The 144,179-nt window shown below is 42.2% G+C and overlaps 1 protein-coding gene and 1 long non-coding RNA gene across 4 annotated transcripts; both read right to left on the bottom strand.

Annotated features, from left to right (window-relative positions):
* Positions 1-61,157: 61,157 nt before the first annotated feature.
* On the bottom strand, positions 61,158-67,189 carry LOC138853982 (uncharacterized). Its single transcript, XR_011393163.1, has 2 exons — positions 65,353-67,189; positions 61,158-65,315 (listed from the first exon to the last, which is right to left on the bottom strand). It is a non-coding gene; the product is annotated as an uncharacterized lncRNA (long non-coding RNA).
* Positions 67,190-68,076: 887 nt separating this feature from the next.
* On the bottom strand, positions 68,077-123,340 carry LOC128702079 (uncharacterized). Of its 3 annotated transcripts, XM_070094226.1 has the most exons (4): positions 123,118-123,317; positions 101,536-101,708; positions 73,466-73,597; positions 68,077-69,925 (listed from the first exon to the last, which is right to left on the bottom strand). In XM_070094226.1, the coding sequence occupies exons 2-4, from the start codon at positions 101,540-101,542 to the stop codon at positions 69,819-69,821; spliced, it is 246 nt and encodes an 81-aa protein (XP_069950327.1). In that variant the 5' UTR covers positions 101,543-101,708; positions 123,118-123,317; the 3' UTR covers positions 68,077-69,818. The 3 variants fall into 3 exon arrangements, 1 of the variants encoding a protein (XP_069950327.1); XR_011393161.1 differs by lacking the exon at positions 73,466-73,597 and having other exon boundaries at positions 123,118-123,275; XR_011393162.1 differs by lacking the exons at positions 73,466-73,597; positions 101,536-101,708 and having other exon boundaries at positions 123,118-123,340.
* Positions 123,341-144,179: the final 20,839 nt, after the last annotated feature.

Genomic DNA, 144,179 nt, shown 5'->3' with positions numbered 1-144,179 from the left:
TAAACTAAGTCTGCTCATCAATTTTGTGTCACTTAGGATATATGAGGCTATTTCTGAGTGTAATACCTACGAAGATGCTATCAAAACCCTCAAGTCTCAGTATATTAAACCTACAAATGAAATCTTTGCACGCTATCGCCTTGCAACTCGCCGCCAGCAGATTGATGAATCCTTAGAGGAATACTTTCAAGCACTGAAAATTTTAGGTAAGGACTGTCACTTCCAAGCAGTGACAGCTGCTCAGTATTGTGAAGAGTCCATCAGGGATGCTTTTATCAGTGGCCTGCAATCACCAATAATAAGGCAGCGTTTATTGGAGAATAAAACTCTCGACTTAGCCGCTGCCTTTGACCAGGCAAGAGCTCTAGATTCAGCCCAGAAGAATTCTGAAGTATACAGTACCACTCAGCCTTCTCGAGTGGTAAGTGCTGCAATTCCTGACCAAGACTCTTGCAATGAAGTTACTGGGGAACCTGCCTCAGTGACAGCAGCAGCAGGTACGGTGTGTTTCTTTTGTGGTTTTTCAAGACATCCACGTCCAAAGTGTCCTGCTCATGAAGCAATGTGCCATAAATGCCACAAGAAAGGTCACTTTGCTAAAGTATGTCGTGCTAATGCATCAACAAGAGCTAGTGCCTCCACACATTCCAGTGATCATGCGACTCTAGCAACAGTGACTTCTGCGGCTACTCCAAATTCACTGTCAAAGGCAGTTGTGAAAGTATTCATCAAAGGAACAGAAGTAGATGGTCTTATTGATAGTGGCAGCTCAGAGAGTTTCATCAACCTTGACTTAGTTAAACGCCACTCCTTGACTGTACATCACTCATCAGGTACCGTTTCCATGGCATCAACATCTCTCTCTATTCAGACCTTAGGGTTTTGTAAGGTAAATCTCAGAGTTAATGGAAAGGATTATCAAGATGTACATTTAGCTATTCTGCCACAACTGTGCTCTGATGTTATCCTTGGTCAGGACTTTCAGAAGCTGCATGGTAGTGTCACCTTAACATATGGAGGTGAACTGCCTCCTCTTGTTGTCTGTGGACTTAGCACTTTAAGGGTAGACCCACCAAAGCTGTTTGCAAATCTTACCGCGGATTGCCATCCTATATCAGCTAAGTCACGCGCTACTCTTATGAGGATCGGATGTTCATTGAGAAAGAAACTCAGAGGCTGCTGAAGGAGGGTATTATAGAACCGAGTGATTCCCCTTGGCGTGCACAGGTTGTTGTTGTTAAAGATGGTTATAGGAAACGGAGACTGGCTATCGATTACTCTGAGACAATCAACAAATTTACACTTCTTGATGGGTACCCTCTACCTCGAATTGATGATACAGTGAACAAAATTGCTCAGTACTATGTGTTTAGCACAATTGATCTACAGAGTGCCTATCATCAAGTCCCTATAAGGAATGAAGATAAACCATACACAGCGTTTCAGGCTAGTGATGGCCTGTATCAGTTTACCAGAGTCCCTTTTGGAGTCACCAATGGGGTAGCCTGCTTCCAACGAATTATGGATTCACTCATTCAGGAAGAGCAACTCATGGGAACTTACGCGTATTTAGATAATGTTACCATTTGTGGCAAGACCCAGGAGGAACATGATCCAAACCTTGATAAGTTTTTGGAAGCCGCCAAGAAGAAAAATATCAGTTACAATGAGGAAAAGTGCACTTTTTCAACTAAAAGGCTTAGCATCCTTGGTTATGTAGTGGAAGGAGGTTCAATATTCCCAGACCCTGAACGACTACGACCTCTACGGGAACTTCCAATGCCTCAAGACAAAAAGTCACTCCGAAGAACTCTTGGTCTCTTTGCTTATTACTCACAATGGATCTACAACTATTTATTTATTTTATTTATTTATTTATTATAAATTTGAGCACACATACAGAGGTACAAAAAAATACAGATAAGAGCAGCATGCCAAAGCCACTTATACTATGCATAGCATTACGGGCTGGCTTAAAATTAACTTAAGATTAACTAAGCAATGATGAAGTCAGTGATAAAACATTAATGTAAACAGATTACTATAAAGCACAAGTGAGTATTACAAAGACAGGTCATATGGTTGCATTCAGTCATATGAAGGATTCTGTTAGGTAGTGTATTTAAAAAATAATAAAGTTAGATTCGGTTTTAGGTTTAACATTTATGTAATATAATTGTGAGAAACATTTAAGATATACAATTTATAAGGTTCAGTTATTCAGTATTTATTTGGTTTTGGGTGAGTAAGTGATCTTTGAGTAGAGACTTGAATTTATAAACAGGTAGTGTTTCTTTTATATTTACAGGTAATGAATTCCAGATTTTAGGGCCTTTTATGTGCATTGAGTTTTTGCATAGTGTGAGATGAACACGAGGAACATCAAAGAGTGATCTGTGCCTTGTGTTATGGTCATGTGTTCTGTTGAGGTTCAAGTAAAGTCCGCCCATTGAGTGCTACCACATTTCCTGTGACAAAGGAAGCAGAAGCCGCTTTCCATACTCTCAAACAAGACATTGAAAACTCAGTAGTTCAAGCCATTGATGAGTCCCTACCATTCGAAGTGGAAACGGATGCATCTGACATTGCAATTGCTGCAGTCTTATCTCAGGCAGGACGACCAGTAGCCTTCTTTTCGAGAACTTTTCAAGGATCAGAGAAATATTACGCTGCTGTAGAAAAGGAAGCCCAGGCCATCATAGAAGCAGTTCGCCACTGGAGGCATTATTTAACTGGTAGACATTTCACCATAAGGACTGACCAACGGTCCGTGATGTATATGTTCGACAAGAAGCACAAAAGTAGGATGAAGAATGACAAGATATTACGCTGGAGGATGGAACTATCGTGTTATGACTTTGATATTCTGTACCGACCGGGTCAAGAGAACATCTCACCTGATGCATTCTCTAGGTCCCACTGTGGAGCAGCATGTCATGATTTGCAATCACTCTCAGCGCTCCACAAGGCTTTGTGTCACCCAGGAGTTACACGCCTGTACCATTTTGTCAAATCAAAGAACATGCCCTACTCAGTGGAAGATGTGCGACAAGTGATCAGAGCATGCAGAGTATGTGCAGAGTGCAAGCCAAACTTTCATCAGTCAGAGAAGACTCATCTCATAAAATCCACCCAGCCTTTCGAAAGATTGAATATAGATTTCAAAGGACCTCTACCAAGCACAAATCAGAATAGGTATTTCCTTAACATAGTAGATGAATATTCAAGGTTTCCATTTGTATTCCCTGTGCAAATATGGCTGCTTCAACTGTTATTAGTTGTCTTTCACAGTTGTTCTCTATTTTTGGTATGCCAGCTTATATCCATTCAGACAGGGGATCCTCGTTCATGAGTAACGAACTTCAGGAGTTTTTGGCTAGCAAAGGTATTGCCTGCAGCAGAACAACAAGCTACAACCCTCAAGGCAATGGTCAAGTGGAGCGGTTCAATGGTACTATATGGAAGGCAGTTACAATGACATTGAAGTCGCGCAATCTACCTTTCAACACTGGCAAACTGTCCTACCTGATGCTCTTCACTCTATTAGATCATTGCTGTGCACAGCTACTAATGCAACCCCTCATGAAAGACTCCTTAACTATTCACGTCGTTCCTCTACGGGAGCCTCCGTGCCCACTTGGTTATGTCATCCTGGACCCGTTCTCCTGGAGAGTCACCGTAGGATGAACAAGACGGATCCTTTAGTGGAAGATGTAGAGCTCCTGCAAGCTAATCCACATTACGCCCACATTCGCTACCAAAATGGTGAAGAGACTACAGTATCTACAAGACATTTAGCCCCAGTTGAAATCCCCATTAGTGTGGAATCTCAAGATACACCAATAGATGTGAAAGATGCTTCGTTTTCTCCTGGAAAGCCCCTTGAGACTACCCCTATGGAAATAGAGGATTCTGCTCCAGCAGTTAATCAAACCCCACTGGAAAATATCGAACCTGGTGAAGAGGCTCAAGGGCTACGAAGGTCGGGACGTGTACGTCGCCCACCTAACAGTTTGGGAGATTACTGTCTCTGATATTTTAGAAGGGGGAGATTGTAGTGATACTGGTCCTGTGGGGAGCAGCAGCAGGATAATACTGCACCACCTCTTGGGGCCCTTAACAACAACAACAGTTTGGTGTGTGTCATGGGCGCCATCACATGGTGTGTGATTCTCTCCTCCTCTATCTATATATATATTAGTGATGCAGATTACATGGTGAGTTTAAATATGTGGCCTGTAGTTATAACTTTTCTCTTGACTTATGCAAGACATCACCATCCCTGTAGAAGCCATTATTAGATGTACTAGTCATTATATTTTGTTGTTGCAGAAGTACTATGAAGATTCTATGTTCAATAAAGCCTAGAGATAAGGCCTGTGTTTCTATCGCAACATGAAGTTGAATAATTGGTGACCAAGTTGGTTGTTACTGGTGTGATGAAAGGCGGTGTGTTTGGCATTCATGTCAGCTAATAGGTATGTTGGTGTAGTTGAAGACTAAGGAAAGATCGTGTATGTTGAGAATAGTGTTTGGGCGAGCACAGGTGGTGAAAAAGATAAAGGGGCCAAGGTGGGTGTGTATTCTGAGTGCAAGACAGTTGTTGTGATAGAAACACAGGACTTATCTCTAGGCTTTATTGAACATAGAATCTTCATAGTACTTCTGCAACAACAAAATATAATGACTAGTACATCTAATAATGGCTTCTACAGGGATGGTGATGTCTTGCATATGTCAAGAGAAAAGTTATAACTACAGGCCACATATTTAAACTCACCATGTAATCTGCATCACTAATATGTATATAGATAGAGGAGGAGAGAATCACACACCTTGTGTTGGCGCCCATGACACACACCAAACTGTTGTTGTTGTTAAGGGTCCCAAGAGGTGGTGCAGTATTATCCTGCTGCTGCTCCCCACAGGACCAGTATCACTACAATCTTCCCCTTCTAAAATATCAGAGACAGTAATCTCCCAAACTGTTAGGTGGGCGACGTACACGTCCCGACCTTCGTAGCCCTTGAGCCTCTTCACCAGGTTTGATATTTTCCAGCGGGGTTTGATTAACTGCTGGAGCAGAATCCTCTATTTCCATAGGGGTAGTCTCAAGGGGCTTTCCAGGAGAAAACGAAGCATCTTTCACATCTATTGGTGTATCTTGAGATTCCACACTAATGGGGATTTCAACTGGGGCTAAATGTCTTGTAAATACTGTAGTCTCTTCACCATTTTGGTAGCGAATGTGGGCATAATGTGGATTAGCTTGCAGGAGCTCTACCTCTTCCACTAAAGGATCCGTCTTGTTCATCCTACGGTGACTCTTTAGGAGAACGGGTCCAGGATGACATAACCAAGTGGGCACGGAGGCTCCCGTAGAGGAACGACGTGAATAGTTGAGGAGTCTTTCATGAGGGGTTGCATTAGTAGCTGTGCACAGCAATGATCTAATAGAGTGAAGAGCATCAGGTAGGACAGTTTGCCAGTGTTGAACAGGTAGATTGCGCGACTTCAATGTCATTGTAACTGCCTTCCATATAGTACCATTGAACCGCTCCACTTGACCATTGCCTTGAGGGTTGTAGCTTGTTGTTCTGCTGCAGGCAATACCTTTGCTAGCCAAAAATTCCTGAAGTTCGTTACTCATGAATGAGGATCCCCTGTCTGAATGGATATAAGCTGGCATACCAAAAATAGAGAACAACTGTGAAAGACAACTAATAACAGTTGAAGCAGTCATATTTGCACAGGGGAATACAAAGGGAAACCTTGAATATTCATCTACTATGTTAAGGAAATACCTATTCTGATTTGTGCTTGGTAGAGGTCACTTGAAATCTATATTCAATCTTTCGAAAGGCTGGGTGGATTTTATGAGATGAGTTTTCTCTGGCTGATGAAAGTTTGGCTTGCACTCTGCACATACTCTGCATGCTCTGATCACTTGTCGCACATTTTCCACTGAGTAGGGCATGTTCTTTGATTTGACAAAATGGTACAGGCGTGTAACTCCTGGGTGACACAAAGCCTTGTGGAGCGCTGAGATTAGATTTAGATTTTGCCACCGAAGTGGCTAGTTTATTGTGCACCCCATATCCATCCTGTGGACGGTAGCGCGAGAGCATATGGATACACAAAAGGCCTAGGAACTAGGCCCCAAAGGGTTAACAGGAATACATATGGATTTATATCTACATATCTATAATTCACTTATCTGTTACAAGCAAATTTAGGAAATTTGCTTAGTATATCTGGTATCTTATTTTCATTAATAAGATATCTTGACATGTCACATAGGTTTATATACTGTCTGTCTCTGTATTCCTCAATAAGTGGACAATTAAGCACATAGTGTTCAAGAGAGTGACCATATGCCTGATCACATAATTTACATTTAGTTTGATCATCATCTGTGTGTCTCCCAAACTGCCAGAAGTACTTGTAACCAAGCCTAAGCCTGGCCACTACAACATCAGTCAGTCTGTTCACATTGCAAGTTGCTCCATAAATATACTTATCTACGTTCATGTTATCATAGTGGGTTATAGAAAAAATTACTAGCCAGCCCGTAATGCTATGCATAGTATAAGTGGCTTTGGCATGCTGCTCTTATCTGTATTTTTTTGTACCTCTGTATGTGTGATCAAATTGGAAATAAATAAATAAAAATAAATAAATAAATAAATAGATCTACTCAGGCTTCTAACTGCATTCCTATAACAATCATTTTCATTATTTACTTCTCTCCTAATATTATTCCTAATGCTAGACACAGTTATACCAAAGTTATATTCTACGTTCTCCTTCTGGATACTCTTCTTGGCTAACATATCAACTTTATCATGAAGGAGTAATCCAATGTGTGATGGGATCCATAGCAATTGTACATTAATTCCTTTGTCCCTAATTTTTTGAGTATCTATACCTGGCTTCCCCAATGAGCATGTTGTTGGAGTCATTATATGAGCCAAGAGCCTTCAATGATGACATAGAATCAGTAATGATGATAGAGTCAAGCTCAGTGTCATAGGTTAGCTTTAGCGCCATTAGGATTGCAAACAATTCAGTTTGCAGTGTAGACGCCCAGTTGTTAATTCTTATACCTAACTCAACAAATTTATTATCGTTCTTAACTAGGGAGGTGGCAACAAGAGCAGATGCAGCCCTGCCAGAAGACTCCTGTTTAGATCCATCAGTGTATATAACTTGTGATAACTTATTACTACCAGCTAGGCGAAAAATTTCTTCTTGAGCAGTTGCTCTAACAAGAGATTTAAGGAAGGGATTACTAGCAATGAGCTTCTTGGGAGGGACTTGTAGGTATGTGATATTAAATGAACACATCTTCCATGGAGGGGTGAAATGCTCTTGTTGCCTACAGTGATACAGTTCATGCAGGTTATAAAACTTAATGCAATTGCACGTTTTCACAATCCATTTAGATCTGTGTGTATTTACCTCTAGACACTTGGTAAGATTCACTGTGACAGTGTCTGGTTCGTTTCTCAACATTCTAATACCGAGTACAGTGTTAATTTCAACAATCCTATCACTGATACTAGAAATACCAAGCTCCATCCTCATGTTAAGAACTTTTGTAGATCTGGGACAGCCAAGAATAATCCTGAGAGCTTCATTTTGCATTAACTCCAAGGGTCGGAGGGAACTTTCTCTAGCTAAGATATTATGAGGCCTAGTCGATTACAAATTGCTTGAACTTCATTAAGAATGGTATTCATCTTCTTATGCCCTGTTGTATAGATCATGATATCATCAGCATAGCTTATAGCTATATGTTTAGGTGAGGCAGGTAGAGCATTTAGGAGAGCATTAATCAGAATATTAAATAGCATGGGACTAAGAACTCCTCCCTGTGGTGTACCTAAAGACATTTCTTTAGAATCACTTCTGAAGCCTTGGTAAAGGACAGAGGATACTCTATTTGACAGGTATCCTATTATCCAGCAGAGTAAGCTACCACCAATATTCATTTTGGCTAGTTCATGTAGTATAACGGTTCTGTTTGCAATATCAAATGCAGATTTTAGATCAAGAAAAGTGGTAAAACTAGTAGAGGTGTGTGCAGTGAGAAAGGTGGAAATACAGTTCTGCACACTTTTACCTTTCATGAACCCATAGAGGTAGGGGGAAAGTTGATCTCTGATTCTGTAGTACAGTCTGTTAAGCATCATTCTTTCAAAAGTTTTACAAAGACAACTAGTTAAGGAGATCGGCCTAAATGTATCAGGCTGTTGGGACTTAGGGATAGGCACAATGAGACTATTGGTCCAGGAAGTAGGAAGAACGCCCTCAATGTAACTGAGATTATACAGTGCCAACAAAGGGTTATCAGGCACGTGCCTTAGAGTTCTGAGAATATCATAGGTTATACCATCCTCTCCAGGAGCAGTTGATCGACCTTTGGTTAATGCATTATCTAATTCATACTCGGTAAAGAGGCAATCACTCTCATCAATATTTTGGCTCATAAAATTAATCAGTTTCAACATTTCTTCAGAAGTACTCAATAAATTTTTTCTAATATGAGATGGAAGGCTTTCATGCCTGGATGTTTTGGACCAGTCATTTATGAGGTCATTTGCTTTTTCAAGAGGAAAGGGATGAGCAACATTGCCAGTCTTTTCCCTGGTTATTTTATTTATACCTTTCCAAGCCAAACTCAAAGGGGTGGACCTATTTAATCCACTAACAATCTGTTCCCATTCCTGTTGCCTAAGTTCTTCCTTTCTATTCCTTGCATTTGTTAGTGCAGCTTGGAACGTTCTGAGCAGGTCTGGGGTTCTACATTCACGGTATGCTTTACCAATCCTCCTAGCTGCATGTGTTAGATTGCGCAGCTGTGGATCATTATAGTATTTACATTGGTTTTTATTGTTATTTATAGTGGAGGGTCTTTGTTTCCTATTCCTGCCCACTTGATCTGTGAGAACACTCTCAATAGTGGTAATTAAATCATTAAATTTTTGTGTGCCAATGGGCTCGTAATTCTTATACCATTGATCCAAGTGGTTAATAAAGTTGTCTCTGTGTTCTGGTTTGAGAATAAGTTTCCTCCTTCTGTATTTAGCTCCTTGATTGCTGGAGATGTGATCAAGATTGACAGTTGTTAGTCTTGGGAAGTGATCAGATAGAAGATCATCAACTATGACAGAGTCATGCATCGTATATGATGTATTAAATCCAAGACATAGATCTAGTATGCCACCATATATGTGAGTAGGCTCAGTAGTGCCCACAATTCGAACATTATCATGCTCATTTAGCAATCTCACTAGTTTAGTTCCATTGGTGTTTGTAATAGACCCACCAATATTCTTATGTCTGGCATTAAAATCTCCAAGAATGATGGTAGGTTCACTATTGATGCGATCTGGTAAAGCATCAGGTCGAAGCTGGTTCGCTGGGGCATAGAGATTAAAAATGTTTATGGAAAAATCGCCTGCATATACTTTGACACCATGATACTGCATGTTAACTCGACTCTGCAAGGAAAGGAGTGAATGTGGCAAGTTCTTTCTGACATACATCACACAACAGTTGGTTGACCTTAGGTTATAAGCTGCATATCCAGGCAAGTTTGGTGGAGGTGCTCCATCTTTCAATCTACATTCCTGCAAACAGATGACATCAATATTCTTGGTTGCACTAATATGATGTAAGTCAGGCAACCGCTTCCTGATGGAAGCAATGTTCCATGAAAAGATTTGTAATGTATCCATTGTAGTGAGTTATTACAATCTCTTGCTCATAAGATGGTAAAACTATTATGCTTTGACTGCAGTGTGCAGACACTTAAGAGCAAATAGCATAGTTTGTACGTCTTTATCTTCAGAACCTTTATTTTTAAGCATTTTTCGGCATTTTGGCAGCCAGTTATAAGGCAAGTCTTGAAGGCAAGAGTTATGGGCTTCTTTCTCACAAATTGCTGGAAGCTGAACGAGGATTGCTGCACTTTTGACATCATCACCATGCTCAAGAGCATCATCCTGATTACATATATTTATTAAACTTGTCAGGATCTGTTCAAGATGCTCAATTTTTTTCTGGAAATTTGTTATAATATGAGGAAGGTCAGGCGAATCCAATGCCTCTCCGGAGGATGGCACTTCTGGGTTAGTGCTTTCTTTAACACCTATCACCTTAACAGGTACCATGGTTACATTAGTGTTCTCTGTTTCATCATTCATTGCAGGTAGGTCCTGTGCATCTGACTCATCTCCAATTTCCAGGGAGGTTACCTGTGTGGTGTCCGTCTGACTGTTGTAGTTGTGTGTATTGGGAGAAATGACAAACTCATCCCCATATTCAGGTGTAGCCATAGGTATCTGTAGTGGCAGACCAGTAGTTCCATATGTGCTAGCAGGGATGGCTAGCTCCTCCACAGCTGGTGTGTGTGATGGCATTCTGGTATCACCAGAATTGTTTTCAGTGAGGTGGGGTTCTTGCACACTTTGCAGAGGTTCAGTCTCAGATCTGGCTGTGGTAGACTGGATAGCCCTATCCTCAGTTACCATTAAAGGACTGTTATCAGGTTTACCTCGAAGGTTGTATGGGTTCTGACTGCAGTCCTTGTGGGAAACTGTAACCCCAACTTCTTTACAGTTAATACACTTAAATTTTTGTCTGTCAGGGCCTACTGTGCATTCTCTAGTGGAATGTTTCCCAGCACACTTACCACACCAAGAATGTAGTATTCCACAGTCTACTGCAACATGGCCATAGTGCTGGCATTTGTAACGCCTACGTTTAGGGGGTAGGTACACTTCGATGTTTAGGAAATGTAAACCATGCACCCAGATATTCCGGGGGAGGGGCACAGGACCCACCCAACTGGCAATAATTTGGGATTTTCCTTTAAGTCTTTTAGGCTTGATGATATGCTCACTGAGAGTCAGATGGGATGGGTCCATGCAGTGAGGGTATCCAAAGATTATGATACTGACCCATTTTTTAAAGTGGTGAGTGTCTGATGGAGGTCGGAGCAGCTTAATACCCCCATAAGGTGTACTAAGTAGATCATTGATCAGTTCTTTATTCTGTTCCACAAACACAAAGTTGTGTGTGTTTTCCCTAAATTGGATCCTTGAGTTAGGATGCTTGTTTACAGCTGCCATTAGCCATGCACACTTAGCAGGCAGCGGGGTGTTGTCAGGGAAGTTCAGCTTAACACATTCTTCCTTTGAAGAAAGACTTCTTGCAGCCTCTGTGCACCAAGGACGTTTAGTATCACATTGTGTACGAGTCAAGTGAGTCTGACTACGTCGACGCTCTAGCCCTTTCTCACTTTTTCTCTTTTGTTTACTTTTAAAGTTCTGGAAGCTATCATCATTTCCATCACCTGCAGAAATAGGTTCCTCTGTGACAGTTGCCATGTTTACCAGTGATGATATCTGGTGTAAGACTCACAACACAAGAATTCCTCGCTTATCTTTCCCTTATAAATTATGCAAGAGCAAATATTCACTACAAAGTCAGAAGTCCAAAATAGATCACAAGACACAAGTTTACCTGGAGTTTACCTGGAGAGAGTTCCGGGGGTCAACGCCCCCGCGGCCCGGTCTGAGACCAGGCCTCCTGGTGGATCAGAGCCTGATCAACCAGGCTGTTGCTGCTGGCTGCACGCAAACCAACATACGAGCCACAGCCCGGCTGATCCGGAACTGACTTTAGGTGCTTGTCCAGTGCCAGCTTGAAGACTGCCAGGGGTCTGTTGGTAATCCCCCTTATGTGTGCTGGGAGGCAGTTGAACAGTCTCGGGCCCCTGACACTTATTGTATGGTCTCTTAACGTGCTAGTGACACCCCTGCTTTTCATTGGGGGGATGGTGCATCGTCTGCCAAGTCTTTTGCTTTCGTAATGAGTGATTTTCGTGTGCAAGTTCGGTACTAGTCCCTCTAGGATTTTCCAGGTGTATATAATCATGTATCTCTCCCTCCTGCGTTCCAGGGAATACAGGTTTAGGAACCTCAAGCGCTCCCAGTAATTGAGGTGTTTTATCTCCGTTATGCACGCCGTGAAAGTTCTCTGTACATTTTCTAGGTCGGCAATTTCACCTGCCTTGAAAGGTGCTGTTAGTGTGCAGCAATATTCCAGCCTCGATAGAACAAGTGACCTGAAGAGTGTCATCATGGGCTTGGCCTCCCTAGTTTTGAAGGTTCTCATTATCCATCCTGTCATTTTTCTAGCAGATGCGATTGATACAATGTTATGGTCCTTGAAGGTGAGATCCTCCGACATGATCACTCCCAGGTCTTTGACGTTGGTGTTTCGCTCTATTTTGTGGCCAGAATTTGTTTTGTACTCTGATGAAGATTTAATTTCCTCATGTTTACCATATCTGAGTAATTGAAATTTCTCATCGTTGAACTTCATATTGTTTTCTGCAGCCCACTGAAAGATTTGGTTGATGTCTGCCTGGAGCTTTGCAGTGTCTGCAATGGAAGACACTGTCATGCAGATTCGGGTGTCATCTGCAAAGGAAGACACGGTGCTGTGGCTGACATCCTTGTCTATGTCGGATATAAGGATGAGGAACAAGATGGGAGCGAGTACTGTGCCTTGTGGAACAGAGCTTTTCACCGTAGCTGCCTCGGACTTTACTCTGTTGACGACTACTCTCTGTGTTCTGTTAGTGAGGAAATTATAGATCCATCGACCGACTTTTCCTGTTATTCCTTTAGCACGCATTTTGTGCGCTATTACGCCATGGTCACACTTGTCGAAGGCTTTTGCAAAGTCTGTATATATTACATCTGCATTCTTTTTGTCTTCTAGTGCATTTAGGACCTTGTCGTAGTGGTCCAATAGTTGAGACAGACAGGAGCGACCTGTTCTAAACCCATGTTGCAATGGGTTGTGTAACTGATGGGTTTCTAGATGCGTGGTGATCTTGCTTCTTAGGACCCTTTCAAAGATTTTTATGATATGGGATGTTAGTGCTATTGGTCTGTAGTTCTTTGCTGTTGCTTTACTGCCCCCTTTGTGGAGTGGGGCTATGTCTGTTGTTTTTAGTAACTGAGGGACGACCCCCGTGTCCATGCTCCCTCTCCATAGGATGGAAAGGGCTCGTGATAGGGGCTTCTTGCAGTTCTTGATGAACACAGAGTTCCATGAGTCTGGCCCTGGGGCAGAGTGCATGGGCATGTCATTTATCGCCTGTTCGAAGTCATTTGGCGTCAGGATAACATCGGATAGGCTTGTGTTAATCAAATTTTGTGGCTCTCTCATAAAAAATTCATTTTGATCTTCGACTCTCAGTCTGGTTAGCGGCTTGCTAAAAACTGAGTCATATTGGGACTTGAGTAGCTCACTCATTTTCTTGCTGTCATCTGTGTAGGACCCATCTTGTTTAAGTAGGGGCCCAATACTGGACGTTGTTCTCGATTTTGATTTGGCATAGGAGAAGAAATACTTTGGGTTTCTTTCGATTTCATTTATGGCTTTTAGTTCTTCCCGTGATTCCTGACTCCTAAAGGATTCTTTTAGCTTAAGTTCGATGCTTGCTATTTCTCTGACCAGTGTCTCCCTGCGCATTTCAGATATATTGATCTCTTTTAGCCGCTCTGTTATTCTTTTCCGTCGCCTGTAAAGGGAGCGCCTGTCTCTTTCTATTTTACATCTACTCCTCCTTTTTCTTAGAGGAATAAGCCTTGTGCATACATCGAGTGCCACCGAGTTAATCTGTTCTAGGCATAAGTTGGGGTCTGTGTTACTTAGTATATCTTCCCAGCTTATATCGGTTAGGACTTGGTTTACTTGGTCCCACTTTATGTTTTTGTTATTGAAGTTGAATTTGGTGAATGCTCCCTCGTGACTAGTCTCATTTTGTCGGTCTGGGGCTCCACGCATACATGTCTGAACCTCAATTATGTTGTGATCTGAGTATATTGTTTTTGATATGGTGACATTTCTTATCAGATCATCATTGTTAGTGAAGATGAGGTCTAGTGTATTCTCCAGTCTAGTAGGCTCTATTATTTGCTGGTTTAAATTGAATTTTGTGCAGAGATTTAAAAGCTCGTGTGAGTGTGAGTTTTCATCAGAGCTGCCTCCTGGTGTTATTACTGCAACAATATTATTTGCTATATTCCTCCATTTTAGGTGCCTTAAGTTGAAGTCCCCAAGGAGCAAGATGTTGGGTGCAGGATCTGGAAGATTTTCCAGACAGTGGTCAATTTTTAACAGCTGTTCCTGGAATTGCTGGGATGTTGCATCCGGAGGCTTGTAGACTACCACAATGACTAGGTTTTGGTTCTCGACCTTTACTGCTAAAACTTCCACTACATCATTTGAGGCATTAAGCAGTTCTGTGCAAACAAGTGACTCTGCAATGTACAGGCCAACCTTCCCCTTTTGCCTGTTCACTCTGTCACATCTGTATAGGTTGTAACCTGGGATCCATATTTCGTTGTCCAAGTGATCCTTTATGTGGGTCTCAGTGAAAGCCGCGAACATTGCCTTTGCCTCTGCAAGCAGTCCACGGATGAAAGGTATTTTGTTGTTTGTTGCTGGCTTTAGACCCTGTATATTTGCAAAGAAGAATGTTATCGGACTGGTGGTATTGTTGGTACTGGGGGGGGATTTTTTTTCCGGCATTAGTATCTGTATCTGTTGGTTTGGAGTGGAGGCCATCGACTGTGGTTCCACTCCAGGAATGACTGGATTTGGTGTACGATTTCTGCCATTTCCTGCCAGTTTTTTTTCCTTCCTGGCACTAAAAAACCTCTCCCTCTTGAGTGGCTGTGGCTACCCAGGTTTTCCCATGGCCTGGATGTTTTGTATCTTTTTGTCCCCTTTAGATGGTATGCCTGGCAATTTAAGTTATAGCACAGTCTTTCCTGTACTGAAGAGGTACACATTTCAGGGTGAAAAAGCTTACAGGAAGGGAGTTTGCATTTTCCTGTTGTCTACACAGGGTGACTACGGTAAACAATATGATTGTCTCCCAATGAGATTACTTGTATGTATATAATGTTGAGGTACATACAGATAAGCACCCTATAAAATTTTCCACAATATTATTATTATTATTATTATTATTATTATTATTATTATTATTATTATTAAATTTGTTGATTGTCTCAGAGTAATCGACAACCAGTCTCCGTTTCCTATAACCATCTTTAACAACAACAACCTTTGCACGCCAAGGGGAATCACTCGGTTCTATAATACCCTCCTTCAGCAGCCTCTGAGTTTCTTTCTCAATGAACATCCGATCCTCATAAGAGTAGCGGCGTGACTTAGCTGATATAGGATGGCAATCCGCGGTAAGATTTGCAAACAGCTTTGGTGGGTCTACCCTTAAAGTGCTAAGTCCACAGACAACAAGAGGAGGCAGTTCACCTCCATATGTTAAGGTGACACTACCATGCAGCTTCTGAAAGTCCTGACCAAGAATAACATCAGAGCACAGTTGTGGCAGAATAGCTAAATGTACATCTTGATAATCCTTTCCATTAACTCTAAGGTCTGAATAGAGAGAGATGTTGATGCCATGGAAACGGTACCTGATGAGTGATGTACAGTCAAGGAGTGGCGTTTAACTAAGTTAAGGTTGAAGATTGAGACACTTATGCAGCATATGCGAATCTTTATTCAGGAAACGTTTCGCCACACAGTGGCTTTATCAGTCCAATACAAAGAGGAAGGCGTAAGGAGAGGAGGAGAATGAGGTAATCAGTCCCTCAACCTGGGGTCGATGTGTTCAGTCCATCAATCTTGTAGAATTGTAGATTGATGGACTGAACACATCGACCCCAGGTTGAGGGACTGATTACCTCATTCTCCTCCTCTCCTTACGCCTTCCTCTTTGTATTGGACTGATGAAGCCACTGTGTGGCGAAACGTTTCCTGAATAAAGATTCCCATATGCTGCATAAGTGTCTCAATCTTCAACTTGTCGGTTTTTCAAACCATTCATCACATAAGTTAAGGTTGATGAAACTCTCTGAGCTGCCACTATCAATAAGACCATCTACTTCTGTTCCTTTGATGAATACTTTCACAACTGCCTTTGACAGTGAATTTGGAGTAGCCGCAGAAGTCACTGTTGCTAGAGTCGCATGATCACTGGAATGTGTGGAGGCACTAGCTCTTGTTGATGCATTAGCACGACATACTTTAGCAAAGTGACCTTTCTTGTGGCATTTATGGCACATTGCTTCACGAGCAGGACACTTTGGACGTGGATGTCTTGAAAAACCACAAAAGAAACACACCGTACCTGCTGCTGCTGTCACTGAGGCAGGTTCCCCAGTAACTTCATTGCAAGAGTCTTGGTCAGGAATTGCAGCACTTACCACTCGAGAAGGCTGAGTGGTACTGTATACTTCAGAATTCTTCTGAGCTGAATCTAGAGCTCTTGCCTGGTCAAAGGCAGCGGCTAAGTCGAGAGTTTTATTCTCCAATAAACGCTGCCTTATTATTGGTGATTGCAGGCCACTGATAAAAGCATCCCTGATGGACTCTTCACAATACTGAGCAGCTGTCACTGCTTGGAGGTGACAGTTATTACTTAAAATTTTCAGTGCTTGAAGGTATTCCTCTAAGGATTCATCAATCTGCTGGCGGCGAGTTGCAAGGCGATAGCGTGCAAAGATTTCATTTGTAGGTTTAATATACTGAGACTTGAGGGTTTTGATAGCATCTTCGTAGGTATTACACTCAGAAATAGCCTCATATATCTTAAGTGACACAAAATTGATGAGTAGACTTAGTTTATCTAGATCTTTTTTAGGAAGGGCTCCCAAGAAGTTTTCGAAAGTCTTAAACCAGTGCTTCCATTCCTGAGCAGCCGTTGATAAGCTGGGGTCACAGTCTGGCCTCTCAGGTTTCAGTAAACGCTCCATGTTGTGATGTAGTCTAGCGCAGGATCACCACCAGGTAGCCCAGGATTCTATGTTCAATAAATTGTGATAGAAACACAGGCCTTATCTCTAGGCTTTATTGAACATAGAATCTTCATAGTACTTCTGCAACAACAAAATATAATGACTAGTACATCTAATAACGGCTTCTACAGGGATGGTGATGTCTTGGATATTTTATTTTTTTTTTTTATTATCACACTGGCCGATTCCCACCAAGGCAGGGTGGCCCGAAAAAGAAAAACTTTCACCATCATTCACTCCATCACTGTCTTGCCAGAAGGGTGCTTTACACTACAGTTTTTAAACTGCAACATGAACACCCCTCCTTCAGAGTGCAGGCACTGTACTTCCCATCTCCAGGACTCAAGTCCGGCCTGCCGGTTTCCCTGAATCCCTTCATAAATGTTACTTTGCTCACACTCCAACAGCACGTCAAGTATTAAAAACCATTTGTCTCCATTCACTCCTATCAAACACGCTCACGCATGCCTGCTGGAAGTCCAAGCCCCTCGCACACAAAACCTCCTTTACCCCCTCCCTCCAACCCTTCCTAGGCCGACCCCTACCCCGCCTTCCTTCCACTACAGACTGATACACTCTTGAAGTTATTCTGTTTCGCTCCATTCTCTCTACATGTCCGAACCACCTCAACAACCCTTCCTCAGCCCTCTGGACAACAGTTTTGGTAATCCCGCACCTCCTCCTAACTTCCAAACTACGAATTCTCTGCATTATATTCACACCACACATTGCCCTCAGACATGACATCTCCACTGCCTCCAGCCTTCTCCTCGCTGCAACATTCATCACCCATGCTTCACACCCATATAAGAGCGTTGGTAAAACTATACTCTCATACATTCCCCTCTTTGCCTCCAAGGACAAAGTTCTCTGTCTCCACAGACTCCTAAGTGCACCACTCACTCTTTTTCCCTCATCAATTCTATGATTCACCTCATCTTTCATAGACCCATCCGCTGACACGTCCACTCCCAAATATCTGAATACGTTCACCTCCTCCATACTCTCTCCCTCCAATCTGATATTCAATCTTTCATCACCTAATCTTTTTGTTATCCTCATAACCTTACTCTTTCCTGTATTCACCTTTAATTTTCTTCTTTTGCACACCCTACCAAATTCATCCACCAATCTCTGCAGCTTCTCTTCAGAATCTCCCAAGAGCACAGTGTCATCAGCAAAGAGCAGCTGTGACAACTCCCACCCTGTGTGTGATTCTTTATCTTTTAACTCCACGCCTCTTGCCAAGACCCTCGCATTTACTTCTCTTACAACCCCATCTATAAATATATTAAACAACCACGGTGACATCACACATCCTTGTCTAAGGCCTACTTTTACTGGGAAAAAATTTCCCTCTTTTCTACATACTCTAACTTGAGCCTCACTATCCTCGTAAAAACTCTTCACTGCTTTCAGTAACCTACCTCCTACACCATACACTTGCAACATCTGCCACATTGCCCCCCTATCCACCCTGTCATACGCCTTTTCCAAATCCATAAATGCCACAAAGACCTCTTTAGCCTTATCTAAATACTGTTCACTTATATGTTTCACTGTAAACACCTGGTCCACACACCCCCTACCTTTCCTAAAGCCTCCTTGTTCATCTGCTATCCTATTCTCCGTCTTACTCTTAATTCTTTCAATTATAACTCTACCATACACTTTACCAGGTACACTCAACAGACTTATCCCCCTATAATTTTTGCACTCTCTTTTATCCCCTTTGCCTTTATACAAAGGAACTATGCATGCTCTCTGCCAATCCCTAGGTACCTTACCCTCTTCCATACATTTATTAAATAATTGCACCAACCACTCCAAAACTATATCCCCACCTGCTTTTAACATTTCTATCTTTATCCCATCAATCCCGGCTGCCTTACCCCCTTTCATTTTACCTACTGCCTCACGAACTTCCCCCACACTCACAACTGGCTCTTCCTCACTCCTACAAGATGTTATTCCTCCTTGCCCTATACACGAAATCACAGCTTCCCTATCTTCATCAACATTTAACAATTCCTCAAAATATTCCCTCCATCTTCCCAATACCTCTAACTCTCCATTTAATAACTCTCCTCTCCTATTTTTAACTGACAAATCCATTTGTTCTCTAGGCTTCCTTAACTTGTTAATCTCACTCCAAAACTTTTTCTTATTTTCAACAAAATTTGTTGATAACAGCTCACCCACTCTCTCATTTGCTCTCTTTTTACATTGCTTCACCACTCTCTTAACCTCTCTCTTTTTCTCCATATACTCTTCCCTCCTTGCATCACTTCTACTTTGTAAAAACTTCTCATATGCTAACTTTTTCTCCCTTACTACTCTCTTTACATCATCATTCCACCAATCGCTCCTCTTCCCTCCTGCACCCACTTTCCTGTAACCACAAACTTCTGCTGAACACTCTAACACTACATTTTTAAACCTACCCCACTCCTCTTCGACCCCACTGCCTATGCTCTCATTAGCCCATCTATCCTCCAATAGCTGTTTATATCTTACCCTAACTGCCTCCTCTTTTAGTTTATAAACCTTCACCTCTCTCTTCCCTCATGCTTCTATTCTCCTTGTATCCCATCTACCTTTTACTCTCAGTGTAGCTACAACTAGAAAGTGATCTGATATATCTGTGGCCCCTCGATAAACATGTACATCCTGAAGTCTACTCAACAGTCTTTTATCTACTAATACATAATCCAACAAACTACTGTCATTTCGCCCTACATCATATCGTGTATACTTATTTATCCTCTTTTTCTTAAAATATGTATTACCTATAACTAAACCCCTTTCTATACAAAGTTCAATCAAAGGGCTCCCATTATCATTTACACCTGGCACCCCAAACTTACCTACCACACCCTCTCTAAAAGTTTCTCCTACTTTAGCATTCAGGTCCCCTACCACAATTACTCTCTCACTTGGTTCAAAGGCTCCTATACATTCACTTAACATCTCCCAAAATCTCTCTCTCTCCTCTGCATTCCTCTCTTCTCCAGGTGCATACACGCTTATTATGACCCACTTCTCGCATCCAACCTTTACTTTAATCCACATAATTCTCGAATTTACACATTCATATTCTCTTTTCTCCTTCCATAACTGATCATTTAACATTACTGCTACCCCTTCCTTTGCTCTAACTCTCTCAGATACTCCAGATTTAATCCCATTTATTTCCCCCCACCGAAACTCTCCTACCCCCTTCAGCTTTGTTTCGCTTAGAGCCAGGACATCCAACTTCTTTTCATTCATAACATCAGCAATCATCTGTTTCTTGTCATCCGCACTACATCCACGCACATTTAAACAACCCAGTTTTATAAAGTTTTTCTTCTTCTCTTTTTTAGTAAATGTATACAGGAGAAGGGGTTACTAGCCCATTGCTCCCGGCATTTTAGTCGCCTCATACGACACGCATGGCTTACGGAGGAAAGATTCTTTTCCACTTCCCCATGGACAATAGAAGAAATAAAAAAGAACAAGAGCTATTTAGAATAAGGAGAAAAACCTAGATGTATGTATATATATATATGCATGTGCATGTCTGTGAAGTGTGACCAAAGTGTAAGTAGGAGTAGCAAGATATCCCTGTTATCTAGCGTGTTTATGAGACAGAAAAAGAAAACCAGCAATCCTACCATCATGCAAAACAGTTACAGGTTTTTGTTTCACAGTCATCTGGCAGGACGGTAGTACTTCCCTGGGTGGTTGCTGTCTACCAACCTACTACCTACAGTTATAACTACAGGCCACATATTTAAACTCACCTTGTAATCTGCATCACTAATATATAGATAGAAGAGAAGAGAATCACACACCTTGTGTTGGCGCCCATGACACACACCAAACTGTTGTTGTTGTTAAGGGCCCCGAGACGTGGTGCAGTATTATTCTGCTGCTATTCCCCACAGGAGCAGTATCACTACACTGAACATCTGGAGCAGGTTTGTGTGGAAGTGCATGAGATTTTGTCGTGGCCAAATTTGTAGCATTTCAGACATTGTGTGATGGGGTAAAAGTTTGGAGTGAAGAGGGTGTTTGGAGGAATGCGGATGGTCTTGGCAAGGATTCCTTGAATGAAGAGTGTAGAGGCGTCAGGAGTTGAACAGCGTATTTTGAGGATGGTAGAGTTTTTAGGTCTGTAAATATCGTCAACAGTGACTTTGTTCTTAGTACTAATGTCTTTGATTAAGTCTTCTTTGTCTGTGTCACAGGCAGTGAGGAGAGAATAGTCTATGTGTTTTGCGATCACTGTGCATTTGGCGCGGTGCTCAGGAGTCCAAGTAATAGTGAAGCCTGCATTGAGAAGTTTTTGTCTGGTCTCGGTTGAGGTGTACGTTTCGTAACAATGTCTGTCAATAAGTAGTTTGAAGCCTGAGTTGGTTTTAAAGACTTTATGCTGAGGAGCGCCAGTGATCTGGTACAATAAATTTCCAGGACAGATAGTAGCATGATCAGATTTAGAGTATTTGAGGTTAAGCGAAAAAGAATTGGGTTTGGAAGAGGTAGAGGCAGGGTAGGCCTTAGAGGTATGAGTAGACAGAGTAGAGACAGGTGTTGGCAGTAGAGGAGGAGTGGTAAGGGGGAAGGAAGTGGAAGGCATTGAAGGCATCGTAAATTAGATGTGGCGGCCAAATGTGAGAATAATTGGCTAGGCAAGTACGTGTGAAGTAGACACACGTACTTGCCTGGCTATAACTTTAAAGTTTCTTGTGGAGTCCGTCTCTGGAGGCACAGGACACTTAGGAGGTGAGCTGAAGCTTGATGGAGCACTGTATGCCCTGAACGGTGAGGAGAGGCAACACTGGCTGCATGGCATGCAGACCACATGTACAGGCTGAGGCGTGGAGACTTCAGACAGCAACAGGAGTGCAGAGGGAGGCTTCCTGCCCTTGGGTAGGCAGCCACCGACGCACCAATCCTGATGGTGAAGACGAAGGTCCAGTAACCACCACTCGGTGAAGAGAGCAACTCTGGCTGTGAGCGATGAGGAGCGCAGACTTTACACACAGGCCGAGGCGTGGAGACTTCAAACAACGGTGAGGAGAGGCAACACTGGCTGTATAGCGTGTGTGAACCATAAGTAACGAACGAACGAAAGTTCAGGTAAGATCCCAAATGGGATGAGCGGGGAAGACGGGACAGACGAAGAGCAGTGCTGGAGAGGAGTGTTCTTAGTCGTAGAAATAGAGCCAGGGCTTAACCCAGCAGCGAGGCGATCGTGGGACAGATATTGAGAAGAGAAATTCAGGCTCTTCTGTTGGGACTCCGGTGGGGCGAGGGGGAAGGAAGGGACATGCGACGTTTAGCGCTAGAGAGGAGTGTAGAACTGAGCCATGTCTTAACCCAAAGGGTAAGGCGAACGTGGATCAGAGAATGGTACCTGTCATAGAAGGTACCTCTCGGAGAATCCAAGGTTATTTGTAAATAGGGTTAGGAGCAGGATCATGCAAGGAGTAGAAAAGGTTGTGTTGGTTTGTGGGTCTGCGAATGTCTTCGTCAAGGAGAGAGGTCCAGTAGTCATGTCGTGTCACAAGTTTGTCAATCTGTCTGTCACTGAGCGTCTTCCAGTACAGATTCAGAGCAGGGATGGCTAACTGGGCATGTAGAGACTCGCATGTGGCGAAGTCCTCCCATCTGACATCAAGCACCCAGCGCAGCGCCTTGTTCTGGACACGCTGCAGTTTAAGTAAGTTTGTTTTTGCTGCAAGAGAGAGGGCTAGAGGAGAGTAAGTTATCAGAGGACGTATAAGGGATTTGTTGAGGTGTAGTTTGGTGCATTGAGAGACATGTTTCAGCTTGTAGAGGCCCGCAAGGGCCTTACTAGCTATTGCATGCCTTGAGTGAATGTGTCCGTGTAAGCGTAGAAGGTAGTCAAGATTAACGCCAAGGACAGTGACAGATTGTGTCATGGGGATGTAAGTGCGGGTGTCAGCTGTTCTGAGCTCGACAGGTAATGGAGGATCACGTTTTCTGTAGTTAAAATATGTAATGCTGGATTTAGCTGCATTGGTTTTAATCCTCCATTTTTGTTCCCAGATGGCTATCCTGTCGACCTCATTTTGTGTTTTGTGTGTGAGTGTATCTATATTGGCATGAGTGATAAGTTGTGTAATGTCGTCTGCATAGGCTAGTGTGATGGAGTTTTGGTATACAGGTGTTGGAATGTCGTTAGTGTATAAAATGTAGAGGGTAGGGGAGAGGACAGATCCCTGGGGTACTTCAGCATTTAGTGTGAAGTAGTCAGAGTAACAGCCTTGGAATTTGATTCTCATGGTACGGCCGTCTAGGAAGTTGCAGAGGAGTTTACGAGTAGTGAGAGGCAGGTTAAAGTTAGTGCAGAGTTTGTACTTGAGCCCTTGGTGCCAGACAGTGTCAAAAGCTTTTTCAACGTCTTTTGCAACCAGGGCTGTCCTGTTTCTTTGTCCTGTGTTTATGTGGATGTAGTTGAGAATGATGTTAATGGCATCTTGTGTGGATCTGTGTGTTCTGAAGCCAAACTGACCATCAGAAAGTAGAGAGTTGTGTTCCAGGTATCTGCGAAGGCGATGGTTGATGAGTTTTTCAAAGAGTTTACCTAAAGTTTCGAGGAGGCTGATAGGGCGATAGTTTCTAGGATCAGAGTGGTCTTTTTTGGGTTTAGGAAGGAGGATAGCAGTAGCAGCTTTGAAGAGGGAAGGGAAGTATCCAGAGGCAAGGGGGGCATTGAGGAGGTTTGTGTAGGCAGTAATGATAGAGTCAGGAAGGTGTTTTAGGATAATATGGTTTAGGCCAGAGGCGCCAGGAGCCTTGGGAGGAAGGTGTCTGAGGAGAGTTTTAATGTCTGTGTTGGTGAAAGGAGTGTCGAGTTCTTGGGAGGAGGTAAGAGAGTCTAGATGAATGTGGCTATCTGGTGTTGTATCTTGTGTGTGTGCAGTGTTCCAATGTTCTATGTTCTGAATGTGTTGAATAACGTTAGGGTGAGGTCGGTGAGGGTGGAAGATGTTCTCCCAGATATCTTTGAAGATGTTGGTAGCAGCCTGCGGGTCTGAGATGTGTGTGTTGTTGTGGGTGATGTTTGAATTTGTTGGTGGGAGTAGTGCCTCTTATTTTTTTGATAAAGTTCCAGAAGGCTTTGTGTTTTTAATACGCTGTTTGTCAGCTTGTTGTACGAGTTGTGACCAGTGATTGTTGTGGTCTTGGTCTAGACTGTGTAGAATGTTGTTTTTAAGGTAAGTGAGATCTAATCGAACTTGATTAAATCTGTGTGTGTTGTAGAGGAAGCGGTTGTGGTAGCAGATAATTAGTCTTCTTGTTCTGAGTGACGGTTTGAAGGAATAACGAGTGGTGTGAGTTTTCTTTGGTATTGCGTTGTTGGCTGCTTGTGTAATGGTGTCCTGGATGAGATCAAGTTGAGTATCGATGTCAGAGATAGGTTTGTTGTTATAGTCATAGGTGAGGTTAATATTGTCTATGTGTTGTTTGAGAGCATCCCAGTCAGTGTTCTTGTAGGAGAAGGAAGGTGTGGTTGGAATGAGGATAGGGTTGGAGATGTTCAAGATGACTGGGATGTGATCAGAGCCTGTAATAGGGCCAGGTGAGATGTAGTGTTGAAATAGAGAACTGGCTCGGTTTGCCAGAATGATGTCTGGTTTGCCTTGGCCCGTGTGATTGAAGAAGGTATTGAAGTCTGGGCCGAGATAAATTAGGTGTTTATGGTTAGTGAAGTTGAGTAATTGGTGACCAAGTTGGTTGTTACTGGTGTGATGAAAGGCGGTGTGTTTGGCATTCATGTCAGCTGGTAGGTATGTTGGTGTGTTGGTGTAGTTGAAGACTAAGGAGAGGTCGTGAATGTTGAGAATAGTGTTTGGGCGAGCATAGGTGGTGAAAAAGATAAAGGGGCCAAGGTGGGTGTGTATTCTGACTGCAAGACAGTGTTGGTGAATAAAAGGGATTGGGAGAGATTCGTGTTTTATGTTGGATTTGACAAGGATGGCAACCCCATCGTGGGGATCATAGGGGGACTGTAGTGCAGTATAACCATAATGGCGGATACGTTGAGGGGCTTTGAGGCAGGTACTGTTTAGCAAAACAATATCTGGTCTCTCTGCTTCAAGGAGCTCGGCCAGTAGGTGTCTAATTGTGAAGTAAGAACGTACGTTGAACTGAATCACTTTAAACATGATTTAATGGTTTTGTCATAGCAAAGTTAATGTCGGAGGAGTTTGGATTAAAACCCGTGATAGTGGTGCCATCAGTGGATGCGAGTTTGTAGGTGTTACGGACCCGTTTCCTGGAGGGGGAGGAAGAGATGGATCTGTTTTTATGTTCTTTTGTATGTCTGTCAGAAGTTGGGGCAGGTTTGGGTTTGAGTGGATTTTGTCTGGAGGTGGAGTTGGACCTGGATGAAGTTTTGGTTGTGGTGGAGGAGTGGGCGAAGGTAGATGCAGAGGAAGTGGAAGCTTTGGTAGGGGATGAGGAAGTGGAAGCTGTGGTACTGGGTAAGGAAGCAGAAGCTTTGGTTGAGGATGAGGAAGTGGGTAAGGAGGTCGGGGGAGGGGTGGTCGTAGCAGCAGCAGTAGGGGTGTTGGTGGGAGGGTGGAAGTAGTGAAGAGGGGTAGGGGGGGAGGAGAGCTGGTGGGTGTAGGAAGTGGGGGGGTGGGAGAGAGGGAGGAGGTAGAGGTTGTAGGGGGCTTAGAAGAGAAGCAGGAAGGAGGGATAATTAAAGAAGGAAGATTGTTAGCGGACAAGATTAGGTTAAGGACATGTGAGTAGTCTGATTGGTAGGCTTGAGAGATTACCATCACAGAGTGGGCAGCAGTGGCGAGTTGGCAGTTAGTTTTGTAGTCTAGTGTGGGTGTAGGTGTAGAAGGAGAGGTGATTGTAGTCTGTGTGTTGGTGTTTGAAGTGTGTAGAGTAGGAGGGGTAGACCAAGTGCGTGGGGTAACCCAGGCATTGGGGGTAGGGGTGGAAGGTATTGTAGGAGGGGGAGGTGCAGGGAAGGGGTTGGGGAGGGAGGGAGGTTGGCTTTCTCTGAGGGTGGAGAGAATGTCTTTTCTAGTAGGGCAGGAATTTGCAACTGCAGTGTGTGACCCACCGCAGTTAGAACATTTAAGGGGGAGGTTGCAAGTGTTCCAGAAGTGGCCAGTTGCTGAACATCTGGAGCAGGTTTGTGTGGAAGTGCATGAGATTTTGTCGTGGCCGAATTTGTAGCATTTCAGACATTGTGTGATGGGGTGAAAGTTTGGAGTGAAGACTGTGTTTGGAGGAATGCGGATGGTCTTGGCAAGGATTCCTTGATTGAAGAGTGTAGAGGCGTCAGAAGGAGTTGAACAGCGTATTTTGAGGATGGTAGAGTTTTCAGGTCTATAAATATCGTCAACGGAGACTTTGTTCTTAGTACTAATGTCTTTGATTAAGTCTTCTTTGTCTGTGTCATAGGCAGTCAGGAGAGAATAGTCTACGTGTTTTGCGATCACTGTGCATTTGGTGCGGTGCTCAGGAGTCCAAATAATAGTGAAGCCTGCATTGAGAAGTTTTTGTCTGGTCTCGGTTGAGGTGTACGTTTCATAAGAATGTCTGTCAAGAAGTAGTTTGAATCCAGAGTTGGTTTTAAAGACGTTATGCTGAGGAGCGCCAGTGATCTGGTACAGTAAATTTCCAGGACAGATAGTGGCATGATCAGATTTAGAGTATTAGAGGTTAAGTGAGAAAGAGTTGGGCTTGGAAGAGGTGGGGGCAGGGTAGGCCTTAGAAGCAGGAGTAGACAGAGTAGAGGCAGGTGTTGGCAGTAGAGGAGTGGTAAGGGGAAAGGAGGTGGAAGGCATTGCAGGCATCGTAAATTAGATGTGGGGGCCAATCCTGTGAGAAAAATTGGCTAGGCAAGTACGTGTGAAGTAGACATACGTACTTGCCTGGTTATAACTTTTAAGTTTCTTGTGGAGTCCGTCTCTGGAGGCACAGGACACTGAAGAGGTGAGCTGTAGCTTGGAGCACTGTATGCCCTGAACTGGCTGTAAGGCGTGCAGACCACACGTACAGGCTGAGGCGTGGAGACTTCAGACAGCAACAGGAGTGCAGAGGGAAGCTTCCTGCCCTTGGGTAGGCAGCCACCGACGCACCAATCCTGATGGTGAAGACGAAGGTCTAGTAACCACCACTCGGTGAAGAGAGCAACTCTGGCTGTGAGCGATGAGGAGAGCCAACACTAGCTGAATAGCGAGCAGACTTCACATACAGGCTGAGGTGTGGAGACTTCAGACAGCAACAGGAGTGCAGAGGGAGGCTTCCTGCCCTTGGGTAGGCAGCCAACGACGCACCAATCTTGATGGTGAAGACGAAGGTCCAGTAACCACCACTTGGTGAAGAGAACAACTCTGGCTGTGAGCGATGAGGAGAGCCAACACTAGCTGAATGGCGAGCAGACTTCACATACAGGCTGTGGCGTGGAGACTTCAGACAACGGCGAGGAGAGGCAACACTGGCTGTATAGCGTGTAGACTACACGTACAGTCTGGAGCGTGGAGGCTACAGATAGCAACAGGAGTGCAGAGGGAGGCTTCCTGCCCTTGGGTAGGCAACCACTGACGCACCAATCCTGAAGGTGAAGACGAAGGTTTAGTAACCACCACTCTGAGGATAGTCACACTCAACACGGGGTAATTAGAGAGGCGAGATCGTTCGTCGATGGAGCTGTGTGTCCAATGAATGTGGGACCATAAGTGGAGCAGGACAGTTATATATAGGCAGGAAGAGGTGGTGGTAGTAGTAGTAGTAGTAGTAGTAGTACAAGAATGGTATATAATACCGACAAGATGAAATTAAGACACATGCGCAACACCTGGGCATCCCTATCATAGACGTTTCGCCATCCAGCCAGCCACTGGATGGCGAAACATCCACAACAAAGACAACCAGACGCCGCACATGTGTCTCAATTTCATCAGTAGTAGTAGTAGTAGTAGAAGAGGTAGTAGTAGAAGTGGGAAAAAAGGAGGACGAGCCAGTCAAATACAAAGGAAGGGGAGCACTGCAAGAGAGCTAGGTGCCCACAGAGGGAGAGCAAGCACACAGAGGTGCGTGAAAGGGGATTATTATTATTATAATCAAGGGGGAAGCGCTAAACCTGGAGGATTATACAGCACCTGGGGGGGGGGATGTGGAAGGCATTCAGGCTTAATTCGGGGAACTGGAGCACAGATCCAATTCCCTAAATCAAGAGCCCCTCACCAACATCAAGGAACCTTCCTTGAGGAGCGTGAAAGGGGAAGTGGTGAAATAAATGAAGAAGGAACAGAAACACGAGACAGAAGAGAGAAAGACAACCCAGAGGAGAAAAAGAAAAGAGGAAAGGGGAAGAGGGAGAAGAAGAAAAAGAAAAAGAAAAAATGAGGAGTCAGGTTAAGTCACGGGTGTTCTGAAGTTTGGAGCATTTTACAATGTAGTGGGAGAGGAAGGCATCTACAGAGACGAAGCCAGGGCTAAGATTCATACAAGTAAAGTTGTGTATTAGAGAGGATTCAACTAGAGGGCGACTGTTCGAGTTGGAAGTAGGGAAGACAGTTTTAGCAGAAGACCAGTCAATAGGATGGCTATGATCTCTGACGTGACAGAAAAGAGCATTGTTAGTGTCGGCAAGCCTAACACTATTTTTGTACTCCCTAAGTCTGTCAGAAAGAGATCGACCAGTTTCTCCGAAGTATTTAAGAAGACAGGAGGAGCAAGAAATAGAGTAGACACCAGGAACATCTGTAGAGGGAGGAGAGGTATGAACGAGATTAGTGCGAAGAGTGTTAGTCTGGCGAAAGGTAAGCTTGATGTCTAAGGGACGGAGAGAATTGTTGAGATTAGAAAGACCGGAAATGTAGTGAAGGCAGAGGATAGAAGAGTTCCCGGGAGTAGAGAGTTTGGGAGAGAAGAAATTGCGTTTAGCACGTGAGAGGGCAGAGTCTATGAAATGGGAAGGGTAGCCAAGATGGGAAAACGAATTATGAAGAGTGGAAATTTCTGCTGGAAGGAACTGAGGATCACAGATGCGGAGGGCACGGAGAAAGAGGGAGATAAAAACACTTTTCTTGAACCCCACCATAGTGGCTACTGAAACCCACAGTTAATGAGCCCCACCATAGTGGCTACTGAAACCCACAGTTAATGAACCCCACGATACTGGCTACTGAAACCCACAGTTAATGAACCCCACGACAGTGGCTACTGAAACCCACAGTTAATGAACCCCACCATAGTGGCTAATGAAACCCACAATTAATGAACCCCACCATAGTGGCTACTGAAAACCACAGTTAATGAACCCCACCATAGAGGCTACTGAAACCCACAGTTAATGAACCCTGCCATAGTGGCTACTGAAACCCACAGTTAATGAACCCCACCATAGTGGCTACTGAAACCCACAGTTAATGAACCCCACCATAGTTTCTACTGAAACCCACAGTTAATGAACCCCACCATAGTGGCTACTGAAACCCACAGTTAATGAACCCCACCATAGTGGCTACTGAAACCCACAGTTAATGAACCCCACCATAGTGGCTACTGAAACCCACAGTTAATGAACCCCACCATAGTGGCTACTGAAACCCAATTAATGAACCCCACCTAGAAAATGTAGAGAACCTTCATGGCGCGCATAACGGAGATAAAACACCTCAATTACTGGGAGCGCTTGAGGTTCCTAAACATGTATTTGCTGGAATGCAGGCGGGAGAGATACATGATTATATACACCGGGAAAATCCTAGAGGGACTAGTACCGAACTTGCACACGAAAATCACTCACCAGCATGTCAGTTTGCCTCGTTCTGCTCCGGGTTTTCTCGTGTTTACACAGTCGCTCTTACGTGCTAGAACTTTAATTTGTGCCATCAATCCTATACGATACATCCCTCTAGCGCCTAGAACCAATCTTGGGCGGAAAACATTATATACTGAGTCAAAAAAGGAGAATTAGTGTGCACTACCTAGCAGAGTTTACTGCTGGAGGGGAATCATAGGCCTGTGTTCCGTGTGCAAAATAATAATAATAGAACTTTTCTTTGTCAGAGGAAAGAAAGTGTCCCTGATAACATTGTGTATACATAGTGTATAGTGTATACTACAGTGGCTCCCTACTATATAGATGATAAAGGCTAAAGTGTCATTTGAAAACAGGTGAATTTGTAAATGAAGTGATAAGCCTATAGAGGCAGGTGCCAGAAGTCGCCAGAATCTTACCACAGTGGTCAGCTGTTTTAATAATCTTCCTGGCCTGCTAGTGTACTCGCATATAATCTAGTGATACCAGTGAATAGCAGAATACAGAGTTGTAGTAGCAACTAACCAGTATTATAATGGTACTTAGTGGAGTGGAGTGACTTTCATTAGTTTCTTTTTTCTTGAAATACCAGACGTATACTGTGAATTTCATAAAACCTGTAGTTACCAGTGGTTGCAATATACACAACGAGAAGCAATTATTACTACAAAAAAAGCGTCCTTCCTCCAAAATTTCCACCTGTCAACTATAGTGATAATATAGCATTTATTTTGGTGGAGACGAAAAAAAACTAGAAAAAGCTAGATACAGCGATTGATAAACAAGGGTTGAGGCTCGACCGTTCGTCATTGTAGGAGCTGCCAGAAATCACCGGTTCTTCAACATGCAAGTTATACTTTTGTATCAATCAAATCACATATTACTCGGGTAGATAATTTCAAGTAGATCCTTCATGTGTTAGCCCAAATCACCGACCAGTATGTTTTAAATAAGTGACCCACTGATCAGATCAGATTGACTGGTCCGAACCCTTGACTGGTTACAAACGGTTTCGTTGGACAATAAAGCAGACTGTAAACGGATGGGGTTGTAGGCGCCCTTATCAAATATAAATCAGGAACGTACACGGTAAGCTGTCCAATATACAAGTACAGTTAGAAATAGAAATACAAATAGCTAGAGCTTCATTTAACCCTTTCAGGGTCCAAGGCCCAAATCTGGAGTCACGCACCAGTGTCCAAGAATTTTCAAAAAAAAAATTTGTTATTTTTTCTTATGAAATCGTAGAGAATCTTTTTGTGAAGGTAATAAAACAAAAAGTACGAAATTTGGTGGAAAATTGACAAAATTATGCTCTCGCGAATTTTGATGTGTCAGCGATATTTACGAATCGGCGATTTTGCCGACTTTGACTCCCATTTTAGGCCAATTACATTATTCCAATCAACCAAATTCTTAGCTATTTCACTAGTATTACTTCTATTCTATCGATTGAGCACAAGAAATCGCCAAGTCAACTTGTTTCAACTACAAAATAAAGTGATCGAAAATTGTTAATTTGGCCAATTTAACACAAAGTTCAAAATATTCCAATTTCAAAATAGGGTCCAGAATGAACAATGTAGGCATTCCTGGCACTAAACTAACATATCCTCTGTTCATTAGTTATGTTTTGAGGCTTTACAAATAAATTCCATTTTGATTTTTTATTCACATAATGAATTTTTATTCACACCAAAAAATAGAAGATTTACTGTTATGCAATACTGTAATAATTGTATAAATATCATCACCATATTTGTGAATGTATATTAGACCCACCAGCTGACGTGTATTAGACGTGTGAGGTCGTTTGTTTACTCTTGAATATCGGCAAATATTTAACATTTCCGCTACTTTGAGCTCAGTTTCAAGCCATTTCCAATGCTAAAACCAATCAAAATCATCTCTATTTCTGTAATATGTCTTCCATTCTATCAAATGAGACCAAGAAATCGCAAATACAACTATAAAAAACATACGAAAAAACACTGCAAAGTTGCTGTTTTAATCGAAAAATCATGATTTCATTTTTTTTCTCTCATTATACACAGTGTGCTGCAGGATCTGTTTTATGTGGTGCACACATACCACATAGATGTATTCTCTCATATCTAGGCCCAAATGTACCACTCACAGTTTATCAGAGTGAGCTGAGCTCATGGCGTAGATCTACGGTTTGGACCCTGAACGTAAAGCCGTAGATCTACGGGACGGACCCTGAAAGGGTTAAGGAGGTTATTAATAGAGTATTCAAGAGGTTGCTAGTAGAATTACAGTAAATCAACCATTCAAATCATTATGAAGCTCTGTGTAGTCTGCAGTCAATCAAACAAACAGGCTTCCACATGGATAAATTGTCATTTTTGTGGAAATTGGTGTCACACCCCTTGTGCAGATATCCAAGAACTAGCTACAAGCAGTATTAAAACAGGGAAGTGTTTTTGGGTATGCCCAAATAAGATAAATCTGTGGACTAAAATCACAAGGGTATTAAAGGAGGATAACATCAAAGCTGCTTTCATAGACAACCTGGAAGCTTTCTACAACAGATGGGAACATAAAAAGTCTGGGCTGAATGGTACTGCCCTTGATACTGGCCATGTAGTCAGAAACTGTAAGGCTGGAGGTGATGTCCTGGTAGTCAGTAAATGTGGGGTGATAGTGCTGTCCTGGGAGACAGTAATGGTGAAGCTGGAGGTGCTGTCCTGGGAGACAGTAATGGTGAAGCTGGAGGTACTGTCCTGGGAGACAGTAATGGTGAAGCTGGAGGTGCTGTCCTGGGAGACAGTAATGGTGAAGCTGGAGATGCTGTCCTGGGAGACAGTAATGGTGAAGCTGGAGATTTTGTCCAGGTAGTCGGGAATTTTACGCAGGAAGGAATACATATAAATGACCTCATAGGGGACAGGAGCCGTAGTGGGGAAACAAGTGTAGTCAAAGATAAGATAAAACCAATATTGCAAACTAGAAATACCACAGGAAATAGCAAACAAGAGGACTCCACTAGCAATAGTGAGGATATATTACCAAAAACAACTGGTGGGAGCTCCATTGTTGGTGCTAGGGAGGATAGGAATAAGACAGGGAAACATGCACCAACAGAGAATACAGTCACAGAAACCCAAGGCAAACAGAAACCAAGCCTGTGCACATACTATGCACTTGGTATCTGCAGACATGGGAAATCTGGAAAAACAGACGGGACATGCAACTATGACCACCCTAGAAAATGCCATGCCCATATGACAACAGGAAAATGCAAACTCCCTTCCTGTAAGCTTTTTCACCCTGAAATGTGTACCTCTTCAGTACAGGAAAGACTGTGCTATAACTTAAATTGCCAGGCACACCATCTAAAGGGGACAAAAAGATACAAAACATCCAGGCCATGGGAAAACCTGGGTAGCCACAGCCACTCAAGAGGGAGAGGTTTTTTAGTGCCAGGAAGGAAAAAAAAACTCTCAGGAAATGGCAGAAATTGTACACCAAATCCAGTCATTCCTGGAGTGGAACCACAGTCGATGGCCTCCACTCCAAACCAAGAGATACTAATGCCGGAAAAAAAATCCCCCCCCAGTACCAACAATACCACCAGTCCGATGATATTCTTCTTTGCAAATATACAGGATCTAAAGCCAACAACAAACAACAAAATACCTTTCATCCGTGGACTGCTTGCAGAGGCAAAGGCAATGTTCGCGGCTTTCACTGAGACCCCACATAAAGGATCACTTGGACAACGAAATACGGATCCCAGGTTACAACCTATACAGATGTGACAGAGTGAACAGGCAAAAGGGGGGGGGCTTGGCCTGTACATTGCAGAGTCACTTGTTTGCACAGAACTGCTTAATGCCTCAAATGATGTAGTGGAAGTTTTAGCAGTAAAGGTCGAGAACCAAAACCTAGTCATTGTGGTAGTCTACAAGCCTCCGGATGCAACATCCCAGAAATTCCAGGAACAGCTGTTAAAAATTTACCACTGTCTGGAAAATCTTCCAGCTCCTGCACCCAACATCTTGCTCCTGGGGGATTTCAACTTAAGGCACCTAAAATGGAGGAATATAGCAAATAATATTGTTGCAGTAATAACACCAGGAGGCAGCTCTGATGAAAACTCACACTCACACGAGCTTTTAAATCTCTGCACAAAATTCAATTTAAACCAGCAAATAATAGAGCCTACTATACTGGAGAATACACTAGACCTCATCTTCACTAACAATGATGATCTGATAAGAAATGTCACCATATCAAAAACAATACATTCAGATCACAACATAATTGAGGTTCAGACATGTATGCGTGGAGCCCCAGACCGACATAATGAGACTAGCCACGAGGGAGCATTCACCAAATTTAACTTCAATAACAAAAACATAAAGTGGGACCAAGTAAACCAAGTCCTAACCGATATAAGCTGGGAAGATATACTAAGCAACACAGACCCCAACTTATGCCTAGAACAGATTAACTTGGTGGCACTCGATGTATGCACAAGGCTTATTCCTCTAAGAAAAAGGAGGAGTAGATGTAAAATAGAAAGAGACAGGCGCTCCCTTTACAGGCGACGGAAAAGAATAACAGAGTGGCTAAAAGAGGTCAATATATCTGAAATGCGTAGGGAGACACTGGTCAGAGAAATAGCAAGCATCGAACTTAAGCTAAAGGAATCTTATAGGAGTCAGGAATCGCGGGAAGAACTAAAAGCCATAAATGAAATCGAAAGAAACCCAAAGTATTTCTTCTATGCCAAATCAAAGTCGAGAACAACATCCAGTATTGGGCCCCTACTTAAACAAGATGGGTCCTACACAGATGACAGCAAGGAAATGAGTGAGCTACTCAACTCCCAATATGACTCAGTTTTTAGCAAGCTGCTAACCAGACTGAGAGTCGAAGATCAAAATGAATTTTTTAAGAGAGCCACAGAATTTGGTTAACACAAGCCTATCCGATGTTATCCTGATGCCAAATGACTTCGAACAGGCGATAAATGACATGCCCATGCACTCTGCCCCAGGGCCAGACTCATGGAACTCCGTGTTCATCAAGAACTGCAAGAAGCCCCTATCACGAGCCTTTTCCATTCTATGGAGAGGGAGCATGGACACGGGGGTCGTCCCACAGTTACTAAAAACAACAGACATAGCCCCACTCCACAAAGGGGGCCAGTAAAGCAACAGCAAAGAACTACAGACCGATAGCACTAACATCCCATATCATAAAAATCTTTGAAAGGGTCCTAAGAAGCAACATCACCACCCATCTAGAAACCCATCAGTTACACAACCCAGGGCAACATGGGTTTAGAACAGGTCGCTCCTGTCTGTCTCAACTATTGGATCGCTATGACAAGGTCCTAAATGCACTAGAAGACAAAAAGAATGCAGATGTAATATATACAGACTTTGCAAAAGCCTTCGACAATTGTGACCATGGCGTTATAGCGCACAAAATGCGTGCTAAAGGAATAACAGGAAAAGTCGGTCGATGGATCTATAATTTCCTCACTAACAGAACACAGAGAGTAGTCGTCAACAGAGTAAAGTCCGAGGCAGCTACGGTGAAAAGCTCTGTTCCACAAGGCACAGTACTCGCTCCCATCTTGTTCCTCATCCTCATATCCGACATAGACAAGGATGTCAGCCACAGCACCGTGTCTTCCTTTGCAGATGACACCCGAATCTGCATGACAGTGTCTTCCATTGCAGACACTGCAAGGCTCCAGGCGGACATCAACCAAATCTTTCAGTGGGCTGCAGAAAACAATATGAAGTTCAATGATGAGAAATTTCAATTACTCAGATATGGTAAACACGAGGAAATTAAATCTTCATCAGAGTACAAAACAAATTCTGGCCACAAAACAGAGCGAAACACCAACGTCAAAGACCTGTGAGTGATCATGACGGAGGATCTCACCTTCAAAGACCATAACATTGTATCAATCGCATCTGCTAGAAAAATGACAGGATGGATAATGAGAACCTTCAAAACTAGGGAAGCCAAGCCCATGATGACACTCTTCAGGTCACTTGTTCTATCTAGGCTGGAATATTGCTGCACACTAACAGCACCTTTCAAGGCAGGCGAAATTGCTGACCTAGAAAATGTACAGAGAACCTTCACGGCTCGCATAACGGAGATAAAACACCTCAATTACTGGGTGCGCTTGAGGTTCCTAAAACTGTATTCCCTGGAATGCAGGCGGGAGAGATACATGATTATATACACCTGGAAAATCCTAGAGGGACTAGTACCGAACTTGCACACGAAAATCTCTCACTACGAATGCGAAAGACTTGGCAGATGATGCAACATCCCCCCAATGAAAAGCAGGGGTGTCACTAGCACGTTAAGAGACCATACAATAAGTGTCAGGGGCCCGAGACTGTTCAACTTCCTCCCAGCATACATAAGGGGGATTACCAACAGACCCCTGGCAGTCTTCAAGCTGGCATTGGACAAGCACCTAAAGTCGGTTCCTGACCAGCCGGGCAGTGGCTCGTACGTTGGTTTGCGTGCAGCCAGCAGCAACAGCCTGGTTGATCAGGCTCTGATCCACCAGGAGGACTGGTCACAGACCAGGCCGCGGGGGCGTTGACCCCCGGAGCTCTCTCCAGGTAAACTACGAAAGCAAAAGCCTTGGCAGACGATGCAACATCCCCCCAATGAAAAGCAGGGGTGTCACTAGCACGTTAAGAGACCATACAATAAGTGTCAGGGGCCCAAGACTGTTCAACTGCCTCCCAGCATACATAAGGGGGATTACCAACAGACCTCTGGCAGTCTTCAAGCTGGCACTGGACAAGCATCTAAAGTCAGTTCCTGACCAGCCGGGCTGTGGCTCGTACATTGGTTTGTGTGCAGCCAGCAGTAACAGCCTGGTTGATCAGGCTCTGATCCACCAGGAGGCCTGGTCACAGACCGGGCCGCGGGGGCGTTGACCCCCGGAACTCTCTCCAGGTAAACTCCAGGTAATGAACCCCACCGTAGTGGCTATTGAAACCCACAGTTAATGAACCCCACCATAGTGGCTACTGAAACCCAGTTAATGACCCCCACCACAGTGGCTTTGAAACCCAGTTAATGAACCCCACAATAGTGGCTACTGAAACCCAATTAATGAACCCCACCATAGTGGCTACTGAAACCAACAGTTAATGAACCCCATCATAGTGGCTACTGAAATGCACAGTTAATGAACCCCACCATAGTGGCTACTGAAACCCACAGTTAATGTACCCCACCATAGTGGCTACTGAAACCCACAGTTAATGAACCTCACAATAGTGGCTACTGTAATGGGGAACCCATCACTTCAGTAAAATATCTGGGATCCCCTTTGACCCATGCATGTCACGAGAATTGATAGTGAATAGTGTAGTAAAGAAAGCAAATACCAGACTGAAGTTGCTCTACAGATCAGCACAGTGTCTGAAGATTGAAACACTTATGCAACATATGGGAAACTTTATTCTGGAAACGTTTTGCCACACAGTGGCTTCATCAGTCCAATACAAAGCAGAAGGTGTAAGGAGAGGAGGAGTTTGAGGTAATCAGTTCCTCAGCCTGGAGTCGATGTGTTCAGTCCATCAATCTCGTAGAATGTACAGCATAGGGCCGAACAGACACTGCAGCATCATGGGATCTTGTTACAAAGTATTCTTCAACACTTGTCCAGCCTTTGGACGAAGACCTACTTCGACTAGTGGATGGTACCACTACGATCCCACCACCTCCTGCTTCGCCTCACCTGACTACAGTATATAAGCCATGTCTACGGCCCTATGCTGTACATTCTACAAGATTGATGGACTGAACACATCGACTCCAGGCTGAGGGACTGATTACCTCAAACTCCTCCTCTCCTTACCCCTTCTGCTTTGTATTGGACTGATGAAGCCACTGTGTTGCAAAATGTTTCCAGAATAAAGATTCCCATATGTTGCATAAGTGTCTCAATCTTCAACTTGTCGGTTTTTCAAGCCATTTATCACAGCACAGTGTGTACCTACTGAGGCTTGCAGGACTATACGTCTAGCCCTTATACCTGGAGAGGGTTTCGGAGGTCAATGCCCCTGTGGCCCGGTCTGTGACCAGGCCTCATGGTGGATCAGGGACTGATCAACCAGGCTGTTACTCTTGGCCGCATGCAACCCGACGTACAAACCACAGCCTGGCTGCTCAGGTACTGACTTTAGGTGCCTTCTTGAAGACAATGTTGTATGGACTACTTTTGCTCTTCATGGTACTCTGCCTTGGAGAGAGAGAGAGAGAGAAAAAAAACAGACTACAAATCACCCAGAAAATGGTGAGATTCATCCTGGACCTGGGTCCAAGAGAACTTGTAGGCCAGAATGAATTATAACAACTGGATATGCTGAATGTTGAAGACAGTGAAACAACTTATGTTAAATCACATTTATAAAATTTCTCACAAGCAGTGTCCAGAATACCTTGCTGCCAAGTTTGTCAAGGTTGGGAACCAAAACAAGTAAAGTACTAGGGGAAGGGAACATAACTTTGTAGTACCCACAGTAGATGGTAAGGCTTCAAACACCCTTTTTTGCACAGCAATAAAGGAGTGGAATAGACTGCCTGCACAAGTCAAAGCCTGTCATAGCATGAGCCAGTTCAGGAAGAGTCAAAAGGTTCCTATAGAATGAAGCTGCAGAAAGGGAGGAGAGAGATTTCTTGTATAGCTAACATACATGTACCTTTTACTGTGATCTGATCCTCTTTTTAATGTTAATATAAATAACTCAGTTTATCTTATTCCTAGTATATACAGTGGACCCCCGGTTAACGATTTTAATCCGTGCAAGAGGGCTCATCGTTATGCGAAATAATCGTTATGCGAATTAATTTTCCCCATAAGAAATAATGGAAATAAAATTAATCCGTGCAAGACGCCCAAAAGTATGAAAAAAAATTTTTTTTACCACATGAAATGTTAATTTTAATACACACAAACTGAAAAAGGCATGCACAATTACATGACACTTACTTTTATTGAAGATCTGGTGATGATTGATGGGATGGGAGGAGGGGAGAGCATTATCTTCTTACTGTTTAGAAGGGGAATCCCCTTCCATTAGGACTTGAGGTAGCAAGTCCTTTTCTGGGGTTACTTCCCTTCTTCTTTTAATGCCACTAGGACCAGCTTCAGAGTCACTGGACCTCTGTCGCACAACAAATCTGTCCATAGAGCTCTGTACCTCCCGTTTCTTCAAGACTTTCCTAAAATGGGCCATAACATTGTCATTGAAATAGTCACAAGCACGGCTTGCAACAGCTGTGTCAGGGTGATTTTCATCTATAAAGGTTTGCAGTTCAAACCACTCTGCACACATTTCCTTAATCTTTGAAGTAGGCACAATGGATTCCACAACTGGCATAGGCTTCTCAGGGTTAGCCCCAAACCCTTCAAAATCTTTCTTAATTTCCATACTAATTCTCACCCTTTTTACCACAGGGTTAGCACTAGAAGCTTTCTTGGGGCCCATGGTCACTTATTTTCCAGAAACACCACCGAAAACACTGTAATAATACGAAATATTCCGAGTGTATGCTTGGATGTTACCGCGGAGGCTGGCTGGTAAACAATGGGACGGCCGGCACATGTGAGGGCACATTGGACGCGTCTCGGACGAAAATTGGTATGCGGGTTTTTAATCGGTATGCGGGGCAAAAATTTTGCGATAAAAGTAATCGTTATGCGGAAAAATCGCTATGCGATGCCATCGTTATGCGGGGGTCCACTGTATCTCCTTTTATTGTAACTGCAAATAGTGGAGTCAACAAGCCCGGAAAATATACTTGACCTTATCTTTACTAATAATGATCTGGTACTAAATATAACAGTACCAAAGAAAATATACTCAGACCAAAACAAAACTGAAGTACATACAGACACGAATGTGAAGGCCTCCTGACCAGCAAAGTGAGATCAATTATGGGGCACATTCATCAAATTCAATTTCAATAACAAACATCCAGTGGTATCAAATTAACTATTACAAAAAAGTAATTTTTAAAAGACGATGGTATTAAGATTTACTCCTTTTGTAATAAAGAGTTCGGGATACATAAATACACACATTAATATAAATTAATCTTTAATATATAAAAATCAACTATCTTTGGTCTAGAGGTATTTGAACTATGATATAATAATAATATGTACATGTTACTATAATAAATTATAATCAGCATTTTACTAAAATATAATTAATAACCCTACACAGGGTACAACTCTTGACACTACTGTCACTATATATATATATCTCTATGCTAAAACAATAAATTATAAATAACATTTTTATAATAATAAATTACAATCAACTGCCTCTCACGACACGAAGTCAGTCACACGACACTGTTCAGTGTACACTACAACCAGGCCATCTTCAGTGTCCCACGACACCCTTTTCATCTCAGTGTTCCACTACGGTCCTATGCATATCTCAGTGTTCCACTCCATCGTACGTCCCTCAGTGTCACACTACGGTCCTGGCCCAGTTCAGTGTAACACTCCAACCTTTTCTTCATGTAATGTCCCACTAAACAGCATCTGACGACTCCGGCCCACAGTTGATCAACGTAGACGGTGAGTCCACAGACATCACCGGTAGTCCAGTGAATCCTCTCCAAAGGCGGTTGACACACCGCTAGCCGAACACCATGCTGCAAGCTCACTGAATGCGGCCGTCAAGTAACTGAGGCCAACAGACTCAGTGAGCTGCGGTGAGCGGTTCTTCTAACGCCAGTAGATAGGTACGATTCGGTGGTCAGGTACCTACTGCATAGACGTGTACCCTGAGGAGTTCAGGTACTTAATGTTGAAGCCAGTAGACGTGTACCCTTCGGTGGTCAGGTACCTACTGCTTAGGTGTGTACAGCGAGGCGCTCAGGTACATAATATTTCTAAAGCCAGTAGACGTGTACCCTTCGGTGGTCAGGTACCTACTGCTTAGGTGTGTACAGCGAGGCGCTCTGGTACATACTGTTACTAAAGCCAGTAGACGTGTACCCTTCGGTGGTCAGGTACCTACTGCTTAGGTGTGTACAGCGAGGCGCTCTGGTACATACTGTTACTAAAGCCAGTAGACGTGTACCCTTCGGTGGTCAGGTACCTACTGCTTAGGTGTGTACCGTGAGGCACTCAGGCTCTTACTGCTCTAAGGCCGGCTCAGCAGCCCCCACATTGGGTTTGATGACGCACCCAGTGGTACTGCCGGCCGGCAGGTTAACTATTTAACCGCTAGTTTGGCAGGGGCCGCAACACCCCCACCACAAAAGGACCGACACACAAAGATCAATGTAATATGTATCCCGAACCGTCATCCCGGATATGATCGTCCAGAAATCATTCTAGATAATCATTATCCTCCCGGACAGGCCCCCATATATTACAAAAAAGTAATTTTTAAAAGACGATGGTATTAAGATTTACTCCTTTTGTAATAAAGAGTTCGGGATACATAAATACACACATTAATATAAATTAATCTTTAATATATAAAAATCAACTATCTTTGGTCTAGAGGTATTTGAACTATGATATAATAATAATATGTACATGTTACTATAATAAATTATAATCAGCATTTTACTAAAATATAATTAATAACCCTACACAGGGTACAACTCTTGACACTACTGTCACTATATATATATATCTCTATGCTAAAACAATAAATTATAAATAACATTTTTATAATAATAAATTACAATCAACTGCCTCTCACGACACGAAGTCAGTCACACGACACTGTTCAGTGTACACTACAACCAGGCCATCTTCAGTGTCCCACGACACCCTTTTCATCTCAGTGTTCCACTACGGTCCTATGCATATCTCAGTGTTCCACTCCATCGTACGTCCCTCAGTGTCACACTACGGTCCTGGCCCAGTTCAGTGTAACACTCCAACCTTTTCTTCATGTAATGTCCCACTAAACAGCATCTGACGACTCCGGCCCACAGTTGATCAACGTAGACGGTGAGTCCACAGACATCACCGGTAGTCCAGTGAATCCTCTCCAAAGGCGGTTGACACACCGCTAGCCGAACACCATGCTGCAAGCTCACTGAATGCGGCCGTCAAGTAACTGAGGCCAACAGACTCAGTGAGCTGCGGTGAGCGGTTCTTCTAACGCCAGTAGATAGGTACGATTCGGTGGTCAGGTACCTACTGCATAGACGTGTACCCTGAGGAGTTCAGGTACTTAATGTTGAAGCCAGTAGACGTGTACCCTTCGGTGGTCAGGTACCTACTGCTTAGGTGTGTACAGCGAGGCGCTCAGGTACATAATATTTCTAAAGCCAGTAGACGTGTACCCTTCGGTGGTCAGGTACCTACTGCTTAGGTGTGTACAGCGAGGCGCTCTGGTACATACTGTTACTAAAGCCAGTAGACGTGTACCCTTCGGTGGTCAGGTACCTACTGCTTAGGTGTGTACAGCGAGGCGCTCTGGTACATACTGTTACTAAAGCCAGTAGACGTGTACCCTTCGGTGGTCAGGTACCTACTGCTTAGGTGTGTACCGTGAGGCACTCAGGCTCTTACTGCTCTAAGGCCGGCTCAGCAGCCCCCACATTGGGTTTGATGACGCACCCAGTGGTACTGCCGGCCGGCAGGTTAACTATTTAACCGCTAGTTTGGCAGGGGCCGCAACATTAACCATGACCAAAATGAAACAAGCTGGGAATATATCTCAGAGAGCACTGATCCGAGCCCTTGCCTAGAAAGAATTAACTGTGGCACTTGAGGTATGCTCAAGGCACATTTCTTTAAGAATTTTTTTAAAAATAGCAAAAGCATTGAAAAAATCGAAAAATATGGTAAAATGATGTTTTACTGCAGTGAAAATGTAAACTAGAGATAAAAGGCAAAGAATCACAGAGCTGCACAAAGGGGCCAGTCTACCTGAAATACAGAAGGAGACACTGGCCAGAGAAATAGAAAATATTGAACTTAAGTTTAAGGAATCATACAGGAGCCAGGAAACACAGGAAGAACTTAGAGCACAGGACGCTAAAACAGCAATAAATAACGTGCCCAAGCACTCTGTCCCAGGCCCAGACTCTTGGAACTCCGTATTCATTGCAAGGAAAACCCAACAACATCCAATCACCTAAAACCCCTAATAACCCAGCAAAAGGCAGCAGTAAGAATGATAACAAATTCCCACTCCCGCCAGCATACTCCACCAATTTTCAAAAGTCTGAATCTGCTTACCATTAAGAACATCCATACTTATTCATGTGCCTACTACATACACAGAACAATACACGCAAATATAAACCCTCCACTCAAACTTCTCCTTACCAACCTAAACAGGACACATGACCACAACACAAGACACAGATCTCTTTTTGATATACCTTGTGTCCATATCACACTGTGTAAAAACTGTGCACATAAAGGGCCCCAAAATATGGAATTCATTACCAGAATATATTAAAGTAACCCAGTCTGAAAATCAATTTAAGACTCTTCTCAAAAGCCACTTAATCACCCTAGACTAAATGCTAAATACTCAGTACACATTTACTCACCTATGTAACTCCCACATCATAACTGAAACAATCACATTGAACCTTTTATCCATTGTTGACAGGAATATAATTGAATCATTGTTTTTCACAAAAGCATTTTAGAATATATCTTTGTATTATACAAATTTTGATTCATTTATAATTAATATTCTACTGTACAACTATGAAATAATTACTTTCCTACTGTACAACTATGATATACTACTCCTTAGTATTAAGTAGAATGTAAGCCAATAATGTTAAGTTGGCCCATAATGCCTAGGCATAATAGAGGCTCTCTTTGCATTGCAACCCACTATTGTATATACACAATCTCAATGTACTGTTTGCAAATACATTAAATAAATAAATAAATAAACGTGCCTTAAATATTCTACGGAGAGGGAGCATTGACATGGGTCATCCAATAATCACTAAAAACAATGGATACAGCCCCACTGTACCAATGTGGCAGTAAAGCAATTGCAAAGAATTACAGCCCAATAGTACTAACGTCCCAAATCATAAAAATCTTTGAAAGTGTTCTAAGAAGAAAGATCGCCAACCACCTGGACACCCAACAATTGCACAATCCAAGACAGCATGGGTTTAAAGCAGGTCACTCCTGCTTCTCGCAACTACTGGATCACTATGTATGACATGGTCTTGGATGCACTGGAGGACAAAAAAAATACAAATGTAGCATACACAGACTTTACAAGAGCCTTCGACAAGTGCGATCATGGTGTAATAGCATACAAAATGTGCGATAAGGAATAACAGAAAAAGTGGGTAGATGGATCTGTAGCTTTCGAACAAATAGGACACAAATAGTATTAGTAAACAGTGAAAAGCTCTTCCACAAGGTACAGTACTCACTCACATCCTTTTCCTCATCCTCATAACTGACCGTGTCCTCCTCTGTTGAAGATACCACAATTTGCATGGCAGTCATTTATTGAGGGCACAGGAAATCTTTAAATGGACATTAACCAAGTCTTTAAATGGGCCTCAGAAAAAAAAAAAAAGGTTTTGCACTCTCCCATGATTATAATAATTTTATTTATTTTTTTTATTATCACACCGGCCGATTCCCACCAAGGCAGGGTGGCCTGAAAAAGAAAAACTTTCACCATCATTCACTCCATCACTGTCTTGCCAGAAGGGTGCTTTACACTACAGTTTTTAAACTGCAACATTAACACCCCTCCTTCAGAGTGCAGGCACTGTACTTCCCATCTCCAGGACTCAAGTCCGGCCTGCCGGTTTCCCTGAATCCCTTCATAAATGTTACTTTGCTCACACTCCAACAGCACGTCAAGTATTAAAAACCATTTGTCTCCATTCACTCCTATCAACACGCTCACGCATGCCTGCTGGAAGTCCAAGCCCCTCGCACACAAAACCTCCTTTACCCCCTCCCTCCAACCCTTCCTAGGCCGACCCCTACCCCGTCTTCCTTCCACTACAGACTGATACACTCTTGAAGTCATTCTGTTTCGCTCCATTCTCTCTACATGTCCGAACCACCTCAACAACCCTTCCTCAGCCCTCTGGACAACAGTTTTGGTAATCCCGCACCTCCTCCTAACTTCCAAACTACGAATTCTCTGCATTATATTCACACCACACATTGCCCTCAGACATGACATCTCCACTGCCTCCAGCCTTCTCCTCGCTGCAACATTCATCACCCACGCTTCACACCCATATAAGAGCGTTGGTAAAACTATACTCTCATACATTCCCCTCTTTGCCTCCAAGGACAAAGTTCTTTGTCTCCACAGACTCCTAAGTGCACCACTCACTCTTTTTCCCTCATCAATTCTATGATTCACCTCATCTTTCATAGACCCATCCGCTGACACGTCCACTCCCAAATATCTGAATACGTTCACCTCCTCCATACTCTCTCCCTCCAATCTGATATTCAATCTTTCATCACCTAATCTTTTTGTTATCCTCATAACCTTACTCTTTCCTGTATTCACCTTTAATTTTCTTCTTTTGCACACCCTACCAAATTCATCCACCAATCTCTGCAACTTCTCTTCAGAATCTCCCAAGAGCACAGTGTCATCAGCAAAGAGCAGCTGTGACAACTCCCACTTTGTGTGTGATTCTTTATCTTTTAACTCCACGCCTCTTGCCAAGACCCTCGCATTTACTTCTCTTACAACCCCATCTATAAATATATTAAACAACCACGGTGACATCACACATCCTTGTCTAAGGCCTACTTTTACTGGGAAAAAATTCCCCTCTTTCCTACATACTCTAACTTGAGCCTCACTATCCTCGTAAAAACTCTTCACTGCTTTCAGTAACCTACCTCCTACACCATACACTTGCAACATCTGCCACATTGCCCCCCTATCCACCCTGTCATACGCCTTTTCCAAATCCATAAATGCCACAAAGACCTCTTTAGCCTTATCTAAATACTGTTCACTTATATGTTTCACTGTAAACACCTGGTCCACACACCCCCTACCTTTCCTAAAGCCTCCTTGTTCATCTGCTATCCTATTCTCCGTCTTACTCTTAATTCTTTCAATTATAACTCTACCATACACTTTACCAGGTACACTCAACAGACTTATCCCCCTATAATTTTTGCACTCTCTTTTATCCCCTTTGCCTTTATACAAAGGAACTATGCATGCTCTCTGCCAATCCCTAGGTACCTTACCCTCTTCCATACATTTATTAAATAATTGCACCAACCACTCCAAAACTATATCCCCACCTGCTTTTAACATTTCTATCTTTATCCCATCAATCCCGGCTGCCTTACCCCCTTTCATTTTACCTACTGCCTCACGAACTTCCCCCACACTCACAACTGACTCTTCCTCACTCCTACAAGATGTTATTCCTCCTTGCCCTATACACGAAATCACAGCTTCCCTATCTTCATCAACATTTAACAATTCCTCAAAATATTCCTTCCATCTTCCCAATACCTCTAACTCTCCATTTAATAACTCTCCTCTCCTATTTTTAACTGACAAATCCATTTGTTCTCTAGGCTTTCTTAACTTGTTAATCTCACTCACACTTAATGTGTATAGAAATATAATAATATTATTATAACAATGGGGAGTGCTAAATCCATAGGGATTATACAGCACCTGTGGGGGGATGGGACTGAAAGTATTCAGGCTCAATTCAGAGAACTGGAGCACAGATCTAATTCCCTAGATCAAGAGTCATTCACTAGCATCAAAGAACCTTGCTTGAGGAGTAATGTTCCCTGAGCCATAGGTCGCCTGTTATGTTGATATCAGCAGTTTTGGCTCATGTGCATGGAATCGTATTTTAATGCATGAAGTGTCTTTTTGCTTTGTAACACTTCTATCAAGGTATGCTTAGCTTGTATTTTCATGGAACTCAATCACTCTCATATTAAGGAGCTCTGAGCTCCCATATACACAGTCCACAATAAAAATGATGCTTAGGTTTCTCATAAATAATTTAGAATAATACATTCTATTGTACATACAGTGGACCCTCGGTTATCGGCTGTAATCCGCTCCAGAAGCTCAGCCTAAAATCGAAATGGCCTAAAACTGAAATAATATTTCTCATAAGAATTAATGTAAATACAATTAATCTGTTCATAAGAATTAATGTAAATACAATTTAATCTGAAGACTCTCCAGACACTGATTATTGTTTGGAAGGGGAATCCAAAAAATATTAACAAAAAATACATTTTTTAAAGATTAATTATAGTTTTACACACAAAACAATAAGAACTAAATAAAATAAATAAATGCATATTTAAATCACTATTTCATACCTTTATTGAAGACTCTTGTTGGCTTATGGAAGACAGAGGAGGAGGAGAGAGGGAGGACTGATTATTGTTTGGAAGGGGAATCCCCCTCCATAAAGACTTCAGGTATCAAGGCCCTCTCTGGGGTTACTTCCCTCCCTGCCTGCTACACTGCCTCCATGCTACACTCCCTGCCTCCTTGCTACACTCCCTGCCTCCTTGCTACACTCCCTGCCTCCTTGCTACACTCCATGCTACACTCCCTCCCTCCATGCTACACTCACTCCCTCCATGCTACACTCACTCCCTCCATGCTACACTCACTCCCTCCATGCTACACTCCCTCCCTCCATGCTACACTCACTCCCTCCATGCTACACTCACTCCCTCCATGCTACACTCACTCCCTCCATGCTACACTCACTCCCTCCATGCTACACTCACTCCCTCCATGCTACACTCACTCCCTCCATGCTACACTCACTCCCTCCATGCTACACTCACTCCCTCCATGCTACACTCACTCCCTCCATGCTACACTCACTCCCTCCATACTACACTCCCTGCCTCCATACTACACTCCCTGCCTCCTTGCTACACTCCCTGCCTCCCTTCCACAGCATATGTGTAAAGAACTTAGGATAACCCAAAAAAGTGAGAGTGACTTATTTCCATTGGGGTCCTGCCTCCCTGCTACACACCCTGTCTGCCTGCTACACTCCCTGCTACACCCTGCCTCCCTACTACACTAGGGGCCTGCCTGCTACACTCTCTGCCTGCCTGCCTGCTACACTCCCTGCCTGCCTGCTACCCTCCCTGCCTGCCTGCTGCTCTCCCTGCCTGCCTGCTACACTCCCTGCTACACACCCTGCCTCCCTGCTACACTCCCTGTCTGCCTGCTACACCCTGCCTCCCTACTACACTCCCTGCCTGCCTGCTACACTCCCTGCCTGCCTGCTACACTCCCTGCCTGCCTGCTACATTCCCTGCCTGCCTGTACCCTCCCTGCCTGCCTGCTACTCTCCCTGCCTGCCTGCTACTCTCCCTGCCTGCCTGCCTGCTACTCTCCCTGCCTGCCTGCTATGCTCCCTGCCTGCCTGCTATGCTCCCTTTTGCAACATTAGCTTTCTTGATTTCTACTTACTTTGTCAGGGTGGAAGTGATTGTTGATTTGGATTTCCCACACATCCTGGCAAGTTCTAGCACTCAAACACCTCTCTCATACTTTTCAACAACTCCTTTCTTAAATTCCATAGTGTTTCTCACTTTCTTTACCAAAGAAACTTTACTAGCAACTTTCTTTGGGCCCATGGTTGCTTATTTTGCAGTTGCACTCAATCAATAACCACAAAAAACATTGGAATATAGTAAAATGTTTGGATGAATGAGAAGAAGTTTCCTCACTTGCCCAGAGAGATAGCCAGACTCACGAATGCACAAGCGGCTGGGGGGCAGGCGGGTGGACACGTCCAATACAGCCGATAAGCGAAATAATGGCCTATAACCGGAATAAAATTTTGGCCAAAAAACTGGGCGATAACCGAGTTGACTGATATCCAGAATGGCCGGTTACTTGAGGGTCCACTGTATAAATTATGCAATATAAATATCATTTAAGAGAGAAAAGTAATAATAAATTAATTTATTTTAACCCGTAAATGGTCCAAACGTATATATACGTTCTTACCGCTAGTGCCCCAAACGTATATATACGTTTTATGTATCCTACATTTAACATTGCCACGATAAGCCTGAGTCACCTAGACATGTGAGAATGAGTGTGAGCACTCACTGTGCACCATATTAAAATAATTGGGGATGCCTGGGTACCATATGCTCTTTTTTCCTATTAAAAAACAACAATGTTTTTTTTTCTCAAAAAAGTTGGGGAAGTACAGTAGTGAATGTATACATACGTTTGGACCGTTTACGGGTTAACAATGTCATGTTCTTTTGTTTCCCGACTTAAGGAGAGTGGGTTTCACAACCTCTATATCCATCCCTTTGATCAACATGGCTGGAAGCACATAGTTACATTTTGTTGGCCAAGTTTTGTGATGTCTTGATGGTTAGAGGCATTACAGGCAACAGTTATCGTATTCTGGGGGTTGCTCCCAGAGGTGCGCCAGTGAATGAAAATAATGGGAATGCATCTAAGAGAGCTTGCATATATTATTATTATTATAATCAAAAAGAAGCGCTAAGACACAAGGGCTATACAGCGCTGCAGGGTAGGGAAGGAAGCGAGGGTATTGGATGGCAGAAGGGAGGAGAGATGATCAGTAGGTTACAGAAAACAGCGGGGCAGGGGATAGTACAGGGGTAGAGGGTAGCAAGAGATTGAAGTAGAAAGGGCTGAAGGTATCACAATTTGTGAAGTAAGTCAGTTGTTGTCAAAAAGTCAATGAGAGAGTCTGGATGAAAGGTGGGTCCATCAGCGAGAAGGGAAGGTAAAGAGAGAGCAGCAGAGCGAAGACGACAACGGAGGTAAATTCTGCGTGCTCGTTGATAAAGTGGGCAGTCCAACAGAATGTGGCTGACTGATAATGGAACTTGGCAATTCTCACAGAGAGGAGCAGGGCGCCTCTCCATGAGATATCCATGAGTAAGACGAGTATGGCCAATGCAAAGACGGGAGAGAGTAGTCTCCCAACCTCGACACTGGTGATAAGAAGACGGCCAGTAACCTATACTCGGTTTAATAGATTGAAGTTTGTTGCCGAGCATAGTAGACCAACGTTGTTGCCAACGGGTGTGAAGTTGGGAAGATATTGCAGCAAAATAGTCCGAAAATGGAATACCTCTACATGAAACTGGTAGGTCATGTACTGCTGACCGCGCAGCAGTGTCTGCCTGTTCATTGCCCTGTACGTCAACATGACCAGGGACCCAACAAAAAACAATATCTTTATGCTTGGTAAAGATGCGGCGTAGCCAAAGTTGGATACGGAGGACTAAGGGGTGAGGTGTATCAAATTTCTGTATAGCCTGTAAAGCACTAAGGGAGTCTGAGACAACCACAAATGATGACACAGGCATAAATGCAATACGGATAAGTGCTGTAAGGATGGCATACAATTCAGCAGTAAAAATACTAGCCAAAGATAGTAAATGCCCTTGTACGACGCTGTCCGGAAACACTGCTGCGAATCCTACGCCATCAGAAGACTTAGAGCCATCTGTGTACACAGCAATGGCATGAGAGTGAGAGTGAAAGTGGTCAAGAAAAAGACAGCGGGAAGTGACCGTAGACAGTTGGGCTTTCGAGCAAGGGAGAGAGAAAGAACAGACTCGAACAGCTGGAACTTCCCAGGGGGGTAGGGAAAAGTGAGATGCTACATGTACATAGAAAGGTGGTAATTGAAAAGAAGACAAGAGCGAATGAAGGCGAAGAGAGAAGGGATGGAGTAAACAGGGGAGGCGAACAAATAAAGAATGTCTACTAATATCAGTGACCATTCTATAAATGGAAGGATTGCGGAGATCATGAGAGCGTACATAGTAGCGAAGGCAATGGGCATCACGGCGATCGGATGAGGATGGAACGTTCGCTTCTGCATAGAGGCTCTCGACAGGGGAAGAGTGAAAAGCACCAAGGCATAAACGTAATCCTTGGTGATGAATGGGGTTAAGGCTAGAGAGAGTAGCAGGAGATGCCGCTGAATAGATCTGGTCACCATAATCAAGCTTCGATAAAATAAGGGTGGAATGTAGGCGAAGGAGGGTTCGACGATCAGCTCCCCATGAAAGATGAGCAAGGGTTTTAAGAAGGTTCAGCCAGCTGTGACAAGTTGCCTTTAGAGAGGTAATGTGAGGTTTCCAGGATAACCTATGATCAAAGAGGAGGCCCAGAAACTTGACTGTATCACGTTCAGGGATACGGGAGCCATAGAGGTACAAAGGATGATCGGAGATGACAGAGCGTCTAGTGAAAGTAATTTGGTGGGTTTTAGTGCTGGAAAATTTAAACCCACGTGTGGTGGCCCAATTGGAAACATGGTCGACTGTATGCTGGAGAGAAACTGTAATAAGGTGACAGTCAGCGCCTGCACAGGCAATAGCAAAGTCATCAACATAGAGTGATGACCAAATATTTGATGGAAGACTAGAGGCCAAATCATTAATAGCAAGGAGAAAGTGTTGTGCTCAGAACACATCCCTGGGGGACACCTTCAGCTTGGATAAAGTCCGGGGAGAGCACATTATTAACCCGAACACGGAAATGCCTGTCAGTTAAAAAGTTCTTAAGGAAGGATGGTAGATTGCCTCGAAGGCCTAAGGAGTAGGCTTGGGCTAAAATATTATACCTCCAAGTTGTGTCATATGCCTTCTCAAGGTCAAAAAATATGGCAATAACTGAGTGGTTATTCGCAAAGGCATTACGAACATACGTATCCAAGCGTAGTAAGGGGTCTATGGTAGAACGTCCCTTACGAAAGCCATATTGATGAGTGGAGAGACTGTTGTGTCTCTCTAAATACCACACTAAACGTCTATTTACTAGGCGTTCCATCACTTTGCAAACTGCACTGGTAAGAGCAATGGGACGATAGTGGGAGGTTTTATGTCCCGTAGTGCCTGGTTTGCGGAAAGGGAGAACAATGGCGGATTTCCACAGCTGTGGAAGAACTCCTTGTGACCAAATAAGATTGTAAAGGCGTAATAGGACTGCAAGGGCTGACTGATGTAAATGTTGTAGCATACGAATATGAATGTCGTCGGGCCCAGCTGCCAATGATCGGCAAGCTGAGAGTGTTGCCTCCAGTTCTTGAAGTGTAAAAGGCACATCATACTGTTCTTCTCTGAGAGAAGAAAAGTCCAAGGGTGCTAACTCTCTGGCAGACTTTGAGGAAAGAAATGAGGGGCATAGATGGAGTCCCTGAGAAATACGGACCAGATGATTGCCAATTTCATTGGCAACATCTAGTGGGTTTGCTATATCAACACCGGCAACCCGCAGAACAGGAGCCGGGTCAGGAGAATATTTACCACTCAGTTTTCGTACTTTTTTCCAGACTGCACTCATAGAGGAAGCAGAGGTGATGGTGGAGACATAATCTCGCCAGCAAGTGCGTTTAGCGTCACGGATGACACTGCGAGCGATCGCACGCTTCTGCTTAAAATCAAGAAGTCTCTCTGTGGTCCTATTGTACTGGTACCTGCCCCATGCAGTGCGTTTCAAATGTACCGCACGAGCACAAGCAGGAGACCACCAAGGCATGCATTTCTGAGAATGCCTGCCCGAAGTTTGGGGTATAGAATGAAAAGCTGCAGTTAAAACAGAGGACGAGAAGAGGTGTAAAAGCTCATCGATGGAGGACGAAGAAGGAACCTCTCTAAAAACAGTTAGGTGTGAGTAAAGGTTCCAATCTGCCTGATCAAATTGCAAGCGTGGGATGCGAAGAGGTGGTGAATATGAAGGGGAAGTAAGAATGATTGGGAAATGATCGCTGTCATGTAAGTCCGGAAGAACAGACCAAGTGAAGTCTAATGCGGCGGAGGAAGAGCAGACTGAGAGATCGATGCAAAAGAGAGTGTGAGTCCGAGGATCAAAATGGATGTGAGTACCTGTATTTAAAACATGGAGGGGGTGGGTGGCAAGAAAAGCCTCTAACTGAATGCCACGGGAATCACAGCGAGACCCCCCCCCCCCCAGAGGAAATGGTGGGCATTAAAATCAACAAGTAACAGAATCGGTGGTGGTAATGACGAAACAAGAAAGGCAATATCCGGAATAGATAATGCCCGAGAAGGAGAGAGATATAAAGAACAGAACGTATACCACCTATGCAAGTGGATACGGGCTGCTGTGTAATGCAGCAAAGTACGAACAAATAGCTGATGGTACGGAATATCAGTGCGTAGACGAAGGGCACTTTCATTAAAGGTCCCATCAGGAAAAGGATCTGAAGAATACAATAAATTATAGCCTGAGATGGGAGAGATAACAGCAGAGTGTAATTTTGGTTCCTGTAAGCAAACACCAACAGGGAAAAACTGGGAGAGTAACATCTGAAGCTCACCCCGATTACCCCCCTGAGGCCGTGTATATTCCACTGTAAATAGGCCATGATTGGCAATGATAAAGATACCTGAAATCCGCAGGTAAGGGTTCCTACGGACTAGAGGGGTTAGAAAAGTCCACATGCGGAGGCAGTGGAAAACGTTCAAGCAGCGAAGGAACGGTGTGCTGTGAAGAAAGGAGTTACGCAGATGGAGTAGAGGAGAGAGAAGGAGCGGAGGGTGGATCAGTGTCCATTGATGGTTTGGTCTCTGCAATATATTCAGAGATTGCTTCAAGTGTTTCAGAATTCAGAGACGTCGTATGGGAGACAATATTGGCAATGGTAGGGGGAGGATGAGTAAAGATTGGAACTGTAATGGACTGTACCAAGGTAGGGGGGGGGGCAAAAGGGTGGAGGGAACTGGAGAAGCGTGGAAGGGGACAGAAGAGGCAGAAACCTGGGAGGTGGCAGAAGAGGAAGAAACTTGGGAGGGAACAGGGAAGGAAGGTACAGTACGAGGAGGAGGGTGAACCTCTACACTTGTAACAGAGCCAGTGAGAGGGGAAGAACCAGGTACAGAGACAGGGAAGGGAAAATGAGGAGGTGGAAGGTGGGTAGGAGGTGTTAACGGACCTTTTTTTGACTTTTGAGAAGTAGAGCGATGATTGGGAGGAGGTGTCAAACGAGATCTCGTCGCTACTGAGGCTTGTGAGAGAGAACACGAAGAAGCAAGATCAGACTGAGACGTTGAAGTAGGGACGTCTGAGCCAAGGACAGCAAAAGAATTAGCTACAGGAGTGATTATGGGAGAGGTAACCACAGAGGTGGGTGCAGAAGATGGGATACCAGAAGTGGGGGGACGTTTTGAAACACGGGAATAAGAAACACGAGGTAGTCTCCCTTGGAGGTGGAGATGAGAAACTGCCATGGCATAAGGGAGACCTTCTGCCTCTTTGAGGTAACGGATTTCCCGCTCGTTTAAGTAGACTTGACAATGGCGAGAGTACGAAGGGCGAGCCTCATGACAATTAAGGCAAGAGGGAGGTCGATTGCAAGACGTATTAGAATGGTCATCAGCACCACAGACTGGGCATTCGGCGATAGATCTGCAATATTTCGCTGGATGGCCAAATCGCCAGCAATTTCTACACTGTTGCGGTGTAGGGATCACCTTTCGAACTTGTACCGATGTCTTGTTACATAAACTGAGGATGGGAGTTCACGGCTGTCAAAAGTTAAACGAGGCACATTGCTAGGGTATTGTCTCCACCCGCGGGCAGGAAGAACGTAAGTGTCTACCTTGAGGATTGGGAGATCTTGGAGTTCCAGCTGTTCAAGAATGTCAGTGCCACATGTCTGGAAATTTTGTTGAACTATGGTATGGGGCAGAATGATGGTACCACTACAAGAATTGAGGGAATGATGCTTTTCAATAGTTACAGGAACAGTATCGATATGGGAAAGACGAGAAAGCTCATGAGCCTGGGTAGCATTCTGTACGGTGACGATGCGCGTACCGCTCTTAAGAGCATGAAAAGCAATATCTTTACCAACATGGCATAGGAGTGCCTTGCCAATACTGTGGTCAGAAAGATAGGCAGTAGAGGAAGTTGGTTGTAAAGTGAAGAATTTAGTCCATTGTGCAGTCTGAAACTGAGCGTGGAAAGGTAGTGAAGGACGTGTCGATCTTTTCTGAGAAGAACGAGAAGGTGGAGAAGTATCATCAGCAGGTAATTGTCGTTGTCGTCTAGGCATGGGACCAGAGTTGGTCCGATGTGGAATGGGCCGGCGATTCGAAAATTGCCGCACCCTAGAGGGAGAGGCCGGAAGCATAGTCAGAGGAGAGCGAAGGTCAGATAAATCGAAGGAGTCAGTCGAGGCCTCAGTACCTGAAGCGGGTGAGGAAACAGCACCGGCAAGAGGTACAGAGGCATGAGGAGTGTCCGAAGAGTGGTCCAAAGACGAGGCGGGGTCAGAACGGGGTGCGGTATCAAGAAGGGGCCCGGGGGTAGCAGGTTCATGGACTAGGGCTGCCATGGTTAGGTTACTTCTTTCTTTTTGTTTTTAAGAAAAAAAAAAAAGAAAGAAGAAAATAAAAATAAAAAAAAGAATAAAAAAAGGGGGGATAGGGGAGGGATAGTTCCTAGGAGGAATGAAAGGGCCAGAAATCTCCCTCCGCGCCCAAGAGGACCTCAGCACCACAAGTAGCGCAGATGCAGCATGGAACCCGTGCCATACCCTACCCATCATGCCAGTAAACCGGCAATCCGGGATAGCAACCTCACATCTGCCGAGCTACCTCGGTGGACAAAAGAGAGGGCGGCCGGAAATCTGCCACAAAGCATACTTCCTTCAGCCACCACCCCCGGAATCCGAAAGGCGGCTTCCAGAGATACACCCGTCGCCCGAGAGACACCCAAAGCCACCCTCCGGGATACCGGAGAGGGATCAGGACATCCCCAGGCAATCCAGATTCCACGGCAAACTACGCCACCGCCAAGAACCTCAACGGAATGGGATGGACCCCGGTACCCTTTCCCCTACCTAGGAACTAGCGTGCCTGTGGAAAAAAAAAAAAAAAAAAAAACAAAGGCCAAAAAGGAAGGGCAAAAGGGAGGGGTGGGGAGGAGGAGGAGGAAAGGAAAAAGGGGAGGATGGGATAGGGAACGGGGGATTGGGGGGTAATTAGGTTCGGTCTGAGGAAGTAGACCGACAGGTCTAATTCCTCAGACCAAGAGCCTCTTCACCACGCCAAGGAGCCCCCCTTGAAGAGGAGCTTGCATATAAATGTACTAGAAACCATGTGGTACAATGCAAGTAACCACAGGCTGCCATTTTATTGGGATTCCAAGGCAAGACCTAGAGATTTTGTCAACATCAGTCTGTACTGTAATCAATACCATTTATGCCTTTAGAAGTAACATGATTTACCCATTTTTGTGTTTGAATGTACATGTATAATGTAGGTAGGTAAGACACATTGGCAACAGTTACGCAACTTTATTCCAAAATATTTCGCCTACACAGTAGGCTTCTTCAGTCAAATACAGAAAGTAGGCAGGAACAGTAGAGATGTGAAGACGATGTAATCAGTCCATCACCCTTGAAGTTGTAGATTTGAGGTTGTCAGTCCCTCAGCCTGGAGAAGTTCAGTTCCATAGTCACGAACTATCTGATGATCAAGCGACAGTGCGTTTCGCCTACTGTGTAGGCGAAACATTTCAGAATAAAGTTGCCTAACTGTTGCCGATGTGTCTTACCTACCAACCTGTCAGTATTGTATACCATTTTGATATTCACCATGTATAATGTAATCAATATTAATATTAAAACCCATATTTTTCTAAGCAGTTGTTTCTCTGAGACCCTTGTTAAGAGTGCTGTGTTGTTATTTGCCATGATACCTTTACAGATGTTATCCTGGGTGTTATTTCATACAATAGACTAGCAGTTGTGTTAGGTCACAGGAGATGAGTTATCCACTTATATATAACAACCCTACACATAATACAACAGTAAATAAAAAAATACCAGTAATGTACAGTTGGTGAACCTGAGTTTAGAAGTGGTTACAGCCCCTCACATTTTAACAGAGCTAGAGCTAGAGCTAGAGCTTCGTATGGCAGCCTGTGAGTATGTAATCAACTGAGAATATAAAACCACCCATATCAGGTGACTGTCTGCTCTTGTTCATACATACACTCATATTCAGTCTCTGATCAACCCTTTACAATGCCATGTGTGACTTCATTAAGTAGAGTGCAATTAACAGTGGTTTCTAAAGCAAGTAGCTGTGGCAAGAGATAAAATGTGAACCAGAGTGTTAAGCAGAAACTTGAAGAAATGTTGAGTGTGGTGTCTCAGTGAGTCGATTATGTTTGGAATATGCTGTTAAGAAATGCTGAGTGTGATGTCTCAGTGGGTCGAGTATGTGGAATATGCTGTTAAGAAATGCTGAGTGTGGTGTCTCAGTGGGTCGAGTATGTTTGGAATATGCTGTTAAGAAATGCTGAGTGTGATGTCTCAGTGGGTCGAGTATGTGGAGTATGCTGTTAAGAAATGCTGAGTGTGGTGTCTCAGTGGGTTGAGTATGTTTGGAATATGCTGTTAAGAAATGCTGAGTATGGTGTCTCAGTGGGTCGAGTATGTGGAATATGCTGTTAAGAAACACTGATATCAATCTTCTTAATCATTTACAACTTCACTAGTACCACCTTACATCTCCTCTGACTCAAAATAAAAATTATTCTGAGCCACACTATCTGTCATGGCACTTTACACCTCATTTTTCACCACAAAAGGAAAGTAAAATGACTGTAAAATAATTCTACTGTCCTCTACTGTACATGTATAGTACTATTGTACAGTATTTTCAACATTTTTTACTTACAATATCTGTATAGTGCTGGACAGGTTACAATATGTTTAGTATCATTTAGTCTTTTGAATCAAAAGACCATGTCCACTCATTCCAAATTTTGTCCATTAGTTTCTATCATGAAAATTTCACAATGCAAAATCTATAACTGCGAATAATGTAAAAAGACATCTGTCCTACGTCATCCCTCGTGGACTAAAAACATATAATTTTAAAATGATACAGTTGAATCAACAATGAGGAAAGAAAACAGCTAAATCAAACTTAATAATTTGCTTTAATTGAATTATGTTTATCAAAGTATCAGAGAAATGAAGTGTAATGTATATATGGACAAAGTATTACAGACACAATAGTCTATTATAACACAGTTGGGTATTATAGAGATCTATGATCATATTATGGACCTACAAAAACTGTAATGCAGCACTGATAGAACTACTTATTGTACATACCTGATATACACACGAGAGTTATGCACTGCTGAAATCCTTGAAATATCCTTTGGAAAAAATAAAATATCCCTGGCCTTTAAAAAAAATATTTCATTGAAGTTTAATTCATTTTTCATAACTCTTAATGAATATACATTATATACAGATTGCATTACCAAAATGTTTGCCTAAAGAGATATCGTGCAGCCAACAGAATACTAGAGTGCAAATATTGCTCTTCTTCCAGATAAAAATTGTTGAAATGATTAACAAGATCAAGAAATTTAATCCTCCTCCTCAAATACTTATTTCAAAGTCAACTGGCTAAAAAATTAAGAAATATAACAGCTGGTTCACTAAATATGAGAAATTTAATGTTTATGCTTATTGTGAACTGTCATTTGAACATTTACTTGAGTAGCATAAGGGTAGGTGCTGTTGAGTAGACTTCAGGATGTACATGTTTATAGAGGGGCCACAGATATATCAGATCACTTTCTAGTTGTAGCTACACTGAGAGTAAAAGGTAGATGGGATACAAGGAGAATAGAAGCATCAGGGAAGAGAGAGGTGAAGGTTTATAAACTAAAAGAGGAGGCAGTTAGGGTAAGATATAAACAGCTATTGGAGGATAGATGGGCTAATGAGAGCATAGGCAATGGGGTCGAAGAGGTATGGGGTAGGTTTAAAAATGTAGTGTTAGAGTGTTCAGCAGAAGTTTGTGGTTACAGGAAAGTGGGTGCAGGAGGGAAGAGGAGCGATTGGTGGAATGATGATGTAAAGAGAGTAGTAAGGGAGAAAAAGTTAGCATATGAGAAGTTTTTACAAAGTAGAAGTGATGCAAGGAGGGAAGAGTATATGGAGAAAAAGAGAGAAGTTAAGAGAGTGGTGAAGCAATGTAAAAAGAGAGCAAATGAGAGAGTGGGTGAGATGTTATCAACAAATTTTGTTGAAAATAAGAAAAAGTTTTGGAGTGAGATTAACAAGTTAAGAAAGCCTAGAGAACAAATGGATTTGTCAGTTAAAAATAGGAGAGGAGAGTTATTAAATGGAGAGGTAGAGGTATTGGGAAGATGGAAGGAATATTTTGAGGAATTGTTAAATGTTGATGAAGATAGGGAAGCTGTGATTTCGTGTATAGGGCAAGGAGGAATAACATCTTGTAGGAGTGAGGAAGAGCCAGTTGTGAGTGTGGGGGAAGTTCGTGAGGCAGTAGGTAAAATGAAAGGGGGTAAGGCAGCCGGGATTGATGGGATAAAGATAGAAATGTTAAAAGCAGGTGGGGATATAGTTTTGGAGTGGTTGGTGCAATTATTTAATAAATGTATGGAAGAGGGTAAGGTACCTAGGGATTGGCAGAGAGCATGCATAGTTCCTTTGTATAAAGGCAAAGGGGATAAAAGAGAGTGCAAAAATTATAGGGGGATAAGTCTGTTGAGTGTACCTGGTAAAGTGTATGGTAGAGTTATAATTGAAAGAATTAAGAGTAAGACGGAGAATAGGATAGCAGATGAACAAGGAGGCTTTAGGAAAGGTAGGGGGTGTGTGGACCAGGTGTTTACAGTGAAACATATAAGTGAACAGTATTTAGATAAGGCTAAAGAGGTCTTTGTGGCATTTATGGATTTGGAAAAGGCGTATGACAGGGTGGATAGGGGGGCAATGTGGCAGATGTTGCAAGTGTATGGTGTAGGAGGTAGGTTACTGAAAGCAGTGAAGAGTTTTTACGAGGATAGTGAGGCTCAAGTTAGAGTATGTAGGAAAGAGGGAAATTTTTTCCCAGTAAAAGTAGGCCTTAGACAAGGATGTGTGATGTCACCGTGGTTGTTTAATATATTTATAGATGGGGTTGTAAGAGAAGTAAATGCGAGGGTCTTGGCAAGAGGCGTGGAGTTAAAAGATAAAGAATCACACACAAAGTGGGAGTTGTCACAGCTGCTCTTTGCTGATGACACTGTGCTCTTGGGAGATTCTGAAGAGAAGTTGCAGAGATTGGTGGATGAATTTGGTAGGGTGTGCAAAAGAAGAAAATTAAAGGTGAATACAGGAAAGAGTAAGGTTATGAGGATAACAAAAAGATTAGGTGATGAAAGATTGAATATCAGATTGGAGGGAGAGAGTATGGAGGAGGTGAACGTATTCAGATATTTGGGAGTGGACGTGTCAGCGGATGGGTCTATGAAAGATGAGGTGAATCATAGAATTGATGAGGGAAAAAGAGTGAGTGGTGCACTTAGGAGTCTGTGGAGACAAAGAACTTTGTCCTTGGAGGCAAAGAGGGGAATGTATGAGAGTATAGTTTTACCAACGCTCTTATATGGGTGTGAAGCGTGGGTGATGAATGTTGCAGCGAGGAGAAGGCTGGAGGCAGTGGAGATGTCATGTCTGAGGGCAATGTGTGGTGTGAATATAATGCAGAGAATTCGTAGTTTGGAAGTTAGGAGGAGGTGCGGGATTACCAAAACTGTTGTCCAGAGGGCTGAGGAAGGGTTGTTGAGGTGGTTCGGACATGTAGAGAGAATGGAGCGAAACAGAATGACTTCAAGAGTGTATCAGTCTGTAGTGGAAGGAAGGCGGGGTAGGGGTCGGCCTAGGAAGGGTTGGAGGGAGGGGGTAAAGGAGGTTTTGTGTGCGAGGGGCTTGGACTTCCAGCAGGCATGCGTGAGCGTGTTTGATAGGAGTGAATGGAGACAAATGGTTTTTAATACTTGACGTGCTGTTGGAGTGTGAGCAAAGTAACATTTATGAAGGGATTCAGGGAAACCGGCAGGCCGGACTTGAGTCCTGGAGATGGGAAGTACAGTGCCTGCACTCTGAAGGAGGGGTGTTAATGTTGCAGTTTAAAAACTGTAGTGTAAAGCACCCTTCTGGCAAGACAGTGATGGAGTGAATGATGGTGAAAGTTTTTCTTTTTCGGGCCACCCTGCCTTGGTGGGAATCGGCCGGTGTGATAATAAAAAAATAATAAATAAAACAATACAATACTCAAGAACTTCTTGGACTGGCACATTAAAGACTAATTGAAGGTGTCAACTTGTGCAGCAACTGAACACACATCTGAGGATTGTCACTCAACAACCACTGAAACAGCAACCACTCCATCCTTAAGAATATAACTTGTACAACATTTGGGAACCTTTATTTTGGAATCATTTCGCCAGCCAGTAACTTCTTCAGTCTAATACAGAGAAATATGGTGAAAGATGAGGACAAATTTGAGGTAATCAAACCGTGGGAGATGGCCGGTGTGTTGATTATTTTATATTTCCATTTTTAGCCTCAACAGCCATTTCCCACCAAGGAAAAGTGACCTAAAGGAAGAAGCACATTAATTATTCACTCAATCACTGTCTTGCCAGATGTGAGCTCACATCAAAATTCGCATTACCCTCTAACAGCAACATCCCTCTTACTCCTCCCTCAGAGAGCAGGCACTGTCCTTCCCACCTCCTGGACTCAAGTTCTACTAACTAGTTCCCCAGAATACCTTCAATAGTGTTACCTGGTCCATCATCATTTTCAGGAAGGTGCTAAACCCATGGCAGTAATACACATATGGAAATGGGAGACAATCAGGTTTGATCCCCCCCAAAAAATTAGGGACTTCATTGAAACATAAACCTTCACTAGCACTGTGGTATAGTGCTTGAAGGAACATGAACCTTCACTAGCACTGTGGTATAGTGCTTGAAGGAACATGAACCTTCACTAGCACTGTGGTATAGTGCTTGAAGGAACATGAACATTCACTAGCACTGTAGTACAGTACTTGAAGGTACATGAACCTTCACTAGCACTGTGGTACAGTGCATGAAGGAACATAAACCTTCACTAGCACTGTAGTACAGTGCTTGAAGGAACATAAGAACATAAGAATGGAGGAACACTGCAAAATGCCTACTGGCCCATACAAGGCAGGTCCTTATCAAAATGACCTTTACCCAAAGATACCCAAGAATTAACTCCCGTACCCAATGACACTAATTAAACCCAGCCCCTCCCACTCATGAAGGAACATGAACCTTCACTAGCACTGTAGTACAGTGCCTGAAGGAACATGAACCTTCACTAGCACTGTAGTACAGTGGAACCTCTACTTGCGAGCATGTCCACGTGCGAGTTTTTCCAAATACGAGCAGTCGATGGGTCGATTTTTTGCTTCCATACGCGAGCAAAATTTCCACAAGCGAGCAGACCTCAAGGCAGGTTCCTTGACACTGATGAGGGGCTCTTGCTCTTGATCTTGGGAATTGTATCTCATTTGTTTGTTGGACTATCTTATTGAAACTTGGGCAATGTATGATGGAAAGATGCTTCTTAATGTACACCAAAAATGAAAGAAATCTAAGCATAAATAATGGAGTTCACTTCTCAGCAATTAGCCACCCCTTAGTGGTAATTTCGAATGTTTTTTATAGTTGTATTCTCGTTTTTTTGGTCTCATTGATAGAATGGAAGATATATTACAGAAATAGATATGATTTTGATTGCTTTCATGACGAAAAGTGCCTTGAAATTGAGCTCAACCTTGGAGAAATGGTCCATTGCTTGGCTGTTTCAGAGTAAACAAATGATGTCACTGTCCATTCCAATATGCAGTCGTGAATGGGTTGACATATTTATACAATTACAGTGGACCCCCGGTTAACGATATTTTTTCACTCCAGAAGTATCTTCAGGTGCCAGTACTGACCGAATTTGTTCCCATAAGGAATATTGTGAAATAGATTAGTCCATTTCAGACCCCCAAACATACACGTACAAACGCACTTACATAAAGACACTTACATAATTGGTCGCATTCGGAGGTGATCGTTATGCGGGGGTCCACTGTATTGCAATAAGGAATAACAGTAAATCTTATATTTTTTGTGTGAATAAAAATTACAAATAATTTATATAATAATAATAATAATGTAGGTAGTAGGTTGGTAGACAGCAACCGCCCAGGGAGGTACTACCGTCCTGCCAAGTGAGTGTAAAACGAAAGCCTGTAATTGTTTTACATGATGGTAGGATTGCTGGTGTCTTTTGTCTGTCTCATAAATATGCAAGATTACAGGTAAGTCTTGCTACTTCTACTTACACTTAGGTCACACTACACATACATGTACAAGCATATATATACACACCCCTCTGGGTTTTCTTCTATTTTCTTTCTAATTCTTGTTCTTGTTTATTTCCTCTTATCTCCATGGGGAAGTGGAACAGAATTCTTCCTCTGTAAGCCATGCGTGTCGTAAGAGGCGACTAAAATGCCGGGAGCAAGGGGCTAGTAACCCCTTCTCCTGTATATATTACTAAATTTAAAAGGAGAAACTTCAGTTTTTTGTTTTGGGCCACCCCACCTCAGTGGGATACGGCTGGTACGTTGAAAGAATAATAATAATAATAATAATAATAATAATAATAATAATAATAATAATAATATGTATAATAATAATATGAATAATAACAATACGTATAATAATAATAATACAGTGGACCCCCGACATTCGATAAATCTGACATTCGTTGCATTGTAACGCAAAATTTTTGCCTCGGCATTCGATGAAAAACCCGACATTTGATACGATTCGTACGAGACGTGTCCACGTGTGGCCTGAACTGCCCCGTGTGTGCCAGTGTTTACAAGCCAGCCAGTGTGCGTGCATCTAAGGATACATTCGGTACATTCCATATTATCACTCTTTTTGGTGCTTGTTTCTACAAAATAAGTAACCATGGGCCCCCAAGAAAGCTTCTAGTGCCAACTCTTCGAGAAAAAAGGTGCTAATGACTATTGAAATGACGAAAGAGATAATTGCAAAGTACGAAAGTGGAGTGCATGTGTCGGAGTGCATAATGATTTGGTAAAGAAATTGCCTGCAACTAGTGGTGATGTGAGTGAATTTAAGGACAGCAAAGGTTGGTTTGAAAGATTTAAGAATCGTAGTGGCATACACAGTGTGGTAAGGCATGGTGAGGCTCCCAGTTCAAGTCCTAATGGAAGGGGATTTCCCTTCTAAACACTTAACACCATCCACACTCTCCCCTCCTCCCATCCCATCAATCATCACCAGATCTTCATTAAAGGTAAGTGTCAATTATTCTATTGTTATTAATCTATTGTTATTGTTGTTATTGTAATTATTCTATTGCATTAAACTTAATATTTCATGTGGTAAATTTTTTTTTCCATACTTTTGAGTGTCTTGCACGGATTAATTTGATTTCCATTATTTCTTATGGGGAAAATTAATTCGACTTTCGATATTTTCGACATTCGATAGCTCTCAGGAACGGATTAGTATCGAATGTCGAGGATCCACTGTAATAGTATAATACAATAATAATAATATATGTATAATAATAATACATAATAATAATGTACTACATATAATAATTATAATAACAGACAGCTTCAAAAGGCTGTCAATAGATGGCAGTGTTTACCACAACAAAGAGGGAGCGGTTGTGACTGCCTCCACCTGTTACAAAATGACATATTTTATTCATTTTAGAGTATATATCGTGTTTCTATGTTATTTATATTGTCTGTTGTGTCATATTAGATGAACTGTGATATATAAATAAGCCAAATAGATGATATTAGCGAAATTATTCATGAAGTATTTTGCCTGGTGTCCAGACAAACTCTCCTCCACCGCCGTCACCGCCCATACCACTACATGAATGACATATTTTATTCATTTTAGAGTATATATCAGGTTTCTATGTTATTTATATTGTTTATTATGTCATATTAGATGAAGTTAGATAGATAAATAAGCCGTAGAGTTGATATTAGGGAAATTATTGAAGTACAGAATTCCACTGGAATGGATTAATTGCATTTCAATTAATTTAAATGAGGAAAATTGACTCTGCAAACGAGCAAATCTAGTTGCGAGAAAAGTCATGGAACGGATTAAACTCGCAAGTAGAGGTTCCACTGTACTGTGCTTGAAGGAACATGAACCTTCACTAGAACTGCAGTACAGTACTTGAAGGAACATGAACCTTCACTAGCACTGTAGTACAGTACTGTAGTACAGTACTTGAAGGAACATGAACCTTCACCAGCACTGTAGTACAGTGCCTGAAGGAACATGAACCTTCACCAGCACTGTAGTACAGTGCTTGAAGGAACATGAACTTCCACCAGCACTGTAGTACAGTGCTTGAAGGAACATGAACTTCTACCAGCACTGTAGTACAGTGCTTGAAGGAACATGAACTTCCACCAGCACTGGGGTACAGTGCTTGAAGGAACATGTTACTGAAACTCACAATGTTGGGGTCACTGCACAACAAAAGAAAAATATAAACAAGCAATGAAAAATCTTGATGCTTCAAAAATCGTACACGTTAATAAACAGGACATAACTTATTCCAAGACTAACATTATCATGATAAGTGGTACCTCATTCCAAGACTAACACTACCATGATCAGTGGTACCTCATTCCAAGACTAACACTACCATGATCAGTGGTACCTCATTCCAAGACTAACACTATCATGACAGGACATACTTATTTCAAGACTATCATCTTGATAGGCCATACCTCATTCCAAGACTATTGCTATCTTGAAAGACCATATCTCAGTCCATGACTAACACTATCTCAATAATAGTCTTGGAATGAGGCATGGCTTATCACTATCTTGATAGTGATAGGCCATACCTCATGACAGACCATACCTTATGACAGGCCATAACTTAAGACTATCATCATTTTGATATGTCGTAACTCGTTCAAAGATTAACACTTTCTTGATAAATTTTTATTTTGTTATAATTCACATCACTTGCAATAATGCAATATCTGCACCAGTCCAATAAAAAATAATTTAACAATTATCATCGAAATGAATTATTGTTTTTTATATTAACACATTGGCTGTTTCCCACCAAGGCAGAGCGGCCTGAAAAATGAATTAAATTTGCTAATTTAGTAGCTTATATAGTGTGTTTGTTCAATTTAGTAGCCTATATAGTGTGTTTGTTCAATTTAGTAGCCTATGTAGTGTTCATTCAATTTAGTAGCCTATATAGTGTGTTTGTTCAATTTAGTAGCCCATAAAGTGTGTTTGTTCAATTTAGTAGCCCATAAAGTGTGTTTGTTCAATTTAGTAGCCCATAAAGTGCGTTTGTTCAATTTAGTAGCACATATAGTGTGTTTGTTCAATTTAGTAGCTTATATAGTGTGTTTGTTCAGTTTAGTAGCCCATATAGTGTGTTTGTTCAATTTAGTAGCCTATATAGTGTGTTTGTTCAATTTAGTAGCCCATAAAGTGTGTTTGTTCAATTTAGTAGCCCATATAGTGTGTTTGTTCAATTTAGTAGCCTATATAGCGTGTTTGTTCAATTTAGTAGCCCATAAAGTGTGTTTGTTCAATTTAGTAGCCCATATAGTGTGTTTGTTCAATTTAGTAGCCCATAAAGTGTGTTTGTTCAATTTAGTAGCTTATACAGTGTTTGTTCAATTTAGTAGCCTATATAGTGTTTGTACAGTCGGCTCTTGGTTGGGGAAAATATAATGTCACCAGTTGAGAACATTTTGCCAACAAGTTTTCTTAATATGTCATTTTACCAAAGTCCCAAAATTTTGCATCATTTGGTTTAATATTCAAGTTCAGTTTTTCATTAGTTTTATCGCTAAGCATAACGATACGAATACCTGTTGGTTAACACAGGCCTCTGATATGACTGGTGAAGTATACTTTCTATGTCCTAAGATTTATTCACATCCTTGATTTATCTTTTTTATTTGGGGAGGAAGGGAGGGGGCACTGGCATAGCTGCCCTGATTACATTAATGAGCCCCATGGCACAGTTTGCCCAAGATAGTGTACAGATCCTTTAACCCAACACATTTCTAAGTGGACACCAAACACTGGGTGACTCCAAGAGGCACCCCATTGGTGGGTGAAATTGGCAGCCCATTCGGAAGCACTATATTAGTGGGAACAGTTAGCCTGGCTCTCACTAGTGACTGAAGCAGAAGGGACACACCCATTGACAATGCCTGCTGGGTCACAAAAGCAACACAAGCTTCCTCCCCAAGGACAGGCAAGGAAGACTCGCCTCAAGTGATTACTCTTTTCAAGTGCCAAAAATAGGGTTACCTATATTATTATCCACAATCAAAACAATGCTAAACCCCGAGTGCTGAAGGGTTACCTATAAATGCAATGAAGGTACCTGCCCTGAGAACTTTTAACTTGTTGTTGTTGGGTCCATAAAATAATCACTTGGTTTAAATTATAAATGAACTCTAGCTTAATGTACTATCATATATGTTTACTATATCACATGAAAACTCAAAGATTTTACTACAAGTGGTTAAATCTAAAGTCTTTTAAGCACTGATGTGGTTCCTCTTTTAAATGAACGTCCATATGTTTAACCAGATATGATTTATGTGAAAATCCTGCTGAACACACTGAACATTGATATGGTTTCTCTTTTGCATGAACTCTGATATGTTTGTTTAAACCTGACTTCCTTGAAAAATCTTTACAACACTCAGAACACTGATAAGGTTTTTCTCCTGTATGAACTCTAATATGCTCTTTTAGAACTGATTTATCTGAAAAGTCTTTGGGACACACTGAACATTTATATGGTTTTTCTCCTGTATGAATCCTCTTGTGTAGTACTAGAATGGAATGTTGTGAAAAAGCTTTTAAACACACTGGACATTGATAAGGCTTCTCTCCAGTATGAATTCTAATGTGTCTTTTTAGATCAGATATATTTGCAAAATCTTTAAAACACACCGAACACTGATGTGGTTTCTCTCCTGTATGAATTCTCATGTGCTGCAACAGGTTTGAGTGCTGAGCAAATTCTTTGAGACACTCTGAACAATGATATGGTTTCACACCTGTGTGAACTCTCATGTGCTGATCTAGATGTGATTTACGTGAAAATTCTTTTGAACACACTAAACACCGATGAGGTTTCTCTCCCCTGTGTACTTTAATGTGTTTTTCCAGATACAATTTCCTTTTAAAGTCTTTTAGACACTCCACACAACGATATGGTCTCTCTTCTGTATGGGTTTTCAAGTGCCGTACGAGATTTGATTTACGTGAAAACTCTTTAGAACACAGAGAACACTGATGTTTCTCTTCTGCAGGATAATTTGCTTTCTCTTGTGAATCTGTTTTTAAGCAAGTTGTCTCCGAGTCTGTCCGAGGAAGGTCTTGTAGAGACATTGATATGGTTGCACCCACTAGTGAACTCTCACCTGGTGTAGAAACACTGATATGGTTGCACCCACTAGTGAACTCACCTGGTGTAGAAACATTGATATGGTTGCACCCACTAGTGAACTCTCACCTGGTGTAGAAACACTGATATGGTTGCACCCACTAGTGAACTCACCTGGTGTAGAAACATTGATATGGTTGCACCCACTAATGAACTCGCCTGGTGTAGAAACATTGATATGGTTGCACCCACTAGTGAACTCTCACCTGGTGTAGAAACATTGATGTGGTTGCACCCACTAATGAACTCTCACCTGGTGTATTAAACAGGAATTTTCAGAAAAGACTTAATACACAAATAACACATGTGACTTCTCTAGAGAAAAGTATCGCTAATGAAAATGAAATTAAGTTTTTACACTGTGTTTACACTAACATTATTGCTTTAATAAACTTCACTATACTGTATCAATATACAAGTTACACGAATGTATCAGTTGCATGAATATATTAGTTACTGGAAAAAATAATTTTTATGAATATATCAGTATACTGTGATATGAACATTAATAAAGGAAATAAAAGTTTACACTATATTTCACAAAAACTGAAATGGTACTCCTCTATACATTTTGTGTTAATATATAACTCACAGGTACCAACGTCCTGAGTGTCTGAAAATATGCTTGGTAATTAATCACTGTCATCAACAAACTTTATCTTTCTAAATGCTGACTCTATGATGATGATGATGAATAAGAAATGTGAACAATAAAGCTATTTAACTGCTACTACCAATTTAAAATGTAACAAACTTGTTATAGATTAAATATAATTTATAAACAACTTAAATTCAGAAAATTAATGCTAGAATCCATTTAAACAACATGATGCAAAAAGATCCTGCTTATAGTTAATAAGTAATCTCCTCTACAAGCCTATAAAATATATGTATTTAATTCTGGTGTACCATAATGGAACCGTAAAATAGTTTTTATTCACTTACATTTTCTTCTGAGCTCTCTCTTTAACAGAGCGTTTTTGCCCAGAGATCTGCTGCTCGCTGGATGTTTCTTGTTTTTCACACCATTCTCTGTAAACTCTAGAGACTGTTGAGCATGAAAATCCCAGGAGATCAGCAGTTTCTGTGACACTCAAACCACTCTGTCTGGCACCAACAATCATTCCACGGTCAAAGTTACTTAGATCACACCGCTCCTCCATGCTGCTGTCTGCTCTGAACAACAAGTGAACCTGTTTACCATGTCTGCATCCTACTAGGAAATGAGGTGATGCCCTGTGATTAGATATTTTCACTGACAAGCAGACACACAGGTATACCTAATAAAGTTGCCACTGAGTATACATAATCTTATGTATAGAATTTAAAAAATTGCTCTCCAAAAGTGTCTTGTTGGAATTACCAGCATAAATATATGTAACACCAACAAAACACAACACTATAATCTTGTATATTATTTTTTATTACATAACAATTCTTTTTGCAGAGTGAGCTTCAATGCACTAAATACTGATAATACATGTGAAGTTCTTCAGATGAATAACTTCTTATTTCAGTGGGCAATAATGGTGCATGGCAATATTTCAATAATGGTGCATGGCAATATTTCAATAAAGTGAAGTTATATCTTCGAGAGTTGTGAGAGTGCAGGTAGTAGCCAGGATGAAGTGTGAAACACTACTATCACCTTTCACACACACTGTCTTCATACTGTGATTAAGTTAACTAGTGTCTTCACTGACACTTATCTGCAGAACATCTATCACTTGGTAAGCTTCATGGCACTGGATGTCAGCACTTAGTGGAGAGCTTCTGGTGAAATGAAGAGCTGGAAAAGAAAGAATAAAAATTAATACTGATTAAATGCAAGAAATTTCCCATTCAATTATCACAACTCCATCATAAACACATTCAGTAGCTGGTAATCTGGCCAGTTTTACACAAATTCAACAAATTCCAATGTAAAAACAGAGTCCAAAATAAACAAAGTAGGCATTCCAGCCACTACAGTAACCTTTCCTCTGTTCATTCATCACGTCCCAAGGCCTCTCCATTTCGAATCCATCATTAAAGTTTGATTCAATTATTGGGACACTGTAAACCACGAACAATTTTTCCTGGTCATACATTATCTGAGAAAGAGTAAATCGTATATTGTTTGTGTGAATAAGGGTTTAAAATGTAGAGTAAGTGTAATATAGGAGAGGCCTGAGGACATGATCATGAACAGAAGAAATTTTGCCTTAGAGCAGAAAACTATTGTGAAGGACCTGGGAATGATATCAGAGGATCTCACTTTCAAATATCACAACAATGTATCTACCACATCTGCTAGAAAAATGATAGGATGGATAATGAGAACCATCAAAGCTAGGAATGCCAAGCCCATGACGATTCTTTTCAGATCTCTAGTTCTCTCCAGGCAGGAATATAGCTGTACACTAGCAGTGCCTTTCAAGGCAGGTAAAATTGCTGACCTGGAGAATGTACAGAGAACCTTCATGGCACACATAAGTATGATAAAACCTAAATTATTGGGAAAGGTTGAAGCTTCTTGACTTGTATTCACTGGACTGCAGGAGAGAAAGATACATGATAATATACACTTGGAAAATCCTAGAGGGATTACTACCAAATTTACACACGAAAATCACTCCCTATGAAAGCAAAAAAAAAAAATCGACAGGAGATGAAACATCCTCCCAATGAAAAGCAGGGATGCTACGAGTATACACTAAAGAGACAACACAATAAGTGTTAAGGGCCCATGATTGTTCAACTGCCTCCCAGCATACATAAGGGGGATTACCAATAGACCCCTGGCTGTCTTCAAGGAGGAGCTGGACAGAGACCCAAAGTCAGTACCTGACTAGCCGGGCTGTGGTTTCTATGTCGGTTTGTGTGCGTCCAGCAGTAGCAACCTGATCAAGCACTGATCCACCACGAGGCCTGGTCACATAATGGGCCGTGGGGGTGTTGACCCCTGAAACCCCCTCCAGGTATACTCCGGGTAATGTCTATACTGTTTATGGACTCCATTTTTAAAGTAACATTTTTTAATTTTGTGTGAAATTAGTCAAATTACCGAGTTTTGATCACTTAATCAGGCAGTTGAACAAGCAGTTTTTTGTGCTCAATCTACAGAACTAGTGAAATAGCTAAGAATTTGGTTGACTGGAACAATGGAATTGGCCTAAAATAGAACTCAAAGTGGGTGAAATCACTGGCGCATAAACTGCACTGAGACTGCTTCGTGCCAGTAAAATTCTTTAAGTTTTCCATCAAGTTTCATACTTTTGGTGACATTACCTTCAGAAAAAGATTATCATTTCATTAAATTTGGGCAGGGGGGGGGGGATGAAGAAGGAGATTTCTGGGCACTAAGAACTAGTTTCAGATCGAAGGTCTAGACCCAGATAGGATTTATACTTTTTGGCAGACCTTGGGTATTAAATGCTGGGTAGCTGACAGCTTACAAAATACACAACCTTTGTACACCACAGAATAAGCATTTCTATGCAAATTGTTACTTTGGAAGATATAAGCAAAAAAACTACATTAACCCTTTGACTGTTTCAGGCCCCTCTCTGAAACTGTCATTCTATGTCGCTCAATTTTTGAAAAAAAAAAAATTATTTTTTCTTATGAAATGATAGAGAATCTTTTCCCGATGGTAATGACACCAAAAGTTCGAAATTTGGTCGAAAACTCGTGGAATTATGCTCCCGCGAAGTTAGCGGTCTCGGCGACATATGCGTATCAGCGATTTCGCCGACTTTGAGCCCTATTTTCAGCCAATTCCATTGTTCCAGTTGACCAAACTCATAGCTATTTCTTTAGAACTCCATTTTATCTATCAGCTGAGTACAAGAAACCTCCCATTTACTAATTTGGACTACCCAATATGGTGGTCAGAAATTGGCAATTTGGCCAATTTCACGCAAAATAAAAAAGATGCCAATTTCAAAATAGGGTCCAGAATAAACAAGGTAGACATTCGTGGCACTAAAATAACATATGCTCTGTTCATTAGTCACATCTCTAGGCCCCTCTTATATTATTATTGCTTTCTATTTTGATTTTTTATTCATACAAAAAAATACAAAATTTACTGTTATGCAGACGACTGCATTATTGTAAAAATGGTATAAATAATATCAGTGCACTAGTGAAAGAATATTAGACTCCCCAGTTGACGTGTATTGGACGTGTGGTGTGATTTATTTACTCTTGAACATTGGTAAAAATCGAACATTTCCGCTACTTTGAGCTCAGTTTCAAGGTCGTTTTCATCGTAAAAGTAATGAAAATCATCTCTATTTCTGTAATATGTTTTCCATTTTATCACCTAAGACCATGAAAACGCGAATACAACGATAAATACTATACGAAAATACACCTCAAAGTCGGCGTTTTATTCCAAAAAAACTATCAGAGTTTTTTTTTTCTCATTATGCAATGTGTGCTGCAGGATTTTTTTTTATGTGGTGCACACTGACCACACAGACCCATTCTCTCACATGTGGGCCTACCAGCTTTCTCCCATTTGATTTGAAGCCGCTAGAATTATTGAGTATATATACGTCAGAAACATTGGCTCCTAAGACGTATTTATACGTCGAAAACAGTCAAAGGGTTAATTATGGTTGCACATGTCAGAGCCAACCAACCAATGCTTTGTGTTACATTTTTGTCACGTGCCAGTCTAATGTAAACAAAGAAATGTAATGACAATAAAGGCAAGTTAAGCTACCTTAGGTTATACAGGAGGACCCCGATTATATGACAGGTTAGGTTCCAGGCTACTGCCGTAAAGCAAAAATTGCCATAAACTGAATCACCCTTTTTTTCACTTCTAAATGCATATAAATGCCTGATAAAATGTTAATACTATCATATATTAAATGAGCAATAGAATCAGGCCTAAAAAATAGTAAAGTAAAATGCATATACAGCACACTCCTTACTTAAAATATTTTAATTTTTAGTTTATAACAGTGAGTGATGAGTAGTGTTTGCCCCTAGCAAGAGCGTTAGCCTGTCTTCTGCAGCTCTGACACCAGATGATAACTTCTTTTCTTTAGCAATAAGTCCTAGAGAATATCTTCCAAAATAATGAAGTTTCATCCACATTAAAAACCTGTTGCTTGGTATATCTACCCCAATCAATTATCCCAGCTAGTTCATGAGGATAATTTTCTGCAGCTAGTGTTGGCACTGCTGTTGTTGTGAAATTGGCTTCTTTCCCTATAGTACCTTTGAAACCATCCTCTTCTAGCTTAGAACTTATCTGCAGCACATGAATGTAAAAAACTGCCAGAATACAGAGCACAAATTCTGTTAACAGACTGAATCACTGACAACATACCCTGGCTCATGGCAGCTGTTATGAAGGCTACTGCATTAACCCTTTGACTGTTTCGGTCGTATATATACGTCTTACGAGCCACCATGTTTGACATATACAGGTCCTCCATCACAAATACGGCATCATTGGGACCTGTAGTGTGCCGGATTACTGAGTTTGCCGAATTACAGAGTGGTTAGGTTAGAATACACTTAATAAAATTAACCAACTTGACTTACACAGTTCATTGAACATCGGCAAAAATCGAACATTTCCGCTACTTTGAGCTCAATTTCAAGGTACTTTTTGTCATGAAAGCAATCAAAATCATGTCTATTTCTGTAATATATCTTCCATTCTATCAAATGAGTCCAAAAAAATGAGAATACAACCATAAAAAAACCATACGAAAATATACTGCAAAGAGGCGGCTAATGGCTGAGAAGTTAACTCCCTTATTTATCGTCCGTCTTTTTTATTTTTGTTGTACATTAAGAAGCATCTTTCCATCATACATTGCCCAAGTTTCAATGAGATAGCCCAACAAACAACCGAGAAAAAAAATATTTACCAAAAATCATATATGGCAAGCCCAAGCCAGGTACTGGAAATAAGTCACTTTGTCTGACTTTTCTGGGTTATCCTAGGTTCTCTATACATACACTGCTATGTATGATAATCTATGTAACTGTATTTGTGTATACCTCAATAAACTTATTTACTTCTAGTCTGTCAACTGAGTACAAGAAACCGCCCATTCACTTATTTCAACTACCCAATTAAGTGGTCAGAAATTGGCAATTTGGCCGATTTCACACAAATTTCAACAGATGCCAATTTCAAAATAGAATCCAGAATAAGCAATGTAGACATTCCTGGCACTAAAATAACATTTTCTCTGTTCATCAGTCACAGCTACAAGCCCCTCTTATATTACTCTTGCTTTTCATTTGGAATTTTTATTCACAAAAAAATAGAAGATTTACTGTTATGCAGACTACTGCATTATTATAATAATTGTATAAATAATGTCAAGCCATTCTTGACTACGTATTGGACTGGCAGGCGGACAGGTATTGGACGGTGACGTCATTTGTTTACTCTTGAGCTTCGCTAAAGAATAGAACATTTTGCTACTGCGAGCACAATTTCAAGGTACTTTTCGTCATGAAAGCAATCAAAATCATATCTATTTCTGTAATATATCTTTCATTCTATCAAATGAGACTGAAAAAATGAGAATATAACCATAACAACCATACAAAAATATACCGCTAATGGCTGAGAAGTGAACTCCGTTATTTATGGTCTGATTTATTTCATTTTTGGTGTACGTGAAGAAGTATCTTTCCATCATACATTGCCCAAGTTTGAATAAGATAACCCAACAAACAACGGAGAAAATAATATAATAATAATAATAATATTTTATTTTTTATTATCACACTGGCCGATTCCCACCAAGGCAGGGTGGCCCGAAAAAGAAAAACTTTCACCATCATTCACTCCATCACTGTCTTGCCAGAAGGGTGCTTTACACTACAGTTTTTAAACTGCAACATTAGCACCCCTCCTTCAGAGTGCAGGCACTGTACTTCCCATCTCCAGGACTCAAGTCCAGCCTGCCGGTTTCCCTGAATCCCTTCATAAATGTTACTTTGCTCACACTCCAACAGCACGTCAAGTATTAAAAACCATTTGTCTCCATTCACTCCTATCAAACACGCTCATGCATGCCTGCTAGAAGTCCAAGCCCCTCGCACACAAAACCTCCTTTACCCCCTCCTTCCAACCTTTCCTAGGCCGACCCCTACCCCGCCTTCCTTCCACTACAGACTGATACACTCTTGAAGTCATTCTGTTTCGCTCCATTCTCTCTACATGTCCGAACCACCTCAACAACCCTTCCTCAGCCCTCTGGACAACAGTTTTGGTAATCCCGCACCTCCTCCTAACTTCCAAACTACGAATTCTCTGCATTATATTCACACCACACATTGCCCTCAGACATGACATCTCCACTGCCTCCAGCCTTCTCCTCGCTGCAACATTCATCACCCATGCTTCACACCCATATAAGAGCATTGGTAAAACTATACTCTCATACATTCCCCTCTTTGCCTCCAAGGACAAAGTTCTTTGTCTCCACAGACTCCTAAGTGCACCACTCACTCTTTTTCCCTCATCAATTCTATGATTCACCTCATCTTTCATAGACCCATCCACTGACACGTCCACTCACAAATATCTGAATACGTTCACCTCCTCCATACTCTCTCCCTCCAATCTGATATCCAATCTTTCATCACCTAATCTTTTTGTTATCCTCATAACCTTACTCTTTCCTGTATTCACCTTTTATTTTCTTCTTTTGCACACCCTACCAAATTCATCCACCAATCTCTGCAACTTCTCTTCAGAATCTCCCAAGAGCACAGTGTCATCAGCAAAGAGCAGCTGTGACAACTCCCACTTTGTGTGTGATTCTTTATCTTTTAACTCCACGCCTCTTGCCAAGACCCTCGCATTTACTTCTCTTACAACCCCATCTATAAATATATTAAACAACCACGGTGACATCACACATCCTTGTCTAAGGCCTACTTTTACTGGGAAAAAATTTCCCTCTTTCCTACATACTCTAACTTGAGCCTCACTATCCTCGTAAAAACTCTTCACTGCTTTCAGTAACCTACCTCCTACACCATACACTTGCAACATCTGCCACATTGCCCCCCTATCCACCCTGTCATACGCCTTTTCCAAATCCATAAATGCCACAAGACCTCTTCAGCCTTATCTAAATACTGTTCACTTATATGTTTCACTGTAAACACCTGGTCCACACACCCCCCACTTTTCCTAAAGCCTCCTTGTTCATCTGCTATCCTATTCTCCGTCTTACTCTTAATTCTTTCAATTATAACTCTACCATACACTTTACCAGGTATACTCAACAGACTTATCCCCCTATAATTTTTGCACTCTCTTTTATCCCCTTTGCCTTTATACAAAGGAACTATGCATGCTCTCTGCCAATCCCTAGGTACCTTACCCTCTTCCATACATTTATTAAATAATTGCACCAACCACTCCAAAACTATATCTCCACCTGCTTTTAACATTTCTATCTTTATCCCATCAATCCCGGCTGCTTTACCCCCTTTCATTTTACCTACTGCCTCACGAACTTCCCCCACACTCACAACTGGCTCTTCCTCACTCCTACAAGATGTTATTCCTCCTTGCCCTATACACGAAATCACAGCTTCCCTATCTTCATCAACATTTAACAATTCCTCAAAATATTCCCTCCATCTTCCCAATACCTCTAATTCTCCATTTAATAACTCTCCTCTCCTATTTTTAACTGACAAATCCATTTGTTCTCTAGGCTTTCTTAACTTGTTAATCTCACTCCAAAACTTTTTCTTATTTTCAACAAAATTTGTTGATAACATCTCACCCACTCTCTCATTTGCTCTCTTTTTACATTGCTTCACCACTCTCTTAACCTCTCTCTTTTTCTCCATATACTCTTCCCTCCTTGCATCACTTCTACTTTGTAAAAACTTCTCATATGCTAACTTTTTCTCCCTTACTACTCTCTTTACATCATCATTCCACCAATCGCTCCTCTTCCCTCCTGCACCCACTTTCCTGTAACCACAAACTTTTGCTGAACACTCTAACACTACATTTTTAAACCTACCCCATACCTCTTCGACCCCATTGCCTATGCTCTCATTAGCCCATCTATCCTCCAATAGCTGTTTATATCTTACCCTAACTGCCTCCTCTTTTAGTTTATAAACCTTCACCTCTCTCTTCCCTGATGCTTCTATTCTCCTTGTATCCCATCTACCTTTTACTCTCAGTGTAGCTACAACTAGAAAGTGATCTGATATATCTGTGGCCCCTCTATAAACATGTACATCCTTAAGTCTACTCAACAGTCTTTTATCTACCAATACATAATCCAAGAAACTACTGTCATTTTCCCCTACATCATATCTTGTATACTTATTTATCCTCTTTTTCTTAAAATATGTATTACCTATAACTAAACCCCTTTCTATACAATCAAAGGGCTCCCATTATCATTTACACCTGGCACCCCAAACTTACCCACTACACCCTCACTAAAAGTTTCTCCTACTTTAGCATTCAGGTCCCCTACCACAATTACTCTCTCACTTGGTTCAAAGGCTCCTATACATTCACTTAACATCTCCCAAAATCTCTCTCTCTCCTCTGCATTCCTCTCTTCTCCAGGTGCATACATGCTTATTATGACCCACTTCTCGCATCCAACCTTTACTTTAATCCACATAATTCTTGAATTTACACATTCATATTCTCTTTTCTCCTTCCATAACTGATCATTTAACATTACTGCTACCCCTTCCTTTGCTCTAACTCTCTCAGATACTCCAGATTTAATCCCATTTATTTCCCCCCACTGAAACTCTCCTACCCCCTTCAGCTTTGTTTCGCTAAGGGCCACGACATCCAACTTCTTTTCATTCATAACATCAGCAATCATCTGTTTCTTGTCATCCGCACTACATCCACGCACATTTAAGCATCCCAGTTTTATAAAGTTTTTCTTCTTCTCTATTTTAGTAAATGTCTACAGGAGAAGGGGTTACTAGCCCATTGCTCCCGGCATTTTAGTCGCCTCATACGACACGCATGGCTTACGGAGGAAAGATTCTTTTCCACTTCCCCATGGACAATAGAAGAAATAAAGAAGAACAAGAGCTATTTAGAAAAAGGAGAAAAACCTAGATGTATGTATATATATATGCATGTGCGTGTCTGTGAAGTGTGACCAAAGTGTAAGTAGGAGTAGCAAGATATCCCTGTTATCTAGCGTGTTTATGAGACAGAAAAAGAAACCAGCAATCCTACCATCATGCAAAACAGTTACAGGTTTTTGTTTCACAGTCATCTGGCAGGACGGTAGTACTTCCCTGGGTGGTTGCTGTCTACCAACCTACTACCTATAATAATAATAATAATAATAATAATAATAATAATAATAATAATAATAATAATAATTATTTATAGAGGGGCCACAGATATATCAGATCACTTTCTAGTTGTAGCTACACTGAGAGTAAAAGGTAGATGGGATACAACGAGAATAGAAGCATCAGGGAAGAGAGAGGTGAAGGTTTATAAACTAAAAGAGGAGGCAGTTAGGGTAAGATATAAACAGCTATTGGAGGATAGATGGGCTAATGAGAGCATAGGCAATGGGGTCGAAGAGGTGTGGGGTAGGTTTAAAAATGTAGTGTTAGAGGGTTCAGCAGAAGTTTGTGGTTACAGGAAGGTGGGTGCGGGAGGGAAGAGGAGCGATGATGTAAAGAGTGTAGTAAGGGAGAGAAAGTTAGCATATGAGAAGTTTTTACAAAGTAGAAGTGATGCAAGGAGGGAAGAGTATATGGAGAAAAAGAGAGAGGTTAAGAAAGTGGTGAAGCAATGTAAAAAGAGAGCAAATGAGAGTGGGTGAGATGTTATCAACAAATTTTGTTGAAAATAAGAAAAAGTTTTGGAGTGAGATTAACAAGTTAGGGAAGCCTAGAGAAAAAATGGATTTGTCAGTTAAAAATAGGAGAGGAGAGTTATTAAATGGAGAGTTAGAGGTATTGGGAAGATGGAGGGAATATTTCGAGGAATTGTTAAACATTGATGAAGATAGGGAAGCTGTGATTTTGTGTATAGGGCAAGGAGGAATAACATCTTGTAGGAGTGAGGAAGAGCCAGTTGTGAGTGTGGGGGAAGTTCGTGAGGCAGTAGGTAAAATGAAAGGGGGTAAGGCAGCCGGGATTGATGGGATAAAGATAGAAATGTTAAAAGCAGGTGGGGATATAGTTTTGGAGTGGTTGGTGCAATTATTTAATAAATGTATGGAAGAAGGTAAGGTACCTAGGGATTGGCAGAGAGCATGCATAGTTCCTTTGTATAAAGGCAAAGGGGAGAAAAGAGAGTGCAAAAATTATAGGGGGATAAGTTTGTTGAGTGTACCTGGTAAAGTGTATGGTAGAGTTATTATTGAAAGAATTAAGAGTAAGATGGAGAATAGGATAGCAGATGAACAAGGAGGCTTTAGGAAAGGTAGGGGGTGTGTGGACCAGGTGTTTACAGTGAAACACATAAGTGAACAGTATTTACATAAGGCTAAAGAGGTCTTTTTGGCATTTATGGATTTGGAAAAGGCGTATGACAGGGTGGATAGTGGGGCAATGTGGCAGATGTTGCAGGTGTATGGAGTAGGAGGTAGGTTACTGAAAGCAGTGAAGAGTTTTTACGAGGATAGTGAGGCTCAAGTTAGAGTATGTAGGAAAGAGGGAAATTATTTCCCAGTAAAAGTAGGCCTTAGACAAGGATGTGTGATGTCACCGTGGTTGTTTAATATATTTATAGATGGGGTTGTAAGAGAAGTAAATGCGAGGGTCTTGGCAAGAGGCATGGAGTTAAAAGATAAAGAATCACACATAAAGTGGGAGTTGTCACAGTTGCTCTTTGCTGATGACACTGTGCTCTTGGGAGATTCTGAAGAGAAGTTGCAGAGATTGGTGGATGAATTTGGTAGGGTATGCAAAAGAAAATTAAAAGTGAATAAAGGAAAGAGTAAGGTTATGAGGATAACAAAAAGATTAAGTGATGAAAGATTGGATATCAGATTGGAGGGAGAGAGTATGGAGGAGGTGAATGTATTCAGGGATGTGTCAGCAGATGGGTCTATGAAAGATGAGGTGAATCATAGAATTGATGAGGGGAAAAGGGTGAGTGGTGCACTTAGGAGTCTGTGGAGACAAAGAACTTTGTCCTTGGAGGCAAAGAGGGGAATGTAAGAACATAAGAACGAAGGAACACTGCAGAAGGCCTACTGGCCCATGCGAGGCAGGTCCAAGTCTCCTACCGGCTTAAGCCAATGCACCCAACCTAGTCAGGTCAGGTCACATTGACTTAAGGGAGGAACACGGCAACCGACCTGGTAGCACAAGCTATCAGGTCCAACTCACACCCACCCACATCCACTCATTTATTTATCCAACCTATTATTAAAGTTACACAACGTTCTGGCCTCTATAACTGTACTCGGGAGTTTGTTCCACTCATCCCCAACTCTATTACCAAACCAATACTTTCCTATATCCTTCCTGAATCTGAATTTTTCCAACTTAAAACCATTGCTGCGAGTCCTGTCTAGGCTAGATATTTTCAGCACACTATTTACATCCTCTTTATTTATTCCTGTCTTCCATTTATACACCTCAATCATATCCCCCCTAATTCTACGTCTTTCTAGAGAGTGCAGATTCAGGGCCCTTAGTCTATCCTCATAGGGAAGGTTTCTGATACATGGGATCAACTTTGTCATCCTCCTTTGTACATTTTGTACACTGTAGTGTAAAGCACCCTTCTGGCAAGACAGTGATGGAGTGAATGATGGTGAAAGTTTTTCTTTTTCGGGTCACCCTGCCTTGGTGGGAATCAGCCAGTGTGATAATAATAATAATAATCTTTATATATTACACGTACATGTACAAGGTATACAGGCCTAGCTGACATCAATGACATACTACTGTATAGAAAACCGCTTGCTATGCAGAATATTTCAAGAAAATTAGGTCAGTGTCCCAGGATAACATCCGCACAGACCGGGCCGTGGGGGCGTTGACCCCCGGAACTTTCTCCAGGTAAACTCCAGGTAACACCCAGGTACCCATTTACTGATGGGTAAACATAGAAAACAGGAGTAAAGAAACACGCCCAATGTTTCTACCCTGGCTGGGAATCGAATATTTACCAAAAATCATACTATATGGCTAACCCAAGCCAGCTACAGAGGACCCCCGCATAGCGACTTTAATCCGTGCAAGAGGGCTGATTGTTATGCGAAATGTTCGGTATGTGAATGAATTTTCCCCATAAGAAATAATGGAAATCAAATTAATCCGTGCAAAACACCCAAAAGTATGAAAAAAAAATTTTTACCACATGAAATATACATTTTCCTACACACAAAGAGAAGGATACATGCACAATAGTAGAGTAGTACATGCACAATATATATTGTGCATGTACTACTCTACTAAATGAAGAATAAATTACACTTACCTTTATTGAAGATGCAGCAATGACTGATGAGACACTGTGTCCTGGGAGTGCCTTTTCCTCCTGAGTACTGTAGGTCCTGTTTGGCATTTTCTTCCAGAACAGGCCTTATCACACTGTGTATGCCACTACGATTCTTAAATCTCTCAAACCAACTTTTGCTGGCTTTAAATTCACCAATATGAGCACTAGTTCCAGGCATTTTTCCCTGTTCACCTGGGTGTTAGTCGACTGGTGTGGGTTGCATCCTGGGAGACAAGATTAAGGACCCCAATGGAAATAAGTTAGACAGTCTTCGATGACACTGACTTTTTTGGGTTATCCTGGGTGGCAAATCCTCTGGGGTTAATTGTTTCTTGGTATTCTCAATAAGCCACACCAACAACGGTGCTACAGCAGCAGCAGCAGCAGCAGCTGACGGTGGTACAGCAACAACAGACGATGCTACAGCAGCAACAGACAATGCTACAGCAGCAGCAGACGATGCTACAGCAGCAACAGACGATGCTACAGCAGCAGCAGACGATTCTACAGCAGCAGCAGACGATGCTACAGCAGCAGCAGACGATGCTACAGCAGCAGCAGCAGCTGATGGTGGTACAACAGCAGCAGCAGCAGCTGACGCTGGTACAACAGAAGCAGCAGCTGACAGTGCAGCAGCAGCTGATGGTGGTACAGCAGCAGCTGTACCACCAATAGTAGCGATGGTTGATTGGGGTTTATTATACAACCTGGCCAGCTCGGAGACACGCACTCCACTTTCATACTTATCAATCATCTTTTTCTTCATCTCTATAGTAATTCTCACCCTTATTGCTGTAGGGTTGGCACTAGAAGCTTTCTTGGGGCCCATGGTCACTTATTTTCCAGAAAAAATCACCAAAAACACTGTAATAATACGAAATGTTCCGATTGTATGCTTGGATGTTACCGCGGAGGCTGGCTGGTAAACAATGCCACCGGCGGAACATGTGAGCGTGGCTCAGGCCGCACATTGGACGCGTCTCGGACGAAGGGCGGTGAGCGGGTTTTTGGGCGGTATGCGAGGCAAAATTTTTGCGAAAAAAGCGAGCGGTATGCGGATTGTACGGTATGCGATGCGTGCAGTATGCGGGGGTCCACTGTACTAAAAATAAGCCACGTTGACTTTTTTTGGATTATCCTAGGTTCTTTACACATATGCTGCTGTGTGTGATAATCTATAGAGAGAAAATAACTTTTTTGTTTCAGGTTTATGGTGCAGTACGAGTGTATATGACAGTTAGCCCTGTGCTACACTCCGTTTTCTCTAATATAAGCTCCCAAGACAGGGATAGGAGAATGGTATTTGTATAACATATCCTCTTCATACCTCCGTCAAACTGCTCTGTGTTATGCCAAATATTATTCATTCTGGAGTATTTAACATGTTTTATGTTAATTATATTGTTTATTAGTCTACAAGCCTCCGGATGCAACATCCCAGCAATTCCAGGAACAGCTGTTAAAAATTGACCACTGTCTGGAAAATCTTCCAGCTCCTGCACCCAACATCTTGCTCCTGGGGGATTTCAACTTAAGGCACCTAAAATGGAGGAATATAGCAAATAATATTGTTGCAGAAATAACACCAGGAGGCAGCTCTGATGAAAACTCACTCACGCGAGCTTTTAAATCTCTGCACAAAATTCAATTTAAACCAGCAAATAATAGAGCCTACTATACTGGAGAATACACTAGACCTCATCTTCACTAACAATGATGATCTGATAAGAAATGTCACCATATCAAAAACAATATACTCAGATCACAACATAATTGAGGTTCAGACATGTATGCGCGGAGCCCCAGACCGACATAATGAGATTAGTCACGAGTGAGCATTCACCAAATTCAACTTCAATAACAAAAACATAAAGTGGGACCAAGTAAACCAAGTCCTAACTGAAATAAGCTGGGAAGATATACTAAGCAACACAGACCCCAACTTATGCCTAGAACAGATTAACTCGGTGGCACTCGATGTATGCACAAGGCTTATTCCTCTAAGAAAAAGGAGGAGTAGATGTAAAATAGAAAGAGACAGGCGCTCCCTTTACAGGCGACGGAAAAGAATAACAGAGCGGCTAAAAGAGGTCAATATATCTGAAATGCGCAGGGAGACACTGGTCAGAGAAATAGCAAGCATCGAACTTAAGCTAAAAGAATCCTTTAGGAGTCAGGAATCGCGGGAAGAACTAAAAGCCATAAATGAAATCGAAAGAAACCCAAAGTATTTCTTCTCCTATGCCAAATCAAAATCGAGAACAACGTCCAGTATTGGGCCCCTACTTAAACAAGATGGGTCCTACACAGATGACAGCAAGGAAATGAGTGAGCTACTCAAGTCCCAGTATGACTCAGTTTTTAGCAAGCCGCTAACCAGACTGAGAGTCGAAGATCAAAATGAATTTTTTATGAGAGAGCCACAAAATTTGATTAACACAAGCCTATCCGATGTTATCCTGACGCCAAATGATTTCGAACAGGCGATAAATGACATGCCCATGCACTCTGCCCCAGGGCCAGACTCATGGAACTCTGTGTTCATCAAGAACTGCAAGAAGGCCCTATCACGAGCCTTTTCCATCCTATGGAGAGGGAGCATGGACACGGGGGTCGTCCCACAGTTACTAAAAACAACTGACATAGCCCCACTCCACAAAGGGGGCAGTAAAGCAACAGCAAAGAACTACAGACCAATAGCACTAACATCCCATATCATAAAAATCTTTGAAAGGGTCCTAAGAAGCAAGATCACCACCCATCTAGAAACCCATCAGTTACACAACCCAGGGCAACATGGGTTTAGAACAGGTCGCTCCTGTCTGTCTCAACTATTGGATCACTACGACAAGGTCCTAAATGCACTAGAAGACAAAAAGATTGCAGATGTAATATATACAGACTTTGCAAAAGCCTTCGACAAGTGTGACCATGGCGTAATAGCGCACAAAATGCGTGCTAAAGGAATAACAGGAAAAGTCGGTCGATGGATCTATAATTTCCTCACTAACAGAACACAGAGAGTAGTCGTCAACAGAGTAAAGTCCGAGGCAGCTACGGTGAAAAGCTCTGTTCCACAAGGCACAGTACTCGCTCCCATCTTGTTTCTCATCCTCATATCCGACATAGACAAGGATGTCAGCCACAGCACCGTGTCTTCCTTTGCAGATGACACCCGAATCTGCATGACAGTGTCTTCCATTGCAGACACTGCAAAGCTCCAGGCGGACATCAACCAAATCTTTCAGTGGGCTGCAGAAAACAATATGAAGTTCAACGATGAGAAATTTTATTACTCAGATATGGTATACATGAGGAAATTAAATCTTCATCAGAGTACAAAACAAATTCTGGCCACAAAATAGAGCGAAACACCAACGTCAAAGACCTGGGAGTGATCATGTCGGAGGATCTCACCTTCAAGGACCATAACATTGTATCAATCGCATCTGCTAGAAAAATGACAGGATGGATAATGAGAACCTTCAAAACTAGGGAGACCAAGCCCATGATGACACTCTTCAGGTCACTTGTTCTATCTAGGCTGGAATATTGCTGCACACTAACAGCACCTTTCAAGGCAGGTGAAATTACCGACCTAGAAAATGTACAGAGAACTTTCACGGCGAGCATAACAGAGATAAATCACCTCAATTACTGGGAGCGCTTGAGGTTCCTAAACCTGTATTCCCTGGAATGCAGAAGGGAGAGATACATGATTATATACCCCTGGAAAATCTTAGAGGGACTAGTACCGAACTTGCACACGAAAATCACTCACTACTAAAGCAAAAGACTTGGCAGACGATGCACCATCCCTCCAATGAAAAGCAGGGGTGTCACTAGCACGTTAAGAGACCATACAATAAGTGTCAGGGGCCCGAGACTGTTCAACTGCCTCCCAGCACACATAAGGGGGATTACCAACAGACCCCTGGCAGCCTTCAAGCTGGCACTGGACAAGCACCTAAAGTCAGTTCCTGATCAGCCGGGCTGTGGCTCGTACATTGGTTTGCATGCAGCCAGCAGCAACAGCCTGGTTGATCAGGCTCTGATCCACCAGGAGGCCTGGTCACAGACCAGGCCGCGGGGGCGTTGACCCCCGGAACTCTCTCCAGGTAAACTCCAGGTATTATGTCATATTAGATCAATTGTGAGGCAAATAAGCTGTAGTGTTGATATTAGCGTAATAATAAAGCATATTCTCCGGCTTCATGAACTGAGCTCATGGCAACCGACAGTGGCTTCAAAGCCACCTTATCTTTAATGGATAATGTACTGTGTAGGTGCTTTACATAATGAGAAGCATTTCTTTTATTCATTGGAACCATGGCTAGGGCTAAAAGTAAGCAGGTTAAAACAATAAATGGAGAAAAAGAAATTGGAATGACTTATGCAGCAAGTAGCGCCACCAAACAGTACCAGCAGGTTGGTGTGGCGACCCTGGAAATTTGAAATTATGCTAGCCAAAATTAGTGCCGAATAACTGAAGGAACTGAATAACTGATTGCCGGATTTGTGATGGCAAACCTGTATATACTCATAAATTCTAGCGGCTTCAAATCAAGCAGGAGAAAGCTGGTAAGCCCACATGTGAGAGAATGGGTCTGTGTGGTCAGTGTGCACCATATAAAAAAAATCCTGCAGCACGCAGTGCATAATGAGAAAAAGAAAACTGACCGCTTTTTTTTAATTAAAATGCCACTTTGTGGTCTATTTTCATATAGTATTTATGGCTGTATTCTTATTTTCTTGGTCTCATTTGATAGAATGGAAAACATATAGAAATAGAGGTGATTTTGATTGGTTTTACTTTGAAAAGAACCTTGAAATGGAGCTCAAAGTAGGGGAAATGTTTAATTTTTGCCGATGTTCAAAAGTAAACAAATGATGTTTTTTTCCAATAAATGTCCAAGTAGCCATTCAAATATGCAGTCATGAATGGGCTGACATTTATACAATTATTACAATATTGCAGTAGTCTGCATAACAGTAAATCTTCTATTTTTTGTTTACCTGGAGTCTACCTGGAGGGCATTCCGGAGATCAACGCCCCCGTGGCCCGGTCCATGACCAGGCCTCCCAGTGGATCAGGGCCTGATCAATGAGGCTGTTACTGCTGGCTGCACGCAATCCAATGTACGAACCACAGCCCATCTGATCCGGCACCATCTTTAGGTATGTGTCCAGCTCCCTCTTGAAGACAACCAGGGGTCTTCCCGTAATGCGCCTTATTGCTGGTGGGAGGCTGTTGAACAGTCTTGGGCCCCGGAAACTTATGGTGTTTACTCTTAGTGTACCAGTGACGTCCCTACTTTTCACTGGGGGTATGTTGCATCGCCTGCCAAGTCTTTTGCTTTCGTATGGAGTGATTGCTGTGTGCATATTAGGGTCTAGTCCCTCCAGAATCTTCCAGGTGTAGATTATGATATATCTCTCTCCCCTGCGCTCTAGTGAGTACAAGTCAAGTGCTTCCAGGCGCTCCCAGTAGTTAAGGTGTTTGATGGAACTTATACGTGCAGTAAAGGTTCTCTGTACATTCTCTAGCTCTGCAATTTCACCTGCCTTGAATGGGGATGTTAATGTACAGCAGTATTCCAGCCTAGAAAGAATAAGTGATTTAAAAAGGATCATCATTGGCTTAGCATCTCTTGTCTTGAATGTTCTCATTATCCATCCTATCAGTTTCCTAGCAGATGTGATAGTGGCATTGTTGTGTTCCTTGAAGGTGAGGTCTTCGGACATTACCACACACAGGTTCTTCACATTACTTTTCCTCTCTATTGTGTGATTGGAGTTTGTAATATACTCAGTTCTAGTTATTATTTCCTCCAGTTTTCCATAACGGAGTAGTTGGAATTTGTCTTCATTGAACATCATATTGTTTTCTGTTGCCCATTGGAAAACTTGGTTTATATCTTCTTGGAGCTTTGTAGTGTCCTCAATGGATGACACTCATGCAGATCCTAGTATCGTCTGCAAAAGATGATACAGTGCTGTGGTTTACATCTCTGTCTATGTCTGATATGAGAATAAGGAACATGATAGGTGCGAGTAATGTGCCTTGTGGGACAGAGCCCTTCACTATGGCAGCATCTGATTTAACTCTGTTTACCACTACTCTTTGTGTGCGATTGGTTAGAAAGTTGAAGATCCATCTGCCTACTTTGCCAGTAATCCCTTTAGCATGCATTTTGTGTGCTGTTACACCATGGTCGCACTTATCAAAGGCTTTTGCAAAGTCTGTGTATACTACATCCGCATTCTGTTTGTTTTCCGGTGCATCTAGGATCATATCATAGTGGTCAAGCAGTTGCGAAAGGCAGGAGCGACCTGCTCTGAAACCATGTTGCCCTGGGTTGTGCAATTTTTGGGAGTCCAGGTGGTTTGCTATCCTGCTTCTTAGAACTCTTTCAAAGATTTTTGTGATGTGGGATGTTAAAGCTATTGGTCTATAGTTCTTAGCTACTGCTTTGCTGCCACCTTTATGGAGTGGGGCTATATCTGTTGTTTTTAGTGACTGTGGAATCTTGCCTGTGTCTAAGCTCCTTCTCCATAGCATACTTCGGGCCAGTGAGAGGGGTTTCTTGCAGTTTTTAATGAACACCGAGTTCCACGAGTCTGGGCCTGGGGCTGAGTGCATGGGCATGTCGTCGATGGCTTTCTCAAAGTCTAGTGGAGTTAAAGTTGTCATAAATCTGACCTACATTGGCAGGGTTTTGAGGCTTATTCATGAAAAAATTGTTTGGATCGTCTATCTTTAAACTGGTTAGTGGCTCGCTGAACACTGAGTCATACTGCGATTTCAGTATCTCGCTCATTTCTTTGTTGTCGTCAGTGTAGGATCCATCTTGTCTGAACAGGGGGGGATATACTAGAAGTGGTTTTTGACTTGTTTTTGGCATATGAAAAGAAATATTTTGAATTTCTTTCAATTTCATTAATCGCTTTTAGCTCCTCGTCTCTCCTGGATCCTGTACGAGTCCTCCTTTAACTTCAGCTCAATATTTTCCACTTCCCTGGTTAGCACTTCCTTCCATGTATCGGATAATCTGGCATTCTTGAGGAGCTCAATGATTCTTTGTCTTCTCCTGTAGAGGGAGCGTCTCTCTCTCTCCACTTTACAGTGGACCCCCGCATACCGCACACATTGCATACCATACAATCCGCATACCGCTCGCTTTTTTCGCAAAAATTTTGCCTCACATACCGCCCAAAAACCCGCTCACCGCTCTTCGTCCGAGACGCGTCCAATGTGCGGCCTGAGCCACGCTCACATGTTCCGCCGGTGGCATTGTTTACCAGCCAGCCTCCGCGGTAACATCCAAGCATACAATCGGAACATTTCGTATTATTACAGTGTTTTTGGTGATTTTTTCTGGAAAATAAGTGACCATGGGCCCCAAGAAAGCTTCTAGTGCCAACCCTACAGCAATAAGGGTGAGAATTACTATAGAGATGAAGAAAAAGATGATTGATAAGTATGAAAGTGGAGTGCGTGTCTCCAAGCTGGCCAGGTTGTATAATAAACCCCAATCAACCATCGCTACTATTGGTGGTACAGCTGCTGCTGCTGCTGCTGTACCACCGTCAGCTGCTGCTGCTGCTGTTGTACCACCGTCAGCTGCTGCTGTAGTACCGTCTGCTGCTGCTGTAGCATCGTCTGCTGCTGCTGTAGCATCGTCTGCTGCTGCTGTAGCATCGTCTGCTGCTGCTGTAGCATCGTCTGTTGCTGCTGTAGCATCGTCTGCTGCTGCTGTAGCATCGTCTGCTGCTGCTGTAGCATCATCTGTTGCTGCTGTAGCATCGTCTGTTGCTGCTGTAGCATCGTCTGTTGCTGCTGTACCACCGTCAGCTGCTGCTGCTGCTGTAGCACCGTTATTGGTGTGGCTTATTGAGAATACCAAGAAACAATTAACCCCAGAGGATTTGCCACCCAGGATAACCCAAAAAAGTCAGTGTCATCGAAGACTGTCTAACTTATTTCCATTGGGGTCCTTAATCTTGTCTCCCAGGATGCAACCCACACCAGTCGACTAACACCCAGGTGAACAGGGAAAAATGCCTGGAACTAGTGCTCATATTGGTGAATTTAAAGCCAGCAAAGGTTGGTTTGAGAGATTTAACCCTTTGAGGGTCGACAGGCCCTCTCCGAAACTCGTTCTCAGGGTCGGCCAAATTTAAAAAAAAAAAAATTATTTTCTCTTATGAAAAGATAGAGAATCTTTTCCCGATCATAAAGACACCAAAAGTTTGAAATTTGATAGAAAACTTACGGAATTATGCTCTCGCAAAGTTAGCGGTCTCGGCGATGTTTACGCAGCGGCGATTTTGCCCACTTTGAGCCCCATTTTCGGCCAATTTCACTGTACTAGTCGACAAAAAACATGAATATTTCGCTAGAACTCCATTTTTTCTATCGAATGGGTGCAAGAAACCACCCATTTATAAATTCAACTATCCAGTACAGTGGTCAGAATTTAGCAATTTTGCCAATTTCACACAAATTTCAAAAGATGCCAATTTCCGAATAGGGTCCAGAATAAACAAGAAAGACATTCCTGGCACTAAAATGACATTTCCTCTAGTCATTAGTCACGTCTCAAGGCCCCTCTTATATTCTTTTGCTTCCCACTTTGAATTTTTATTCTCACAAAAAATATAAGATTTACTGTTATGCAGACTACTGCATTAGTGTAAAAAATGGTATAAATATTATTGGTGCACTTGTAAAAGAATATTAGACTCACCAGTTGACGTGTATTGCACGCTTGGCACGATTTGTTTACTTTTGAAGTTTGGTAAAAATCGAACATTTCTGCTACTTTGAGCTCAATTTCAAGGCACCTTTCATTGTAAAACCAGTCAAAATCATCTCAATTTCTGTAATATGTCTTCCATTCTATAAAATGAGACCAAGAAAACTAGAATACAACAATAAATACCATACGAAAATACACTGCAAAGTCGCTGATTTATTAAAAAAAAATGGTCAAAGTTTTTTTTTTCTCATTATGCACTGTTTGCTGCAGGATTTTTTTTAGACTGTGCACACTGACCACATAGACCCATTCTTTCATATGAAGGCCTACCAGCTTTCTCCCACTAGATTTGAGGCCGCTAGAATTTATGAGTACTAGTACGTCAAAAACCCCTACGCGTAAAACGTACTAGTACGACCAAAACCCTCAAAGGGTTAAGAATCGTAGTGGCATACACAGTGTGATAAGGCCTGTTCTGGAAGAAAATGCCAAACAGGACCTACAGTACTCAGGAGGAAAAGGCACTCCCAGGACACAGTGTCTCATCAGTCATTGCTGCATCTTCAATAAGGTAAGTGTCATTTATTCTTCATTTAGTAGAGTAGTACATGCACAATATATATTGTGCATGTACTACTCTACTATTGTGCATGTATCCTTCTCTTTGTGTGTAGGAAAATGTATATTTCATGTGGTAAAATTTTTTTTTTCATACTTTTGGGTGTCTTGCACGGATTAATTTGATTTCCATTATTTCTTATGGGGAAAATTCATTCGCATACCGAACATTTCGCATAACAATCAGCCCTCTTGCACGGATTCAAGTCGCTATGCGGGGGTCCACTGTACTTCTTTTCTTTTGTCTTATAGGAATATACCTTGAACATACTTCAGCTACCAGGAGGGTGATCTTTTCGAGGCATTGGTTAGGGTCCATGTAATTTAAGATATCCTCCCAGCATGTTTCATTTAGGGTATAGTTTACCTGATCCCAGATGATGTTCTTGTTGTTGAAGTTGAGTTTGGTAAAGGTACCCTCATAACTGAATGCATCTTGCCGATCAGGACTCCTGTGCATGTAAGTCTGGACTTCGATTAGATTGTGATGAGAATTTGTTGTTTTTGATATTGTTATATTCCTTACCATGTCCTCATTATTTGTGAAAATAAGGTCCAGTGTGTTCTCCAGTCTTGTTGGCTCCACTATTTGCTGACTTAGGGTGTGTTTGTTGCAGAAATTCAGCAGCTCCTGTGTGTGTGTGACCTTTCATCTGAGCTACATCCAGGGATTATTTCTGCTACGACATTATTTGCTATATTCTTCCATTTTGTGTGTCTTAGATTGAAGTCACCAAGCAGCAAGATGTTTGGGGATGGAGCTGGAAAGTTGTCCAGACAGGAGTCGATTTTTGACAGTTGTTCTTTGAACTGTTGGGAAGTTGCATCCGGTGGCTTATGTACAAGCACAATGACCAAGTTTTGGTTCTCGATTTTTATTGTCAGAACTTCAACTACATCATTTGTGGTGTTCAGTATCTCTGTGCAAATGAGCGACTCTTTGACAAACAGGCCAACCCTCCCTTGTTGCCTGTTTTTTCTGTCGCATCTAAAAAGGATGTATCCAGGTATCCATATTTCACTGTCAAAGTAGTCTTTTGTGTGGGTCTCTGTGAAGGCTGCAAACAGTGAATTTGACACCCCTAGAAGTCCACTAATGAAAGGTATTTTGTTGTTGGTGGATGGCTTAAGGACCTGTATATTAGCAAATATAAATGAGGTTGAATTGCATGTCTGTTGGGGGATATTTTGTTGTTGGCATCAGTAGCTGTGAGCCCGGAGGTGCCACTGGCTGTGCCTCCAGTCCAACAAGGCTCCAAGGTGGACTATTTTGGTTATCTCTTTCCATTTTCTTTCTTTGTTTCCTACCACTAAAAAATCACTTGGGGTGTTGTCATAGCTACTATGATGTGTTGTATGGGGTGTGTGCTTCCTGGTCCCTTTTAGATGATATGCAATGCAATTGGAATTGTAACATTGTTTTTCAAGGACTGAAGACTGACATATCTCCGGGTGGAAGTATTTGCAAGAGGTAGAACGACACACTCCCTTAGACAGGAGGTCACGGCATTTTTTTGGGATGCTCAAAGTTGCATGCCCCATTCGTTTTCCCTGATATTCCGTGTTTACAGATGCCCCAAACATAGTATTTGTACCATTTTGTTTTTGGCTGGGTACAATTCGTGCTGGATGTATTCTTAATCTGTGCTGGCCCTAGGGCTGCACTACAGTCCTCCATAGCCAATCCAGAGACACCACCATCTGTTGTCATGGCACCAACATTTTTCCTGGGAGGGGACTCCCCAACTACATCAGTACTAGAGGCTATGACTGTGATGGTTGCAGAAGAGTCTACCCCAGAGGAGGGCTCCTCTACTACATCTGTACTAGGGGCTATGGCGTTGGTGGCTGTGGAGGAGTCTAACTGAATCGGGATTTTCACAATGGCTGGGGGCTGGGTCTGGGTCAGCCCTAAGGCTGGGGACTGAACTAGCTTTTGTTTCCTGTGTTTTTTCCAGTGTGTATCTGCTTATTTTTGGGTCAGTTGTTGTAGACGACACAGAGAGTCGCCGTCCAGCCGCCGTGGAGAGAAGATGTGTCGTTCCTGCTCTTCGGTTATCCTGAGTAATTCGCTACCAGAGCAACTCTGAACACTGTTACCCGAGATTTTTCTTGGGTTATCCTGAGTTGTTCTCGACCAGAGTTGAGAGGAAACTTGCTGGCAGTCACTTCGAGCCCCATCCCATCAAGAGGGTAAGGCAGTGACTTGCCTGCTTGTTCACCCCTCTCTTCCCCATCTCCCCATCCTTCCCTATCCTCCCCTCACCCAAACATCTACACTGGCCCACACACTAACACACTACATACATTGCTATCCTTCTGACTTTCCTATCTTCTTCTTTTTCGGCAACTTCGCTTTGGCGAGTTAACACAAGGCATTTTGACCATCCGGTAGCCCATGTGGTTTTTTAAAATCCGGCCGATCTTTGCCTTGGGCCCTTTCCCCCTCACCACTCGAGGGTAGGCTATCTTAGGGGCTGACCTTCATAAGTCAGCTGAAATAGGATGTCAGGGCTAACACTAAGGAAAGACCCTTTTTGCTAAAGCAACTTCTGTGCCAGATGTACCTTCCTGGACATCATAGCACGGATAAGAGTAAGATTACGTGTTGCTGACAACCAAAAGTCGAAGGAAGAAATTCTAGAATGTATTTGCTCGAATTCAACTGTTGCTCCAGTTGAGGTTTTTCAAACCCACGCTAGGGCAGTACTTCTCCTCTCTTCTGAAGAAGAGTTACTTCAACTGCTCAAGCAAGATGTCCTAGAAAAATTGAAGACTTCGGGTATTACCCCAGTTGCACCTGAAAGCTATCAAGCACAACAAACTGTGTTTGTGGCCAGAATTAACAGCTTCATGAGAGAGAGCACAGTGAATGAAATTGTTGATGACTTTAATAGGGAGAATTCTGAATTTCATGCTGTCGAAGCATATAAATTCACTAAACATGGCAACAACCAGGTAACATTAAAGTTAATACTTGAGACACCTGAAGCAGCCAAACTAGTGTGTCAAAATGGCTTCAAATGTTTTGGCACCAGATGTACACCTGTCCAAATCTCTCTTGAGAGGTTTGTCAGTGTTACACAATGTTACAAATGTTACACATTTGGTCATACCACCAACAAATGCAGTACCCAAGCACTGATTTGCAGCATATGCTCTGGCCAACATTCCTTTAAAGATTGTCAGAACAAAACTAAGCCCAAGTATGTCCTCTGCAATGGTAAACATCATGCTGTTTCTGCTATCTGTCCCGAGAGGAAAAAGGAAATTCAGAAAATTCTAGAAGCCAAGAAACTATCCAATTCTAAGAAGACCACTCCCCAGGCACCTCCAACAATGTCACAATTTTCCTTCCCAGCTTTGCCTGGATCTAGTGGGACTCCTCAGGTCCCTTCCACTGGTTCCAATGTTTGGAATTCTGCCCCTCTTGGAGTGCCCCAATCTAACCCTCGCCTACAACATACACAAACCCAACAACAAGGTTCAGCCTCATCTCCTATGTCTCAGGTATCCACAGCCGGGGATATGACGAGAGCGCAACTAATGTATATGATGGCCAAGGACATAGCAGGTGGTGACATTCAACTCTGCTCTAATATTTTCAATGATTTGTTAATGGCTAATGGGATCACTCCCATTACTATCCCAGATAATGTTAAGGTTATTATGGCCCAGCCCTCTCAAAACAGGAAGTATGTACCCTACTCTACTTCTACAAGTAAGCCTAATCCATCTCGTGTTCAGGAATCACCCGCCTCGCATACCCAGGTTGTCAACTCCCCTCAACCCGATGAGTCAATACCTGACCCTAACGATGCCCCAGAGATTGGTGCTTACTCTTCCGCTATTGCAGCTGATCCTGTTGAACAGGAACTTTCCCAGGGTAATTCACCTAACCTACCAAATTTTCCCTTGGAGCCTCTACAGTCTCCCATTAACTCTCATGAGCCTCTGCTTCCTGAAACTGGGAATATCAGTTTTCTGATGATGACTCTAATGATTCTGTTAATATTACCAACTCTAGTGAGGATGGTGACACTTTTAGTACACAAGCAACTATTCAGAATTTCCCTCCTCCCCTTGACGAGTCCAGCAGGGATAGTGTGTATACCAAACATGACGTTACTTGCAGGCGTTCAGACCGCAATACATGTGCGAAGTGCAAAAAATAATGGGGATTACAATTTTCCAACTTAATGTTCAACATTTCTTTAATAACCGTTACCTTCTTGAAGCTGAACTACATAATTACAATCTTGATGTTATACAGTGGACCCCGGTATTCGATATTAATCCGTTCCTGAGAGCTCAACGGGTACCGAAAATATCGAAAAGTGAATCAATTTTCCTTGTAAGAAATAATGGAAATCAAATTAATCTGTGCAAGACACCCAAAAGTATGAAAAAAAAAATTTTACTACATGAAATATTAAGTTTAATGCAATAGAATAATTACAATAACAACAATAACAATAGAATAATTGACACTTACCTTTAATGAAAATCTGGTGATGATTGATGGGATGGGAGGAGGGGAGAGGTGTTAGTGTTTAGAAGGGGAATCCCCTTCCATTAGGACTTAAGGTAGCAAGTCCTTTTCCGGGGTTACTTCCCTTCTTTTAATGCCACTAGGACCAGCTTGAGAGTCACTGGACCTCTGTCGCACAACATATCTGTCCATAGTGGCCTGTACCTCCCGTTCCTTTATGACATTCCTAAAGCGTTTCACAACATTGTCAGTGTAACAGTCACCAGCACGGCTTGCAATAGCTGTGTTAGGGTGAATGTCATCAAACAAGGTTTGCACTTTAAGCCACATTGCACACATTTCCTTAATCTTTGAAGTAGGCAACTTCTTCAATTTCTCTATCCCCTCCTCCAAAGCAGTTTCCTCAGGTGTGGCCTCTTGCTGTTGAAGATGATCTAGCAGCTCATCAGTGGTTAGTTCTTCATTGTCCTCCTCCACCAACTCTTCCACATCCTCCCCACTAACCTCCAACCCCAAGGACTTCCCCAATGCCACAATGGATTCCTCAACTGGCATAGGCTTCTCAGGGTTAGCCTCAAATCCTTCAAAATCCCTTTTGTCTACACATTCTGGCCACAGTTTTTTCCAAGCAGGTTCAAGGTCCTCTTAGTCACTCCCTCCCAAGCCATACCTATAAGGTTTATACAATTGAGGATATTAAAGTGATCCTTCCAAAACTCTTTTAGAGTCAGTTGAGTTTCTGTGGACACTACAAAGCACTTTTGAAACATAGCTTTTGTGTACAGTTTCTTGAAGTTGGAAATGACCTGCTGGTCCATGGGCTGCAGGAGAGGAGTGGTATTAGGAGGCAAAAACTTGACCTTAATGAAGCTCATGTCCCCAGAAAGTCACTCTGCCAAGTCTGTAGGATGACCAGGGGCATTGTCTAATACCAGGAGGCACTTAAGGTCTAATTTCTTTTCAATTAGGTAATTTTTCACAGTGGGGACAAATGCATGGTGTAACCAGTCATAGAAAAAGTCCCTAGTGACCCATGCCTTACTGTTTGCCCTCCACAGCACACACAAATTAGTCTTGAGGACATTCCATCCCATACCCCGGCCGGGATTGAACCCGCAGTCAGAGAGTCTCAAAACTCCAGCCCGTCGCGTTAACCACTAGACCAGCTAGCCACAATAAGATTCGTCCAACTAGGTATATACCTAGTTGGATGAATCTTATTGTGGCTAGCTGGTCTAATGGCTAACGCGACGGGCTGGAGTTTTGAGACTCTTTGACCGCGGGTTCAATCCTGGCCGGGGTATGGTTTGTTTGCAATCGTGTCATTACGATTTCATGAGTCTTGAGGACATTGTTTTTCCTGAACACACTGGGAGTTTCAGAGTGATACACCAATAAAGGCTTCACTTTGCAATCACCACTAGCATTGGCACACATCAACAGAGTAAGCCTGTCTTTCATAGGCTTATGTCCTGGGAGTGCCTTTTCTTCCTGAGTAACATAGGTCCTGCTTGGCATTTTCTTCCAAAACAGGCCTGTTTCGTCGCAATTAAACACTTGTTCAGGTTTCAAGTCTTCACTGTCTATGTAATCCTTGAATTCTTTCACATATTTTTCAGCTGCTTTTTGGTCTGAACTGGCAGCCTCACCATGCCTAATCACACTATGTATGCCACTACGATTCTTAAATGTTTCAAACCAACCTTTGCTGGCCTTAAATTCACTCACATCAGCACTAGTTGCAGGCAATTTCTTTACCAAATCGTCATGCAACTGCCTAGCCTTTTCACAAATGATCGCTTGAGAGATGCTATCTCCTGCTATCTGTTTTTCATTTATCCACACCAATTACAGTCTCTCAACATTTTCTAACACTTGCGGTCGCTGTTTCGTAATCACAGTTGCACCTTTTGCAAGAACAGCTTCCTTGATTGCCGTTTTCCTGGTCACTATAGTAGAGATGGTTGATTGGGGTTTATTATACAACCTGACCACCTCCGACACACGCCCTCCACTTTCGTACTTTGCAATTATCTCTTTCTTCATTTCAATAGTCATTAGCACCTTTTTTCTCGAAGGGTTGGCACTAGAAGCTTTCTTGGGGCCCATGGTGACTTATTTTGCAGAAACAAGCACCAAAAACAGTGATAATGTGGAATGTACCGAATGTATCCTTAGATGCGCACACACTGGCTGGCTTGTAAACACTGGCACACATGGGGCAGTTCAGGCCACACGTGGACACGTCTCGTACGAATCGTATCGAATACCGGGCTTACGATCGGATACCGAGGCAAAATTTTTGCAATATAATGCATTGAATACCAGATTTATCGAATACCGATGCCATCGAATACCGGGGCTCCACTGTACTCTTGAATGAAACAGCTGCTAGAGTTGATCAACATATTAAATTATGTGGTTACTCTACTGTGGAGAAATCGAGAGGACCCTATAGTGGCATAGCCATCTTAGTTAAATTAGGCTATGCATTTAGAAATATTCATGTTGATGAAGATAACATTCTTGCAATCGAACTGACGACGTCTCATGGCCAACTATTGATAGGAACTAGATATTTTCCCCCAAGACAACCATATACATGTATAGAGTCAATTCCTCTACATAGGATATTAATTAAGCAGAAATATTCCAACAATTCTATTGGGAAATTTTAATGCTCATCACCCTGCCCTCTTTAACTGTGGAGTTGGTAATCCACTGGGTGACTTGAAAGGAAAACAACTATTTAATATCATGACAGCCAGAAACTTGTCATTTCAAGGCCCATTCTTTAACCCTTTGAGGGTTTTCGTCGTACTAGTACGTCTTACGCGTAGGGGTTTTTGACGTACTAGTACGCATAAATTCTAGCGGCCTCAAATCTCGCAGGAATAGGCTGATAAGCCTAGATGTGAGAGAATGGGTCTGTGTGGTGGGTGTGTGCAGTAGGAAAAAAATCTGGGACCCAGTGGTGCATTGTGGGAATGCCATCATAGTACACAATTTCCACGTGCCCTGCGGTAAGAAGTTCCTCACTCCTCGGCGAATTGGGACACTTTTGTTCCCCAGTGACAGTTCTAATACAGATGGAAGTGACAGTGAAGATGAGTTTCAAGGTTCTGGTGAGGTTTTGACTGAAACTAATGACCATAATATGGGTAATAGTGAGGAAAACCCAGACCACCCACAGCCTTCCACCTCTGGTGCTGGGCCATCTTGTTCAAGTTCAGTTGTACCAGAATCAAAGAGGAAACTCCTATTTTCCAAAATCCCAGACTCAGATGTGAGCATTGGTGATGATAGTGATAGTGATTATGAACTACAAGCTCTTCAAACTTGTTCCAAGAAAGGAGGAGGAGGAGGAGGCAGAGGAGGAGGAGGCAGAGGAGGAGGAGGCAAGAGGAGGAGGAGGCAAGAGGAGGAGGAGGCAGAGGAGGAGGAGGCAGAGGAGGAGGAGGAAGAAGAAGAGGAGGAGGAGGAGGAAGAAGAGGAGGAGGAGGAGGAAGAAGAGGAGGAGGAAGAGGAGGAGGAGGAGGAAGAGGAGGAGGAGGAGGAGGAAGAAGAAGAATACGTAATGATAACAATAATACATAATAATAATACATAATAATAATAATACATAATAATAATAATACATAATAATAATAATACATAATAATAATAATACATAATAATAATAGGTAATAATAATAATATGTAATAAATGTTCACCCATGACAGTAACAAGATAAGGGGAGATAACATCTGATAAGTGCTGACGTTTGATGAGGGTAAATGAGGGTAGAGCTGATGCCAAAAGATGAGATGAACATCGCCCTCCCTTTGTTTTTGCTGGTATACTAACATTTCTGTCTATCTATTTGCCTGTCTGTCAAGCTCCCTGTCTATCCATCTAGCTCTCTGTCTCAGAGAGCCACAAGACTGCGTCATCACTTTTACTCACATCTTCAAGCCGAGTATAGCACTTTGTCTGGGTTTCTTGGGTTATCCTAGGTAATTTATACTATGTATACTTGTATTTATGTGTACCTGTGAGACAGAGATAGACAGACAGATAGAAAGAGAGAGACAGATTGAAAGAGATAGAATGAGGGAGAAAGATAAAACACCATTGTGTATGACACCATGTTTCAGAGTTCCACAAGCTGCAGAACTAATAGGAATATGTTCAGTGACTGTATATTGGTATATATATTATAGAACAATAATAATAAACAATGTTTTGTATTGTTTGTTTTTGTAAACAAGTTTTGTAAACAATATATTGATAATTATGTGTGTGTGCTTATTGTGTTGTATACAACGAGTGTATATATGTACATTGCACCTTACTTTGGTCTCATAGGCCACATAAGTTATGTGAAAAAATAAAATAGTGAAAAAAACAATAAACCTTCAAATACAAGTAAATCAAAGTTTACCGGGTGAGCGGCAGTCGCCGCTGTTGCCATACGCGGCTCATTTTCTGCAAACTTCATGCATCCATATCTCCGTAAGTATTGATGGTAAAAATTTTTTGTTTATCCTATAATGTTTAGAAAAAAAAACTCTATTTTTTCATAAGAAAAAATAATTTTTTTTTTTTTTGAAATTTGGCCGACCCTGAGAACGAGTTTCGGAGAGGGCCTGTCGACCCTCAAAGGGTTAAATCGTATATTGGTCCTCATCCAGGGACACCAGATATAGGCCTGACAGAGACTGTGACCTCTTTCATTGTCGTTTCTCTCCTGATGGAAACGTAGGATCTGACCATATCCCAGTTATAATACAACTACAAACTTCTCCATTTAGAATACCTGTACCTCCTAAACCCAACCTCAACACCCTAGGATCTGACCCCTTCAGGGCATTTCTGGGTGAAGATGAAATTGTGTCATTGGAAAATCTACCTTCCACTGCAATTGATGATGCGATCAGGTCCCTTCACAATCAAATAATTATGCTACTAATGCAACTTGCCAATTAGCTTCCACAAAGATCTACCAACAATATAAACCTACGAGGGAAATTAGAGACAGTATGAGAAATTATCAAACAGAATGTTGAAGGCATTTTCAAACGCAGCAACCACCAATAGCTACTTTGTATAGAATGAGGCAAGAATTAATTAACATGATTAGTCATCATAAACGTGACTTATGGAAATTGCTAGTTCTAAAAGCTAACCAGTATTAACGAGAGCCTGCAAAATTTTGGAGTAAGATTCGGCAACTTTTAGGTGCAAAACACAAGGCTCCTACCTACCTAATTCATACCTTCACTGATGATGATGATGAAGAGGTTGAGATTAAACTTGATGATCCACAGGACCAGGCTAATTTGATGGGTGATGTATCGGAGAAAATTCTCTCCCACAATAACAGTCATTGATTTAATAATAATCACTATCAGTTGGTCAATGAATGGAGCGATGAGAACTTAGCTGATCTACAACCACTACCTACCATCGATACATCAACTCTTGAAGAGGCACACCCACTTACCAGACCTATCACACTACTTGAGACGAGTCAAGTTATTGGAAGAATGCAAAATAGAGCCCCTGGTCTCTCTGGAATAACAATGAAACAAATAAAGTTCCTACCCAGAAATTGTAAACAGTCTTTAGTTAATATCTTTAATGCCATCTTGGCCTCCGGACATTTCCCAGTGGTTTTTAAGACTGCTAGGATGATCTTTCTTGCTAAACCCAATAAAAACATCCATCAACCAGAAAACTATAGACCTATATCCTTACTTGAAGTCACTGGGAAAGTTCTTGAAAAGATCATTTCCAACAGAATGAACTACTATATGGAGTTTAACCACCATTTTACTGAAAAACAGTTTGGCTTTAGGACACACAGAGGTACCCATCATGCAATAAATATTATTTTTGATACTGTAACGAGTCTGAAACATCAGGGCAATCTTGCCCTAATTGCCACCAGAGATGTTCATAAAGCTTTTGACAGCTTATGGCATGATGGTCTTATATACAAACTTGTTGACCTACCTGACCATAACTGGACATTTCTCAGATTTATATACAACTACTTAACTCAAAGAAAAATCATTCCTACCTTTCATGGCAGGTCGACAGAGCCTTTTATACTGACAGCTGGTGTCCCACAAGGTTCTTGTCTTAGTCCAATTCTATTCAACATTTATGTGAATAATCTTCCTCAACCAGAGTTTAATGATACAATTATAACGCAATTTGCATATGATGTTATCCATGTTGTCTCGTCAACTCCTGCAACAGGAAAATACAAATACGAAAGAGTCATAGAAAAAATGAATATTGAACTTCGTCGAACATCCAATTGGGAAAAGAAATGGAGAATTACGACTAACCCTGACAAAGTCCTGGTTAGCACAATAGGATGTTTTGCATCAACCATCGAAGATAAGGGGGGTATCTCCATCAGAGGTACACCTGTAGCCATTAGAAATCCTAACAAGATCTTGGGATATGAAATAGACAGGCTGCTCCACTCAACATCTCACGTCAATAAAAAGATCAACATAGCCAAAGCCGGTCTTAGCAGTCTCTTTAGATTTAATAAAGTCCCTTCACATGTCAAAAAACTTCTGTATAAAAGGATGATAAGACCTATACTCGAATACCCATGTGTCCCAATGTCATTAACAACAAAGACCAACATGTTAAAGTTGCAACGAGTCCAGAATAGAGCTCTCTGCTTTATTATGGGTACCAGGAGGAGAGAGACAGTAAAAAATGTCAGATTTACATGTACAACAGGATATTACTGCTTTAAATGTACGCCTTGATATGTTGAAGAAGAGACAACTCTATTAATGCAAGAACTCTGCATGCCAGATAGAGAACATCCTCTCCAAGTTCAAAATACCACTGACTATATCATTAATACTGTACTCCTCCTCACAGGACCCAAAGAATGACTCTTCCACAGAGGCTGCGTCGCTTCATCCATAAAGACGATTACTATCAACCAATGATCTTGAGCAACCTCCCTGCAGATGAAGATGATTGGCTAACACCAGAACCCTTCTATGTCTACTAAGAAAATTATCGCCCCTAATTAGTGAGACATCTTGTATAACATTTCTACTTCTACATCTACTGTTATAAATATGCTACTTTTACTATGGCGGGACACCACCCTGAAAGAAGCTAACGTGTCAAGTAATTCTTTAAGAACTGTCCAGATTACCACCTTGTCTTGTCGTTTAAACATTCGTTATGCAATCGCAAAAAAAAAAAAAAAAAGCAATTGCAACTTGTATATCTACTATCAATTCAGAGCCATGTACCTATATATCTGTTATATCTATGTGACTCTGATGGGTTAGTATTATACCCTTTCAAGAATACTTTATTATTCCACATACACTTTTTAAATTGCACCAAAGTGGTTAGGCCACTTACCTTTTATATCCTACCTCACTCCCCCCTCCCACCCTTTTCCAATATTTCCATCCTTACCCATCCTTCTTCCTTACCCATCTTACCCAAGACTCTGGTCATAAGAAGAAAAAGAAGAAGATGTAGACTGGGCATTCTCTGTGTTAAACTTTACTCCTCTCTTATCTTCCCATACTCTACATATTCCAGGTAGACTATTCAATAGTTCCTCCTTTTTTTCGTGTTTATTGTTTATTAACCTCCTGAGTGCTTTCCTGATATCTGCCCATAGTTCCACATCCCTGTTGCAGATCCAGAAACACCTACCTAGATAGATGTCATTTTTGGTTGCAGTGCTTATTCTTGCACAGGCAACATGATATTTTGAAAAGCAAAGGTTGCATGTGATTCTAAATTTTTTCCCAAGAGCCTTTTCACATGTCCCACAGGTATACTGTACTGCCATCCCGCCTGTATCCTATTTGCAACTGGGTACCACAAGAACCTGATCTTCACTTTACCTTTCAGCTCTGCACGCAGGTGTGGGTGTTATAGGTCAATACATGGGTATGTGCGATGTAATTAGTATGGGGACTCATTACCCATTAAAAACTTTTATGCTGTATAACATCATATATCAAACATCTTACAGCATCTGATTTCTGTCATGATCACTGCTATTCATCTTATCCTGGGCTTCACTTTACCTTTCAGCTCTGCACTCAGGTGTGGTGTTATGTGGTCAATGCATGGATATGTGGGATGTAATTAGGATGGAGACTTATTACACATTAAAAACTTTTATGATGTATGACATCATATATTATACATCCCACAGCATCTTATTTCTGTCATGATCACTGCTGTTTATCTTGTCCTGGGCAGTTATATGTAGTGGTGGTAGCTAGGTTTTGGTGATGAAAGGTAGTTCGGTGGTCAGGGGTATGGGTGCCAGGAGGGGGTGAGGACCATCCCCGCTGGTTGGGGTGTCGGAGGGGGAGGGTGGCGAGAGGATTTGGTGGTGGTTTATCCTTTTCCACTATCCAGTCACTGCATGTTCACTGTTTCCCTGCACATCGATCCACTATCTTATTTTATTACTTCTACTATGGCTTAATACTCATCCAGTTTGTATTCCCACGTCTCCACTTCGCTTGGTTTGGTGATGGGTGGGTCCGTGTTATGGATGCCAGCGAGGGGGGGGACCAGCCCCGCTGGTTGGGGTACAAAGGGGTGGGGGGAGATCAGTGGGGTGACCGTAAACTTGCACAGTTTGTTCCCATATAATTACACCATAGCTTACACTAGCACTCGGATTTAAAAGGATTACTCTCATCCACAATTCAGTACACTATATCACTGCCTATTCAAATCCTTTTTCCTCGTTATAACACCTGTACGATAGTTTACATTTCTGTCGCCTCTGGCAATAATTTTTCTGGTGGTGGTTGACCTATATATATATTCCATATATTATACACTATGTATTGGGTATTTTGACAGATTGCTGTAATCCACAATTTCAGATCACTATATTACTGATCAATACCTCACCATTCGCTATATTCCTTATATGGTATGAGGAACAATCCTTCAGTATAAAACACGACCCACTGTATAGTATCATCTGTAGGCCTACACACTGCTCTCCTCACTTTTATTAATAATAATATCTTATATTCTCCCGTGGTTTTAGCAGTAATCCTTTTCCATTTCTTAAGTTTTCTGCTCTCTGAGTTTATGCTAATCCCTGATCTTTATTTCCCCTCACTGATCTACATCCACTGCTAGTCACAAATCATTTCCTATATGGTACCTTCCATAACAACCGTTATACTGAGCCTGGCACTCTACATATAGCACTGTAAAACTAGTTTTTTCCCTCTTCAATGGACACTGACGCTTCCCTTCTGTGGGTTTAGAAACATATATGCACTTTAGTTTTCATATGCCCATTTTCCACACTCTGTCCCCTCTAGGACCTCCGATACATGCGAAACTGGCGGAGCTCAAACACGCGTGACTTCCCGGTGCCCGGGCCCCTGTACCCTGAATAAAAATTCAAAATAGAAAACAAGAGTAATATCAGAGGGGCGTGGAGACATGACTGATGAACATAGAAAATGTTATTTTAGAGCATGGAATGTCTGCATTGTGCATTCTGGACCCTATTTTGAAATTGTCGTATTTTTTAATTTTCGTGAAATTGGCCAAATTGCAAATTTCTGACCACGTTATTGGGCAGTTGAAATCGGTAAATGGGCATTTTCTTATACTCAGTCGATGGAAAAAATGGAGTTCTAAAGAAATAGCTATGAGTTTGGTCGACTGGAGCAATGGAATTAGCTGAAAATAGGGCTCAAAGCGGGCGAAATCGCCGATTTGTAAATATCACTGAGGTTGATAACTTCGCGAGAGCGTAATTCCGTCAGTTTTCCATCAAATTTCGTTCTTTTGGTGTCATTGCAATCGGGAAAAGATTTTTCTATAATTTCATAAGAAAAAATAATTTTTTTTTTCCGGAAATTTTGTGACACCAGGAGACACAGGATTTGGGGTTGTGACAGTCAAGGGGTTAAAGCTCCCCAGAGCGATAAAATACATATACAGTATATTCATTAATTACCTTAAAATATTTGTAGTCTTAATGTAGCGCGAGAGCTGAGTTTTATTTGTAGGAAATCAGGTTCGGGAAGTATGGAATCCAGCCAGGGAAGCCCTCCCCACCCCACCCACACATACTGTAAATAAACCAGACGAACGTGTCTGGTTTTCGTCACTTTACATTATGTACAAGTTGTCTCCACGCTGATACAGTAGAATAAAGAGAAACACTCCCATTCTCATGTAACGCCATTTTTAGAAGAAATTGTGCCCTGAGTGAAGGCATATGAAAGGAATAATTTTCTAGTTACCCCCAGTAATATTACAGTGTACACATTGTCTCTGATGTTGGACTACAAGTCGCCTGGCTACCACAAGACCTACAAGTTTCCTGGCTACCCCAAGTCCTACAAGTCACCTGGCTACCACATCTCATATTTATGTTAATTTATTCTATTGTGGGGTGTATTTAGATGGATTAAGAAAAATGTCTACAAAGTATTAATGTTTTATCCGATATTTAATGCTCCTCAGTGATTATCATTGTGTGTTATTATTATCACTATTAATATGGCATCTTCATGACTAATAAGACACTCTTAGTGATTTTAATGTGTACCTGCATGCCAGCACAGTGTGTAAGTTTACTTAGGTATGGGTACACAAACGTATCAGTTATAATAATAATGTAGGTGTGTAGTCTGCCTGGGCTACATACCTTCACCTACCTACATAGCTACACGATATTTAATGTGGCCCAGAGCCATATTACCATCGACATACCATGTTTACCGAGTTTGTTTATAACAACTACTTTTAGATGCCATCATTAACAAAGGGAGAAGTAATGAATAATTCATGCTGAGAATTGTAAACAAAAGCGTTATGTATTAAGGGGAGTGATGTAATGTTTTCCCTCTGCCCGGCTACCACACCTCCAAAATATATAAACAAAATGTTTATATGCTATGCAACATGTTTATTATATAATTTTGAAGAAAATATCATAGATGGATTAATGAAAATGTTTATATTAATGTAAAATACGACATTTAACGTGCCCAAGAGTGATTATTATTATTACGTAATGTTTTCCCTCCATCCAGCAACCACACTTCCATAGCATATAAACAGCATGTTTATATGCTATGTAATGCATTTCTTATATAATTTTGAAGAAAATATCATAGATTAACCCTTTCAGGGTCCAAGGCCCAAATCTGGAGTCACGCACCAGTGTCCAAGATATTTAAAAAAAAAAAATTTGTTATTTTTTCTTATGAAATCGTAGAGAATCTTTTTGTGAAGGTAATAAAACAAAAAGTACGAAAATTGGTGGAAAATTGACGAAATTATGCTCTCGCGAATTTTGATGTGTCAGCGATATTTACAAATCGGCGATTTTGCCGACTTTGACTCCCATTTTAGGCCAATTACATTATTCCAATCAACCAAATTCTTAGCTATTTCACTAGTATTACTTCTATTCTATCGATTGAGCACAAGAAATCGCCAAGTCAACTGTTTCAACTACAAAATAAAGTGATCGGAAATTGTTAATTTGGCCAATTTAACACAAAGTTCAAAATATTCCAATTTCAAAATAGGCTCCAGAATAAACAATGTAGGTATTCCTGGCACTAAACTAACATTTCCTCTGTTCATTAGTTATGTTTTGAGGCTTTACAAATAAATTCCATTTTCATTTTTTATTCACATAATGAATTTTTATTCACACCAAAAAATAGAAGATTTACTGTTATGCAATACTGTAATAATTGTATAAATATCATCACCATATTTGTGAATGTATATTAGACCCACCAGCTGATGTGTATTAGACGTGTGAGGTCGTTTGTTTAATCTTGAATATCGGCAAAAAATTAACATTTCCGCTACTTTGAGCTCAGTTTCAAGCCATTTCCAATGCTAAAACCAATCAAAATCATCTCTATTTCTGTAATATGTCTTCCATTCTATCAAATGAGACCAAGAAATCGCAAATACAACTATAAAAAACATACGAAAAAACACTGCAAAGTTGCTGTTTTAATCGAAAAATCATGATTTCATTTTTTTTCTCTCATTATGCACAGTGTGCTGCAGGATCTGTTTTATGTGGTGCACACATACCACATAGATGTATTCTCTCATATCTAGGCCCAAATGTACCACTCACAGTTTATCAGAGTGAGCTGAGCTCATGGCGTAGATCTACGGTTTGGACCCTGAACATAAAGCCGTAGATCTACGGGACGGACCCTGAAAGGGTTAATGAAAATGTCTATACCGACATAAAATTTGACATTTTATGTGCCTAAGAGTGATTATTATCACACAACAGATGTGCTCATGGAGAATATAAAGAAACCGAGTGGCGCACACCATATTTGAAAGACTGCTTGCCGTATAGAAAGTTTTGGTCATAATTTGAGTTTGCCGTATTAGCGGAACGCCATATGGCAAAACGCCGAAAAGCGGGGCCCTACTGTACCATGTTAGATCTATCTACAGGCTTATGGCTACACCCCAACTGTTTTAGTTGTTGCCAGAGTTTTCTAGGGTTATTCTTGTACTCTTCGATTTCTGAGCAATAGTGCCTTGCCTTTGCGCCTTTTATAAACCTCTGCACTCTGTTCCTCACCTTTGAAATTCATTTAGTGCTGCAATATCCTGTCTGTTTACCTTTAAATTTTTTTAGCAACTGGTCTCTCAATTTCATATTATCTAATATCTCAGTAGTCATCCAGGGTTCAGTTCTTCATTTAATCCAAACCTCATTGTGAACATTGTTTTAAATTTTTCCCAGGCATCATTTACGTCTGTGCAACTTGTTATCACCGTCCAGTCACAATTGTGTGGCCTATTTACCAGTGTTTCTTTACTGTGGTATCTAGTTGACCTAATTTTTATTGTCCTGTATTGGCCTATCTGTTCCCTAGTGGTTTTCCTGGTACAGTAAATGATGAAATGATCACTAAGGCCTGTGGTAATGACGCCTGACTGACTAATGTTCTCAGAGCGGTTACAAAGTATGTGGTCAATTAGGGTGGCTGAGAACTGTGTGATCCGGGTTGGTGTATTAATTAGTTGAGTGTAACCATTTAAATCTAGAATTTGCTTATACCTTTTACATAGCCCATTATTTTGCTGCTGAAAACAGATATTGAAGTTACCCAGTATTATTGTCTTGCAATTGTTACGAAGTCCAGACAAGACTCGAAAAGTCTTCTAAGAACTGTTCCTGGGTGGGAGGGCAGTAACTAGTTCCTACTAAGATGGGTTTTGTCTTGGGAAGCAGCACTTCAAACCAGAGAATCTCCAGTTTATTGTCATTTAAATCAGGTCTTGGATTATAGGCTAAATCATTCCTTATGTAGGCACATACCCCACCACCTTTTCTATTCCTATCTAAGCAATATACAGGAAGGCCCCACTTATACGGCGGGTTAGGTTCCAGGCTACCGCCGTAAAGCGGAAATCGCCGTAAAGTGGAACACCCTTTTTTTCCACTTATAAATGCATACAAACACTAGATAACAAGTTTACACTAACATATATTAAGTTAGCAATAGAACCAGGCATCAAAAAACAATAAAAAGGTACAATACACACATAGTGCACTCATTACTTACCTTAAAATATTTATAGTCTTAATCTAGGGTGAGACAAGTAGTATTTATTGTAAGAAATCAAGTGTGGTATGTATTGTAATAGCCAGGCTATTTCACCAGGCCACCCCACCCACACATACTATTCTATGATATTTAAGCATCCCAGAGCGATAAAATGTATATACAGTTCACTCATTACTTACCTTAAAATATTTGTAGTCTTAATGTAGGGTCAGGATTAAGTAAATGAGATAAAACGAATAAATGAGAGAGAGAAAGAATGAGTACATGAGAGGTGACAGGCCAGGCACAGAGTAAACAAACCAGGCTCCCACATCTTATATTTATGTTTATTTATTCTATTGTGGGGTGTATTTATCATCTTTTTATGTTATGTATCGTGTTTATTATATAATTTTGAAAAAAATATCATGGCTGGATTAATGAAAATGTGTATATTACCGTAATATACGACATTTAATGAGACTCCGTGACTATTGTTATTATCACCACTTGTGGAAGTCGTCTGCTACCACAGATCACATTTATGTTTATTTATTCTACTGTGGGGTGTATTTATCTTATTTATATGTTATGCATCGTGTTTATTATATAATTTTGAAAAAAATATCATGGATGGATTAATGAAAATGTGTATATTACCGTAATATACGACATTTAATGAGACTCAGTATTGTTATTATCACCACTTGTGCAAGTCGTCTGCTCACATCTCACATTTGTTTATTTATTCTACTGTGGGGTGTATTTATCTTATTTATATGTTATGCATCGTGTTTATTATATAATTTTGAAAAAAATATCATGGATGGATTAATGAAAATGTGTATATTAACGTAATATACGACATTTAAATGACTCGATGTATGTAAGTTTATTTAGGTACAGGTATACATAAGTATAATTATCAGAGTATATATAAAATATGAAATAACTTTTAAAAACATTTGAAATTTTGGAGTTTCCAGACAAAATGGAGAGACTTAGTGCTTACTGAGCTCATGGAGAATGTTAACAAACAGGGTGGGGCACGGTGACCGTATTAGAAAGTCAGGTGGGGGGAGCCATATAGCGAGTTTTGGTCATAATTTGAAATGTCCGTATTAGCGGAACGCCGTAAAGTGAAACGCCGTAAAGCGGGGCCTTCCTGTATATTGTAACCTTTTATTTTGACTTCTTCATCAGTCACTGTATCATCCATCCAGGATTCAGAGATGGATAAAACTGCTGCCCTAGTTCTGTTAGCTAGAAAACTAATCTCTGCCAATTTAGGAAAAAGTGATCTTGCATTCAATCAAATCAAATCAAAGTTTATTCTCTATAAGGATTACAATGCCGGGTTAACAGATTTTGGTTATTGTGTGGTTTACATGTAGTAAAATACTAATTACAGAGGGGGCCACTAGAACACCTAGCATGGCTAGGCATTTTGGGCAAACTTAGATTAATTCTTAACCCTAAATTATAACAAATTGTGGAGTAAGTTGACTAAATACTAAGTGACTAAATACTAAGTGACAAATTCTAGTTTGTGAGTTTAGCAATGTAAATGCTTTTGTTTTGGCACAATACATAGTTTTTATATTGGAGTATCACAGGCAAACTTATGACTAGTTAGGAATCATTATTTTAAGATTAGGATACGTATTTCTGTGTTTATAGTCAAATGGGCGAGTGGGTGTAAATGTGGACCACTAGGTGGTTTTTATGTAGTTAGTTGACGGGATGTATCAGGGAGATAAGACGTTTTCTAACAGTAGTTTTGAAGGTGATGAATGTGTCTGCTGTTCTAGAGCTTTCAAGTAGTGTTTTCTAGATTTTAGGGCCTTTGACATACATTGAGTTTTTGTAAAGGTTTAGTTGGACACGGGGAATGTCATAGAGATGTTTGTGTCTGGTGTTATGCCTGTGGGTCCTGTCACAACTATCAAGAAAGCGTTTTAGGTCAAGGTTAATATTGGAATTTAAGGTCCTGTATATGTAGATTGCACAGAAGTGTGGATGTACTGAACAGGGAGTAAGTTTAGATCTATGAAGAGTGGGGGGGGAGGGTGTTGCCAGGGATGGGAATTAGTGATTATTCTTATTGCAGCTTTTTGTTGAATTATTGGCTTTAGGTGTACTGCTGCAGTTGATCCCCAAGCACAAATAGCATAAGTGAGGTATGGATAAATGAGTGAATGGTATAGTGTGAGAAGGGCATTTTGCAGCATGTAGTATCATATCTTGGAGAGGATCCCAACTGTTTTGGATATTTTTTTTGATATGTGTTGGATATGGGTGCTGAAATTCAGGTTGTTGTCGAGGTATAGGCCAAGGAATTTGCCTTCATTATGCCTGGCAATTAGAGTGTTGTTGATCTTAATGTTAAGTTGCGCAACACCTGCTCTGCTACCAAACATAATATAGTAGGTTTTGTCAGTGTTAAGTGTAAGTTTATTGGCTGTCATCCAAGTTGATATTTTGAGCAGCTCCTCATTAACAATGGTGTTGAGGGTGGCAAGATTAGGGTGGGAGATGACATAAGTCGTGTCGTCAGCAAAGAGAATGGGTTTCAGGTGTTGGGATACGTTTGGAAGATCATTGATGTAAATGAGGAAGAGCAGGGGTCCAAGGACACTTCCCTGCGGAACTCCAGTATCAAGTGGCCATGTTGATGAGGCTGTGTCTTTAATGGTGACATACTGATACCTATTAGTAAGGTAGGATTTGAAATATGCAAGTGCATGGCCTCTTATACCATAGTGGTCAAGTTTGTGGAGTAGGATGCCATGGTCTACTGTGTCAAAAGCTTTTCTTAGGTCAACAAAACTCCTACCGGATATTCCTTATTTTCCAATGCTGTGTAAAGCAGAACTAGCATTTTTACAATTGGATCATTAGTGCTTTTATTTTTTCTGAATCCAAATTGGCAGGGGTTCAGTATGTTTTGTGACGTTATAAATGAATATAGTCTCCTGTGCACGAGTTTCTCGAAGATTTTGGATAGCAATGGTAAGTTAGATATTGGCCTATAGTTGTTTATGTCTGTAGGGTCACCACCTTTATGTATTGGTGTAACCCTTGCTGTCTTGAGTAGTGTCGGGAAAGTGCTAGTTTCTAGTGGCTTGTTAAAAAGTAAAGTAATAGCATTAACATGAATAAAGTGAAGGTCTGTTGTCATAAAACAATTATAATCATCAATACAGTGGACCCCCGCATACCGGACGGATTGCATAACGTACAATCCGCATACCGGACGCTTTGATCGCTAAAATTTTGCCTCGCATACCGCCCAAAAACCCGCTCACCGCCCTTCGTCCGAGACGGGTCCAATGTGCGGCCTGAGCCAGCCTCATATGTTCCGCCGGTGGCATTGTTTACCAGCCAGCCTCCGCGGTAACATCCAAGCATACAATCGGAATATTTCGTATTATTACAGTGTTTTCGGTGCTTTATTTGGAAAATAAGTGACCATGGGCCCCAAGAAAGCTTCTAGTTCCAACCCTACAGCAATAAGGGTTAGAATTCCAATAGAGATGAAGAAAGAGATCATTGATAAGTATGAAAGTGGAGTGCGTATCGCCGACCTGGTCAGGTTGTACAAGAAACCCAAATCAACCATCTCTACTATTGTGGGCAACAGAAAGGCAATCAAGGAAGCTGTTCTTGCCAAAGGTTTAACTGTGTTTTCAAAACAGAGATCGCAAGTGATGGAAGATGTTGAGAGACTCTTATTGGTGTGGATAAATGAAAAACAGCTAGCAGGAGATAGCGTTTCTCAAGCGATCATAAGCGAAAAGGCTAGGAAGTTGCATGAGGATTTAATTAAAAAAAGGCCTGCAACTAGTGATGATGTGAGTGAATTTAAGGCCAGCAAAGGTTGGTTTGAGAGATTTAAGAAGCGTAGTGGCATACATAGTTTGATAAGGCACGGTGAGGCTGCCAGTTCGGACCACAAAGCGGCTGAAAAATATGTGCAGGAATTCAAGGAGTGCATAGACAGTGAAGGACTGAAACCTGAACAAGTGTTTAATTGTGATGAAACAGGCCTGTTTTGGAAGAAAATGCCAAGCAGGACCTACATTACTCAGGAGGAAAAGGCACTCCCAGGACATAAGCCTATGAAAGACAGGCTTACTTTGTTGATGTGTTCCAATGCTACTGGTGATTGCAAAGTGAAGCCTTTATTAGTGTATCACTCTGAAACTCCCCGACCGTTCAGGCAAAAGAATGTCCTCAAGGAAAATTTGTGTGTGCTGTGGAGGGCAAACAGTAAGGCATGGGTCACTAGGGACTTTTTCTATGACTGGTTACACCATGCATTTGCCCCCAATGTGAAAGATTACCTAACTGAAAAGAAATTAGAACTTAAGTGCCTCCTGGTGTTAGACAATGCCCCTGGTCATCCTACAGACGTGGCAGAGCGACTTTATGGGGACATGAAATTCATTAAGGTGAAGTTTTTGCCTCCTAATACCACTCCTCTCCTGCAGCCCATGGACCAGCAGGTTATTGCAAACTTCAAAAAACTGTACACAAAAGCTCTGTTTGAAAGGTGCTTTGTAGTGACCTCAGAAACTCAACTGACTCTAAGAGACTTTTGGAGAGATCACTTTAATATCCTCAATTGTATAAACCTTATAGGTAAGGCTTGGGAGGGAGTGACTAAGAAGACCTTGAACTCTGCTTGGAAGAAACTGTGGCCAGAATGTGTAGACAAAAGGGATTTTGAAGGGTTTGAGGCTAACCCTGAGAGGAGTATGCCAGTTGAGGAATCAATTGTGGCATTGGGGAAGTCCTTGGGGTTGGAGGTTAGTGGGGATGATGTGGAAGAGTTGGTGGAGGAGGACAATGAAGAACTAACCACTGATGAGCTGATAGATCAACTTCAACAGCAAGAGGCCAGACCTGAGGAAACTGGTTCAAAGGAGGGGAGAGAGAAATTGAAGGAATTGCCTACTACAAAGATTAAGGAAATCTGTGCAATGTGGCTGAAAGTGCAAACCTTTATGGATGAAAATCACCCTCACACAGCTATTGCAAGCCGTGCTGGTGACTATTACACTGACAATGTTGTGAAACACTTTAGGGAAGTCATAAAGGAACGAGAGGTACAGGCCACTATGGACAGATATGTTGTGCGAAAGAAGTCCAGTGACTCTGAAGCTGGTCCTAGTGGCATTAAAAGAAGAAGGGAAGTAACCCCAGAAAAGGACTCGACACCTCAAGTCTTAATGGAAGGGGATTCCCCTTCTAAACACTAACACTCTCTCTCCCCTCCTCCCATCCCATCAATCATCACCAGATCTTCAATAAAAGTAAGTGTCATGTAATTGTGCATGCCTTTTTCAGTTTGTGTGTATTAAAATTAACATTTCATGTGGTAAAAATTTTTTTTTTCATACTTTTGGGTGTCTTGCACGGATTAATTTGATTTCCATTATTTCTTATGGGGAAAATTCATTCGCATACCGAACATTTCGCATAACAGCCAGCCCTCTTGCACGGATTAAGGTCGCTATGCGGGGGTCCACTGTATATGGCAATGGGTCATTTGTATTAAAAACAGGTAAATTAGTGTCATCATTGTTAAAGGGTAACTGTGCCAAAGTGCATTTGCTACAAACATAATGAAATCTGGCACCAATATCATAATGGAGCACACATCCATTATGCACCCACCCTACACAATTTGCATAAGGTAACTTTACAGCTCTTCTTTTGTACCTTAGTACAGTGTATACATATGTCTGGTGGTGTCTGAGATAATAAGAATGGTTCTATTGTCTCACATTGACCTATCTGTGCATTACATATGGAGTTAATTAAGATTATCATTCCTAGCTACTAGACCGTCATTATCACCATCATTTATCTGTCTGTTCTCCACCTGTACAATAGTCTGAGGTCCTGGATTAGTATGGATATCACCACTATAAAAGCTGTGCACCATTGTTTTGGTTTGGATATGTGGTGTTGCCATACCTTGCGGCGATAGTGACATTTAAATTTCTGGTAAGATGGCAACTGTTGGTCTTTCACTGACCAGGGTGCTATCACCCCAACTGCCGTTTCCAGTCCCCATGACTTGATTTCTTTCTTCAGAGAACTGCAGGATAAGGAGAAAAATAATTATGGCCTGTATCCCTCTAATGCCAGCCATGTTCACTCTACACTATCACTTCACAACAATTGGCTTAGTAGCTACTAGTAAATTTCCTGTTACCTTATTTCACAAACTCCCTTCAGTTACTCCCTTTACTTCAAAAACCCTCATCACCCTTCATGTATCCCCTACTTCAGAAACCCCCTTCACTCCTCACTTGTCCCCTTAAGAGACCCCTTTCATTCCACACTTCACTGACTGGATTCACTCATTTCCATCCTGTCAGGATAAAAAAGTTTTAATCATTGGTGTTATCCGTCCAAAGCCTCATCAGTCCCAGTTCGTGGGGCAATGTCGTGTTGACTGGTCCTCGTAAACTTGATGTTTCTGCCATTTTTAACCCTTTCAGGGTCGACAGGCCCTCTCCTAAACTTGTTCTCAGGGTCGAAAATTTTTCAAGAAAAAAAAAATTATTTTTGTCTTATGAAATGATAGAAAATCTTTTCCCAATCATAATGACACCAAAAGTATGAAATTTGACGGAAAACTTATGGAATTATGTTCTCGCGAAATTAGCGGTCTCGATGATGTTTACGTATCGGTGATTTCGCCCATTCTGAGCCCTATTTTTGGCCAATTCCAATGTACCAGTTGGCAAAAATCATAACTATTTCACTAGAACTCCATTTTTTCTATCGAACGAGTACAAGAAACCACCCATTTACTGATTTCAACTATCCAAGAAAGTGGCAAGAAATGGCAATTTTGCCAATTTCACACAAATTTCAAAAGATACCAATTTCCAAATAGGGTTCAGAATAAACAAGACAAACATTCCTGGCACTAAAATAACATTTTTTTTCTGTTCATTAGTCACGTCCCCAGGCCTCTCTTACATTTCTTTTACTTTCCACTTTGAATTTTTATTCTCACGAAAAAAATAGAAGATTTACTGTTATGCAGACTACTGCATTAGAAATACACACCTATTTCCATACTCAAAGTAACGGGCAAAGTCTTCGAAAAAATCATCTCCAACAGACTGAACTACTACATGGAATTCAACCACCTCTTCACCAAACAGCAGTTTGGCTTCAGGTCCCACCGTGGGACACAGCATGCTATCAGTATCATCTTTGATGAGGTGAACAGCCTGAGGAAACAAGAGAACCTTGCCCTAATTGCAACCAGGGACGTACACAAAGACCTCCCAGACCACAAATGGACCTTTCTCAAGCGCATATACAACTTCTTAACATGAAGAAGCATCAATCCCACCTTCAATGGTAAGTCAGCAGCATCATTCACAGTGACCACTGGAGTACTACAGGGCTCATGCCTCAGCCCCATACTCTTCAACATATGTGTAAACGACCTCCCACAACCCAAATTCAATGACACCATCACCCAGTTTGCAGACAATGTTATTATGTATTCTCATCCACTCCCATATCAGGTGCCAACAAGCATAGGAGAGTAATAGAGAAAATGAATGAGGAGCTACGAATCTCTATCAGAAATCCAAACAAGATCTTGGGTTACGAGATCGACAGATTGCTTCATTCCACATCGCACATCAACAGTGAACCTAGCACAAGCCTGCCTCAGTCAGCTATTCTGATTCAAAGAAGCCCCCTCCCACATCAAAAAAACACCACTATAAGATGATCAGACCTTTGCTTGAATACCCATACGTACCCATGTCACTAACCACTAAATCCAACATGCTACGGCTCCAGAGTCCAGAACAAAGCACTCCGCTTTATCACCGGCACCAGACTTAGGGACAGTATCAGGATGTAAGACCTACATATACAACAGGAAATAGCAGCAATTAATGTCAGGCTAGACAAACTGAAGAGACAACAATATGACATACAAGAACTCAATGTTACTGACAGAGAAAACCCACCCCAACCAATGAGCACCTGGGTGTTAGTCACCTTACACCTGCTGTCCTCGTTCACCTACCAGTAAATAGGCTAACATTCTCTACCCTGGGTTATCCTGGGTGGCTAACACACCCTATCCTGGGTGGCTAACACACACTATATTGGGTGGCTAACACTCCCTATCCTGGGTGGCTAACACTCCCTATCCTGGGTGGCTAACACACCCTATCCTGGGTGGCTAACACACACTATCCTGGGTGGCTAACACACCCTATCCTGGGTGGCTAGCACACCCTATCCTGGGTGGCTAACACACCCTATCCTGGGTGGCTAACACTCACTATCCTGGGTGGCTAGCACCCTATCCTGGGTGGCTAACACTCACTATCCTGGGTAGCTAACACTCCCTATCCTGGGTGGCTAACACACCCTATCCTGGGTGGCTAACACTCCCGTCCTGGGTGGCTAACACACCCTATGCTCGGTGGCTAACACTCACTATCCTAAGTGGCTAACACACACTATCCTGGGTGACTAACACTCCCTATCCTGGGTGGCTAACACTCCCTGTCCTGGGTGGCTAACACACCCTATCCTGGGTGGCTAACACACACTATCCTGGGTGGCTAACACTCACTATCCTGGGTGGCTAACACTCCCTGTCCTGGGTGCCTAACACTCCCTGTCCTGGGTGGCTAACACACACTATCCTGGGTGACTAACACACACTATCCTGGGTGACTAACACACACTATCCTGAGTGACTAACACCCTATCCTGGGTGGCTAACACTCACTATCCTGGGTGGCTAACACTCCCTATCCTGGGTGTCTAACACTCACTATCCTGGGTGGCTAACACTCCCTATCCTGGGTGTCTAACACTCCCTGTCCTGGGTGGCTAACACTCCCTATCCTGGGTGGCTAACACACCCTATCCTGGGTGGCTAACACACACTATCCTGGGTGACTAACATGCACTATCCTGGGTGACTAACACGCACTATCCTGGGTGACTAACACACACAATCCTGGGTGACTAACACACACTATCCTGGGTAACTAACACTATCCTGGGTGACTAACACACTATCCTGGGTGACTAACACACACTATCCTGGGTGACTAACACACACTATCCTGGGTGACTAACACACACTATCCTGGGTGGCTAACACACACTATCCGGGGTGACTAACACACTATCCGGGGTGACTAACACACTATCCTGGGTGACTAACACACACTATCCTGGGTGACTAACACACACTATCCTGGGTGACTAACACACACTACCCTGGGTGGCTAACACACACTATCCTGGGTCTCCAACACACACTATCCTGGGTGACTAACACACTATCCTGGGTGACTAACACACACTATCCTGGGTGACTAACACACACTATCCTGGGTGGCTAACACACACTATCCTGGGTGACTAACACACACTATCCAGGGTGACTACCACAATCCTGGGTGACTAACACACACTATCCTGGGTGACTAACACTATCCTGGGTGACTAACACACACTATCCTGGGTGACTAACACTATCCTGGGTGACTAACACACACTATCCTGGGTGACTAACACACACTATCCTGGGTGACTAACACACACTATCCTGGGTGACTAACACACACTATCCTGGGTGACTAACACACACTATCCTGGGTGACTAACACACACTATCCTGGGTGACTAACACACACTATCCTGGGTGACTAACACACGCTATCCTGGGTGACTAACACACACTATCCTGGGTGACAAACACACTATCCTGGGTGACTAACACTATCCTGGGTGACTAACACACACTATCCTGGGTGACTAACACACACTATCCTGGGTGACTAACACACACTATCGTGGGTGACTAACACACACCATCCTGGGTGACTAGCACACACTATCCTGGGTGACTAACACTATCCTGGGTGACTAACACACACTATCCTGGGTGACTAACACACTATCCGGTGACTAACACTATCCTGGGTGACTAACACACACTATCCTGGGTGACTAACACACACTATCCTGGGTGACTAACACACACTATCCTGGGCGACTAACACACACTATCCTGGATGACTAACACTATCCTGGGTGACTAACACTATCCTGGGTGACTAACACACACTATCCTGGGTGACTAACACACACTATCCTGGGTGACTAACACACACTATCCTGGGTGACTAACACACACTATCCTGGGTGACTAACACACACTATCCTGGGTGACTAACACACACTATCCTGGGTGACTAACACACTATCCTGGGTGACTAACACACACTATCCTTGGTGACTAACACTATCCTGGGTGACTAACACACTATCCTGGGTGACTAACACACACTATCCTGGGTGACTAACACACACTATCCTGGGTGACTAACACTATCCTGGGTGACTAACACACACTATCCTGGGTGCCTAACACTCCCTGTCCTGGGTGGCTAACACACACTATCCAGGGTGACTAACACACACTATCCTGGGTGACTAACACACACTATCCTGGGTGGCTAACACTCACTATCCTGGGTGGCTAACACTCCCTATCCTGGGTGGCTAACACTCCCTGTCCTGGGTGGCTAACACTCCCTATCCTGGGTGGCTAACACTCCCTGTCCTGGGTGGCTAACACACACTATCCTGGGTGACTAACACACACTATCCAGGGTGACTAACACACACTATCCTGGGTGACTAACACACACTATCCTGGGTGACTAACACACGCTATCCTGGGTGACTAACACACACTATCCTGGGTGACTAACACACACTATCCTGGGTGACTAACACTATCCTGGGTGACTAACACACACTATCCTGGGTGACTAACACACACTATCCTGGGTGACTAACACACACTATCGTGGGTGACTAACACACACCATCCTGGGTGACTAGCACACACTATCCTGGGTGACTAACACTATCCTGGGTGACTAACACACACTATCCTGGGTGACTAACACACTATCCGGTGACTAACACTATCCTGGGTGACTAACACACACTATCCTGGGTGACTAACACACACTATCCTGGGTGACTAACACACACTATCCTGGGTGACTAACACACACTATCCTGGGCGACTAACACACACTATCCTGGATGACTAACACTATCCTGGGTGACTAACACTATCCTGGGTGACTAACACACACTATCCTGGGTGACTAACACACACTATCCTGGGTGACTAACACACACTATCCTGGGTGACTAACACACACTATCCTGGGTGACTAACACACACTATCCTGGGTGACTAACACACACTATCCTGGGTGACTAACACACTATCCTGGGTGACTAACACACACTATCCTTGGTGACTAACACTATCCTGGGTGACTAACACACTATCCTGGGTGACTAACACACACTATCCTGGGTGACTAACACACACTATCCTGGGTGACTAACACTATCCTGGGTGACTAACACACACTATCCTGGGTGCCTAACACTCCCTGTCCTGGGTGGCTAACACACACTATCCAGGGTGACTAACACACACTATCCTGGGTGACTAACACACACTATCCTGGGTGGCTAACACTCACTATCCTGGGTGGCTAACACTCCCTATCCTGGGTGGCTAACACTCCCTGTCCTGGGTGGCTAACACTCCCTATCCTGGGTGGCTAACACTCCCTGTCCTGGGTGGCTAACACACCCTATCCTGGGTGGCTAACACACACTATCCTGGGTGACTAACACGCACTATCCTGGGTGACTAACACACACAATCCTGGGTGACTAACACACACTATCCTGGGTGACTAACACTATCCTGGGTGACTAACACACTATCCTGGGTGACTAACACACACTATCCTGGGTGACTAACACACACTATCCTGGGTGACTAACACACACTATCCTGGGTGACTAACACACACTATCCTGGGTGGCTAACACACACTATCCGGGGTGACTAACACACTATCCAGGGTGACTAACACACTATCCTGGGTGACTAACACACACTATCATGGGTGACTAACACACACTATCCTGGGTGACTAACACACACTATCCTGGGTGGCTAACACACACTATCCTGGGTCTCCAACACACACTATCCTGGGTGACTAACACACACAATCCTGGGTGACTAACACACTATCCTGGGTGGCTAACACACACTATCTGGGGTGACTAACACACTATCCTGGGTGACTAACACACACTATCCTGGGTGACTAACACACACTATCCTGGGTGGCTAACACACACTATCCTGGGTGACTAACACACACTATCCTGGGTGACTACCACAATCCTGGGTGACTAACACACAGTATCCTGGGTGACTAACACACACTATCCTGGGTGACTAACACACACTATCCTCGGTGACTAACACTATCCTGGGTGACTAACACACACTATCCTGGGTGACTAACACACACTATCCTGGGTGACTAACACACACTATCCTGGGTGACTAACACACACTATCCTGGGTGACTAACACACACTATCCTGGGTGACTAACACACACTATCCTGGGTGACTAAAACTATCCTGGGTGACTAACACACACTATCCTGGATGACTAACACACACTATCGTGGGTGACTAACACACACCATCCTGGGTGACTAGCACACACTATGCTGGGTGACTAACACACACTATCCTGGGTGACTAACACTATCCTGGCTGACTAACACACACTATCCTGGGTGACTAACACACACTATCCTGGGTGACTAACACACTATCCTGGGTGACTAACACACACTATCCTGGGTGACTAACACACACTATCCTGGGTGACTAACACACTATCCTGGGTGACTAACACTATCCTGGGTGACTAACACACACTATCCTGGGTGACTAACACACACTATCCTGGGTGACTAACACACACTATCCTGGGTGACTAACACACAATATCCTGGGTGACTAACACACACTATCCTGGCTGACTAACACACACTATCCTGGCTGACTAACACACACTATCCTGGCTGACTAACACACAGTATCCTGGGTGACTAACACACACTATCCTGGGTGACTAACACACACTATCCTCGGTGACTAACACTATCCTGGGTGACTAACACACACTATCCTGGGTGACTAACACACACTATCCTGGGTGACTAACACACACTATCCTGGGTGACTAACACACACTATCCTGGGTGACTAACACACACTATCCTGGGTGACTAACACACACTATCCTGGGTGACTAACACACACTATCCTGGGTGACTAACACACACTATCCTGGATGACTAACACACACTATCCTGGGTGACTAACACACACTATCCTGGGTGACTAACACACACTATCCTGGGTGACTAACACACACTATCCTGGGTGACTAACACACACTATCCTGGGTGACTAACACACACTATCCTGGGTGACTAACACACACTATCCTGGGTGACTAACACACACTATCCTGGGTGACTAACACACACTATCCTGGGTGACTAACACACACTATCCTGGGTGACTAACACACACTATCCTGGGTGACTAACACACACTATCCTGGGTGACTAACACACACTATCCTGGGTGACTAACACACACTATCCTGGGTGACTAACACACTATCCTGGGTGACTAACACACACTATCCTGGGTGACTAACACACACTATCCTGGGTGACTAACATACACTATCCTGGGTGACTAACACACACTATCCTGGGTGACTAACACACACTATCCTGGGTGACTAACACACACTATCCTGGGTGACTAACACACACTATCCTGGGTGACTAACACACACTATCCTGGGTGACTAACACTATCCAGGGTGACCAAGTACACGAGTGTGTGAGTTAGACCAGCCTAGCATGGGCCAGTAGGCCTACAACAGTAAGAGGTACACTGCCGTAGGCCTACTGGCCCACACTAGGCAGGTCTTACTCAAACAATTATTTACTTCATCAAAGTTCAACACTAATATAATATTTTCCGTCGTTGCTGAAGCCATGACCAGGATTATCAGGATAAATAATAAATTATCCAGGACTCACCCCAGGATACACCATAATAACCTTCAATCAGCCAGAATAATTATCCAGAACAATGTTATCCAGGAGGTTGATGGTGACAGTGTTGCCACAACCACCACAACTATAATACTCATCTTATATTAACTACTCTATTATCTATCTCACTTATTGTAACTACTGTATAAGAGATACTTATTGATGTATATTGTGGGTTATTAATTTTAATGTTAATGTGCTGCTGACACTGTACTGTCAGCACTGAGTTCACAAGTTGTTACTCTAAGTTGGTCATAATGTTAGAAGGGTACTGACCTACATTAATTCATCATAACAAAAATTTTTGAAAGAATTCGTAGTAACATCAATAATAATAATTATAATAATGATAATAATAACATTAATAATCTTTAATTACTACAAGTACATGTACAAGGTATACAGACCATAGCTGACATCAATGACATACTACTGTATATTAAGTCGCTTCTTATGCTGAGCATTTCCCACAAATTATGTCAGTTTTGTCCCAGGATGTGACCCACACCAGTCCACTAACACCCAGGATGTGAACCACACCAGTCCACTAACACCCAGGATGTGACCCACACCAGTCCACTAACACCCAGGATGTGACCCACACCAGTCCACTAACACCCAGGATGTGACCCACACCAGTCCACTAACACCCAGGATGTGACCCACACCAGTCCACTAACACCCAGGATGTGACCCACACCAGTCCACGAACACCCAGAATGTGACCCACACCAGTCCACTAATTCATTTCAAGTTTATTCTCTATAAGGGTTACAATGTGGGGTTTACAGGTTTTGGGTATTTTGTGGTTTACATGTTATAAAATACTAACTACAGAGGGGGCCACTAGGACACCTAGCATGGCTAGGCATTTCCAGCAGACTTCGATTAATTCTTAACATTAAAATGCTGTAAAGCAGGACCCTACTGTATATCAATTTTATTAATTCCTTGTATGGCACTATAAGACCCGCATGCCACTTACACCCATACTGCGTGTGTCTAGTGAGGTGAATGTCCCTTCCTCGACTTTCCTATTCACCGGTATCCCTTAACTCGTCGCCATTATCTACATATGGGATAAGGGCGAGTTTAGCTGATCCAGGCTAAACAGCACTCCAAGCCAGCCAGTGAAGGCCAAGTTACAGAATGCCTTTGTGAACGTTCTACAGTGTTCCGGCCGTACCTTCGGTGTTGTGAGAACTAGTTCTTAAGTAGTGAAAATTTGTCTGTCATTCCAAGACACGTGTGCTAGATGTGTTAAGTGCTGCGGGTCTGGAGTAATTAACAAGTAGTACAGTGTTGGTAACTCTCGAGACGACTGTGGGCCCAGTGAATGACCTTGAAAATCGCACTGCGACCCACAGGCCACTACACCCATATTGCCTGTGTCTAGCGAGGTGAATATCCCTTCCTTGTCCCTTCTCTCTTATGGAATAAAGGCGGTTTCACTGACCCAAAAGTAACAGACTAACTCTTCCATCTCAAGCAGCTGAACTAAAAGTGACCTATGGATGTGAACGAAGTAAATGATGGTGAAGGCGAATTCGTACGTTTTAGAAGTAAGGGAGCTTTGAAAAAAGAAAGAGGATTTCAAAGGAGACTTGCTGCAAGAAACAACGAGAGCAACAACAACCATTGCAGAACGGTTAGGCTTGATTTCCCTGCTAACACTGAGTTTGAGGTCAAGTTTAGATGGTTTTACGAAGCTTCATTAGACAACCCAGAAAAAAACCTTCGGATTCGCTTTCGTCATGATGAGGATAATTACGTTTTTGTTACTAACGACCCAACATTCATAGAAAAACTTCTTACTCATAAATATGCTAACATCCAACTCCAAGCTGCCCCACCAAGATCACCTAAAGTGCTTATTGTTATCCACAATGTCAATAAGTACATGGATCCTAAATTCCTGTTGTCAGATCAAGTTGCAAACCCTCGTCGACTTCCAAATGATCTGATATTGGCTGAGTGGATTGGTCAAGGGACTCCACCATCATATATCTACTCTCGTGCAGCGCTTAACAGGAGTTACAAAATAGCTTTGTACAAAGCACCTCACCGTAGATGCTACAAGTGTCAGCGCTGGGGTCACATTGCTTGGAAATGCTCATCTAAGTCACACTGGTGTGCAGTGTGTGCCAAGGCCCATCCTTCTCACCAGTGCTATGATATGATCAAGAAACACCAGACCGTTGCATTAGAATGTATCAATTGTAAGACTCCAGGAGTCACAGCTGCTCATGCTGACTGCAGAGCGAAAGCTGCCCACATCGCCAGCCGCAGAGCTCCCGCCTCACCCATCACCCCCCATGATGAGGCAATAGGCCTACCAGATACTTCATGTCTGAATACTGACCCTTGCCTGAACTCAGACAATATGGTTGAGCGAGTCACTCTGGGAGTACATCAACAGAGCACGATCACGTCTGCTATCAACACTAGTAATGCTGCTGGTGTTGACACCATCTGTCTGGCTGAGTCAGCTGTCAGTCAGCCACCTGACTCAGCTGATCGGGACTTCATACTTCCTGATGACGCTAGTCTTGCTGGGGTGGTACACAACATGCAGCTGCGCATAACAGTACTGGAGAAGCAACAATGGTGTTTGAAACAACAACTTGAGCACCACGAGGAAAAACTTACAGAGGTTGCAAATGAGTACATCAACCCACAGATAGTCAGCCATTATGAAAATGAGTGTGGTGATGATGAACAAACTGATGATTGCAGTGGTGTTAATAATCACAAAAACGATGAATCTGATAGTGGTGTTTACAATCACAGTGAAGATGATAAGGGCAGTGAAGACCATCATGATAGTCAACCTGATGAGTGTAATGTATTGATAGATACTGAGTGTGGAGATGACCCGGTTGTTGATAATGGTGTATGTATCACTGGTCATAATGATGAGGGAAGTGATACATGTGATGATAGTGATGAGTGTAATAAAAGCGGAGAGTTGAGTGCGAGGGATAGTGTCACCTTCCATACATTCACAGACAAAGAGCGCAGTGACCTCTGTGTACAAAGACTCCCAAGAGGTCTCACTAATGGAAGTGCACTTAGGAGACTCATGGATAAGGATAATACTGATGATATTGATATTGATTATGTCTGTTTGTTATTTAGTAAGTTTTTTCATTTTGCTGAGAAATTGAAAACTATCCCTGGACTTTTATAATGGAACCAAACTCGTATAAACTATCCATTTTAAGTTGGAATATTGCGTCACTTAGAAAAAGATTTTCTGACCTGCATCATAAAGTAACCACTGAATCCATTGATATTGTGTGTCTACAAGAGTGCAGAGTCCCTGAAAAATCCCAACCCCCTAAATTGCCATCGTTTGTTGCATATAACCTCAAATCTACTAATTCTTGTGTTCTATATATTAAAAAATCACTTCTCCATCAACTTCTTGCACATAAGAAAACAGAGGGGCTACAGTATCACGGTGTTAGGATTTATATTGGGAACTCTGCTCTCAACATATTTAACTTGTACGCTCCTGCTGATAAGTTTAATTACTTGGAGCTCCCAACTTGTGCTCAGTCTGAACCTACTCTCATTATTGGTGATTATAATGCAAGACACAAAAGCATTGGAAACTCTCAGTTTGGTAATCGTAATGGCAATCAACTGTTGTCACTCTTAAACAGTCATGATAATGTGCAAATTGTAGGTGACCTTGAACCCACACATATCTATGGAGGTGTCCTTGATCTGTGTCTTGGCTTCAACATTACTTCTGCCAGCTGTGAGTCTTCCATTGTAACAGATATAGCGTCTGATCATTTCCCAAGGCTAACCTCTCTAGATATTGGTAATACTATTCTCCCTGGTGGGATATTCAAACGGAAACGTCTTAATGTTTCCCCTGATCAACATGATGACTTTGTTGCACATGTGACTGACTGGTATAATTCCTATGAGTGTACCTCTGTCGAGACTTTTAACAATGACCTTGTGAGCAGTATTCAGAACTTCTTAGAGCCGCCTCTGAAACCTCCTACTACTCTAAATCCAAATGACTTCCATAATAATCATAAGTCTTATAAAAATCATACCTATTACAATGATTCTAAACTTCGAACATTGAAACGTACTGCTCGCAGACTAGGCCTAGCCTATAGAAACCATCGTACCCCTGAAATGCTGAGCCTCTTCCAAACTGCCCTTGCTGCTGCCAGAGAGCGTATGACAGAGCTGCGGCAAACAGACTGGGAACAATTTGTCAATGGTCTCAATGCTCACACCCCACTTAGCCGGGCATGGAGGGACATAAATAGAATTAAGGGTAACAGAACTGGGCAGATCGCGCACCCTCATCCCTTGCATAGGGCGAATGAGTTAGTCAGTGCTTGGGCTGCTACATCTAGCTATGACAGTCTTCCCAGTACCACACAGGAGAAATTAATGGACAAATATGATGCAAGGGAGAGACTTGTTTGCTTTATGCTCAGCAAGGCAGATGACTGCAACATTCCTTTCACTAATTATGAACTTGATGCAGCACTAACTAAGGGCAACTCCACGTCGCCTGGTGAGGATGGTATTACTTACAACATACTCAGATTGCTGTGTCGAGTACCAGGTAATCCTTTACTTAAATTATATAACATGAGTTATGTCACTGGGGAGCTCCCTAAATCATGGACCAATAGCCTCATTATTCCCATTCCAAAGCCCAATCAACAAAACTCATTTCGCCCAATATCCCTTACTAGCTGCTTGTGTAAAACATTTGAAAGGATGATTCTTAATCGTCTTATGCACAGAATTAAGGAATTCTTGTCACCCCGGTTGCATGGCTTCATGCATGGAAGGAGTGTGCATCATTGCATTACCACCTTTCTCACTCTGCACACTGACAGCTCATACACTACGTTCCTTGACCTTAAATCCGCTTTTGATGTAGCCAACAGACATGTAATCATTAGTGAACTTGCCAGAATGGATGTTGGAGGATGGCTTCTCCGCAGGATTAAAGGTTACCTGTCCAACAGAAAGTCGTCTGTGTTGTTCCAGGGACATAGAAGTGTAACTAAAGATTTTGAATTAGGAACCCCACAGGGAGGTGTGCTTAGTCCCACCCTTTTCAACATTTTGATTAATGCCTTACTTAATGCCATGCCTAGCCAGCCCCATCATTATATGGTTAGTTTTGCTGATGACATAATGATTCACACTACCGGATTCTCCAACACCCAAAACATTCTTAATCATGTTTTAGCCTCGTGTCAGGACCTGGGGTTAATAATCTCAGGGGATAAAACAAAGATACTCAACAGGCGTCCTCCTCGGCAGAGAGGCACAGTTCGTCAGATCCAGTTGCATGATGGGTCTCTTCTAGAATATGTAAGCAGATACAGGTATCTAGGCTTTGAGGTTCCACTACTTGGACCTGTTGTAACGAGACTTTGTCGCCAATACAAAGAAAGGCTGAGAGCACTTAGAGTTGTGGCAGGTTTTCATCCCAGGTATGGTGCTAATGTTAAAATTGTGAAAATGATGTATCTTGCTTATATTAGATCATTGGTTGATTATGCAGCGCCACTACTTGCACTCGTGTCTGACTGGAAGCTTGGAGGGCTGGGAAAACTGCAAAACGAAGCAATGAGGATCATCCTAGGATGCCCTCGTACTGCCAAAATTTTAAATATGCGGAAAGAACTTAATATTCCAAGCATTAGAGATCGTGTTACTGAAAGAAATATCCTTATTGGGGTCAATATGCTTAGGCTAGCCCATTCAAACCCCTGCACAGAAGCCCTCCAAACTTTCCTCAGCACTGGTGAACATCCTTCCAGATGGATCGAAAAAACTGGAACCGACCTCCGCATGAACCAGCTACATGATCTATATCAAGTTGGACAACAGACACATTTCCCTGCTCCATGGGATATTACCCCATTCCAAACTACCATTCCTCCATTTCCCCCCAAAACTCTTCTTAAATCACAACCAAAGCTTCGTCTTGAAGCCAAACATGATGCCTTAAGCTGTATTGATAACTTAGTCACACAGAACAATCTTTCACAAATTATTTACGTCGATGGTTCTGTTCACCAGTCCACTGGTGCAGCTGGTAGTGCTGCTGTTGTCACACAGAGTGATGGCTCTCATAAAGAAATTGGAGCACGCATCAATAACTGGGCCTCTACCCTTCAAACAGAACTGTTTGCCATACTCCTTGCACTCAAATGTGTCCATGTATCTAAGGTTGACACTTTAATTGTAACTGATTCTCTGTCATCCATAAATGCTCTCAACTCATTAAGTATAAATTGTGGCATGCTTTTGTCAGAAGCCAGACATAGATATGGTAAGATTGTGGACAGTGGAGTCAGAGTGCACATGCTGTGGATTCCATCTCACATTGGTCTTCAGATGCATGATAGAACTGATAAATTGGCTAAGCTGTATGCTTTCAAAGAGGGGGTAGATTACAATCTTGGGTTGTCAGTTAGCAGTTTGAGAACAATAATACGAAAAGAACTTCAAATGAACTTTATTGACTTAAGACTTAGGGAGATTGACACAAGTCAGTCCATCTATCATCATTCCATCATGCAGGAGGAGCCACATGTCTATGGTGCATCCAACAAGATAAGCAGACTCTTGGATGTCACTACTGCCCGGCTCCGGCTGGGTTACAAGTATCTTTGGCAGGTTAAATCACCACCACCAGATGTAGACCAAACGAAATGTAAACTTTGCCAGAAGGACTATTGTCACACATTGCGTCATTATGTACTGGAGTGTGATAAAATTAATGAATTTAGAAACAACTCACTCAGAAGTGTTCAAGAAATGGCTAAGTATTTTATCCACAGTGGTATATTGCAGACCATTCTGGAGAAATACCCTGACTTTGCTAGCTGTAAATAAAGCATTACCACATGTGTGCATGTGTGCATGTGTGTGTGTGTGTGTGTGTGTGTGTGTGTGTGTGTGTGTGTGTGTGTGTGTGTGTGTGTGTGTGTGTGTGTGGGTGTGTGTGAGGGTGTGTGTGTGTGTGTGTGTGTGTGTGTGTGTGTGTGTGTGTGTGTGTGTGTGTGTGTGTGTGTGTGTGTGTGTGTGTGTGCGTGCGTGCGTGTGTGTGGGTGTGTGTGAGGGTGTGTGTGCGGGTGTGTGTGAGGGTGTGTGTGTGTGTGTGCGTGTGTGTGTGTGTGTGTGTGCGTGTGTGGGTGTGTGTGTGCGTGTGTGGGTGTGTGGGTGTGTGTGTGTGTATGTGTGTGTGGGTGTGTGTGAGGGTGTGTGTGTGGGTGTGTGTGAGGGTGTGTGTGTGTGGGTGTTGGTGTGTGTGTGTGTGGGTGTGTGTGTGTGGGTGTGCGTCCTTGTGTGTATGCATATATTTGTACGCTCGTGTGCACATGTCCGTGCGTGCGCCCTCGTGTGTGTATGTGCGCGCACGCGCTAGTGTGGGTGTATGATCCACTTAATATTTGTATTTATAACTCATTACAATTGTGACCAGGTGTGGACGTATCAGTGGTTCATTACTTTGTAATTTGTTCATGACTGTAACCATGTATAGGAGTGAAGCTGATTCATTACCTCTGTAACTTGCCATGATTAGTGACCAGATCTACCTGGAGTTCATTACCTTTGTAACTAGTTCAGCTATCATAACTTTGGGGTCCAGTCACTGGACCCATTATGTACCTTTGTAATCTTTTGACTACCGCCCACAGGATGGGTATGGGGTGCATAAAGATATTAAACTAAAGTGTGTGTGTGTGTGTGTGTGTGTGTGTGTGTGTGTGTGTGTGTGTGTGTGTGTGTGTGTGTGTGTGTGTGTGTGTGTGTGTGTGTGGTGTGTGTGACTCAACAATCAATATTTGCACCAATAACTCATTACAGTTGTGACCGGGTGTGGAAGTGTGAATTGCTCATTACTCTATAATTTGTTCATGATTGTAGCCAAAGTATAAACGTAAGTAACCATTCTACAGAATTCATTACCTTTGTAACTTGTGAGCTCATTACCTTTGTACCTAGTTCAGCTATCAAAACTTTGGGGGCCCAGTCCCTGGACCCATTACGTACCTCTGTAATCTGTAAATACTTTTGTAACTTGTCATGATTGTGACCAGACTTACCTGGAGTTCATTACCTTTGTAAATTGTGAGTTCATTACCTTTGTAAATTGTGAGTTCATTACCTTTGTAAATTGTGAGTTCATTACCTTTGTAAATTGTGAGTTCATTACCTTTGTAAATTGTGAGTTCATTGCCTCTGTAACTTGCTCAGCTATCAAAACTTTGGAGTCCAGTCCCTGGACCAATTATGTACCTCTGTAATCTTTTGACTACCGCCCACAGGATGGGTATGGGGTGCATAATAAACATATTAAACTTAAACTTGTATGTCATTGATATAAATTCTTTGTACATCAGTGGTATTAATTTTCTGCCTGTTAATGGTATAATATACCAACAAGCTCATTAATAAGACACAATGTACAGTTATGACAATTATTGAGTAAAACATTTCAGCCACTAAGACTTGCCTGGCCAGGCTGAATAAAGTCTTAATTCAATTCAGTTCAAGTTTATTCTCTATAAGGGTTACAATGTGGGGTTTACAGGTTTTGGGTATTTTGTGGTTTACATGTTATAAAATACTAATTACAGAGGGGACCACTAGGACACCTAGCATGGCTAGGCATTTCCAGCAGACTTCGATTAATTCTTAACATTAAATCCTTATAGATTATGGTATTAAGGCTAAGTGACTACATCATAATTTTGAGTTTAGCAATGTGAATGCTTTTGTTTTGGCATAATACAAGGTGTCTATATTTGAGTATCATAGGCAAACTTATGACTAGTTAGGATTTATTATTTTAAGATTAAGGTTAGTATTTCTGGGTTTATAGTCAGTGAGTGAGTGAGAGTAATTGTGAACCACCAGGTGGTTATTATGTAGTTAGTTGGGGTGGATCAGGGAGATAAGATGTTTTCTAACTGTAGTTTTGAAAGTGATGAATGTGTCTGCAGTTCTAGAGTTCTCAGGTAGGGTGTTCCAGGTTTTAGGTACTTTGAAATACATTGAATTTTTGTAAAGGTTTAGTCAGACACGGGGAATGTCGTAGAGATGTTTGTGTCTGGTGTTATGCCTGTGGGTTCTGTCACAACTATCAAGAAAGCGTTTTAGGTCAAGGTTAATATTGGAATTTAAGGTCCTGTAGATATAGATTGCACAGTAGTAAGTGTGGATGTTCTGAACAGGGAGTAAGTTTAGATCTATGAAGAGTGGGGGGGGGGGAGTTGCCAGGGATGGGATTTAGTGATTATTCTTACTGCGGCTTTTTGTTGGGTTATTATTGGCTTTAGTTGTGTTGCTGCAGTTGATCCCCAAGCACAGATAGCATATGTGAGGTATGGATATGTACCTGGAGTACCTGGAGTTTACCTGGAGAGAGTTCCGGGGGTCAACGCCCCCGCGGCCCAGTCTGAGACCAGGCCTCCTGGTGGATCAGAGCCTGATCAACCAGGCTGTTGCTGCTGGCTGCACGCAAACCAACATACGAGCCACAGCCCGGCTGATCCGGAACTGACTTTAGGTGCTTGTCCAGTGCCAGCTTGAAGACTGCCAGGGGTCTGTTGGTAATCCCCCTTATGTGTGCTGGGAGGCAGTTGAACAGTCTCGGGCCCCTGACACTTATTGTATGGTCTCTTAACGTGCTAGTGACACCCCTGCTTTTCATTGGGGGGATGGTGCATCGTCTGCCAAGTCTTTTGCTTTCGTAATGAGTGATTTTCGTGTGCAAGTTCGGTACTAGTCCCTCTAGGATTTTCCAGGTGTATATAATCATGTATCTCTCCCTCCTGCGTTCCAGGGAATACAGGTCTAGGAACCTCAAGCACTCCCAATAATTGAGGTGTTTTATCTCCGTTATGCGCGCCGTGAAAGTTCTCTGTACATTTTCTAGGTCGGCAATTTCACCTGCCTTGAAAGGTGCTGTTAGTGTGCAGCAATATTCCAGCCTAGATAGAACAAGTGACCTGAAGAGTGTCATCATGGGCTTGGCCTCCCTAGTTTTGAAGGTTCTCATTATCCATCCTGTCATTTTTCTAGCAGATGCGATTGATACAATGTTATGGTCCTTGAAGGTGAGATCCTCCGACATGATCACTCCCAGGTCTTTGACGTTGGTGTTTCGCTCTATTTTGTGGCCAGAATTTGTTTTGTACTCTGATGAAGATTTAATTTCCTCATGTTTACCATATCTGAGTAATTTAAATTTCTCATCGTTGAACTTCATATTGTTTTCTGCAGCCCACTGAAACATTTGGTTGATGTCTGCCTGGAGCTTTGCAGTGTCTGCAATGGAAGACACTGTCATGCAGATTCGGGTGTCATCTGCAAAGGAAGACACGGTGCTGTGGCTGACATCCTTGTCTATGTCGGATATAAGGATGAGGAACAAGATGGGAGCGAGTACTGTGCCTTGTGGAACAGAGCTTTTCACCGTAGCTGCCTCGGACTTTACTCTGTTGACGACTACTCTCTGTGTTCTGTTAGTGAGGAAATTATAGATCCATCGACCGACTTTTCCTGTTATTCCTTTAGCACGCATTTTGTGCGCTATTACGCCATGGTCACACTTGTCGAAGGCTTTTGCAAAGTCTGTATATATTACATCTGCATTCTTTTTGTCTTCTAGTGCATTTAGGACCTTGTCGTAGTGGTCCAATAGTTGAGACAGACAGGAGCGACCTGTTCTAAACCCATGTTGCCCTGGGTTGTGTAACTGATGGGTTTCTAGATGCGTGGTGATCTTGCTTCTTAGGACCCTTTCAAAGATTTTTATGATATGGGATGTTAGTGCTATTGGTCTGTAGTTCTTTGCTGTTGCTTTACTGCCCCCTTTGTGGAGTGGGGCTATGTCTGTTGTTTTTAGTAACTGTGGGACGACCCCCGTGTCCATGCTCCCTCTCCATAGGATGGAAAAGGCTCGTGATAGGGGCTTCTTGCAGTTCTTGATGAACACAGAGTTCCATGAGTCTGGCCCTGGGGCAGAGTGCATGGGCATGTCATTTATCGCCTGTTCGAAGTCATTTGGCGTCAGGATAACATCGGATAGGCTTGTGTTAATCAAATTTTGTGGCTCTCTCATAAAAAATTCATTTTGATCTTCGACTCTCAGTCTGGTTAGCGGCTTGCTAAAAACTGAGTCATATTGGGACTTGAGTAGCTCACTCATTTCCTTGCTGTCATCTGTGTAGGACCCATCTTGTTTAAGTAGGGGCCCAATACTGGACGTTGTTCTCGATTTTGATTAGGCATAGGAGAAGAAATACTTTGGGTTTCTTTCGATTTCATTTATGGCTTTTAGTTCTTCCCGCGATTCCTGACTCCTAAAGGATTCTTTTAGCTTAAGTTCGATGCTTGCTATTTCTCTGACCAGTGTCTCCCTACGCATTTCAGATATATTGACCTCTTTTAGCCGCTCTGTTATTCTTTTCCGTCGCCTGTAAAGGGAGCGCCTGTCTCTTTCTATTTTACATCTACTCCTCCTTTTTCTTAGAGGAATAAGCCTTGTGCATACATCGAGTGCCACCGAGTTAATCTGTTCTAGGCATAAGTTGGGGTCTGTGTTGCTTAGTGTATCTTCCCAGCTTATATCGGTTAGGACTTGGTTTACTTGGTCCCACTTTATGTTTTTGTTATTGAAGTTGAATTTGGTGAATGCTCCCTCGTGACTAGTCTCATTTTGTCGGTCTGGGGCTCCACGCATACATGTCTGAACCTCAATTATGTTGTGATCTGAGTATATTGTTTTTGATATGGTGACATTTCTTATCAGATCATCATTGTTAGTGAAGATGAGGTCTAGTGTATTCTCCAGTCTAGTAGGCTCTATTATTTGCTGGTTTAAATTGAATTTTGTGCAGAGATTTAAAAGCTCGTGTGAGTGTGAGTTTTCATCAGAGCTGCCTCCTGGTGTTATTACTGCAACAATATTATTTGCTATATTCCTCCATTTTAGGTGCCTTAAGTTGAAATCCCCCAGGAGCAAGATGTTGGGTGCAGGAGCTGGAAGATTTTCCAGACAGTGGTCAATTTTTAACAGCTGTTCCTGGAATTGCTGGGATGTTGCATCCAGAGGCTTGTAGACTACCACAATGACTAGGTTTAGGTTCTCGACCTTTACTGCTAAAACTTCCACTACATCATTTGAGGCATTAAGCAGTTCTGTGCAAACAAGTGATTCTGCAATGTACAGGGCAACCCCCCCCTTTTGCCTGTTCACTCTGTCACATCTGTATAGGTTGTAACCTGGGATCCATATTTCGTTGTCCAAGTGATCCTTTATGTGGGTCTCAGTGAAAGCCGCGAACATTGCCTTTGCCTCTGCAAGCAGTCCACGGGTGAAAGGTATTTTGTTGTTTGTTGCTGGCTTTAGACCCTGTATATTTGCAAAGAAGAATGTTATCGGACTGGTGGTATTGTTGGTACTGGGGGGGGATTTTTTCTCCGGCATTAGTATCTGTATCTGTTGGTTTGGAGTGGAGGCCATCGACTGTGGTTCCACTCCAGGAATGACTGGATTTGGTGTACGATTTCTGCCATTTCCTGCCAGTTTTTTTTCCTTCCTGGCACTAAAAAACCTCTCCCTCTTGAGTGGCTGTGGCTATCCAGGTTTTCCCTTGGCCTGGATGTTTTGTATCTTTTTGTCCCCTTTAGATGGTATGCCTGGCAATTTAAGTTATAGCACAATCTTTCCTGTACTGAAGAGGTACACATTTCAGGGTGAAAAAGCTTACAGGAAGGGAGTTTGCATTTTCCTGTTGTCATATGGGCATGGCATTTTCTAGGGTGGTCATAGTTGCATGTCCCATCTGTTTTTCCAGATTTCCCATGCCAGCAGATACCAAGTGCATAGTATGTGCACAGGCTTGGTTTCCACTTGCCTTGGGTTTCTGACCCTGAGTGCATCAAAACGTTCATTATGCATCTCCACTAAACGACTTCTTAGTTCCCCCATAACTCCTCCCACACCTTCCCTACCCCCCCATAACAATCATTCAACTGGCCCTCTAAATAATTCTGCATTCCAAACCGCCAGCGTGCCTGTTCCCTGCCCCTCTTCTTAAAAAATCCTGCAATCTGCACCTTTGCCTGCAACTCCCACCAATCTAGCAAATCCACCTCCTATCCCTAGCCTCCCAAAACCCTTTTCACCATGTCTGAAAGGACCAACCTTGATCTTCCTCCTGTAAAAGCCTCACATTTAATTTCCAATAACTCTGATATATTCTCGGAATACCATCCACCCTAAGGTCAGCCAACACTGCTCTGTGGTCAGATAAACCCATGTCTATTGTTCTAACCCTCTCCACTCCTATCCCCTGCCTCACATAAATCCTATCCAACCTTGCCTCATAACTCCCCTGTACATAGGTGTGCTCGACCTGATACCCCCCCCTGCCGACCACATCTACGACCCCGACATCATGCAAAGCATCCCGTAAGACACCCAACACGCACCCCGCCCCCCTAGGTATTACGTCTGCATGCCTAATCACAATTCCAATCACCTCCAATTATCGCGATAGCAGGTAAACCCCTGAGATAGTATAACAATATGTCCCGAACAAAGTCTGTTTTTATCCTCACGTTACCATTCGCGGGCATATAAACTCCCACAAAACATACCCTGCTCTCCCCCCACCACCCATCCACCCGAACAACCCTCCCCCTCCCCCCTCCTCCCACCCCATGACTCGCAATGGACTGGTCTCCTTTACTATAACAGCCACTCCTCCCTTTAAAAGCATTGCCATGCTTACAAACAACTTATATCCTCTCAATCGCAACTCACTACCTGACTTATAGGTATGCTCCTGTAGGAAACAAACATCCACGTCATACCTTTTGAGGAACCACTCCAACCATACCCTTTTTACTTCAGTCTTGAGGCCATTAGCATTTATTGTTACACACCTGAATGGTCAAGGAAAGGCGGCTTACCTCTGTGCCGCTGTGGCTTGCTCACACTTCCCTTCAAGCTGCTCACACTTTCCTTACTACTCTTTTTAATAAGACCCCCTACCCCCCTGTCCCTCCCCCCCGATTTTCCCTGTACTCCCCCCTGTAGGGGATTTTTGTACCGCCTCTGCTCATGCCTTCTTACCTGGTCTTTGCCCAGGTGTTAAAACGTCGTCTAATTCAGTCAACCCCGCTGTCCGCTTCCTAGAGCTGCCTCCCAAAGCCATCTCTTCCTCAGGTACATCCTCCCTGTGTACCTCTGCCACCACAAGTGTATCCTGTCCACTATTCCCTGTTACTCCCTTCTTCTCACTCAGCCCTTGCAATCGCTGCCTATCACTGGTCCGTCCATCCATGTCCTCTTCTACCAAACTCTCCTCCAAGAATTCCTGGAGCACAGACTCCAAGGACACCTCCTGTGTCGACTCCGCCACTTCCTCCACCACCACAGGCGTTGGAGGAGGATCTCCATCCAGGGCAACATGGGTTTAGAACAGGTCGCTCCTGTCTGTCTCAACTATTGGATCACTACGACAAGGTCCTAAATGCACTAGAAGACAAAAAGAATGCAAATGTAATATATACAGACTTTGCAAAAGCCTTCGACAAGTGTGACCATGGCGTAATAGTGCACAAAATGCGTGCTAAAGGAATAACAGGAAAAGTCGGTCGATGGATATATAATTTCCTCACTAACAGAACACAGAGAGTAGTCGTCAACAGAGTAAAGTCCGAGGCAGCTACAGTGAAAAGCTCTGTTCCACAAGGCACAGTACTCACTCCCATCTTGTTCCTCATCCTCATATCCGACATAGACAAGGATGTCAGCCACAGCACCGTGTCTTCCTTTGCAGATGACACCCGAATCAGCATGACAGTGTCTTCCATTGCAGACACTGCAAGGCTCCAGGCGGACATCAACCAAATGTTTCAGTGGGCTGCAGAAAACAATATGAAGTTCAACGATGAGAAATTTCAATTACTCAGATATGGTAAACACGAGGAAATTAAATCTTCATCAGAGTACAAAACAAATTCTGGCCACAAAATAGAGTGAAACACCAACGTCAAAGACCTGTGAGTGATCATGTCGGAGGATCTCACCTTCAAGGACCATAACATTGTATCAATCGCATCTGCTAGAAAAATGACAGGATGGATAATGAGAACCTTCAAAACTAGGGAGGCCAAGCCCATGATGACACTCGTCAGGTCACTTGTTCTATCTAGGCTGGAATATTGCTGCACACTAACAGCACCTTTCAAGGCAGGTGAAATTGCTGACCTAGAAAATGTACAGAGAACCTTCACGGCACGCATAATGGAGATAAAACACCTCAATTACTGGGGGCACTTAAGGTTCCTAAAACTGTATTCCCTGGAATGCAGGCGGGAGAGATACATGATTATATACACCTGGAAAATCCTAGAGGGACTAGTACCGAACTTGCACACGAAAATCACTCACTACGAAAGCAAAAGACTTGGCAGACGATGCAACATCCCCCCAATGAAAAGCAGGGGTGTCACTAGCACGTTAAGAGACCATACAATAAGTGTCAGGGGCCCGAGACTGTTCAACTGCCTCCCAACATACATAAGGGGGATTACCAACAGACCCCTGGCAGTCTTCAAGCTGGCACTGGACAAGCACCTGAAGTCGGTTTCTGACCAGCCAGGCTGTGGCTCGTACATTCGTTTGCGTGCAGCCAGCAGCAACAGCATGGTTGATCAGGCTCTGATCCACCAGGAGGCCTGGTCACAGACCGGGCCGCGGGGGCGTTGACCCCCGGAACTCTCTCCAGGTAAACTCCAGGTAAACACCAGGAATACTGGTAAATATGTAAATTTGTGGACTGTATATTAAAAATAATAAATGGTTATATATATACACAATTACATAAAAGAAGGAAAATATATCTTAATATCACTCACCAATTTGACTGGAGATTAATGTGTATCATACTCAGAAAACCTCACTCTAACTAAATCTATGAAAATAATGCTGGCCAGAATTACACACAAATCTAGCGAGCGTATCTGAGGTTCCTGGAGAGGTCTTGTCCAGTCGCCTGATATCTCAAGTTATGCAGGAATGCACATCCACCAATTTCGCCTCCTATTTGAGAGGTGTCAGCGCAATTTTAATATCTAGAGCACGAAAAATTCTTCCCCATTACACCAACCTTTGTACAAAATTCAAAACCAAGATGGCGAGAGTGTCTACTTTTTTTAGATACCATACTTCTTTTAAAAACACAATATAGGGCATCTATTTACCTATAAATTACCGTATTTCTGGAAAATATATACAGCATTTTCCACACTGCGGCTGGCCGGAGTTCATTGCTAAACGACTCAAATTGCTCATTTGACAATGGTGGAGGACCTGGGTACATATAGGATCTGGCATCCACACGACGACATATTACACAAAATTTAATCACCCTTTTTATACTTTGCCGTCCTTGTGGAATCCAGAAAGTTTCCCTAATACAATTTAAGGTATCTTGTACCCCACCATGCATTACATTTTTATGGGCATTTAGAGCAATCAAATTTGTAGATGATGAGTTTTGGGCAGTAAGATAGGGTGTTTAGCATAATCACCCAATTCAGCATTTTGTAACCTACGTCTGCACCTAATTACATTGTTCTCTATATACAACCCCAATTTCTCTATTATGGAACCTTTCACAGTTTTTCTTTCCATCATCAATTTAATCTCATTTCCATAGATTTCCTCCTGTACCCTCTTTATCCAATATTCAAGAGGATATGAAAACTTATATGAAATATTCATCTTGTTTAGAAATTTAAACACCAACTTAGTTACATTGATTAGTTTGGGTAAAGAAGAATACCTATTTATATCAATGGCTAAGGGAGGACAAACTATTGGAGCGGTGGTCACAGTAATTTCAACAGGAGCAATATACGCCTTTTGTACAGGCCAATTAGCTTTATTTACCAACCAACTCGGTCCTTTAAACGCAGCTGGCAGCGGCAACAGGAACCTTGTCCTCTATTTTTACTTCTACCTGAGGTTCCCAGCAGCCCAGTGATGACCTAATCAAGACCCACATAACACTAACATGTGTGGATACCCAGAATGATATAAATCAACTGCAGAAATCACCCAAAAGTTCACAAATTACCAACTAATAGGACTCGTACTACCACCTCCTACCCCGCTGCCACTGAAGTGATACTCCACAACATTCACCCATCGCCTATTATTCACCCGAAGCCACAGCCAATGGACAAGGGTCAGAACAATAAAAGAAGATCCAGTAACCAGCTAAGGACTCCTAACATCAAAGGTGAGAGCAGTAAAAACACGAGGAAAACTTGTGGTACTGCCAGCCAGGACACAACCCTCATCACCCACTGGCACCACCACAACACACGACAGACAACAACAAACATGGCTGCTGCCACAGTCCAAGATAACTCCTTCCCAGTATTTGATGTCAAGAAGATCACCGACCCAGAAATAGCTAAACTCCTTACGATTCAGAACCAAACGATCACCAAACTAACTCAAGAAATGCAGGAACTAAAAGCTAGCAGTGCAGATTACCTCAACAAGATCACTGCTCTAGAACATAAACTAGACACTCTGGAGCAACAAAGCAACACCCACACCCAGTCCCTAGACACTATCAACACTTTAAAAGACCAAGTCACCCTACCTACTACCAACATTACAGAGGAAAGATCAAGAGTGGACCAACAACTTGCCAATGTCATAACCAACTTCCAAGGCCATAATGACCAACAACAGCTATCTGACGCTGTTGTAGTTAACAGCAAACATCTCCCAGCCACAGTCACCCAAGAAACCTGCATGGAGACCACCCTACAGCTTATCAAGGACCACCTTCACCTTAACATACGTAGTGATGACCTAAAGGATTGCAAACTGATGAGCTACCAAGCAGGTAAAAAAACAGTGCTGTTAAAATTCCAAACTAGCCTACAAAGAAACAACCTACTAAAAACATCTATTTCTATGAAAACTGATGTTTACATCAATGAGTGCCTTACCAAAACAAGACAAAACCTTCTTTATCGGCTAAGAAAATTACGCTATGCCCAAAAAATCCACCAGTGCTTTGTGAGGGATGGAAAAATCGCAGTTAGGAAACAGCCCACTGGGAAGAGATACTTCATCTCTACAGAACATGACCTTAAAACATTCCTAAGTGAGGCTGGACTAACAGAATCAGAGTAAAGTGCAGATAATACCCACAGTCCACAGTTAGCGTTATGTCATAAATTTGTGCCCCCCTAAAATTCTAATACCCCAACTACTTTTGATTGTCATTGTTTTATTCAACGACCATTCTACCTCATAGTCTTAATTTGTTTAATATCTACAGAATCTATCTCCTTTTTTACAACTTACCACATCACTGTTCTATCTTATTTTATTATAAACTAGCCATAACTTGTCCTCAATAATTCTACCTCACTTTAAGAAATACTCAATTGCCCAATTTTATTCTAAAATCCCTATTATTGCCCAATTTTGCTTTAAACTATATTGATCAAACTTATTGTAAACTTCTTTTATTGACCATTTTATTCTATACTTTTTTAAACTAGTATTTTCAACTACAACTTTTATATTATCCTGTCTACCATCTTACTAGCATATTATAACCAAGTCATTCCCTGGGGGATTTCAACTTAAGGCACCTAAAATGGAGGAATATAGCAAATAATATTGTTGCAGTAATAACACCAGGAGGCAGCTCTGATGAAAACTCACACTCACACGAGCTTTTAAATCTCTGCACAAAATTCAATTTAAACCAGCAAATAATAGAACCTACTAGACTAGAGAATACACTAGACCTCATCTTCACTAACAATGATGATCTGATAAGAAATGTCACCATATCAAAAACAATATACTCAGATCACAACATAATTGAGGTTCAGACATGTATGTGTGGAGCCCCAGACCGACATAATGAGACTAGTCACGAGAGAGCATTCACCAAATTCAACTTCAATAACAAAAACATAAAGTGGGACCAAGTAAACCAAGTCCTAACCGATATAAGCTGGGAAGATATACTAAGCAACACAGACCCCAACTTATGCCTAGAACAGATTAACTCGGTGGCACTCGATGTATGCACAAGGCTTATTCCTCTAAGAAAAAGGAGGAGTAGATGTAAAATAGAAAGAGACAGGCGCTCCCTTTACAGGCGACGGAAAAGAATAATAGAGCGGCTAAAAGAGGTCAATATATCTGAAATGCGTAGGGAGACACTAGTCAGAGAAATAGCAAGCATCGAACTTAAGCTAAAAGAATCCTTCAGGAGTCAGGAATCGCGGGAAGAACTAAAAGCCATGAATGAAATCGAAAGAAACCCAAAGTATTTCTTCTATGCCAAATCAAAATCGAGAACAACGTCCAGTATCGGGCCATTACTTAAACAAGATGGGTCCTACACAGATGACAGCAAGGAAATGAGTGAGCTACTCAAGTCCCAATATGACTCAGTTTTTAGCAAGCCGCTAACCAGACTGAGAGTCGAAGATCAAAATGAATTTTTTATGAGAGAGCCACAAAATTTGATTAACACAAGCCTATCCGATGTTATCCTGACGCCAAATGACTTCGAACAGGCGATAAATGACATGCCCATGCACTCTGCCCCAGGGCCAGACTCATGGAACTCTGTGTTCATCAAGAACTGCAAGAAGCCCCTATCACGAGCCTTTTCCATCCTGTGGAGAGGGAGCATGGACACAGGGGTCGTCCCACAGTTACTAAAAACAACAGACATAGCCCCACTCCACAAAGGGGGCAGTAAAGCAACAGCAAAGAACTACAGACCAATAGCACTAACATCCCATATCATAAAAATCTTTGAAAGGGTCCTAAGAAGCAAGATCACCACCCATCTAGAAACCCATCAGTTACACAACCCAGGGCAACATGAGTTTAGAACAGGTCGCTCCTGTCTGTCTCAACTATTGGATCACTACGACAAGGTCCTAAATGCACTAGAAGACAAAAAGAATGCAGATGTAATATATACAGACTTTGCAAAAGCCTTCAACAAGTGTGATCATGGCGTAATAGCGCACAAAATGCGTGCTAAAGGAATAACAGGAAAAGTCGGTCGATGGATCTATAATTTCCTCACTAACAGAACACATAGAGTAGTCATCAACAGGTGGCCCGGTGGCCTGGTGGCTAAAGCTCCCGCTTCACACACGGAGGGCCCGGGTTCGATTCCCGGAGGGTGGAAACATTTCGACACGTTTCCTTACACCTGTTGTCCTGTTCACCTAGCAGCAAATAGGTACCTGGGTGTTAGTCGACTGGTGTGGGTCGCATCCTGGGGGACAACATTAAGGACCCCAATGGAAATAAGTTAGACAGTCCTCGATGACGCACTGACTTTCTTGGGTTATCCTGGGTGGCTAACCCTCCGGGGTTAAAAATCCGAACGAAATCTTATCTTATCTTAAAGTCCGAGGCAGCTGACACCCGAATCTGCATGACAGTGTCTTCCATTGCAGACACTGCAAGGCTCCAGGCGGACATCAACCAAATGTTTCAGTGGGCTGCAGAAAACAATATGAAGTTCAACGATGAGAAATTTAAATTACTCAGATATGGTAAACAGGAGGAAATTAAATCTTCATCAGAGTACAAAACAAATTCTGGCCACAAAATAGAGCGAAACACCAACGTCAAAGACCTGGGAGTGATCATGTCGGAGGATCTCACCTTCAAGGACCATAACATTGTATCAATCGCATCTGCTAGAAAAATGACAGGATGGATAATGAGAACCTTCAAAACTAGGGAGGCCAAGCCCATGATGACACTCTTCAGGTCACTTGTTCTATCTAGGCTGGAATATTGCTGCACACTAACAGCACCTTTCAAGGCAGGTGAAATTGCCGACCTAGAAAATGTACAGAGAACTTTCACGGCGCACATAAAGGAGATAAAACACCTCAATTACTGGGAGCGCTTGAGGTTCCTAAACCTGTATTCC

The sequence above is a fragment of the Cherax quadricarinatus genome, chromosome 44 (genome assembly GCF_038502225.1).
Source record: "Cherax quadricarinatus isolate ZL_2023a chromosome 44, ASM3850222v1, whole genome shotgun sequence".
NCBI classification, from domain to species: domain Eukaryota; kingdom Metazoa; phylum Arthropoda; class Malacostraca; order Decapoda; family Parastacidae; genus Cherax; species Cherax quadricarinatus.
Note: the sequence above shows the minus strand (reverse complement) of the source record. Positions and strands in the feature narration are given on the sequence as shown.

Coding starts and splice junctions, on each gene's coding strand:
- LOC128702079 (XM_070094226.1), bottom strand. Junction 69,926..73,465: donor AACAGCTGCCATGAGCCAGG/GTATGTTGTCAG, acceptor TTTCTTTTCCAG/CTCTTCATTTCACCAGAAGC.